General features: G+C 37.8%; 1 protein-coding gene across 2 annotated transcripts; it reads right to left on the minus strand.

Annotated features, from left to right (window-relative positions):
• Positions 1–2,647: 2,647 nt before the first annotated feature.
• LOC111145265 (solute carrier family 25 member 12) lies at positions 2,648–107,090 on the minus strand. Of its 2 annotated transcripts, XM_022500075.1 has the most exons (18): positions 107,018–107,090; positions 106,011–106,064; positions 86,226–86,368; positions 74,812–74,927; positions 66,250–66,389; positions 53,710–53,856; positions 51,404–51,542; positions 50,654–50,747; positions 48,745–48,829; positions 40,841–40,922; positions 39,196–39,354; positions 36,015–36,067; positions 35,687–35,767; positions 9,513–9,653; positions 7,523–7,661; positions 4,812–4,970; positions 4,606–4,696; positions 2,648–3,338 (listed from the first exon to the last, which is right to left on the minus strand). In XM_022500075.1, exons 1-18 carry the CDS (start codon positions 107,027–107,029, stop codon positions 3,137–3,139), a joined length of 2,037 nt encoding a protein of 678 aa, XP_022355783.1. In that variant the 5' UTR covers positions 107,030–107,090; the 3' UTR covers positions 2,648–3,136. The 2 variants fall into 2 exon arrangements, with proteins under 2 accessions (XP_022355783.1, XP_022355791.1); XM_022500083.1 differs by lacking the exons at positions 106,011–106,064; positions 107,018–107,090 and adding an exon at positions 87,992–88,024.
• Positions 107,091–119,972: the final 12,882 nt, after the last annotated feature.

Here is a 119,972-nt window from a genome sequence, read left to right on the forward strand (position 1 = left end):
GTAGAGATTAAATAAATAAACTTTTTTTTTTGAAGTGCATACTCTAGAATACACATACAAAATATCCAGAGCAGCACTGTTTGTAATATCCTCAAATTCGAAAGCACTCAGATGTCCAGAGTAAAATGAAGATTAAAATACATTCATATACTGGGATGAGCAAAATTCAGATACACATGATTATATGGATGACTCGTATCAACACGTTTAGCAAAAGAAACAAGTCTCAAAAGTCTATAATATAATTTGATTCATATACATTTCAAAAACAGGAACTAAATATTGTATTTAGGGATATATATAGGTATAAAACTATAAAGAAATGAAGAGTAGGGCTGTGTTAAAGAGGAGAGAAGTGTGATGGGGAGGATATGTGAGAATTTCTGAGGTGTGAGAACGATTTTTTCACAAGGGTAGTTACAGGGATGTTCACTTTAGGACTTTAAGTTCTGTGTGTGTGTGTATGTGCATACATACATGTACATCTCATGTGCTTTCCATATATTCCACAGTAAGAAAATACACAAATGACCAGTAAATATGAAAAGTCATTCAACCTTATTAGTAGTTAGGAAAATGAAAATTAAACAACAGTGATCACCTGTCATGATTTACCTAAAATGTAAGAATGATAATACCCATTTTTACTGAGGTTACAAAGAAACAAGCATTCTCATATGCTGTCAGTAGGAAAGTAAATTCGTAAAGCCTTTTTGAGGAACAACGTGGCAATATACACAAAAATGTAAAGTCCATATATCTTGTGAATCATCAGTTCCAATTTTAAATATCCTAATGAAATACTAGTGCACATATTCAATATATGTACAAAAAGATGTATATACCATTCACTATAGCAGTGCCTGCAATAGTGAAAAAATGAACGTCCATAAGGGAGTATTTATGAAAAGTGTCATAATTCATACAATGGAATCCTATGTAGCTATTAAAAATTAAGATAAATACGAATGGGCATGGAAAAATCTCGAAGATATTAAATGAACAAAAGTCACAGAATACATACACAGCATAACCCTGTTTTAAAAATATAAATATATACATATATTTTTATATATAGATGTATGAAAAACAGACTACAAATTTAGACTCCAACCTACTAGTGATTACCTCTCAGGCAGGGAGTGGTGAAGGGAGAAGCAGGGTAAAGAGGGCACTTTCACATCTTACTCGATACAGCTGACCCTCGAACAACTTGTGTTTGAACTGTGTGGTGTAGTCCACTTATATGCAGATTTTTTTAATACATTACTGTAAATGTGTCTTCCTTATGATTTTCTAGTATACGTGCTGCCGAAGCGAGCGCTTCCTTATGATTTTCTAAACATTTTTTCTCTAGCTTACTTTATTATAAAAATACGGTATAAAATATAGGTACAAAATCTGTGTTAAGTGACTGGTTATGTTATTGGTAAGGATTCTGGTCAAGAGGAGGCTATCAGTAGTTAAATTTTCAGAGAGTCAATATACGCCAGTTTTCTACTGCACTGGGGGTTAGTGTCCCCTGCCCCCAAGTTGTTCAAAGGTCAATTATATGCACAGATATTCTATGATTCTTTTGTAAGAACATATCCATGGACTACTTGCATATTTCTAACAGGTGGTAATAGTGAAACAACTGTATTGCTATTTATTCCATTTTAATGAGAACTGAATACATTTGGAAATAACTTGCTTTCAAAGCAAGTCTTCTGCTCCTTGAAGGCCTGAGAGCTTCTGGTTGTGTTACAGGGCTGTCAGCCATCAAATGATAAGTGCCGTGTAGACTGGGTCTATCTCCAAGTTTGCCCCTTGAAAATATTTGCATATATTCTCATATCTTGGCTTACTGGCAATAGCAAGAATGTTTTCTCAAAGCACTTTGCTAAAGTAAATTCTGATGTATACATCAAATCACAACCCTAGCAAAGTGTAGCTGTGGCTGTCAAGATGCATGTTTAGATCTAAATTAGTAATCACACCCTTGGTGAGTGACTTTTGGAATAAGTAATTTGGATTTGGATTCATAAGGAAGAACCTAGACCCCACTAAAAATCACAAGATACAGCTTCTCATTTTCTTCTTCCCTCCCCTCATTCCCGTCACCCTTTCCAAATCAAATAATCTCCTACAGAAGTGGGAGAGAGGGACACCTGACCACAAGTTATTTGGAACTGGTAGTGAATCAAAATAAAAAGCACTATCACTCTATTTATGAAGGAAAATCCAACTACATGGATACATTTTGGTGTGCATTTTATTATCTTTTTGGAATCATATCCATATGAAGAAAAATTGCCCAAGTATCCTTTAATCTTGAAAGCTAGGCCCTTGCCTTGCTGGGTCAGAGGAAAGCAAAGCTAAGTCAGTAATGCTGGAGACACCCCTGTTCCATACGCACACCGACAGGAGAGGAGCTAGTGAGGAAATGCCTTTCGACTGATGAACACAGGAGAATCTACACACATGTTAAACACAAATGGAAACACATCAGCACACACAAGTCACTAGCCTGGTCCTCTGGCTTCCACTAGCATGCATCTTTTCCAAAGGATCTCTGATTCAGTGGTGTAAGCGCTTGGTCGTGTTATGCCTCCTATCAGCAAATACCTTTTCATTCCAGAATGGAAAATGAACTGGGAATTAAATACATCCAATATTGATGCTTTATTTCCATAAGTCACCAATAAGAGAATGGATTTAATTTTAATACATTTATTTTTGTGTGACTCTTAATAAAACACTTTCAAAACATTCTGTACATTTCAAGCCACTTAGAACCGCAGTACATTCTATAAACGTGATTTGTTGGGATGAGGTGCCAAGATGTCTCTGTACAAAGATGTACAATATGTACAGTCACTCTAAGTGCAAGCTGTGCAAAGCACTCTAGAACACTAATTCATGCCAAGGCTTAGAAAACATTTCAACACTTAACACTAAAGCTCGAAACTGCGTTGTTGCTTTTTCCTGGGCAAATGATTACTTTATAAACAAATATATGTATATGTCATATAGAAAGAAGAGTCTGACTCCTCAGCTCAGTCAGCACCATGCAACTGACTGGATACATTACAGGGCTGCTCTTCTAGGCTTCTCTCTCCAGGGCACCATTTGGCCACACTCAACAGTTGTCTCATCACTGAGCTGCCGCCGCCACTGCCTTTGACTGAACTACAGCAACACTAGGAGATTTAAATTTGGGGAGATAAAGGCCAAACTTGTTTTCAATGCCAGCGAAAGTGGCTGTGGCAAGTCTGTATCCACCGATGTGGTCGGGATTGGCAGGAGGAAGGTCTGCGATGCGTGATTTAGGTGTTGGTTCTGAGCCGGAGGGTTTGCTGTTGACAGGAAAAAGCCAATGGTTAGCGTGCTCAAGACTGATGTGGGTGGCCCAGGAGCACAGAAGCACGTTTCCAGTCTCACCCAGGTGCCACAGAGAGGAGTGTTTGTCCGGCTACTTCCTCATCATCTATGCCAAATTTCTCATGATTTATAGCTGCTTTGAAAGCATCACATTTTTGATTTGGAAAAGAGATGGCCTCAATTTATAAATCCACAGAGAACAGATCAGAAGAAAACACTCTTAAATAATAACACTCTCAGAGAAGTAGGATTGTGAGTGTTTTTCTCTTTTATGTTTTCCATATTTTCTGCACTAAGCATAAACTGGTCATAAAAAGTTTACATTTTTCTTTTATTTTGACATAGGTCAAAAGCTAATTTTTAAGTGGTAGACTCATGAACGCTATTACTAAATTTAAAGACACATAGATAAAATACTTACTTTTACACAATGTGAAAGCACAGAAAACCCTGGAGTTGTAAGATTCCTATTCTCACATCCTAATTTGTAGAAGTCCCTCTACTCCTTGGTTCAACAGCTACTTCCCTATTTGGCCTTTGAGCAAGGAAGGGAGGTTAAAGGTTTATGAGCTGAAGACCCAGATATGGGATTTGATCATCTCCTGAAAAGCTGATAACTGCTTGTTTTAGGTACAACCTTGCCCACCCAGCAGATTCAACAAGTAATTCCTTTTCTTTACAGCACAGGCTTCAAGTGGCCCAACTTCTGACCTTGATTTCACCAGTAATTATGTCCATAAGCATAACCTCTCTCGACAGTTTTTTTTTCTGTTAGCTCTAAGAACATCTACACTTAACTATAATAAATAAAAATAATGAAGTCTCGCAGGTGTGGAAAGTCTTGACTGAGTCTTGGAAAGACTTGGAAAGAAAGTTTATAAAAGTGTTACTAATACAAATTTACATTATATCTGGTGAAAAGGCCATACATGAAATTCAAATAATTAGGACCTAAATCCATGAAGCTCTGTATTTGCTTACATTAAAAAAGACAACTTATTCACATAACATTTTAATTTGCTGCTTGCCTTCACTTCCCCCAAGTCACTGCTTAACCCTGTGTATGATGTCCCCCGACCAAGGTCTTACTGCCCTCATACTTTAGCTTCTCAAGCCCACTGGTTCTGTAGGATTCTCTGTCGAACCCAGTTCTAAGAGTTCCAAAAATGCCTCTGTAGGCCGAACAAAGACCTATTTTGCAACGGTGCTTTCTTTTACAAGAAGTTGAACAGCTACACTTACAGGCCTCCAAAATCAATGTAAAACCACCGCTGGAGAAGTTCATAGGTGACCAAGGTAACACCAAACTGGGGAGAAGATCGAAACACTCGAGCTGAAAAAGAGAAGGGAGTGGGGCTACTGAACAAGACTGTGGCAAAGCCAATGGGTGAGTAATGGGAGCAGGTCCCTAACACCAGCTAGCCATTCTGTATGGCCATAGCCCCTACCTGCAGTCCCCTTCCAAAATGCTGAGGGCCCCTCTTCCCGGAGTATCTTCCTGAAACAGTCAATGACGCCACTGTATGTCGTCTGGCCTGCACGGGCGGCCACTTGCAGTCTTGTCTTGATGACATCAGCGGGAGTCACCAGAGAAGCTGCAGGTACACCTTTCAGGAGAAAGGCACATTTAGTCATCCAAAGTACCTTATAAAGAACAGAAATATTGCTAACATCTAACAATACAATTAGCAACTTTAACTGCTCTAACCAAAGTTTCTTAAACAGATGCCTGGGAACTCATGGAAAAAAGGATACATGAGCCTATTAGCTGCTTCCATGTGGAATAAAATTCTTTTTTCTTTCTGAATTAGGAAAATCACTCTAATTGCATGATCCCAAAGAACTATGAGAGGAAAAAACGCAGCAATATTACTAGGACAATTCCCAAGTATTCTCATTTAGATTTCAGTTATTTTACCTCCTTTTTTTTTTTTTTTTTTTTTGTAAATAAGATACAAGTATTTTTATATATATTAAGAAATGAGGACACTGCCTGTTTAATAAGATGCTAAATGTAGTGGGGTTTTTTGGCTGATTCTTGTCACCTTACTGTGCAAGGTGAAGGTCAATACTCATATCCCCTCACCTGTTTGAGGGGCTACCTCTAGAGTAGAGTGGGACTCTTTTCAGACATACTTACATGACAGAAGTTATCACAATGGGAGCTGAGGAGGCCAGGCAACTAGTTAAGGAGCAATAGTGGAACTGATCATCAAAAGGCCTTATCATCTATCCCTTGTTCCTGAGCTCCCTGGGGTCATGCTGAGACTGATCAGCAGTGGGACACCCAAGAGAGATTTCATAACCACATCTTTGGCTTATAAAACAAAGCTGGGAACAAAGGAGCAAGATAACATTCCTCAGAGGGATGATATTCAATTTGGCCTTAACACCACTGAATCCTCGTGGGGCAGATGGAACTGGCGGACGTGTGAGGGCCACTGTTGCAGAATGACACGATTCCTGCCCCTCCGCATGACCCTGTGCCATATTCCCATGGAACTAGGTAAATTGCCTGTCTTTGGAATGTTCTGAATTCTAAATGTTCTTAGGGCCTGCCAGCAAGGCTTTACTGGTAAAAATTAGAAAAAATCATCTCTCGTTCTGAAAACTGACATCAAGTATCTGTGGGCAAGAAGTTGGTGCTGCCAGTTCCATGGAAATGTTTACTTGGTTCCATCAACCGCTGGCAAAATTCCTGTCCACAATTGGACTGTTCTTCGCTGTTTCTTTGTTTTGTTTTGTTTTGCTGCTGACTGGAAAGCACAGGCAAAAGCCTGGAGGGAAAATCTGCTGGCCCATTTAAAAGTGGGAGACTTTGGTGAGTACCAAAAAGGGGCTGCATGAGCACTCAGTGCCAACACGGAGCAGGTAGCTTTCCCGGCTTTCAGTCGACTCAAGTAACAAACGCCAGAGAACATGGGATTTGCTGGACCCCCAGGTAAGGGCTCAGAGCTCCTGGGGAGAGTTTTGTAACCATCACAAGTCACTCCCTGTCATCGTGGGTGAGAACAAGAACATGGTTGGGCTCAACCCCCTCCGAACCCCACCATACACACTATGCTCTAGGAAGTGCTCAGGCTGTCGGGCTGTCTAGCCAGGGCAGCAGAGGAGGATGAATCCAGTGACAGCTACGCAGTACCATGAGCCCAGCCAGTCAGACCGACGCCAAGCATTAGGACACTACACTTGAGTTTGTGTTCACCCTTCATGTTTCTATCCTGGACCAGCAGCAATGGGGAGCAAATACACGCCCTTTCCTTCCTCTGTCATTTCTGAGAGCTGGTGCCGCCAAGGACACCTGGTCCTCCCCTTCTATCCCAAGTCGGCTCCTTCAAGAGGAAGGCTAGGCCTGTGAGACCGGAAGGAAGCATCTTAGTACCTCCCTGCATTTGTTATGCTTCTCTGTCAGATGGAATCTCTTTTGTGTTTACTTTGGGAATTCAGACCAAATGAAGATCTTCATTTGTTCCGCTGACATTTGAGCTCCTATTATTACTACGCTGACCACGAAGGGAAAGCAAAAATGAAGAAGATGAAACTCTTGCCCTCAAAAAGCTCCCAGCCTAGTACAGAAAACAAACTTATGCAAACAACTATTATAAAGAGAGTGTTAAGGGACAGAGAAGACAGGCCAACTGCTTGTAGTATTGCTTATTTGTATCTAAAGAGAACGATGGTAGAAGGAACATGGACGGTATCATGGAGAAAGCTCAATTTTGAGCCAATCATGTAGACTTCATCATGCAGAAATAGCAAGTGAGGCATGCTAGACCTGGGCATCACATGAAGTACAATGAAGCAACCGATCTGATGAAGAACTCTTCCACCTTAATGCTTAGCTTGGCTGTACTCAAGGTTTCAGGGGCACAGGAGGCTAAGAAGTGTGTTAATGATGAAAGCCCAATTTAGATGGGCAGATCTAATTTGGCTCTGAGTTGCTAAGCTGCATTACGCTGTTTATCCACATTATGCAAATGTAATTAACTCTCATCAGAATTACAGCACATCCCACAAAGGAGAAAAAGCAATCATATTTAAACTAAGTCAGATACAAACAATAACCCTTCCAGAAATAAAGGCGGACAGTACACAGACATTCTGCAAAGAGCATGGAGGGGGAGGATTCTTTGGTTTAAAAAAAAAAAAAAGTAGTTACCTGCCATGGCTCCAGCTGCAAGGAGATTCACACCTCCCACGTGTCCATTTTCATCAGCCAGAAGCAGTTTGCAATGAGCATAAACAGGAAAATAGATTGCAGAGAAGGGAATGTCTCGGAGGAAACACGCTTTGGCACCCTGTCACAAGTGAGGAAATAGTACAAAACAGTTGTGTAAACAGGGCCATGAATGCCTACAAGGGATCCGGGGTGACAGGTCTTAGGTGTCCCCTTAAACAGCATGGGGACTGAGTGGAATGGAAATGGGAGGGGAAAGAGAGGGGCACAGGAAATGTACCTGGCTCAAAGTCTGAGAAAGGCCGGAGGACCCTGGAGACCTAGAGTTCGTTAACTGGGTAATGATGTTATCCTGACAACTAAGAATTTTCTGACATTTCCATACAGATTCAGATTTTAAGGTTAATAAAGTCAGTTCTCAAACCTCCAGGCTGCTTGTCCTGTGTGGCTTTGGTGGATGAGAGGGGGAAGCAAGATTGGGAACAGACTTGGAAACCTAATGTTGATAGCTTGATTCCAAAACAACCAGTGAAGGCTGCTCACAAAACTAACAATTTGTCCATTCAGTGCACACAGCGTAGGGCCTATGAACTACCAGTTGAGCTACAGGCAGTGGCAATGAAAGAGAAAGATGACTATTCTAGGGAACGGGAAAAAGAAACCACCAACCTTCCCTCCTCAGTCCCTAAGTCCTAGGTAGCAGAGGACTATGGGGAACCGGGAAAAATTCTTTCAGCAGAAGTTTCCACTGGAATAGAAAGCCTCCCAGGAATAGCTTGCCTCAGCGACTGAGGAAAAATAAACACCTTCCTCGACTTGGTCAGTAGCCCAGCTATTCTCCTGCCCAGGGCTTGACCTAGCCAGCTGAAAACTCCATCTTCGGCCCTCGTTTCCCTACTGGTTCTGTTTTCAAAAGACAAACTCAAACATTAAAAAAAAAAAAAAAAAAAAAATCCAAGGATTCTCTGAAGATGATACAGACAAGAAATATTAATAAATTTAGCTCTCAAAGGGAATTCCAAAAAGGATGGAAATGGGGGGTAGAAGGGAGGAAATGTGTACAGAATTCTCTCCAGATAGCCATCACAGGTCTGCAGGTGTCCCAAAAGCCCTGTACCTGTGTGATTCTAATCGAGAGAATTTCTAATTTCCAATTTGTAGCTACAGAAGCACTTTACACATTTCTACAGTGATAGATCTATAAATAACTCAGATGCTGTAGAAACACAGTTGTCTAATAGCAGCCAAATTTACGTATTCCCCCCTTCTGCCAGGCAAAAGAATGGAAAGAAATACTCTTCCTTGTTTAAGAACAATCATAGCTTCTGCTCCATTACATCTGATCTGTAATGATGGGAGTAAGTACACCTGCAGGGAAGGAATCTGTTGACTGGCATTTTGCTAAAGTACAGTACACTCTGTATTGTCTTTTTTTTTTTTTTCTTTTTAATGGAATTCATTATTGACAAATCCCACCACTTAACTTCTTAAAGACCTGAATTATCCCAAACTCTACTACTGTTTCACTGTGGTTAAATTATTAAGACAAACAGAAGCTCCTACTGGGAAGATAACAATAGAGATAACTCAGACTCAAAATAAACACAGGACTATTTTGAAGACCTAAAACAGACCAAAGAGAACACCAAAGAAACTTCTCCCAAACCTGCCATCAAATCAAAGGCTGTGAGGCTAAAGTCAGCAGGTCTGCGGTGTGGGCCTCCCTCCCGGCTCCCTGCCGGCAGCTTCGTAAAGGCTGAAGGGACAACAGGAGAGTGTGTTTGTATATCCCACTGCCTCGCATAAAAGTCCTGATTTTGTCTTTTTGTCTGGTTTTATACTCAAGGGACTACCCTGCTGTACAAAATTGCTTTTCCACTTTGTGGGGAGAAGCCAGGTCTCCACATTCTTTTGCGTTCTATTGAGTACATGACAAGCTCTCTACTGAGATTGCCCGAGGGAATCTACTCACCTTATACAGACCGAAAAGCCCCAGGTCCCGGAGTACATTCAGGGCACTGACCCTGGGTCCTGTGGTGATCTCTCCAGCAACCTGCAGGCGAATCTTTACTATCTCCAGTGGATTAGTAAAGATGACTTGAGAGCCGCCAGCCTACAGGCAAGGGGGGAAGAGACAGAAGCAGATTTCCAAATTAGAGACCGACTGGAGTGTTACCAAGAAAAATCCAGAAAACCTCTACACAGCACTACTTTACTGCTCCCTCTTCCCAGGGGAATGAGAGTCCCACACTTTGGCCGATGCTAGAGGGGCTCACAGGGATGGTCCCAAACTCAGTTGCAAGCCAATCTATGTCTGGGTTTGTTTTGATTTGAAATGTCAAGGATATTTCTCAAACCAGTCTTTCCAGAGTCAACCCAGCCTTATCCAAAATGGCAAAACTAATAAATGCATTTGGAAAACAAAGTGAAGCCAGATGAGGCAGAGGGGAGCTCCCCAATGAAAGGGAAAGAGATGGTAGAAGCCTGGTTGGTATCTTTCATAAGCTGGAGGTAAAATTTGGACCTATGAGGGTCACTTTTCTCTTAGCGAGCATCCACTTTAACTCAGCCCCCTGCTTCTGCTTCCTCAGACTGTAGAGCAACTAACACAACTTTGCCCCACAGACACAGAGGTGTCTTCAGAGGGGAAAAGGCTCCCCTGGCTCAAATTCTAAAATGTATTATACTGAGGAAAATTCCTGAGACAGATACATAACTAAAGGAGAGAATTTAGAAAGACACGTTGAGTGCCAAGACAAAACCAGAAAAGCTCTGCTGGGAAATGGAACATCTAGTTACCATGAGTACAAGACTGGCAAACCAAAGCACACTCCACAATGGTGGTGAGTGACAGGGATTTGAATTTGGATAATGAGGGTGTATTTGCATCTGAAATCTGTTAACTAGTGTGGTGGGGGGGAGAAGAATGTTTAACAAAACTGCTACCATTTTTTTTTTCTTTTAGTTTTTGCAAGAAAAAAATGTGTTTGTATGGGTGTGTGTATATGTGATATATAAAAATAAAATTTTAAAGCATAAATATAGGAGTAGGTGGGTGGCTCAGTCAGTTAAGCCTATGCCTTCAGCTCAGGGCATAATCTCAGGGTCCTGGGATCGAGCCCCTCCCCCCCCGAAGCTCCCTGCATAGAGGGGAGTCTGCTTCTCCCTCTCCCTCTGCCTCCTCCCTCTGCTAGTGGCTCTGTCTCTGTCTCTCTCTTAAATAATAAATAAAATCTTTTTAAAAGATACAACATAAATATAAATATAAATATAAAAATATATATGTACAAATATAAAATACAAAGGTAAATATATAAAATATAAATATAACTAAACTATAAATATATATGTATATATATAAATATATGTGTGTATATATATCTCTCCACGAAGTGAAAAAAACCTCATCTGCACATCTCCATCCGAACTGCAGCTGTTTATACGACACAAGCATAACCATAGTCATATAATCATACTGTATAACCATATACAGTATATACAACATATACTTCACCGCGATAGCGCGGCACATGTGAAACAGGAGCTAGGAAAGGCCTCACTGGGGCACTCTAGCGCCGCAGGTACAGAAATACTGCAAATGATACCCGTGAGACTCACATGCAGCATTCAACGACACTTCAACTCTCTACCTTCACCCACATTCCTGTCCATGTCTCTAAAACCCACAGTCCTTCCAGTCCTACGTCCGAGGGGTAGCAAGTCTCGGTCCATTCTCCCAACTGGCTGGGAGCCACAAACCCCTCAATTCTTCCTGCTCCAATCCTGACCCCTTACTCCTCTGGCCCCCAACGTCCACAAGCGCCAACACTGCAGCAAGATTCCTTTCCACTCTGTGGGAAGCCTGCTGTCCTAGATTCCCCAGGGCCCTGATCCCCCTTTTGTCCACCAAGCATGGGGGTGCAGCAATTTGCTATCTCTCTCTGGGTTTCCTGCCACTCCCAACTCCACACTCCATGCCCCTGGCACACAAGCCCTTGAATGACAACTGACCCAATTTTACATGTTGATTTGCCTGTGTTTCCCTGCCTTAATCTACTGCCCTGCAGGGAGGAGGAAGCATTTCAGTGTTTCAATCTAAGCAAACAATACTCTCAAAAGGATTGCTGGGTGAAAAATTGTTCAAATGATAATCCAAGTTATTGCTCCCATAGCTAGTATTAAAGACCAGACCAATTGAAAAAGTTCACTACTTCCCTGAAACATCTTGTTTAAATAATGGTTGCAAAGACCATCTTTGGGAAAATGCACCTAATGTTCTAAACTAAAGAAGATTAAAAAAAAAAAAAAAAAAGGACAGAAACACAAATTTTGATTATAATCCACAAACTGTGCCACCACAAGATGATGTCAAACCTTGTGCGCCATTCATTAATTATGGACTTCATGTTTAAACAAATACAAAGTTCTTCTATGTCTTTAATCACTGGTGAAGTATAACATCCCACAGAGAAGGAGTACTCCGGCTGGCAGTTCCCCACCCCACAGCTCCGCCTCCCCTCCTCGCCAGGCCATTTGGGAAATCATGGTCAGTTGATTGAGATCTGGGTTCCTTCAACAGTTCATGTTTCCTTCTGAGTGTGACATGTAATATCTAACACATTAGCTGCTGTATGCTTTGAAGATCTGTTATCTAGAATGTGTACTAAGTCCTGAGAATGTAATGGGCGTAAGGACCAAACTAAACTGATTTGCATTTATATATACATCTGACAAGTGAGCATGTAAACAAGAAAGCAATGACACTATAGCAACGCACACATTTATGAGTGTGTTTCACACTAATGAACTCTATTTGAAGGAAGAAAACGTCTAGCAATTGCGTAGTCTGTATATGCCTTAAAAGTTCATATTTTAAAAAACTTGGGGCGCCTGGGTGGCTCAGTGGGTTAAAGCCTCTGCCTTCAGCTCTGGTCATGATCCCAGGGTCCTGGGATCAAGCCCCACATCGGGCTCTCTCCTCAGCAGGGAGTCTGCTTCTTCCTCTCTCTCTCTCTGCCTGCCTCTCTGCCTACTTGTGATCTCTGTCAAATAAATAAATTAAATCTTTAAAAACAAACAAACAAACAAACAAACTTTATGATAGGCCAGGAATATGTAGGCCAATAGTATCCAGAAACATTGAATAATTTTAGAAAAAATAAAGATTGTTATTTAAGTTGTCTAAAACTTTGGATATTTCCTAACACCTGAAGGGAAACATCCAGGCCAAATATACACTCTCCTTTCCTAAAATCTGAGATTGACCACTATTTCACACATGTTAAACTGGAGACAGTGGGATGGGGGAAGGAAATCTTCAATTAATTCAACTGCTCTAGTAAGAATTCTAGTGACACAGAACAAGGATTATGTTTTGTAACATTCTTAACTGTTTCCTCTCTGATAAACAAATACAGGAAAATAGCATTTCTCTTCTATTTTAAGGCTCTACTGATTGTGATATTATTACATTAAAAACAGCTTTTCACAGAGAAAAACACAGTAAGCATAATCAATGAATATAATGAATTTCAGAAGTATTAAATTGTGAAATAAAAATATGGTAATTTTCAATGGAAAAAAGTATTTGTATTTTTAAAAATACACTAATATGTTTGCTGTTCTACAAATATGCAAGGATGTTTGCTACTTTAAAGAACAAAACTAAACAAAAAAATGTAAATGCCCAATAAGGACATAGTTAAATAGAAACAATTATAAGCTCTTAAGCAATAAGATCTGGTAATAAAATCATGTCCAACATAAAATATAGGTATGCACTGATCAAAATTAGTTTATCGAAATTAGAATGGCTTAGGCATGAAAATATTGGTTGCCTTCTGGAAAGAGCAATGAGTACCTGAAAGAATTTTTAAAGCATAGCCTATTGTTCCTTTTAAATTCTGAATCATGAAATGTATTAACTACTCAAAAGCAAGAAAAAAAAAACAACAAAAAAACAACCAAAAAATGAGAAACAGAACTTGTCTTAGAAACAATGGCTTCCTTTATAGATAGACCCTCTCTCACATTCTTGCCCATGATAAATTTCATAATTTATATACATTAAATGCATCTTAAAAACTAGTCAGCACTAGTTATCTGCTGATCTGAATCTTTAAACAGGCTTACCCATCTATGTAGATATGAACATCAAATAAATCTAAGCAAATATAGCCCGTGATCTGAAATAATAAAGATATATAAAATTTCAATTAAATCATGATGATACACAGCTCTATACTCGTAAATGGACTTGGTCTACTTTGACATCCTGATGCTTATAATAGGTAATACCAATCCATTCAGCAGGATCTCACCAGATCACCAAAATTAGCTTCTAAACTTCTAATGGTGAAATCTCCTTCTTCACATCTGCTACTTATTCTTATAAAGAGAGGCAGACAATAATATTAAAACTTTTAGAGGCTTTCATTTTTCATTACTATGTTGTCTCTTTGTTCTAAAAATGAATTACAAATGACACAATAATAGAAAACAAATCTCATTTTAAATGAAAGTGATCTACAGATAACAGAAATGGAAAGAATGTAAACACTTCCATTTAATCTTGTGTCACATAATTATTTTTTTAATGAGAAAACAAACCAACTAAAGTGGATGGTAAAAATTAGGAGAAAAAGGATGTAATACAGAGAAGTCACCGGGCCTCTGATGTGCCTGAGGCCAAAGGGTTGCACACAGGATTAGGCCTGTCCAACCTCCTGCCCTTAAAATCCTACCCCAGGGGCAGAGTCCACAAAGAGGCAGGGGGCTTGGCCCTGCTTATGCCCAGTCTCCTGTTTATTTTCTTCTTTGATCTGTTTTCTCCTGTCCTTTGGAACTATTTCCCTCCAACCACAATCAGAACAATTCACTATAAAGTCTTCCCTTATAGAGACTGATGAAAAATTTAACTTCAATTTAAGGCCACACCAGGAACTTGAACAAAATATGTGCATTTAAAAAAAAATCAAGCTAATGGGGCGCCTGGGTGGCTCAGTGGGTTAAAGCCTCTGCTTTCAGCTCAGGTCATGATCCCAGGGTCCTGGGATCGAGCCACACATCGGGTCCTCTGCTCAGGGGGGAGCCTGCTTCCCCCTCCCACCCCCCGCCTGTCTCTCTGCCTACTTGTGATCTCTGTCTGTCAAATAAATAAATAAAATCTTTAAAAAAAAAATCAAGCTAATAAAAGTCACACAAGTAGCTGTCACCAGGACTGACTCAAGAAGAATAGGAACAGTGACTCTGTCTCACATCAACTAAACATTCTTAGATAGTTTATAAAGCCATGGGGAATGCAATGGTTCTTTCTAAATAGCCTAGGATCACGAAATCAACTGCAGTTTGCTCTCTGCTGAGTCACTGATCTATGCCAGGGTGTTAGGGTATGAATGAATAAAACCACGCATAGCCCTAACTAGGGTAAGGGAAGTCAAAACCTCTGCGTACCTATCACATAAATATATACGGACTCTGCACTTGTTCGCCTATATATGTGTGCTCACGTAAGTATGCAAGCATCAAGCGGGGAGCACACTGATCCCTGCCAGGGAAGTTGGAGATACTATTTCCAACAACTCTTCAGAGATATGCAGACTCACTTTGCTGAGGAAGACCCAGCATAATGGCTGGTCAAAGACGAATCCTGGCCCTAGACTTAGTCAATGCTCCAACTAATGAGGGGACCTCTTGCTGCACCTATGGGTGTGGACACCCATAGGCCGAAGGGAGGAAGCATGGAAGAATAGAAAGATTCTAGGTTTGTTGACCTATGCTGTCTTTCACTTTGTAACCTTGGACAGGTCATAACTGTCCCAGTCCTTGGTTTCCTAATATGACAACAGGAATCCCAACAACTGGCCCTATGTACCTCACAGAGCTCTGCGATGCCAGCGTGAGAGCACCATGCAGACTGAAAGCAAGCTCTCAAGGGAACGGATGTATTCGTCAGGAGCTATGTTTACACAGGGCTAAGAATATCTGCAACATGATACAATTACACTAGCCCTTTGCTGAGCACTAAATATGTTCTGAGTTAAAAGACTTCTACCCATTCAGAAGTATACACCCTCTGAAAGAGGAGAATGTGATCAGGCAGGTATGGGCTCTGGTTAGACTTTAAACAGAAAAACAGGTACGTACCAATGGGACATTTTAAAAATACATATAGATTGGTTTATTTAGACTAATAAACTTTCTGCTTTTTTGACTTAGAAAGACCTTACATTTTTTTTCCTTTTTAAGTTTAGAGATATGTCTAAGAAACTCTATGTAATCTTTTCTTTGAACAAACAACCACAGAGCGGGCAGATCAACATGGTGGTAGAGGAAAACTCAGAACACACCAAATCTACAGCTACATATAGAACAATTCTCTCTGAAAAAAGACGTGAAAACTAGCTCGACAACTCCTCCACAATGATGGGTAAAAAGACCACACTGAGACAGGTAAAAGAGGCAGAGATGCAGTACGGCCCAAAACCCCACCCCACTGGAATGACCTACAAGCAAAAGTGACCTTACAAGTACAGAGACAACCCATGAGGAACAAAAGGTTCAAGTTCCACATGAGGCACCCCAACCCTTGGGACCTGTACCAGAGAGACAAGTCCCCAAAATATCTGGCTTTAAAAACCAAGAGATCCAAAAGGCTAAAGGAAACTCAGACTCCGCTTTTAGAGTGTTCATGCACACACTCACTCACCCTATGACCTAGCACAAAAGCAGCAGGTTAGAGGGCACCGAGACCGCATGTGATGGAGACTCACTGGCTAGGCAAAAGGTATCTCCTGGAAGAAGAGGGGTCTGTTGGAACCCTCTGAGGATGAGGATGCTGACAGGTACAATTCTGCACTCTTCTCCTGCCTTGGTAGTGCTGGCACTAGTAGGCATCATTTTTGCACTCTTCTTCTCCTTGCTAGCATCACTTGTCCCAACCCTGCACTCTCCTGGAACCTTGCTCTGCTAAACCCAGTGGGCAGTCTTATCCCAGCCCTGCTCACCCTGATAAGTGAGCTTATCCTGGCTGAGTGCTACCATGAGGCCCTGCCAAAAGCACAGAGGGGATGACCCTTGAGCATTTGAGTCTGGGGACTGCCATTTCTGGGCCCATGGGACTGAAACAATTGGAGACACAGTTCTTAACAGGCTACCACCCCCACGGTACACAGGCAACAGACAGAAACACACCCCCATCTTCCTGTGAACACTTATTCAAGACTGGGAGAGACAGCTGTTTTGCTTAATATAGAAAAACAGAAAGAGTCAGAGGAAACAGGAATGTGTTCCAAGTCAAAGAACAAGACAAAATCCCAGGAAAAAATCTCAACGAAATGGAGAGAAGTCATTTACCTGATAAAAATGTCAAAGTAATGGTTATAAAGATGTTTACCAATCTCAGGAGAAAAATGAATGAATAATAAAACTTCAATAAGGGACATATAATGTAAGAAAGTACAAAAAAGAGGAGCTGAAAAATGCAATAACCGAACTGAAAAATATACCAGATGGATTCAACAGCAGACCAGATAAAAGAAAAGAAAGGCTCAGTGACCTAGAAGACAGAGTAGTGGAACTCATCCAAACAGAGGGACAAAAAGAAAAAATTATTTTAAAAAGTAAAGATAGCTTATAGGACTCATAGAACATCAAGCAGAACAGACTTTGAATAACAGGGGTCCCAAAAGGAGAAAAGAGCGCAAAGGGGACAGAAAACTTATTTGAGGAAATAATGGCTAGACAGTCTCCTAACCAGGGGAACAAAACAGACATCCAGACACAGGAAGTCCAAAGAATTCCAAAAGACATGAACCCAAGCAGATTCAAACTAACACACATTACAATTCAATCTCAAAAGTTAAAGAGAGACTCTGAAAAGCAGCAAGAGAAAAAGAACTTGGTATAGACAAGGTACCCTATGAGATTATTAGCAGATTCTTCTTCTTTTTTTTTTTTTTTAAGATTTTATTTATTTATTTGACAGAGAGAGAGAGAGATCACAAGTAGGCAGAGAGGCAGGCAGAGGGAGAGGGAGAAGCAGGTTCCCTGATGAGCAGAGAGCCCGATGCGGGGCTCGATCCCAGGACCCTGAGATCATGACCTGAGCCAAAGGCAGAGGCTTAACCAACTGAGCCACCTAGGTGCCCCAATTATTAGATTTTTCAACAGGAACTTTGCAAGCTAGAAGAAAATGGCATGATATATTCAGTACTGAAAGCAAAAAATTTCCAACCAAGACTACTCTACCTGGCAAGATTATCATTCAGAACTGAAGGAGGGAGAGAAAGTTTTCCAGACAAGCAAAAGCTAAAGGAGCTCATCACAGCCTAAAAAGAAAAAACTGGCCTAAAAAGAAATGTTAAAGAGACCTCTTTAAGCTGAAAAGAGAGGGTACTGATTAGTAACCAGATAACATTGAAAGTAAAAATCTCATCAGTAGAGGTAAATATATAGCCAAAATAGTAGACTAACCACTTATAAAGCTAATGTGAAGGTTAAAAAAAATTAAAGCAGTAAAAATAACTATAACTACAAAAGGACTTCAAAATGGTGATGGAGTAGGAGACCTTAGTTTCATCTGGTCCCAGGAATTCAGCTAGATGGCTATCAAATCATTCTGAACACCTGTGAGTGAACTCCACTGGAGATCTAAGAAAAGAATTGCTGCAGCTCTACAAATAGAAAAGCAACCACATTCTGCAAGAATGACAAGATGGAAAAACTCACCTCAAAAGAGAGCACAAGAGGCAGTACTGACTACCTAGGACCTAATCAGTATGGATATAAGATGTCAGAACTAAAATTCAGTATAACAATTATAAAGATACTAGTTGGGCTTGAAAAAACCACAGAAGACACTAGAGAATCCCTTTCTGGAGAAATAAAAGACCCAAATCAAACAAGCCATAATCAAAACGGCTATTAATGAGATGCAATAAAAATGGAGGTTCTAACTGCTAGGATAAATGAGGCAAAAGAGAGAATTAGTGATATAGAAGACCAAATGATGGAGAATAAAGAAGCTGAAAAAAAGAGATATAAACAACTACTGGCAAGGCTATCATTCAAAATAGGAGAGATAAAAAGCTTCCAGGACAAAAAGAAACTGAAAGAATTTGTGATCACTAAGCCAGCCCTGTAAGAAATATTAAAGGGGATCCTATAAATGAAGACAGAGCCCAAAAGTAACATAGATCAGAAAGGAACAGAGACAATATGCAGAAAACAGTGACTTAACGGTATTAAAATGGCATTAAATTCCTATCTTTCAATAGTTATTCTGAATGTAAATGGGCTAAAAGCCTCAATCAAAAGACACACGGTATCAGATTGAATAAAAAAAAAAAAAGAAAGACCCATCCATAGGCTGTCCGCAAAAAACACATTTTTAAAAAAGATTTTTTTTTTAAAAAGATTTTATTTATTTATTTGACAGACAGAAATCACAAGTAGGCAGAGAGAGAGGGAGGAAGCAGACTCCCTGCCAAGCAGAGAGCCCGATGCGGAGCTCGATCCCAGGACCCTGAGACCATGACCTGAGCCGAAGGCAGAGGCTTTAACCCACTGAGCCACCCAGGTGCCCCCTTAAAAAAGATTTTATTTATTTATTTATTTATTTATTTATTTATTTATCAGAGAGAGAGAGAGAGAGAGAGAGCACAAGCACAGGGAGTAGCAGGCAGAGGCAGAAGCAGGCTCCCTGCTAAGCAAAGAGCCCAATGCAGGACTTGATCTCAGGACTCTGGGATCATGATCTGAGCCAAAGGCAGACACTTAACCAACTGAGCCACCAAGGCATCACTGCAAGAGACTCATTTTAGACCCAGAGACACCACCAGATTGAAAATGAGGGGGTGGAAAACTATCATGCTAATGGACATCAAAAGAAAGCTGGGGTGGCAATCCTTATATTAAACAAGTTAGATTTTTAAACCAAACACTGTAATAAGATGAGGAAGGACACTATATCATAATAAAGGGTCTATCCAACAAGAAGATCTAACAATTGTAAATATTTATGCCCCTAGCAAGGGAGCAGCTAATTATATAAACCAACTAATAACAAAACTAAAGAAACACATTGATAATAATACAGTAAGAGCATGGAAATTTAACATCCCCCTCATTGCAACGGACAGATCACCTAAGCAGAAGATCAACAAGGAAACAAGGGCTTTGAATGACACACTGGACCAGATGGACTCCACAGATATAATCAGAGCATTCCATCTTAATGCAACAGAATACACATTCTTCTCAAGTGCACATGGAACATTCTCCAGAACAGATTATACATACTGCATCACAAATAAGGTCTCAACCAGTACCAAAAGACTGGGATCACTCTCTGCATATTTTCAGACCACAATGCTTTAAAACTGAACTCGATCACAAGCGGAAATTTGGAAAGAACTGAAATACATGGAGGCTAAAGAGCAACCTACTAAAGAAGGAACGTGTCAACCAGGACATTAAAGAAGAATTTAAGAAATTCATGGAAACAAATGAAAATGAAAACACAACTGTCCAACATCTTTGGCGGTCCTAAGAGGGTAGTATATATCAATACAAGCTTTTCTCAAGAAACAAAAAAGTTCACACAAACTAATATTACACCTAAAGTAGCTGGAGAAAGAACAGCAAATAAAGCCTAATCCCAGGAGAAGAGAACTGATAAAGATGAGAGCAGAAATCAAAGAAATAGAAACCAAAAGAATAGTACAACAGATCAATAAAACTAGGAGCTGCTTCTTTGAAAGAAGTAATAAGATTGATAAACCTCTAGCCAGACTTATCAAAAAGAAAACCTCCAGCTAGACTTAACAAAAAGAAAAGAGAAAGGACCCCCCCCCAAAAAAATCATGAATGAAAGAGGACAGATTACAACCAATACTGAAGAAATACAAACAATTGAAAGAACATATGATGAGCAACTAAATGTCAACACATTAGGCAATCTAGAAGAAACAGATACATTCCTAGAGACATATAAACTACCAAAACTGAAACAGGAAGAAATAGGAAACCTGAACAGACCCATAATCAATAAGGAAATTGAAACAGTAATCAAAAATTTCCTAATAAACAAGAGTCCAGGGCTGAATGGCTTCACAGGGGAATTCTACCAAGCATTTAAAGAAGAATTAATACCTATTCTTCCAAAGCTGCTTCAAAATATAGAAATAGAAAGAAAACTTCCAAATTCTTTCTGTGAGCCCAGCATTTCTTTGATTCCAAAACCAGACAAAGACCCCACCAAAAAAAGGAGAATTACAGACAATATCCCTGATGAGCATGAATGCAAAAATTCTCACAAAGATACTAATCAGTAGGATCCAACAGGACATTAAAGGGATTATTCACCACGATCAAGTGGGATTTATTCCTGGTCAGGAAGGGTGGTTCAACATCCACAAATCAATCAATGTGATACACTATATTAATAAAAGAAAGGACAAGAACCATATGATCCTCTCAAAAGATGCAGAAAAAGCATTTGACAAAGTACAGCATCCTTTCTTGGCTAAAACACTTCAAGGATAGAGGGAAAATACCTCAATATCATAAAAGCCGTCTATGAAAAGCCCACAGCAAATATCATTCTCAATGGGGAAAAACCGAGAGCTTTTCTCCTAAGGTTAGAAACACAGTAGGGATAGCCACTATCACCATGCTGTTCAACATAGTAGTAGAAGACCTAGCCTCAGCAATCAGACAACAGAAAGAAATAAAAGACATCCGAATCAGCAAAGAAAGAGTCAAACTCATTCTTTGCAGAGAACATAATACTCTATGTAGAAAACTCAAAGACTCAACCCCCAAATTACTAGAAGTCATACAGCAATCAGCAAACTGGCAGGATATAAAATCAATGCACAGAAATCAGTTGCATTTCTATACACTAACAAGGAGGCAGAAGAAAGAGAAATTAAGGAGTCGATCCCATTTACAATTGCATCCCAAACCACAAGACACCTAGGAATAAACGAAGCCAAAATGGCAAAGGATCAGTACTCAGAAAACTAGAGAACACTCATGAAGGAAACTGAGGAAGACACAAAGAAATGGAAAAATATTCCATGATCATGGATTGGAAGAACAAATATTGTTAAAATATCTGTATTACCTAGAACAATCTACACATTCAATACAATCCTTATCAAAATATCATCAATGTTTTTCACAGAACTGGAATACATAATACTAAAATTTGTACAGAATCAGAAAAGATCCCAAATAGCCAGAAGAATATTGAAAAAGAAAAGCAAAGCTGGTAGCATCACAATTCTGACTTCAATCTCTATTATAATGCTATAATCATCAAGACAGTATGGTATTGGCATAAAAACAGACACATAGATCAATGGGAACAGAAGAGAGAACCCAGAAATGGACCCTCAACTCTACAGAGGTCAACTAATCTTTGACAAAGTAGTAAAGAATGTCCAATGGAAAAAAGATAGTCTCTTCAAAAATTGGTGTTGGGAAAATTGGCTAGCCACATGCAGAAGAATGAAAATGGAGCATTTTCTCACACCATACCCAAAAAATAGACTCAAAATGGATGAAAGACCTAAATGTGAGACAGGAATCCAACAAAATCCTAGAGGAGAACACAGGCAGCAACCTCTTCAACCTCAGCCACAGCAACTTCTTGCTAGACATGTCTCCAGAGGCAAGGGAAACAAAGGCAAAAATGAACTATTGGGATTTCACCAAGATAAAAAGCTTTTGTACAGCAAAGGAAACAGTTGACAAAACCAAAAGATGACCAACAGAATGGGAGAAGATATTTGGAAATGACATATCAGATAAAGGGCTAGTATCCAAAATCTACAAAGAACCTATCAAACTCAACAACCAAAGAACAAATAATCCAACCAAGATATAGGTAGAAGATATGAACAGACATTTCTGCAAAGAAGACATCCAAATGGCCAACAAACACATGAAAAAATGTTCAACCTCACTCAGCATCAGGGAAATACAAATCAAAAACACAATGAGAGGGGCTCCTGGGTGGCTCAGTGGGTTAAAGCCTCTGCCTTCGGCTCAGGTCATGATCCCAGGGTCCTGGGATCGAGCCCCGCATCAGACTCTCTGTTCAGCAGGGAGCGCCTGCTTCCTTCTCTCTCTCTCTGCCTGCCTCTCTGCCTACTTGTAATCTCTGTCTGTCAAATAAAATAAATAAAACTTTAAAAAAAAAAAACACACAATGAGATAACACCTCACACCAGTCAGAATGGCTAAAATTAAGTCAGGAAACGACAGATGTTGGCATGGATGCGGAGAAAGGGGAACCCTCTTACACTGTTGGTGGGAATGCAGGCTGGTGCAGCCACTCTGGAAAACAGTATGGAGGTTCCTCAAAAAGCTGAAAATAGAACTACCTTATGACCCAGTAACTGCGCTACTGGTTATCTACCCTAAAGATACAAACGTAGTGATCTGAAGGGGCACCTGCCCTCCAATGTTTATAGCAGCAATGTCCACAAGAGCCAAACTATGCAAAGAGCCCAGATGCCCATCAACAGATAAACGGATAAAGTACCCACAGAACATTCTCCAGGATAGATCACATGTTAGGCCACAAAATCAGTCTTAATAAATTTAAGACTAAAATGATATATATACAATGGAATATTACTCAGCCATCAAAAAATGAAATCTTGCCATTTGCAACAATGGATGGAACTAGAGGGTATTATGCTAAATCAAATAAGTCAATCAGAGAAAGACAACTATTATATGATCTCACTGATATGAGGAATTTAAGAGACAAAATAGAGGATCATGGGGGAAGAGAAGAAAAAATAAAACAAGTCAAACCAGAGAGGGAGACAAACCATAAGAGACTCTTAAATCATAGGAAACAAACTGAGGGTTGCTGGAGCGGGTGGAGGGGAGAGATGGGCTAACTGGGAGATGGGACATTAAGGAAGGCATGTGATGTAATGATCACTGGGTATTATACAAGACTGATGAATCACAGACCTGTACTTTTGAAACCAATATTACATTTTTTGTTAATTAACTGAATTAAATTTTTTTTGTTTTTTTGTTTTTTAAAGATTTTATTTATTTATTTGACAGAGATCACAAGTAGACAGAGAGGTAGGCGGGGTAGGTGGGGGGAAGCAGGCTCCCTGTCCAACAGAGAGCCCGATGTGGGGCTCGATCCCAAAACCCTGGGATCACGACCCAAGCCGAAGGTAGAGGCTTAACCCACTGAGCCACCCAGGCGCCCCCTAACTGAATTTAAATTAAAAAAAAAAAATTGCTCTAAAAAAACCAGACATTACATAATAATAAAAGTAATTCCAGCAAGAATATATAACATTTGCAAGTATTTGTACACTCATCATATAAAGGCATCTAAACATATATGTCTATAAAGTCACTCAACATATTGAGCACCTAAACATATACAGGAAATATTAACAGATCTACAGGGAAAAATCAACAGCGATATAATTATAGTAGGGGATTTTAATACTCCAATTACATCAATGGATAGATCATCTACATAGAAAATCAATATGGAAAAGTCCACCTTAAAGGATACATGAGAACAGATGACTTAATAAGCACATACAGATCATTCCACCAAAAAGCAGCAGAATACACATTCTTCATAAGTACCCACAGAACATTCTCCAGGATAGATCACATGTTAGGCCACAAAACAAGTCTTAATAAATTTAAGACTAAAATGATATCAAGCGTCTTTTCAGACCACAATAGTACAAAACTGGAAATCAATCACAAAAAAAATTTAAAAAGAGAAATCACAAATATGTGGAGATTTAACAACATGCTACTGAACAACCAATGGTCAACAAAGAAACCAAAGAAAAAGGTAGAAAAATACCTTGAGACAAATGAAAATACAACACAACAAAATCTACGAGATGTAGCAAAAGCAGATATAAGAGGGAAGTTCATAGCGATACAGACCTACTTCAAAAAAACAAGAATAATCTCAAACAAACAATCTAAAACAATCTAACTTTACACCTAAAGGAGCTAGAATTTAAAAAAAAAAAAAAAAAAAAAGGAACTAGAAAAAGAGGAACGAAGGAAGCCCAAAGTAAGTCTGTGGAAATAAAGAAATAATAAGGATCAGGCAGAAATAAGTAAGACTAAAAAGAAAATAGAAAAGATCAATGAAACTAAGAGCTGGTTCTTTGAAAAGATAAAGAAAATTGATAAACCTTTAGCTACACTAAGAAAAAGAGAGGGCTCAAATAAATAAAATCAGAAATGAAAGAGGGAAAGTTATAAGTCATACCAAAAAAATACAAAGGATCACAAGAGGCTACTATGAAAAATTATATGCTAACAAACTGGACAACCTTAGAAACATGTAACATTCAGTCTTCCAAGCCGAATAATGGAAAAATAGAAAATCTGAATAGACCGATTACTGAGAAGGAGACTAAATCAGTAATTAAAAACCTTTCAACAAACAAAAGTCCAGAACCAGATAGCTTTACTGGTGAATTCCCTAATTCATTTATTTGTTTTTAAAAATATTTTATTTCTTTATCAGAGAGAGAGAGAGAGAGCATGCGCGCACAAGCAGGCAGAGTGGCAGGCAGAGGCAGAGAGAGAAACAGGCTCCCTGCCAAGCAAGGGGCCCAATGCGGGAGCCGAAGGCAGTGGCTTACCCGACCGAGCCACCCAGGTGTCTCTGCTAATTCATTTAAGAAGAGTTAATACCTATCCTTCTCAAACTCTCCCAAAAACTGAAGAGGAGGGAATGCTTCCAAACTCATTCGATGAGGCCAGTATTATACGGATACCAAACACCAAACAAGAAGACCCAAAAAAGAAAATGAGAGACCCAAATCCCTAATGAACACAGATGCAAAAATCCTCAACAAAATATTAGTAAACCAAATTCAAAAATACATTAAGAAAGTCATACACCATGATCAAGTGGGATTTATTCCAGGATGTAAGGATGGTTTAACATCTGCACATCAGTCCTTGTGATGCACCACATCAACAGAATGAAAGCTAAAAATCCCATGATCAACTAAATAGACGCAGAAAAAGCATCTGGCAAAATTCAGCATCCATTTAATGACAAGCTCCCGACTAACATCACACTCAATGGTCAAAAACTGAAAGCATTTCCTGTAAGATCAGGAAAAGAGACGGATGCTTGCTTTCACCACTTTTACTCAACATAGAATTCAAAATTTTAGCTTGAGCAATTTGGCAAGGAAAATGAACAAAAGGCATTCCAACTGGAAAGCAAAGAGTAAAACTCATATGAAAATCCAAAAGACCTCCAAAAAACTGAATAAAAAAATACAGTAAAGTTGCAGGATACAAAGTCAATATACAAAAACTTGTTGTTTTTCTACACTAACAATGAATTATCAGAAAGAGAAATTAAGAAAACAATTCCATTTACAGCTGCATCAAAGTGAATAAAACACCTAGGAATAAATTAAACCAAGGAGGTAAAAATCTGTACATCAAAAACTACATAGATAAAAGAAATGGAAAAAGACACAAATAAGTGGCAAGATAGTTTGTGCTTACGGACTGGAAAAATTAATATTGCAAAAATGTCCATATTATCCAAAGCAATCTACAGATTCAATGCAATCCCTGTCAAAATCCCATGACATTTTCACAGAAATAGAGGAAACAACCCTAATATTTATATGAAACCAAAAATGATCTTGAGTAGTCAAAGCAACCTTGAGAATGGAGGACAAAGCTGGAGACATCACACTTGCTGATTTCAAGCTATGTTTAAAAGTGATAGTAAACAAAGCATTATGGTTTTGGCATAAAAACATATACATCAGTGGAACAAAAAGAGAGCCCAGAAATAAACTCATGCATATATAGTCAATTACTTTACAACAAAAGAAGCAAGAACATACAATGGTGAACGGACAGTCTCCTCAATAAATGGTGATGGGAAAACTTCACAACCACATGCAAAAGAATGAAACTGCACCACTATCTTTTTTTTTTTTTTAAAGATGTTATTTATTTTATTTGACAGAGAGAGATCACAAGTAGACGGAGAGGCAGGCAGAGAGAGAGAGAGGGAAGCAGGCTTCCTGCCGAGCAGAGAGCCCGATGTGGGACTCGATCCCAGGACCCCGAGATCACGACCCGAGCCGAAGGCAGCGGCTTAACCCACTGAGCCACCCAGGCGCCCCTGCACCACTATCTTATCCCAGACACAAAAATTAACTAAAAATGTATTAAAAACTTGAATATAAGTACAGAAACTATAAAACTCCTAGAAGAAAACATAGGTGGTAAGCTCCTTGACGTTTCTCTTGGCATTTGGATTGGACTTCAAAAGGCAAAGATGACAAAAGCAAAAATAAACAAATGGAACTAAATCAAACTGAAAAGCTTTTGGACAGCAAAGGAAACCACCAACAAAATCAAAAGGCAACCTACTTGAGTAGGAGAAGATACTTTCAAATCATTTATCTGATAAGAGATTAATATCCAAAATATATAAAGAACTCTTACAATTCAACAACAAAAAAATCCAATTAGAAATTGGGTACAGGGGCACCTGGGTGGCTCAGTGGGTTAAAGCCTCTGCCTTAGGCTCAGGTCATGATCCTGGGGTCCTGGGATCGAGCCCCACATCGGGCTCTCTGCTAGGCAGGGAGCCTGCTTCCCTTCCTTTCTCTGCCTCTCTCCGCCTACTTGTGATCTCTCTGTCAAATAAATAAATAAAACCTTTAAAAAAAAAATTGGGTACAGCAACTGAATAGCATTTCTTCCAGAAAAGACATACAAGTGACCAAGAGACATATGAAAAGATGCTCAATGTTTTAATCACCAGGGAAATGTAAATCAAAGCCACAGTGATATATCATCTCACACCAGTCAGAATGGCTATTCTAAAAAAGATAAGAAATAATACGTGTTGATGAGGACATGCACTGCTGTTGGGAATGTAAATTGATGCAGCCGCTATGGAGAACAGTATGGAGCTGCCTCAAAAAATGAAAAATAGAACTACCATATGATACAGCAATATTACTTCTGGGTATTTATCCAAAGAAAAAGAAAACACTAATTTGAAAAGATATTTGACTGCTATGCTTATTGCAGCATTATTCACAATAGGCAAGACACAAAAACAACCAAGGTGTCCACTGATGGATGAATGGATAAAGAAGATGTGGTATATGTATGCAAAGGAAAACCACTCAGCCACGAAAAAGGATGAACTCTTCTTATTTGTACCAACATGGATGGACTTTGAGGGTATTATGCTAAGTGAAATAAGGCAGAGAAAGAAAAATAGTGTAGAATTTCACTTACATGTGAAATCTAAAACACAAAATAAATGAAAAAAACTCATAGGAGCAGAGAACAGATTGGTGGTTGGCAGAAGGGAGGGGGATTATAGGAGTGGGTAAAATAGGAGATGGGGGTTAAGATACACAAACTTCCAGTCATAAAATAAATAAGTCATGGGGATGTAATGTACAGCATGGTAACCAAAGTCAACAATATATTTCATATTATGTAACTTTTTATGGTGGCAGGGGAAACTATGCTTAATGTGGTAATCATTTCCCAGTGTATACAAATACTGAATCATATTGTACACCTCAAACTCTCAAACTAATACAATGATATACAACAATTATAACTCATTAAAGAAACCATAGATATATTAAGATAATCAGTAAGTCACAGACTGGGAAAAATATTGATAATACATATATCTGACAAAGGACTACATCCATCATGGATAAAGAACTCTTATAAGTCAATAATAAAAAATATAAATAACCTAATTAAAAATTGGTGGAAAATTTGAACAGACACTTTACAAAAAAAGATATACAAATAGCCAATAAACACATGAAAAGGTGGTCAATGCCTTTAAAAATCAGAGAAAATGCAAATTAAAAACACAGTAAGATACCCTTTTATACCAACTTAAATGACTAAAATAAAAAAGACTAAGACCATCAAACATTGGTAAGGATGTGTAGTAACAAATACTCATATATTGCTAATGAGACTGCAAGATGGTCCATCCACTTCAAAGAACCAACAGACAGTATCTTTCTTTATCTAAAGATTTTTATTTATTTATTTGAAAGAGAAAGAACAAGAAAGAGAACACAAGGAGCGGGGAGGGGCAAAAGGAGAGGGAGAAGTAGTCTCCCCACTGAGCAGGAAGCCCCATGTGGGGCTTGATCAGGACTCAGCCAAAATCAGGAATTGGACGCTCAACTGACTGAGCCACCTAGCTGCCCTTAATAGCAACCTTATTTATAACAGATACAAACTGGAAACAACCCAAATGTCCATCAACAGAAATGAATAAGCAAATTGTGGTCAATTCATACAACAGAATAATAGTAAAATTAAAAACAAAAACCCAACTACTAATACCCACAAAATAACCAGGATGACTCTTGAAAACATGTTAAGCAAAACAGACCGGCCATGAAAGGATGCATTTTGTACAATTCCATTAATATGAAATCTAAGAAGAAACAAAACTATTAACAGAACAGTGGTGGCCTGGGGGAACAGATGAGTGATTGACTGGAAAGAGGCGTGAATGAATTTTCTGAGGTGAAATGTTCCATACCTTACCTCGAGTGGTGATTTTAGGAATGTATATAATTGTTAAAAGTCCCTGAGCTGACATCTAAAATCTGGTCATGTCTTGGTATCTTAAATATATCTAAGTAAATGATCATATATATGTATATATAGAGAAATATAAGCTAAATTTTTACTATATATGTAACAATATAGTTTAAAAAAAGAACTAAAGCCACTACAAAGTTGATCTAGATATTTTTTTGACACAGGAAGAAGTCTTCTCTTGGATTTGATTTTCCAAGAGAACATGATCAAACAAAAGGGGTTAATCTGAAAATCAAAATACCTGGTGCTTGCATGAAACCAGCATATATTATCTATATGATTTGGGGTTGAGAGTTAACCTTTCTGAGCTTTTGTAGCTCATGTACCTATTTCACAAGAAGTGACAATGTGCATTACCAAAATACTTTGAAAACTCTAAGGTGACATTAAAGTATTATTCTTGTTCACAATAGATATCATAATTACTCAATTATATTTTTGTCTGATATGGACATGTAATATGTATGCGTACACAGATATGTATGTATTTATACATATAAAAGAGAGGTTTTCTAATAGAAAAATAAAAACAGGGGCACCTGGGTGGCTCAGTGGGTTAAAGCCTCTGCCTTCAGCTCAGGGCATGATCCCAGGGTCCTGGAATCGAGCCCTGCGTCAGGCTCTCTGCTCAGCGGAGAGTCTGCTTCCCTTCCTCTCTCTCTCTGCCTGCTTCTCTGCCTACTTGTGATCTCTGTCTGTCAAATAAATAAACAAAACCTTTAAAAAAAAAAAAAAGAAAAAGAAAAAGAAAAACATATGGCCTGATAAGAATGGCTTGTCTATGAGAACAATGGGAAAAAATGTTTGAAACCAACGGCTATATATACACCACACATACAGCATCCATAACATATATTCATGAGTAACTCTATATACAAATACACTTTTGCCCCAACCCCATCTAAAGAAGGGTCAACCAACTGTTAAACCTAAAGGTCATTTTATTGATACTGCAACAACAAAAAAATTTATGCCAGCACCTCTATATTATAAAATCTGAACTAAGTACTTTTTGAGAAGGCTTTGATATAGATATAAAAAAAAATGGTTGGTTAATGTTCACAGTAAAGACTTTAAATTTGAAAATCCACACTCTGTTTATATTTCTAGAAGTATATACTTCTATATTCCCAAAGGTTATATTCTATTTCTTTTTTTTTTTTAGCATCTTACCATAATGCACATTTATTATCTCATGGTTTCCTTTTTTTTTTTTCCTTCTTTAAATTCAATTACCCAACATGTAGTACATCATTAGTTTTTGGTGTAGTGTTCAATGATTCATGTATTAGTTGTGTATAAAGAAGATGTCTTTGATACATACATTGGAATATTACTCAGCCATCAGAAAGGTTATATTCTATTTCTATGAGACTGATGTGCTGCCTACTGCACTAAGGAGACACCTATATTCTATTTCTAAAGTGAGATGTTCTACTGTGATTCTCTGCTGCCTGTAGGAAATGAAAGCAGCTTGCATCTCCGGTAAATCAGAGTCGACAAAATTTCCATCTGGTTTAAAAAAGAATGTGTGTGTGTGTGTGTGTGTGTGTGTGTGTGTGTGTGTGTGTACAGACACATGTATGTGAGCATGCATATGAGAACATTAGAAGGAAATATTCCAGGGCACCTGGGTGACTCAGTAGGTTAAGTGTCTGCCTTTGGCTCAGGTCATGATCTCGGGATCCTAGGGTTGAGCCCTGCATTGGGCTCCCTGCTTAATGGGGAGTCTGCTTCTCTCTTTCCCCCTGTCCCTCCCCACAACACTGCTTGTGCTCTCTGCTCTCTCTCCTGTTCTCTCCCCCAGATAAATAAATAAAATCTTTAAAAAGAAAAAGAAGGAGGAGGAGGAGGAGGAAATATACAACAACAAAATGTTGACAATGAAAAATAAAACTACCATTTGGTAATCTCTATTCTCAAGGCAAAAGACCCTAAAAAATTAAGGTTAATAATTCGTGTGAAAGATCAAAGACCCAAATGTAAGAGCTAAAACTATAAAACTCTTAGAAGAAAACAGAGGTATTAATCTGCATAATCTTGGATTAAGCAATAATTTCTTATATATTACACCAAAAGCACAAGCAACAAAATATGGTTAAATTGGACTTCATTAAAATCAAGTCCGAGTCTTCAAAGGACAGAAAGTGAAAAATATTGGAAATCACACGTCTGATAAGGGACTCTAAATATATAAAGAACTCTTATAACTTAATAATAAAAGACAATCCAATTTAAAAACAGGCAAAGATTCTGAATATATATTTCTCCAAAGGAGATATACAAATGCCAAAACATTCTTGAAAAGATGTTCAAAATGTCCATTATTAGATTACGACAAGATAACACTTCATATCCACTGTGGTAGCTATAATCAATAACAAGAATGTGGAGAAATCTGAACCCTTATACATTGCTAGTGGGAATGTAAAATGGTGCAGCCACTATGGAAAACAGTCTGGCAGTTCCTCAAAATACAAATTAGAGTTACTATACAACCCAACAATTCCACTCCTAGGTATATACCCAAGAGAAGTGAAAACATACATCCACATAAAACTTTTTACATTAATGTTCACAGCAGCATTACTCATAATAACCAAAAAGTGGAAACAACCCAAAGTTCAACAACTGATGCATAAACCAAATGTGACGTATCTATATAATGGACTATTCCTCACCAATAAAAAGGTCTGAAGTACTGATACATCGTGCAACTTGGATAAATCCTGAAAACATTATGCTGAGTGAAAAAAGCCAGACACGAAAGACCACATTTTTCGTTCCATTTATATGAAATGTCCAGAATTGGTGAATCGACAGAGATGGAAAGTTTATTAGTAGGAGGGAGAGAGGAAAGACTGGTGGGCAACAGCAAAAGGGTCCCAGGTTTCATTTTCAGGTGTTATCACACAATTTAGATTATGCTCTAAAATTAACTGTGGTGATAGTTACACAGCTCTGTGGCTCTGCTAAAAACTGCTGAGCAGTACACTTTAAAAAGGGGGAATTGTAGGGTATGTGAAAAGCTGTTGTTCTTAAAATATTTCTGAAACATAGCAGGCATTCAATGAGTGAGAGAATAAATAAATGAAAGAATGAATGAAGAGAAAGATATACCGAATAATAAAGAATATGGATTTGGAGACAGAAGTGGCTTGAATCTCAATTTTTCCATTTACTAAGTGCTGGATTTTACTGAGCTTTTAATTTCTTCCACTCTAGCTGGGAATAATGAGATGATGCCTGTAAAGTCCAAGTCCAGGGCAGGGTGTTCTACGAATGCTAGCTGTTATGATGACTTATAATCATAAGCATGTATTTTCTTTGGTGATATGTAGAAATTAAGGAAATCACAATAAGGAATTCGGCTTTCAAATTACCACCGTAGAATATGATTAGACTTAAGATTAAGTTTTATCTGTCAAGAATGATCAGGAGCTACCCGTTTTCTATGAGATATAAACGTAACCTTAGTCTGGTTCCCTTCACAGGAAAAAAGAAAGTAAATCTCTCTCAGGCTTCACAGCTTGCTGAATGAGAATGAATAAATGGAAGAACGAATGAATGGAAATATACCAAATATGAATAAATATGGATTTAAAACAAAAGTGGTTTGAATCTTTACCACCTACTAAGTCTGGATCTCACTTAGGTTTATTTTCTTCAACTCTAGTTGGGAATAATAATGAGATAGATAATGCCTATAAAATGTTTGGGAGGGGTGCCTGGATGGTGTAGTTAGTTGGGTTATCTGACTCTTGGTTTTGGCTCGGGTTGTGATCTCATGGTTGTGGGATCACGCCCCGAATTGGGCTCCATGCTCAGTGCAGAGTCTGCTTGGAATTCTCTCTCTCTGCCCGGAATTCTCTCTCTCTGCCCCTCCCACTTGTGCTCTCTCTCTTTCTAAAACGAATAAAAAAAAAAAATATTCCGATAGGCAAAGTCCCTACTGCTCATTAGCAATCTTAGCAGATTAGAGCTACATTAGAAACAAAAACCAGTGTCAATGACAGTAATGTTTTAGTTGAGTGATACGTTTAAAGATGCTCATTACAGTATGAGCTACTAGATTTATAGTGTGCACTCTTTTTGCATATATCAAATATCACCTACTCTTAAAAATAGATCATAAATCAAAACAACCAACCAACACCCAAAAAAAATAAGGTCTGGATATTTTTATTTCTTGGTCAATTCATTATCTAGGTCAAAGAGCACCGTTTTTCCTAAAGGCCAGCAGTCATTTTCCTATCAGAATTTCTCTCCCATATACAGGGAACTCAAAGCCCGGGTCCTAGATGATCCCTCTGCTGGGGAAAAACCCATAAAGCCAATACTGACTATTCAGTCTGAGCCATTTTTTTTTTAATCAATCTGCATTAGGTTAACACAAGGTAAAACTGAGTGAATTTTGAGAAAACAGCAACATTGTTCTCAGCTGGTGATACAGACAGCATTTAGCTGAACACCCACAGGGTCCCTACGCATCTTTTCACCACCACTACTCAGGACGGTGAGGGTTCTCATATCAGGCTCACAGGAAGCCACTCTTCCCAGTGTCTATCCGGTGGCTGCTTACCAGGTTTCATTCAGTAAAGAGAGCACTTCTATATTCCACAGTGCCTGATATTCTTTAAATAGAGACCCATTCATTCTGTTCAAGGCTTTATTCTCTGCTGAAATACATAGACATGGGGAGAGGTGGCAGATTATGCTTTAAAGATTATTTACACTGTAGTGTGATTGAATTCATCAGTACAAATTCAATAAATACACATTTTCTTTCCTCCCTGAATGAAGAAATTTAGAAAAAAAAAAAAAATGGAAGCAGAAAATGTTTGAGGTAAAGAACTGCAGACAACTGCATCATTCTGCCTAGAGCCCAACCTGTCTATTTTTCATGCTGTCAATTTCCAACTAGACAATCTATCAAAGTTCTCAGAAATGAGTCATGATTAAAGAAGAGATTTAGAGTGTCAGCATAACCCTCAAGGCACCCTAGACTTTAACAGAAATTCCCAAAGTTCAAACCTAGAAACAGGGTACATAGTAGGAAAAACAAAGGAACCAAAGATCTGATTACGGTTTAACCACTTAGGTCACATGTCAGACATAGGAACATGGGAACAAGTCAGTTTCATGGACAAAAACCTCTGGGTATTACAAAGGGAAACAGAAAAAATTAGCTACACGGAACAGAAAGAGCCTGACTTAGGAGACTTCTGGCAAATATATGCAAGAGGAGTGGCAAAACTGAGTTTGGAAACTTCTTAACCAAACTAAAACTAAAACCACTGAGAAAAAGAATATTTATAATTTGCAAACATTCTCTCATTTGAAGAGAAATAATTACAGCGTCTAATTGGGGTAAAGGAAGAGGAGAAACTTCTTTGTGATCTGCTTAAACAAAGGTCTTATTCTATGATTATTATTTGTCTTTCATGAAAAAAGAAAGCTAGCCAAAGAGGTGAGTTTGCTTCCTGAGAATCCACTTGGACAGTGCAAGCATACACGCAAATGCACAAACATACGTACACGTACACACACACACACACACACACACAGAGCCTTTTCACCTTTTCAATAGGAACTTTGGTTGCACAAAGGTGAGGAGCCAGGTATGCAGCAGGCTGACAAATCTCATCAAAAAGAATCCAGAGCAGCCCCGCTCTCTGACCCCCCAGGGCATCTTCGCAGAATTAAAAGTTGCAAGGGTCACTGACCCCATCACCTCAAGATCCACAAGCAACTGAAGAGGGTTTAGCGAAGACTGTCAGCCAGTTCAACTGGAAGTTATTAAGAGTTTCAGGGACAAAATGGACTAAATAAGTCTTAAATCATGTATTAACAAATTTGAAATAAACAGCACAAATAAAATCAGTTGAGCTACAAACTTAAATTTGAGAATTGGTCTAAATGCAATGTCATGCTCACCCTTTAAAGATAGAAACCTTTGCGTTCAAAGTGAATATAATCTGAATCTCTGCATTCAGAATTGTAATAGCCTTAACATAATTATGGTTGTGTGCTCTAACCTCTGGTCCCTAAAGAAGGAAAATTATAATTACTCCACAATGGTTTTCTTAGTCCTACACCTAAGATATAAAAGCCCAATTAATCAATCATCTCACTTATTCTGAAGTTCCAGACGATATAAATGTATGGGAACACTACCCACTACTCTATTTCCTGGGATATTTAAAAATCAGGATTAGAACTTTAAAAGTGTGGAAGGTAATGCCAGGAGCTTCTAAGAGTCAGAGCCGATAAAAAATACTTCCTTTTTCCTTCATTCAAAACCAGTCAGGATCATGCAATGAAATTAAAAACTATTCCTTATGATCACTGAGAAAATCTTAGAATCCTTTGAGTTAAGAAGGAATGTCACTCAGTTATTATATCTAATGTGCAAAAAAGGTTAAAGGAACATGCTTGCCACGAGAAATGCCCAGTATTCATACTTACACAACCTCCAGCAAGGATTTCTGCTAAAAGCGGAATGGACCCATCCCTTCTGGTAAATTTGTCCCGGACAAAATCATTAACCTAATAAGAAAACAATATCAGTTAACTAGAATTCTCAACCATTTCCTCCCCTGGCATGTTACTGGTTTTCCAAATCATCAAAATACCTGTCTCATGATAAAATTAAGAATTATCAAATGTCTACATAGAAGTTAAAAGTTTTACAAACATCTTGATAGTGTGCCAGTCTCCGCAGCATCGGCCTTAATTTTTGGTTTCATGATAATCTAAACAAATGACATATAAATTCAATGAGAAAAAAACTTACAGTCAGTTTAATGGCCTTTTCTGGAGCAACTCCTATAAGCTGTGGTATCAGACCTAGGTAAACAGAGAGAAGCATTAGCAATATGAATGTAGTAGACATTAATATGTAAACCCAACAAGTTAATGGCTTCTCCCATATTATTTACCTATTGAACATTCTAGGGTTTTCACTAAAATATGAAAAAATGGATTGTCCTAAGAACTCTGTACATGTATGTAATAATTATTCATGTCAAACATAATGCTAGGCTTTCTTGAGGCTATAGATCCTTTTCTTAAGCATGCTTCCTTTAAAGCCTAGTTATCTAACATCTCTCAGAAAGTACCTGAAGAAGGAACGGAGGCCATGATCTTCTCTATTCCCAAACACTGCCAATAACAATGTAACCAAATTCCCGTCCTTTTCAACCAACAACATACAAACATACACGAAGTCATTAGAGAAGTCAATGTCGTACGTTTGGAAAACCTCTGCAAAACATGCTGTTGAGTAGACCCAGGTTTTGGCACAAATGATGCTATTACCTATGTAATAGCATACGGTGGTTTGGTTATTATAGAATACCAACTCCCATAATTTTCTCCTTAGAGAAAACCAGAATTTCGTATACATATATTTTAAAGGAAGCCAAAACTGCAAAGAAAAACGCAGTTTTAAATATCATTTAATGGGTGTCTTCTATAAGCAAAAACATATGCCTCCTGCATTCTTATTTACTAATATATGTCAAACTTAAGACATTTCAAAAGAATCTTCTTAAAACAAAGGAAATCATTATTCTTAGAAAGTTAAATTACCAAGGCTGGCTGCAAACCGGAAAAGAAAAAAATATATAAACAATTCAACATCTGTAAGGCTCAGCTTTCTAAAGCACACAGATTATCCAAATTGCTGGTGTACATTTTTTGCATACATTTTTAAAGATGCTAACAATAAACATTCTATACCCTTTAAATCACCCAGCCATAGGGGAGTTATGTATGTATTTGCACACTCACTGCTGATCTTAAGCCTACTTTGAGGATACTGCTGAGTGATTTTCTGTGAGTTGAGAGCCAGCAAGTAATCATACATACAGGCTACTGTCAGTCAAACTGAATTATCAGTGACAAACACAAATCTGCACACACCTTTAATGGGTAGCAGGCTGATTTAAAAGAATAAATCAGCAGATGGCAGTCTTAACTTTCTAACCTTCATGATTATGAGGCCCTATTACTTTTAATCTAACTTCCATACAACCATGTCAGCGTGTGTATTTGTTTTACAACTTGCCTCAATAAGGCTCATGGAATTTTAATAAAGTACTGATTTATGTCATTTTATCACTATTGCTTGCAAAGAAATTTAAGCTAATCTGTCAACAATTTTGTCAATCATCTGACAGAATAATGGCCGGTTCTAAGCAATATATGAAAATCTCAATAATCATAGTGTTCGCATACAGGACTCCTACAATCTTCTCTCTAATACAAGAGTCTCTCATTTAAAGAACTGATTTTATCAGCTCACATCCTGAATAAAGCGAACAATCCCTCCACCTCTCCCCACCCCCAAACTTGCCATATCAGACCCATTTAATTAACATGACATCTCTCCGAAACGAAATTTTCTGTAAGCATCCAACCATTGAGAAGGCTAAACTGTGAAGTATATACCCGGGTTCTTCTAATAGGAGCATTCTCTTTAAAAGCATACCAGGGAGGAAGAAAGGTTATTATTCAACAAAGAAAGATTGGAGATGACAAAGCAAAAATCAAAACAAAACCAAACCCTAGCACCACTCAACCCTCCTTAAGTTCCTCATTGAAAAAAATCTAGATATGCAGGGTTTGGTACAGTTTAAAATAAGCATTCCCATGCACAGACCTGCATTCCGGACAACACATACCTTTTCCCATGGAGTAAGTACATATTATACAGCTAGAATTTAGACAGGCTGGAGTTCTGAATACTTAAGTAAAATTAACTACGTGCATTCTTAGGAGCCGGGTATTTGAGCTGAGTTTGATTTGACCACCCTCTTTTCTTATTCTGGATATATATATAACGCCAAAAGTGAACATTCTCATGACCCTCTCCTTTAAATGTGAGCATATCAGGAATACATTTTTCACTTGAGTATCTGCAAATAATGCTAACCAGAGGTGTTTTTTTCTCCTGTCCGTGAGCAGAAGCTTTGTGCAGGTCCAATCTTTCTTCCCAAGGAAGAGGTTCTAAGCCCAACAGGTCAGCAGAGCTCAGAGCGAGCTGGGGATTAATGAGACCGTGTGTACAAACAAACAAGTACAGTAAATTCCATAAACGCTCTGGACTTGAGCATGTGGAGAATATTTTCAAAGAATTCCAAGTGGCGCCCAAAGGGATTAAAAAATTAATCTCCTTCCCAAAGGAAACCCTAAATTCTTATGTGAAAACATGAACATGAAAGTCATTCCCTCTCCAAAGAGAACAAGTTCCTACAAAGCCCACGGGGGTGGGGAGAATTCTACAAGGGGCTGTTGTCTCTGATGCTGACAGCACTGTGCGCAGCCTTGACTTGGTGGTAACATTTCCCGCAAAAGGAAATCTCTCTGCTTTTACTCAGTGCCTCTGAGCTAAGGGGGGGAAAGGAGAGAGAATGAGACCTGGGGCCAAAGGTTTTCTTTTACTCATTTTTTTTTTTTTTTAACTTCAGAATACTCACTAGAAAAAAGACTTATGAATGGTCTCCTTGGAAGACACAAACACATCTGACATCTCTTTCAACTCAAACAAGTGCACAGAGGGTAAACTCACTTCAAGTAACAGCCTGGCTTCCATTTCACAGAGAAGAGGTACATCTTTCTTCTCTCACCCCGAGAAAAGCAGCTCTCTACTTCTTAGCTGTTGTCCTTTATTCAACTCAGCCTGAGTTTTTGAGAGCACAGGGACCATGGGCTCATGTTGGGACAAAGGCAGGATTTGGATTCCATAAAATACAAGTATCAGGGAGAAGAAGTGAAGGCCTTGTCTGCAGACTAATACTGCTAGTTCCCAGCAAGAATGTAAAAAGGGAAGCCAGCAACAAGAAAATAAAAAGAGAGAAACAGCTCTAGTCTGACTGGACAGGCGACACACTGATTTTCAGAATGACGGAGTTAAAATCTGCTGCTGGGGAGACAAAATCATGAACTTCAGCAGCTGAGCTCTGCTTACTCACCCCGGTAGAGTCCAAAGAAGCCCTCGTAGCGCAAGACTTTCTTAAAACAGTCAAAGCTGTTTTTGTACATCAGCTCTCCAACCACAGAGCCAGTGCCGCGCTGGTTTTGCATGCGGGTTTTCACCAGATCTATAGGGTACACTGCGGTGGCTCCCACGGCTACAAATAAAACAGGGGTTAGGCTCAAAAGAGAGCATAGTTAAATGGAAGATCTTCAAGCACAACAAATCTCATCTCAAAGGACTCGAAAACAAAATGCAGGATCTATGCTCACACACACACACACACAAAAAAAGGGACGGTGTGTTTTTTCCTTCTCCCATACACCGCGCACCGCCGAAGGATGACAGGCTAGCGACTGGGATCCATAAATACAGCTGCTTCTGAGAACAACTGCAATGGATTTTCAAGTCATTGCCAACATTAAATAATCCAGACTTGATTTTTTCTAACAATATGAGGCTACTATATATAACATATTTCTTTATATTTTCCATTCAGTGCCTAAATACAATACCATTTACCCCTTACAGTAATCATATATGTTCACACAGGTAGCTGTAATTTTAAAACTTAGTTTACTAAAGCATTTTGGTAAATTAATCTTAGTTACAAGCATAATATCAGAACCAACCTCAACATGACCTTATCCCTTTGTACAAAATTTGGTCTTAAAGACTTTATTTATTTATTTGACAGAGAGAACGCACAAGCAGGAGGAGCAGCAGAGGGAGAGAGAGAAGCAGGCTCCCCACTGAGCAGGGAGCTGGAGACAGGGCTCGATCCCAGGACCCTGGGATCATAGCCTGAGCAGAAGCATACGCTTAATTAACCACCTGAGCCACCCAGGTGCCCCAGAGTTTGGTCTTTAAAAAAAGAATGTCAGGCTTTAGAATTTTTCAGAGATTGAAAAATGTATAAAATGACTTAGAGTGTTATATTTTTCAACTGTTGAAAACCAAAACATGTTCTGCAACTTCTAAAACTGAAACTGAAAAGAAAAAAAATAATAGTTCCATCAGTTCAGGCTTGTTTTAAAAAATCATAAACATTTTAATCACACCTCCTAGGTTCTTCTCAACAAAGCAAGTTCACGCTTTCTATGGAGAGATTTAAGCCAAAAAAGTCCCTCAAATTCTGCCCAGGAGCTAGGAGGGGAGGTTCCTTTTAGGAAATAGTATGTACAAGTCCAGATATTCTTTAAGCAGTAAAAAGGGAAAGGAAAAAAATGCAAGTAGAAAAGCCAAAGTGAATCACTTTAGGAGGTGGTTGTATTTCATAAGGTCCTGGGATTTCTACCCCAAATCTTAATTTCCTACCTGCCCTTACCCCCAACACCATTAACACAGTCTCATTTCCATTTCTTCATCCTGGTTCTCCGCAGGATAATTAAGGTGAGTGCAGCACACGCCCAAACTTTCACTTTACTAGGGAGCTTTTGTCCTGAAGACAGGCTGGAGCCTGAGGGTCCACGGCTGTGCTGCAGCAGGCCCTCTGATCCCAGGTAGAAATCAAGAACTCTTTGGAAAGCTCTGCGGTCATGTCCCGCAGGAACGATGAACTGCAGCTCTGCTGATCGGTCTCAGTCTAGTGAGATAATATTACTGAACACAAGCTGGGAACAGCACACAGCCAAGTCACTCACCTCCAGCAACTGAGCCCAGAGTGAATCTATAAGCAGACTCGGCAATCTGGAGCCAGACAGGCCTGCCTAAACCATGAGATTGCTGTGGGAGGAAAACATGTAAAAAAAAAAAAAAAAAAATTGGAAAAGTATGAGGCAAATTTTTTAAAAAGCTACAATTCAGCTATTTTAAGATTTTAAAATGGATACCACAAATAGCATTTTAAAACCACATCCAGCCAAACAGATACCATTACCCCCCCCTTTTTTTTAACAAGCCTATTAATACCTGATTTATCTGCTACTATTGGGGAATACACCATCATTCCAGAGAAGTGACTCTTTCAGGTAAACTAACATTTAGGGTATAAAATCCCTTACCCCCTTCTTTACTTTAACCAACCTAAAATTTAAAATATTTCTGAAATGTGCAAAAACTACCTTGAGTGACACCTGGGTGGCTCAGTCAGTTAAGCGTCTGAGTCTTGGTTTCAGCCCAGGTCATGATCTCAGGATCATAAGATCAAGCCCCATATTGGGCTCTGTGCTCAGCAGGGAGTCTGCTTGAGATTCTCTCTCTCTCCCTCTCCCTCTGCCGCTCCCCACTCCACTCGCTCACTCACGCTCTCTCTAAAATAAATAAAATCTTTTAAAAAACAACACTACCTTAGTTCCTCGATCAGAGAATATTGATCATAATCTACCTTCTCTAACGACTGAAAGCTGTCATATTCCTAGGCCCATCAGTTACCGCATCAAGATCTAATGCAGTGGCATGTGCTGTCTTCCCAGGCCTCACAGACATTACTTCTTTTACCAACAGCTTCCTAATTTGGTTTTGCTGCCTCTCATTTACTAGGGCTAGAGACATCACATAACTAGGATTGTTAGAATTCTATTTGTAAGGCAAAGTCAAGTACTTCTCTTTGGGGCTAAAGCGAAAACCTTTAATAACTACTATTACAAGTGTTCAGAGCCTTGGACCCCTTATTTCTAGCTTTGCAGCTCACCACTGAGGTTATCACTACATAACTACAGGACTTCTGGCCTATGTTACCAAGCATTCCCTCTGCTAGGCTCTGCATTGTCCAGCTATACCTATGCAAAGAAAACAGCTGAGGGGCTTTAAAAAAATAAATTCCTAAGGCTTGGAGCTTATCTCTTTTTTAAAAGCTTCAAATCATTCTGCTAGGCAGTTAGGTGGAAAACCACTATCCTAGCCACATTTATAGTCCCACCATAGAGTTTACAATGATGATAATGCAAAGGAAAAAAGCCCTCTTGTGACTCAGAATGTTATTTCATAGGTAGCCCCCAGCATATAGTATCTAAAATAATTGGCCTATACTTGTCTGCCAGTCTTGTTCTTTAATATTTTCTTCATGAAGAGAGCAGTTACTCTCTATAAACAGTTTGAGATGAAAGAATAAAATATTTGGTTTATCATAAAGGAAAGTTGAAACATATTAACTTGGAATAAGCTTTTAAAAACCAGCATAATAAGAAGCTTAGATATGCCCACTAGAATAATTTAATGGAGAGGGAATCCATGCCTAAAATCTAAAAGAAGGGGGAAAAAAGCTAGTCCACTCTGCTTTGCTTTCATCTGTACAATCTCTTCAAAGCTCAATTAACCAAGCTAAATATGGCAAACCCAGATATTTACAAATAACTTGAGAAGCAGCCTATAAAGGGTTTATCTGCTTCTTGTTTTGTAAATTCTGTACCATAATAAGTGTGCTTTCAGGTTTTAACCAAAACATCTGATACCTAAATATTTAACGTTTGATTGTGATCTCTGTAAGCAGAGATCTTTTAAAAAGCTCATTATGCTTGCCAGTATTGTAGTTCAATAGATTCTATAGTAAAAAGGAAAATAAATAAATAGTATTTGATGAAATGCAAAATGAAACCCTTGTAAAACCCTTGGCCAAAAAAAAAATTAGTAGAGCACCATTATTTCAAATAATATCAGCACATATTTTACAAATCTCAACTATTACACTATACTAAATTTATTATAATCCAATTAGGTAAAAGTGTACATCTATTACGTACAAAACTGAACTTAGTATGTGGAAGAAACCATCATAAAAAAAGGTGGAAAATTACAGAGTAGTACATCACCACGATCTTGTAGGAAATACATTTTTTCCTATCAAGTTAGCCCAAGCAACTACCCAGCCATCCATTATGTTTAATTTACATGCTGTAACAAAAGTGAGCAATTAATAATTGGAAGCTGATATTTTTATCTGAAATCTAATAAGGGAAAGAGTAGGATATTTTAACAATATCCTACTACAATGAGTATAAGACTAATTTTGATTCACTCATAGAATAGCGAAAAATGGGCCATCCGAAAAGTTAATTACTTTTTGTTTCTCTTATCACTATAATAATAACACTAATTTTAGACTTTGTAGAGATGTACTATCTCCCAAAGGGTGAGAGTATTCTACCAAGTACTCAAGACCTGGGCCCTAATGCAGCCCTCAGGGGCCCAATGTTTTTCAAACTTCTGTAAATAAACTCCTTTGTGAGATCACCAGGAAGAGGCTTTCAGCAATTTCTCTCCACAGTGAGACCACACTAGACTAATTTTTCAGTCAGTCCTCTGTGCATACAAAGGTAAGATGTCCATTTTATGGACAGGACTAAAGACTTGCTACAGGTCTCATCAGATGGGGAACAAGCAGAGCAATGGGCCAGTTTCCTGTCCACCCAAGAATGATGTGACTCTTCATCATTCTTCAAGTCAACAGCTCTAACAACTCTTTGCAATTGAACACTCCTGCCAGGAAGATTTTAAGCATCTACCCCAATACATGATTTCATTTATAAATCATACATAGTTACATTGTACTAATAATATCTATAAGAATTGAAAAGTAATATACTTTATTAAATTACATATAGTATGCATTTTAGGGGCACCTGGGTGGCTTAGTCATTAAGTGTCTGCCTTCAGCTCAGGTCACCATCCTAGGGTCCTCGGATCCAGCCCCACGGCAGGCTCCCTACTTAGCAGGAAGCCTGCTTCTCCCTCTCCTACTCCCCCTGCCTGTGTTCCCTCTCTCACTATGTCTCTCTCTGTCAAATAAATAAATAAATAAAATCTTTAAAGAAAAAACAAAAACCAAATACAGATAGTACGCATTTTAAACATACACAAAAGTAGAAATTATAAAGAATGAGATGGAATGTTTTTTTAAAAATTTAATTTTCAGGGGTGCCTGGGTGGCTCAGTGGGTTATAGCCTCTGCCTTCGGCTCAGGTCATGATCCCAGGGTCCTGGGATCAAGCCCCGCATCGGGCCCTCTGCTCAGCAGGGAACCTGCTTCCCCTTCTCTCTCTGCCTAACTCTCTGCCTACTTGTGATCTCTGTCAAATAAATAAATAAAATCTTTAAAAAATTTTTTATTTTCATTTATTAATCCAAAAATATTTTTGGGATCACTTCTATGTATTATATTGACTAAATATGCCTCAGTTTTTTAAACATGGACTGAACAAAATGAAGCTAACCAGTTAATTCTGATTACTCTGTTTCAAAGATAACATAGTTGAAAACACAATGAGTATCTTCACAGCAAAGATGATGTTTTTAACATCATATGTTTTGAAGAAATTCTAGTAATGGCATTTTAGCTTAGATTTAAAAATCCTTTAAAATCAATGTGGCTGTTATGCTACCTTTTAAACACAGCAAATATAGGGTTTTTAAAAGTTTTTATTTAGATTCCAGTTCATTAACATACAGTGTAATATTAGTTTCAGGTGTACAATATAGTGATTCAACACTGCCATAGAACACCCAGTGCTCATCACAAGTGTCATCCTTAATCCCCATCACCTGTGTCACCCATCCCCTCACCCCCGACTCACCACCCCTCTGGTAACCATCAGTGTGTTCTCTATAGTTCAGAGTCTGTTTTTGGAAAGAAATATATTTTTAACTTCTAAAAACATGCACATAAAGCTTTTTTCCAAAATGGAGTTTCTCAATCACAAAACTGTGTGAAAATAAGCTCCATTCTCAGAGATTATTATTGTTTTTTTAAGGATTTTACTTATTTATTTGACAGAGAAAGAGATCACAAGTAGGCAGAGAAGCAGGTAGAGAGAGAGGAGGAAGTAGGCTCCCTGCTGAACAGAGAGCCCAATGCGGGGCTCGATCCCAGGACCCTGGGATGACCTGAGCCGAAGGCAGAGGCATTAACCCACTGAGCCACCCAGGCGCCCCTAGATTATTATTTTTAACTATGTCTCCTTTCAAAAGAATATGTTGAACTAAAACTCACAGATGAAAAGGGCTATGATCCCAAATAAGAATCCAGTAACCACTAATTCTTATTCATATGAAAAGGCTCTCCTGTGTTCAACCACACACATTTTCTTTTTTCTTTTTCTTTAAGGTTTTATTTATTTATTTGAGAGAGAGAGAATGAGAGGGAGCATGAGAGGAGAGAGGCCATTGGGAGAAACGGACTCCCTGCCAAGCAGGGAGCCGGATGTGGGACTCAATCCCAGGATTCAAGGATCATGACCTGAGCCAAAGGCAGTCACTTAACCGAGCCACCCAGGTGCCCAAACACATTTTCTTTAACCTGTCTTCCTTTAAAGAATGTTTATAAGTCCTACAAAACTGTATGAAAACTAAAGAATTATAGTGTTCTTTAATTCTTAGCTAAAAACATCTCTATAAATATACAAATGCCTAAATGGTTTTTGGCCTCCACCCTTATTAAACAGTATTTTTATTTTTTAAAGTACAATATATGGTCAGTAAGAAGGTTTTTTTAAGCTTAGCTAGCACTGTAACTTATGGTTCACTTGTATTCAGGTATGTAAATTAATTTAATTAATGCTATAGATTTCACTTCATGAATATTCATAAGTAGAAATGCTACTGTAGCTGTCATTCCTGTTAATGACTGTGTACTGAATTTTTAGCATTTAGGCTGAAAGAAAATACTCAGCACTAAGAACAAGATCGCCTGCCGTGAGCAAATGGGCCAAAGGAAAAGACACTCTTTCTCTTAAGGTTATGATTATGATCATGAAAGTGATATTTAATAAGATTAATTAAGTGTTTTTCAAAGCAAAATAAGAGTTGAGAATCTTAACTGATTTTTAACCTGCTCCCTAAGCATATGTGTATGATAGGAAATGACTTGAGACCTCATTTGATAGTAGAAAGTTCTTATGCTTTTGTTGTTGAATGTATCTCATTCTATAAATGAGAATTAGATAAGGCAAGATCATGCCAGTAAAAAAGTCAAGCTACCTAACCAAAACACAGCTTCAGGCTGGATGCCAACCCAATAAAAAGAACCACCCCTTCAACATAGCACACTATTAATGGAGAAAAGAAAAGGAAGGAAAAGCGGAAGATTACACAGGGGGAAGAAAAAAGCTAGATTTTAATACCTCCTGAAATGTATGATTGGAATGGAAATAAGTCCAGGGAAAATAAAACAAAATTCCTTGCGTATAAGTCACACCTGGATTTCAATTCAAAATTCTCGCCCTTATAAAATAAGATTTAAGGGTCTGTGAGTTTTTTGTTTTGTTTTTTAGATACCACCTTTAAGTGAAATGAAATGCTATTTGTCTTTCTCTGACTTCGTTCACTTAGCATAATACCCTCTAGGTCTATCCACGGTATCACAAATGGCAAGATCTCATTCTTTTTTATGACTGAATTATATTCCCGTGTGTGTGTGTGTGTGTGTGTGTGTGTGTGTGTGCATACGTAACACATCTTTCTTATCCATTCATCTACTGATGCTCACTTGGGTTACTTCCATATCTTAGCTGTTGTAAATAATGGTTGCCAGAGGGAAAGTGGGTGGGGGGTGGGCAAATTAGATAAAGGGGATTAAGAGGTGCAAACTTCCAGTTATAAAATATATATGTCACAGAGATAAAAAGTATGGCACAGGAAATATAATCAGTTATTTTGTAAGCTATATTAATAGACCTATTAACACTGAAAAATACCTCCCTTTGAAATGCAATTTTTTAAACATCAAGACCAAATTTTTATAAATGTATACTACAAAAATGCAAAATTCAATTCACTGAGCTCTTTAAATATTACAATGTCTCAATTATTTAATAAATTCATTAAATTTTATAAATCAATGAACTGGAATAAATCCACCTATTTTTTTTTTTTTAAGATTTTATTTATTTATTTGACAAACAGAGATCACAGGTAGGCAGAGAGGCAGCCAGAGAGAGAGGAAGGGAAGCAGGCTTCCTGCTGAGCAGAGAGCCCGACTCGGGGCTCGATCCCAGGACCCTGGGATCATGACCTGAGCCGAAGGCAGAGGCTTTAACCCACTGAGCCACCCAGGTGCCCCAAATCCACCTATTTTTTAAAGGATCTGAGAACATTCGGTGGAAATAAACTTTGATGGCAACAGATAAGAATTTTTTGCTATTAAAGAAGCTAAACTTCTTCACTACTTGTAATGGGTTACAGGTATACTTTAATCTTCAGGAAACTTTATTCCATTCCAAGAAAAGAAAGTATTAACATAAAAAGCAATATTTTCCATTTTTAATTTACGTATCTAACTAAAAAGTTCTTGTTTATTATGTAAAGTAGAAGTAGAAATTCTAATTAGCTTCAGAGGGTGAATCCTCATTCCATGGACCTCAAGTAGAAGAAAAATTTCCTACCAAATTTCCCAAAGTGAGCCCGACGTACATGCCCGATTTTTCACTAGCACACGTGGCTATTCACCTGTGTGGCAGCATTAAAGAAAAAGCAAACTTGGGCTCTTTCTGTGGCATGCCCATTTAGTTTTTTCTCTCTCTCTATCTGTTTCCAGTCTTCTTCCCCATCTCCCCACACCCTTTCAATGTCTCCTAGGGCACAGAGTCTCCTAAGGAATCACGTGGGACACAGGCCTCATCTATTAAAGCAGGGAGATAGCAGAAGGACAGGGAGTAGCCCTCCTAATCCTCACCCCTAACACAAAGCCATGTGACCATCACTACAACTGAGACTGCCTCTGAACACTACAGAAGTTAAAGGTTTCAGTTTAAAACAAGACCTAAAAAAATAAAACTACTGTTCCGGTCTACTCTTCCATGTAGTATCATGGGGTTTATTTTCCCACTAAGATAGATTTTTTTTTTTTTTAAGATTTTATTTATTCATTTGATAGAGAGCTAGAGAGCACAAGTAGGCAAAGAGGCAGGGAGAGGGAGAAGCAGGCTCTCCATTGAGCAAAGAGACCAATGCAGGGCTCGATCCCGGACCCTGGGATCATGACCTAAGCTGAAGGCAGGCGCTTAACCGACTGAGCTACCCAGGTGCCCCTAAGATAGTATTTTTGAAATCAGAAATGGGACTGTATTAACTTTATGGGACTCATAGCTATTGTTTTAAATCATCCTTTAAGAAAAAATGCTTACATTTTGTAATAATAGTAAAGGTTTTCTTTCTGGTTCATTAATTACATAGTTTTCCTGCATTACTGTAATCTATAAAGCACAATCTCAGTGAAAGATTTACTTCATTAGAAGAATGTTTTATATTTTAAAAGCCCTATAAATATCAGTCTAATGATTCAAAGTGAACTTAACACTGATAGCTAAATGTCACTATACAAATGAAAGGAAAAGACTAGTAGTTCTAGGAAGAAGGAAGTCCAGCCCATGTATGTCTGCACTCTTATTTTCCTTATCTTAATAGCTAAAAGAAAAAAAACCCATAAATTTAGTTCCTCATAAAAATACTTCATGAGGGTGGGTGTAAAAGTTCTACAAAGGTAATCTTTGAGCTAAGTCAGATCTTTTTCTAGAAAGTAGTTTTTAATTTTCATAGCATTCACAGGCTCTAGGCCACCGTGTACATGATTTCAGCATTCTGGGGGGGGCGATTCTATTTACGAGATGCCTCCTACCTGTCTCTGAAGTTCTGCCAGGTTGTAAGGTAAGGCCCCCTCCGCCAACGGGGCTATTCTCTCAATATCTGCCAAAGTCAAGCGCCTTCAGGCAAAAATAGGGAAAAGGAAAATTGTCAGACACCAACAAACTCCTCATACCAAGATCATATTTCTTCAGAAACAAAAACAAAGGAGTGGAGAAAAAAACTATGCTTTAAAAGTAGTATTTCTCTATTTACCCAGATCATTTTTTAGTAGAGAAAAAAATCTCCAGGCCCAGGTTCCCACAACAAAAAGCAAAAGACCCCAGAAAAATAATGTGGAGTACACAAATTTAATAAGACTCCAATGATACATAATAAAAGAAAAGAACTAGTATTACCAGAAGCAAAGTATAGACATTGACAGTTCATACATAACTAAACATATTCATCTGGCATACATATTTAATGCACAGGTACAAAGTATCTTGAGAAGGATAAACACAAAACTGATAAATACTGGTGGCCCTTAATGATAAATAAATAAAGGCACAAAGGTAGAACAGACTTTTTATGGCACCCTCTTTTGAGCTCCAAGTTTTGAATCATAAACTACTGTTTTCCAAAAACTTACTTAAAAATAAGTATGCTCCATGAACTAGGTAGGTCACTTCAGATTGTTTTGAAAAGCACTTTTTTGAAACTGTTTTATCATGAAGGAGGCTCAGTACCTTTGCTAAAAATATGAATTCTAGATGGATGAGATACGGCCTGACATTTCACGTTAATCACCAGAGATGGGGTGGTCCATTCTGTATCATATCCAGCCTAACAATTCATTATGTAGCAAGAAGGCAATAAATCACCCAGGTATACTCAGCTTCTATTAGTCCTCAGCTCTACCATTAAAACTCATTTTTCAGATATTCCTACACTTAAATAGTTACTAAAGGTGTCTAAAAAAAATCTTATTACTTAATAGAGCATAAGTCCCCCCCCCACAAATCCTGCCAGAGTTAAAGTTTTTCTTTTATTTGCAAAAGAACTTTGCAAATTAAAAACTCTCAATGTGCTTTGGTTTTTTTTTTTTTTTTTGTTGTTTTTTTTTTTTTTTTAGTCTATAAAATGAAAGCATAAAACATCTAAGCTTGTCTGGGATGATAAGCATGGTGATAATGTCACAGCCCTATTTAACAAAAATGATACCCTCTAACAAAAAATGATATATACTATTCAGCAAAATGAATATTTACAATAAACCAATAACATTATAAGACTCCTGAACATGTACTTCAGTTTATTTGATAAACTTGGGCAAATTTTCACAAATCTCTTACATGTAATCGAGTCCAGATGAAATCATTTTTTCCCATCCCTCTCTTACTTCTCACTCCCCTCTACTCTTATTTTTCTTCCCTCCCCCATTTCCCTCTCTCAAGCCCCTTAAGCTAACCCTGCTCTTTTCTTTTACCTCTCTCTCCATCTCTTCCTTCCCTTCCCCCATCCTCTTTTCCTTTTCCCTTTCCTTTCTCCCCTTCTCTCTGTCCATCTCCCCGACCTAAAGATCTATCTTCCTGTTTCTCCCTCCTCCTGTTTCTCATATTGCCTATCTTTCTTTGAATTTGTGGACTGCATTAACTACTGTTAAAATGAACTGAAAGGGGGCGCCTGGGTGGCTCATTGGGTTAAAGCCTCTGCCTTCGGCTCAGGTCATGATCCCAGGGTGCTGGGATCGAGCCCCACGTCGGGCTCTCTGCTCAGCAGGGAGCCTGCTTCCTCCTCTCGCTCTCTCTGCCTGCCTCTCTGCCTACTTGTGATCTCTATCTATCAAATAAATAAATAAAATCTTAAAAGAAAAAAAAAATGAACTGAAAGCATACCCTTGTTTTACATGTTAAAGAAATTGTCCTATAATAAATATCACAAAAAATTATTGAAATAGTTACCCTGTAGCATTATATAAGTCTGCAAGTTGGTAGAGGATATCAATTTCTAGTGGAGTGACCTGTCCATAGCGTATGGCACTCTGCGCAAATTCCTCTAGAAGAAAAAGAAAGTATTTTAAAATCTGAAAAGATTCTTAATATGCTTGTACTTTAACCAACTATGATCTGAAAGCTGAAGGCATCTTAGTATTATTTTAAAAATATAAAACTGAATTTAAATACCTAAGTTCAACTATGAAATTCTGAAAGCTGGCAAAAGATAAGATATTAACATCATGAACAGCAAAACCAGACAAATTAACTTCAAAGATGAAGCGATCTCTTTAGAATCCCCTCTTTTATCTTGTTTCTTTGCTTTGGTCTCCAGGGTTATAAGATAAAAGAATTTGCTATTCTCCAAACACCTAAACACCCTACTAAAATAGAGCAAAAAGAACAGGCTTGCCCATCTTTCTGGGGCAACTCTTTCCTAGAACAAACAAGCTGCCGCCGCACTGCCACTGACCAGTTTGACAGATTGGGCCAAGGTTCTTTTCAAAACTGTCAAAGCACTTTTCCATTCCTGACCCCAGCATCCCATTAATTCCACCTGGGTTTTTGGAAATCACTAGGGCCCAAGTGAAGCATATACACATAGCAACATACTTTCTAGATCTGGCTTCAGAGGGGTAAATTTAGACCAACCTCACGTGCTAGATAAAGAAAAGTGAAAATGCAGACACAGATCAATACATATTTTTAAAGTCTTACCTTTTGTGACTTCAACATCTTTCCTTGTGCCGGCTAAAGTGCTGTAAATCTTACGAACAAGCTCCATGTTGTTCAGTAAGGAGTTAAATGCATTGAAGTAGGAGAAGCTGACCTGATGTGAGATACTTCCCCCAGCTGCCTAGGAAATGACAACAGAAAAAGTGTAAAAAACAAATGAAAACAAAAAAACACATTTAAGGACACTACACTTCTCCCAAAGAAGATCCAAAGGCTCTTCATTATTAAAGTGATTAACAACCAGTCCATAAATACAAAGAAAGCATCATACTGAAACACTCAGTGCATTTCACGCCCTCAGGGAGGTCTATGTAATTTAGGTTTTAAGGAAGAAAGCAACATCTGGAAGTTGGACTTCACGGTTCATCTACCTATAAGGTCAGAAACAACAAATACAATTATCACAGATCAAAAACAATGGTTATTTAAACAAGATTTTCAAGATCCTCAACTACGGAACTCTTGCTAGTCCAGCATAATTCAAACATCAATGTACAACATAAAGAGTATTTTTTTAAACTTGCTTTTACTCCTATACAGATACATAAAAACCAGTGCTAACTACATTTTAAGACTATTTCACTGTATCAGCCCTCCTAATCTTTTCTTTTCTTTTTTTTTTTTAAAGGCGACTGTTATAATTAAGATATTTAACAGTCTGTGCTGGGCTCTACATCATGAAAGGTACAACTACCATAAACTCCAAAAAATGTAGAGAAAATCTAGGGAGGATTTATTCACCAGAAATTAGATCTTCAGTGGAATGGTGCAGAAGAGGCTCGTGCCTGAGGAGCAATGGGGGGCAATGTGGCCTTCATTACTTCTCCAGGGTGAGGAGGTAAGCTCTCCCTCTGCCTACCAGTTGGACATAAACTCAGAGAGAATATTTTTCATAGTTTATAAAGCCTAATTTCTAAGCCAGGAGTCAGAGGAACCCATATGATTAAAAACATTCTCTATTAAAAACTCAAAGAAATGCTTATGGAAATACCAGTGTGACCTTAATCATAAAGGTCTACTGAGAACAGTGTAGGTAATGATAGGCACCCATCCCTCACACACATGCCTTAACCCAAATATAGATGATATGTGTGTTAGCCTGAATTTGGATGCCGGTGACCCAGAAGCAGAACTCAAATTATTTATTACATTCCTTCAGGAATTGAAATGCCATTTGGTAAGCTGAAGCTATAATAGGTCTATGTGACCCAATTGGAAAAGATTAAATGGGTCCCCTCACTCCAAGGCACTGAGTGAGTACTTCCCTAGGATAGCCCCCCCACCACAACCACCACTTTCCTCCCTCTCTCCCTTTCTTTCCTTCCTTCTCTCATTTTTTGGCTGGGGTATGAGGTGAGGGTTCAGGGAGTGGGAGATGGGTGTCAAGGAGGTGAAATGTGTAGGACAAGGTGACATGCTCCATGTTCAAATTCACTGAAGAAAAAGAACAGAAGTTGATCTTTCTACCCTGGTCTAAATCAGGGATAATGATCTTCAGCTGAAACAACAAAAGTACTCACTGGCTTCCCTCCATTTAAAACAAGCAGCAATCAAAAACTTATACGTAAGTACAATGCATGAACAAGAAAACTGGTAAGTGAGGAAGGTTTCACCACTCTTTGTGAGGAAGTGAATGACATCAGTTTGCTATGGTCCAGATGGTTACTTGTTGAGATTAGCAGTTTGACAGAACAAAAACAGAAAAACAAAACAAAACAAAAAAACCCCATCTGGTCCACGCAGACTGAATGCACAGGTGAAGGGGCAGAGAGAGGAGGGAGCCACAGAGGCTGATGCCCGCGTATTTCCTCCATACCTTCTGCCTCGGCCATGGTTATTAAAACAGTGTAGAGGCCAGTGATGATTCCTCTAGCAAACAGCACCCTGCAGGCAACAGAGGAAGGAGCCATCTTTATAGCAAGGCTTTGGGAGCCTGGTGGGATGGAAAGAGGCCAAAGTGAAGGCAGTAGTGTCTGGGAGAGGTACTGCCACTGGAAAAAGTAATTACACACCCTTGTCTACAAACTCCTTGTTTTCTTTGGTTGGACTCTATAAATGGAAATAAACAATTTGGAAATACATGAAAGCAAGATGGTGGCTCTGAGAAAGCTATGATCTGGGGAAATTCACCATCACCCCCACCTCCCTCACACATACCTGATTACCTTCTGTAACCAAACATAAAGTTAGAATAGTTGAGACTCCGATGGGTCCACAGAGGCAAGCCGGGACCCAACGGTTCAAAATTTTTAAAGAAACAGAAAATGGAGCACTTGTTTTCTACTTACTGAAACTAAGTTCTCCTCCACGAAGGGAGTAAGCATGTGAGACCGAATGGTAACCATGATGTCACTGAAATCCAAACCGGAAATCATGCCACTTTTGCTTTTGTCTTTCAGCGCAAAGGCTTGTCTTGCATGTTCCAGTTGTAGCTCCTAGAGAGAAAAGTTGGAAATAGGACATTAGATTGATCAAAGCACATCCCAATTGCATGTTTTGAAGAGGAAGGACACCATTAAACATTAAAAGATGTTTAAATTTATTTTAAACATTCATGTCTTGGGGTGCCTGGGTGACTCAGAGGGTTAGGCCTCTGCCTTGGGCTCAGGTCATGATCTCAGAGTCCTGGGATCAAGCCCCGAATAGGGCTCTCTGCTTGGCAGGGGGGCCTGCTTCCCCCCTCTCTCTCTACCTACCTCTCTGCCTACTTGTGATCTCTTTCTCTGTCAAATAAATAAAATCTTTTAAAAAAATCCATATCTTGGCTTTAATATTATACACACTGGACTCCACAGCACTGTTAGTAAATATGAAAATAGTTCCCATTTCCATGCACAGGAATTAAGCTTTAACACCATTTATAAAATATTATGGACAAGGTTACCTTTGGAATAATTAATATACATTTGGACAACTACAATTAAATGAATATTAAATCAAGCAAGAAGTAGGCTATGTTCAATATGCTCTAGATGACAGGCTGTAATATTTAATGTTATATAAAACTTTCTTCTCTAATTTTCTTTAAAGGGACATCTTTCTTTTTAAGGTTTTATTTATCTGAGAGAAAGAGAGCAAGCGCACACAGAGGGAGAGGGAGAGTGAGAGGCAAAAGCTGATTCCCCAGTAAGCAGAGAGCCTGATGTGGGGGCTCGATCTCAGGACCCTGGGATCATGACCTGAGTCTAAGGCAGACACTCCACCGACTGATCCACCCAGGCACCCGTAAGGACATCTTTTCTATATGTGGGTGCTCAAATGAAAATTGAGGAATGTGTGGTTTGACCATAATAACCAAATTCACATATAAGAGAGTGCTTGCCTCCTCCTCTAAAAGAAGCAATACATTTGCTCATTATCTCTCTCTCCAACAGAACAAGTTTTTTCATTGTTTTTTAAAATATTTTATTTAATTATTTGTGTGAGGGAGAGAGCGTACAAGCAGGGGGAGCGGCAGGCAGAGGGAGAAGCAGACTCCCTGCCTAGCAAGGAGTCTGACGTGGGACTTGATCCCAGGACCCTGGGATCATGACCTGAGCTGAAGGCAGATGCTTAACCAACTGAGCCACCCAGGCATCCCAGCAACAAAACAAGTTTCTAAAATATTTTTTCTTAACAGGTTGGCAGGCTAGAGACCAGTATATGAAAACTACTAAATCTTTCAATAGTCATAACTTAAAAAAATTAGATGATAACACTGAGGAAAACATCTAAATATTGTTAACACCTATCATCAAACATCTAAATGTTTGGATTTCCTTGAAAAGAGCAACAGGAGTGGAGAACTAAAACTCAACTGATAAGTACAAAATTAACAACCAGCATGATTTGACAAAGTTTTCTTTTCCCCCTCTTCTACTTTTTAAAAAAAATCTTAAAATATCTATTGAGATAAAATGAACAAAATCATAATATATTTAAAATGTGAAACATGATTTGATATACGCATACACTGTGAAAGGAGTCTCACCGTGTTAAGTAACACATCCATTACCTCACATAGTTATCTTTTTTTATGAGACCATTCAAGTTCTACTCTCTTGGCAAATTTCAATTATACAGGGGTGCCTAGGAGATGCAGTCGGTTAAGTGTCCAACTCTTGATTTCAGTTTAGATTGTGACCGCAGGATCCTGAGATTGAGCCAGTGTTGGGCTCCACTCACAGGGTGGAGTCTGCCCCTCCCCCACCTCTCTAAAATAAACAGTCTATTTAAAAAATTTCAATTATACAACACAGTATTATTCATAGTCACCATGACACACTGTACATCCTCAGACCTTCCTCATGTTATAATTGAAAGTTTGTAACCTTTTTCCAGTTTCTCCTGCTTTCTCTCACCACCCCACTCCTCAATGAGCCCCTGGCAACCACTATTCTACTTTGTGTTGCTATGTGTTCAACTTTTTTTTTTAAGATTCTACATAGAAGTGATATCTTGTAATATGGCTTTCTCTGTCTGGCTTGTTTCACATAGTGCAATGTCCCCCAAGTTCATCAAAGTTATTGCAAAGGACAGGACTTTCTTCTTTTTTTCGAGTGAATACTATGCTAGTGTGTGTGTCTGTGTGTGTGTGTGTGCGCACACACACATATTCTTTATCCATTTATCCGCCAATGGACACTTAGGTTGCTTCCATACCTTGGCTATTGTGATAATGCTACAATAAACATGGGAGTACAACTACCTCTTTGAAATAGTGACTTTTTTTCCCCTTTGGATATATACCCAGAAGTGGGACTGCTGGATCATAAGGTGGTTCTATTTTTAATTTCCTGATGAGCCTCCAAACTGGTTTTCATAGTGGCTGTACCTGTTTACATTGACACCAACAATGTACAAGGGTTCCCTTTTCTCCACATCCTTGCCAGCATTTGTTGTCTCTGGTCTTTTGATAATAGACAGCCTATCAAATATGAAGTAACATCTCATCGTGGTTTTAATTTTTTTTTTAAGATTTTATTTATTTATTTGTCAGAGAGAGAGAGAGAGAGAGAGAGAGCGAGCACAGGCAGACAGAGTGGCAGGCAGAGGCAGAGGGAGAAGCAGGCTCCTCACAGAACAAGGAGCCCGATGTGGGACTCGATCCCAGGACGCTGGGATCATGACCTGAGCCGAAGGCAGCTGCTTAACCAACTGAGCCACCCAGGCGTCCCTCATTGTGGTTTTAATTTGCGTATCTCTGATCTCAAGGTTGAAAACTTCTCCTATACCTCTTGGCCATTTGTAGGTCTTCCTTGGGAAAATGACTATTCAGGTCCCTTGCCCATTTTTATTTATATATATATATGTATGTAATTGAATTGTATAAGTTCCTTGTATATTTTAGATATTAATCCCTTATCAGATGTGTGGTTTGCAAATATTTTCTCCCATTCCAGTGGTTGCCTTTTCATTTTGTCAATTGATTTCTTTACTGTGCAGCTTTTCATGTTGATGTTATCCTACTTGTTTGTTTTTGCTTTTGCTGCCTTTGCTTTCGGTGTCAAATTTTAAAAATCATTGCCAAGACTGAAGTCAAGGAAATTACCTACTATGTTTTCTTCTAAGAGTTTAAAGTTTCAGGTCTTATGCTCAAGTTTTTAATTCATTTTGAGTTGCTTTTGGTGTATGGTATAAGATAGTTCAGTTTCATTCTTTTGCATGCGGATATCCAGTTTTTCCAACACTGTTTATTAAAAACACTACCCTTCCTCCATTGTGTATTCTTAACTCTTTTGTCAGAAATTAATTGACCATATATGCATGGGTTCGTTTCAGGGCTATTTTGTTCCATTTATCTATGTGCCTGTCTTTTGACAAAACCATACTGTTTTGAGTACTATAGCCTCATTCTATCGTTTAAATTCAGAAAGTGTGCGGTCTCCAGCTTTGTTCTTCTCAAAATTGCTTTGGCACTTTGGGGTCTTTTGTGGTTCCATATAAATTTTATGACTGTTTCTCTAGTTCTGTTAAAAAGTACTATTGGAATTTGATAGTGACTGCGTTGAATCCACAGATCACTTTGGGTAGTATATACATTTTAACAATATTAATTCTTTGAATAAATGAACACAATTATTTTTCCATTTATTTGTGTCTTCTTCAACTTCTTTCATCAGTGGCTTACAGTTTTCAGTGACCAGATTTTTCACTTTCTTGGTTAAATTTATTCCTAAGTATTTGATTCTTTTTGATGTTCTTCAAATGGGATTGTTTTTCTTAATTTCTCTTTTTCATAGTTCACTGTTAATGTACCGAAATGCAACTGGTTTTGTATCTTGATTTTGTACCCTGAAACTTTCCTGAAGCCAATTATCAGTGCTAACTTTGTGTGTGTGTGTGTGTGTGTGTGTGTGCTTTTTTAGGGTTTTCTATATATATCATGGCATCTGCAAAAAGGGACAATTTCATTTCTTCCCTTCTAATTTGGATGTCTTTTATTTCTTTTTCTAGACTAATTGTTCTGGCTAAAGCTTCCAGTACTTTTTAAAATAAAAGTTGTAAGAGTGGCCATCCTTGTCTTTTTCCTGATCTTAAAAGCTCTCAGCTTCTCACTGCTGAGCATAATTTGAGTTATGGGCTTGTCATGTATGTGCTTTATTATGTTGAGGAATGTTCCATCTGCAGCTAATTTGCTAAGCATTTTTATCATGAAAGGATATTGAATTTTGTCAAATGTGTATCTGTATCTATTGAGATGATCATATGATTTTATTCTTTATCTTGTTAATATGGTATACCACATGTAATGATTTACATATGATGAATTCTCCTAGCATTCTAGCAATAAGTCCCACTTTATCATGGTGTATGCTTCTTTTTATGTACTATTAAATTCAGTTTACTGGGCACCTGGGTGGCCCAGTTAAGGGTCTGCCTTCGGCTCAGGTCATGATCCCAGGGTCCTGGGATCGAGTCTTGCACCAGGCTCCCTGCTCAGCAGAGAGCCTGCTTCTCCTTCTCCCTCTGCCTGCTACTCTGCCTACTTGTGCTCTATCTCTCTGTCAAGTAAATAAATAATTTTTAAAAATCTTTAAAATTCTGTTTACTAATATTTTGTTGAGGCTATCTGTATCTATCTTCATCAGGAATACTGACCTGTAGTTTTCTTTTCTTGCAGAGTCCTTGTCTGGCTTTGGTATCAGGGTTAACACTGGTCTTGTAAAGTGAATTTGGAAGTTTACCCTCCTCATCTACTTTTTGGAAGAGTCTGAGAAAGACTGGTATTACCTCTTCTTTAGATGTTGATAGTATTCACCAGGAAAACCATCTGGTCTTATAGTTGTCTTTTTGGGAGGGTTTTTTGTTTTGTTTTATTTTTTAAAAATATTTATTTATTTATTTATTTGACAGACAGAGATCACACGTAGGCAGAGAGAGGAGGAAGCAGGCTCCCTGCTGAGCAGAGAGCCTGATGCAGATGCGGGGCTCCATCCCAGGAGCCTGGGATCATGACCTGAGCTGAAGGCAGAGGCTTTAACCCACTGAGCCACCCAGGAGCCCCTTTTGGGAGGTTTTTTTAATTACTGACTCAACCTTCTTGCTAGTAATTGGTCTATTTAGATTTTTTATTTCTTCATATTCGGAATTGGTAGGATATGTTTTTAGGAAGTTATCCATGTCTTCTAGGTTATCTCATTTGTTGGCATAGAAATATTCAAAGTAGTTTCTTATGATCCTTGGTATTTCTCTTTCTCTTGGTATTGTCTCTTTCGTTTCTAAGTCTTTTTTTCCTCAATCTAAACATGTCGATTTTGTTTATCTTAAAAAATACAGTTCTCAATTTTATTGATCTTTTCTATTGTGTCTCTAGTTATTATATTTCCTTTTTTTCCTGCCTTGACTTTGGTTATTTTCTTCCTTCTGCCGACTTTGGCCTTAGTTTATTCTTCTTCTAGCTCCTTGAGATGTAAAGGGAGATTATTTTTTTCTCAATGTCGGTGTTTATTACTATAAACTTCCCTCTTAGAATTGCTTTTGCTGCTTCTCATACATTTTGGTATGTTGTGTTTTCATTTTCATTTGTCTCATGACACTTTTTGATTTTCCTTTTGATTTATTCTATGATTATCAATTATTCAGGAATGTGTTGTATAATCTCCACATATTTGTGAATTCTGTCCTCTTCTACTTTCTTCATTCCCCCTACTCACTCCATTCCTTCCTATCACCTCCAACCATATCACTCAAATGAAACAGGAATTTTAGGTCTTTATTTCAACCTTAAAATATTGTTGGAAGTATCCCCCATAGAAAGAATATTCCTAAGCGGCATCAGAAATAGACACAGGTCCACTCCATGTCTGATATGTTTTGCCTTCCTCACTTCTCCTTTTTTCCTCCTTCTTTATGTTTTTGTCAAGTCTTTGTCTTCTCCATCTATATGTCTTAGTCTCTCAGAAATATCCAGTGGCAACCATGGACACGATGAAGCCTTATTAGTGACACTCGGTACTGGAAAAAATGTGGACCTTTATATTAAAGACAAAGCAGAATCCTCATTGCAAGAGTAATGCTGGAAGGATAGATTTTCTGTTTTCTATTAGGTTAACAAATGGAGGACTCCTAAGTATCTTTTAAAAATACATAGGGAAAGTACCACAGATGAAACTGTAGAGGGTATCAGATTGGCTTCCAAATGGTCCAGGAGGAAGCACAGTGGAGACTATAGACAAAATAAGACTGGCCAACAGTTAATAACTGCTAAAGCTGGTTGATGGGTACATGGAAATTCATTACACTGTTCTATTTTTAAATATACTTAAAGTCTTTCAAAATAAAAAGGTTAAAAAATTAACATTAAGGACTTAAAATGAGAAGCAAAACAAAGGGGAAAAAAAGAAGGTTCCTATCTAAAGCTCTCCAGTTTATGTAGTATAAGTAATGTATCAGGGTAGAATTAGATATTCCTTAATAAATGTGAGGGAACCAAAGACAAGAACAAACCATCTTTAGAGAAACCTTAAAAAACACGAGTTGGAAGAACATTTCCTTCTTAATTTTATTTTTTTTCTTTCAATATTTTATATAAATTCAAATTCGTATAGTGTAGTTTTAGTTTCAGGGATCATTTCCTTTTTTAAATAATCATGTCTCAAATAAATAATATTTTCAACTTTTCCAGTTTGCGCATTTTACAGTGTCAGTCAGATAGGCACTAAATGTGCAAGTGTTAGAACAAGCACTGGGTTCTACAAACAACCACACCTACAGGATATAGTGTTCAAACTGTGATCATGTGCATAAAGAAAAACAATATCCTAGGCTTATAAAAGATAAAATATCTAAAGATACTCTAAAAAGACACTTCAATCTTAAAAGATAAAGATACTCTAATAAATAAAAAATAAAACAAGTCCACTTTCAGATTTCAAGTGTGGATAGGGGAACTGAAGGAAAGGGTAAAAAAACGAAGTTATGCTCATGTTAAAATGTATTTCATCTAACTATGAGATGAAAACAGCTGAGCTTCAGAAACTGTGGCAGTGAATGAGAATGACTAGTAATGTAACTCTGGTGTCTTCTAAAACTCCACTCTTTGCTAAAATCACAGAAAAGGAACTAAAAACAGACACTCAAGGACAAAGAGAACAGAAAAGAAGATAGCAACTACATTTTTAAGATTAGAGAGCAGAAAGGCAAGTGACAGATAAGCAGACTCAAGAAAACTGGACATGGAAAAAGCCAAAAAGCAATTCAATGACTAAGACTCCTCAAATCCAAGACCCCCCAAAACACTCAGGAATTGGCTACACTAGTACCTGCAGAAGTGACAGTGAAAGTGGAACTACAGATAGGAGGTTTAGAGGGAAGTCTATTTAAAATGCAGTTAGTCACCTGCATTGCTTCACTGTAGCCAGGATTCTGCCCTTTCCCAAGCCTGGGAGAAGACTAGAGGTTCACTGCCTTGAGAATGTAACAGAGGCTCTTCAGACTAGGGGAGACCAGGTGCAGTTGAAAAGAGGTAAGTCAATGAAAGTCCATCTCCATACTGAATGTTGAGACCTCCAGCCCTCCTCTCTTATTCAGCAACCAGAATGTCAAAAGCCAGACTGAATATTCCAGGTGGGATGCAAAAGAAAAGACCTGAACATACAGACATTAGAGGGACCCCAAAAGAACAGCCCAGCCAGCGAACTTTACAATAAGGTCAAGAGTTAATAAAGTAGTACCATGAACTCAATAAGCCTTAATCTTAAATATGAGCAGAAGTCCAATGACAATCAGACATGAGTAAAGCCAAACAAAGAAATACAAACAAAGAAAAAGAAACTTGGAGAAAACAGACATTTCACAGGGGAAGGAAGAAAACACCTGCCTTCAATATCTTTGGAAAAGGGAGAAGTATAGCACATCCATGAAAAGAGAATATGCTATTTTTTAAAAAGGAATATTCAGAAAGGAATATTCAGTTTTTAACTGAAAATTTGAAATGTAACAAAATTAGAACTTAATAAAATGTTCAAAAGTAGAAGAGAAGAAAAAACTAAATCATACATTCAATATGCTTACCATATTAAATAAAAGAAAGAAAATAAATAAGAAAAGTAATGAGAATATTTTCAAGGGGCGCCTGGGTGGCTCAGTGGGTTAAGCCTCTGCCTTGGGCTCAGGTCATGATCTCTGGGTCCTGGGATTGAGCCCTGCATTGGGCTCTCTGCTTAGCAGGGAGCCTGCTTCCCCTCTCTCTCTGCCTGCCACTCTGCATACTTGTGATCTCTCTTTCTCTGTTAAATAAATAAAATCTTTAAAAATAAAACAAAACAAAAGAATATTTTCAAGAATTGAGGGACAAAAGTTTTCTAATTCAAAGAGCCCACTGAATGCCCCGCACCAAGGAATATCATCATGAAATTTCAACATACTGAAGAAAAGGAAAAAAAAACCTTCCAGAATGAATAAATGTTTCAAAACAGAATCAAGAATGAGACTGGCACTGGATTTTTCAGTGGCAAAACAGGAAGCAAGAAAATAAAAGAGAAATGTTTTCAAAATTAGGAGGAAAATAATTCCTAGTAGAATTCTATACCCAATCAGGCACCTGAGTGGCTCAGTCAGTTAAGCATCTAATTAAGGCTCAGGTCATGATCCCAGGGTGCTGGGATCGAGCCCCACATTGGCTCTCTGTTCAGTGGGGAGTGCTTCTCCTTCCTGCCCCTCTTTCAATCCTTCTCTAATAACTAAATAAAATCTTAAAAAAAAAAAAAAGAATTCTATACCCAATCATACTAAGTGTAAACAGTGCAGAGTTTTTCCGATATGGAAAGTCTCACAAAAAAATTATTTTACTTTCCTCAAGAAGCCCTTGCAGGAAGCATTCCACCAAAAAGAATAAAGGAAGAGATGGAATACAAAAAACAGGAGAGTCAACATAAAAGAAAAACAAATGGATTTTCCATGGTGAAGGTAGATGACAGACGGACAGACTCACAGCTACGCAAAAAGTACAAACGCTAGCCTGCAACCATGAAGCAGGTGAGAAAGTTCCAAGAAAATGGTGCAGGGGCTGTGGAAAACAGTCTGGCAATTCTTCAAAAAGTTAAAGATAAAATTATGTGACAGCAATTTCATATCTAGGGATATACTCAAAAGATTTGGAAACAGGTATTCAAACAAATACATGTACTCCAATGTTCACAAGTGCCAAGAGGTGAGGTGAGAACAACCCAAGTGTCCATCAACTGATGAATGGACAGACAAAATATTGTATATGTATGCAATGGAATATTATTCAACTGTAAAAAGGAGTAAGGTAGTAATACATGCTACAACATGGATAATCCTCGAAAACATTATGCGAAGTGAGAAAAGGCCAGACATAAAAAGTCATATTGTATAATTCCACCAGCATTGGTCCTCCTTTATCCATGGGTCTTTATCTAAGACCCCTAAATGGATGCCTGACACTGCACATAGAACTAAACCCTATATATACTGTTTTTCCCCCATACATACATACATACAATGAAGTTTAATTCCTAAATTGGACATAGTAAGAGATTAACAGTAATCACTAAAATAATGATAAAACAGAATAATTATAACATTACATTGCAATAAAAGTTATGTGAATGTGGTTTCTTTCTCTCTTGTCCTCTTCAAATATCTTATGGTACTGTACTCACCCTTCTTCTTGTGATAACTTGAGGTGATAAAATGCCTAAGTGATAAGATGAAGTTAGGTGAATGGTGTGAGCATTGTGACATAGCATTAGGCTACTACTGAACTTCTGATGATACATCAGAAGGGGGATTATCTGCTTCTGGACCGCGGCTGACCGCAGGTACACTGAAACCGCAAAAAGCAAAACTATAAATAATGTGGGGGGGCTACTGCATATGCACTATGCAGAGGAAGTAAATCCACAGAGGCGAAGGTAGTTTGGTGGCTGCCAGGAGCTGAGGAGAAACAGGAATGAGGAGTGACTGCTTAATGAGTACAGAGGGGTTTTTCTGGTAATGAAAGGTTTGGGAATAAGACAAAGGTGGTAGTTGCACAACGCTGTGGATTGTACTAAATGCTACTAAATCATGCACTTTTACATGGTTAATTTTATGTTAAGTGAATTTTACCTGGATTTTTTAAAAAAGAAAAAGCTCCTAGAGAGCTCCAAGACAAAATTGATAGAATGAACACCTAATGTTGTAAATATATTAAAATGAGATGTTAATAACTGAGGCAAAATTTAAGAATGAATTAGCATTAATACATAGAAAACTAAACAAATAAGAAGAACTAGAAATCCTAAGAAAAGTAATCATATTAGTCATGCATAGTATTTATAAAATTATCGTAATTAAAATATGATTACTGATCTAAGCAGAATCATAACATAATTATATGGGTGATGGAGACAAAAAGTATCCAGGTCTGTGGGATAGAGAGGGGTGAAAGAATCAGCTCCTAATCTTCTACAGTTCAAATTCAATGAAAAACACCTAAAAGTGAACATTTTTAAAGTAGAGTACAAAACCACAGAAGACCCCATATAGCCATGCAATCTTGAGAAAGAATAATAAAGCTGGAGGTACGACAGTCCCAGATTTCAAGATATACTACAAAGCTCTAGTAATCAAAACAGTGTGGTACTGGCACAAAAATACACATAGATCAATGAAACAGAACAGAGAGCGTAGAAATGAACCCACAATTATATGGTCAATTAACGTACAACAAAACAGGAAAGAATATATTATGAGGAAAAGACAGTCTCTTCTATAAATGGTGCTAGGAAACTGGACAAAACTATGCAAAAGAATGACACTGGACCACTTTCTTACACTACACACAAAAATAAACTTAAAATGGATTAAAGACCTAAATATAAGACCTGAGACCGTGAAACCCCTAGGAGAAAACATAGGCAGGAATCTCACTGACATTGGCCTTAGCAACATTTCTCTAAATATGTCTCCTGAGGCAAGGGAAACAAAATCAAAAGTAAACTGTTGGGACTACACCAAAATAAAAAGCTTTTGCACAGCAAAGGAAACCATCAGCAAAAGAAAAAGATAATGTAGTTAATGGGAGAAAATATTTGCAGAAAAACAGGCAGAGGAGATGAACACACATTTTTCCAAGACAACATCTAGATGGCCAACACAGTCCATTAAGCAACCAACTCTTGGTTTCAGTTCAGGTTGTGATCTCAGGATTGAGCCCTGTGTTGGGCTCTGCTCAGCTCAGAGTCTGCTTAAGACACTCTCACTTTCTCCCTGTGCCCCTCTATCCCACCATGCTCTCTCTCTAAAATAAATAAATAACTCTTTAAAACACACACACACACACACACACACACACACACACACACACAATGAGATATTACCTCACATCTACTAGAATGGCTAGTATTAGAAACATAAGAAATCACAAGTATTGTTGAGAATGTGGAGAAAGGGAACCCTCAGGCTCTGTTGGTGGGAATGCAAATTGGTGCAGCCACTGTACAAAAACAGCATGGAGGCTCCTGTTAATTAAAGACAGAAGCACCATACAATCCAATAATTCCACTACTTGGTATTTACCCAAAGAAAATGAAAACACTAATTTGAAAAGATATGTGAACCCCTATGTTTATTGCAACTTTATTTACAATAGCCAAGATACCTGGAAGCAACCCAAGTATCCCTTGATACATGAATAAGGAAGATGTGGTATACATACAATGGAATATTACTTAGCCATTAAAAAAAAAAATGAGATCCTGCCATTTACAGCAGTAGTGACAGACCTAGAGGGTATTATGCTAACTGAAGTAAGTCAGACAAAGACAAATACCATATGATTTTACTTATATGTGGAACCTAAAAAATAAAACAAATAAACAAAGCAGAAACAGACCCATAAATACAGAGAACTAGTGGTTGTCAGAGGAGAAGTATGTGGGGGATGGGCAAAATGGGTGAAGGAAAGAGGGGTGTACCGGTTTCCATTTATGGCATGAATAAGTCGGGGATGAAAGGCACTGCATAGGGAATATAATGCACAGTACTACAGCAGCATTGTATGGGGACAGACAGTAGGTACACTTGTGGTGAGCACAGAATAGGCAATCACCATGTTGTTCACCTGAAACTAATTTAACATTGTGTGTGAACTATACTTCAATTAAAAAAAGAGATTTTAAAAAAGTAGAAGTGCCAACGTGGGTTTATTATTTAAAGCTATGGAAGTAATCACCAAAAGAAACAATTATAGGAGTTTTAAAAAGTTGCCTCTAGGAGTGGGAAATGAAAAATGGGCATGTAATGCCACAAGGAATTGCTATTTTTGGTAATAAAACTAAAAAGGAAGGAAATGGAAGAGAAATGACGTGTATTATACCAGTTATGAAAACTAAGCTCACCTGGAGAAACTGTGTGAATTCTGTGTAGTTAAGATGCTTCTTCCGATTATGCCCAAAATGCAGTCGGATAAATTCACAGTCCCAGTTAAAAGGGATATGATGATGAATAATAGTTTGTCCAAATATTTCTTTGACATTTTCTTAAAAGGGAAAACAAAAATAAATAAATTATATCTGGAGTAAGTAGTTTAGTCCACTGCAATGTTCCTACAGAAAGAAATTAAGAGAAATTTCAAGTCAATATTATCTGCTTCTATTAAGATAAGCTGAAAAATTTTTTGTGCCCAGAAACCCATGCACAGGAACACAATTGATACAAAATATAATTTTACACTTAAGATTGTGTACCATTACATATAAGGCCATGAGATTCTTAATTTCTCCTGATTTTATTTTAATTAGGAAGTGATTTATATCTTGCACTACAAATGGCTGCTACTTTGCATTCCAGTAAAAAATCAATAGTGTTTTCCCGATTCCTCAAGGAGTCGAATTAAGCCCTTTATCAGAAGCATGAATACCTAAATTACAGTATAATGCAATATTTGTCATACTAAGTATGGTTTGATTGAGGCTTGATTATTACATTCACACTAGCCTGAATGTCTATTGAAGATAGGTATAAGAAATACTACCAAAAGCATATCATTAGCTCAGCAGCAAGCACCTTATTAAAAGCTTCTGATATTGTCAAAAATATGGTCTTGACACAAAGCTTCAAAATCCCCATAAAAAGCATGATTATTAGTCCCAACTATTAAAAATATTTTAAGATAAGTGAAATTAGTGATTCACTTTTAAATAAAGAAGGACTAAACACAGTACACTAACTTTTAGATAGGAACAAGTCAAGCTGTGTAACATACAACCAAAACCCTCTGACAGCTTGTCTTCATGCACTAACAACGTCAGTCACTTTCTTACACAGTTCTACACTTACAATAAAAGTCAATTCACGAATGACTGGTACTTTAACAAGCATAGACTGGATAGCCTAATTCAGAAGCTCATGCCAAAAAAAAAAAAAAAAAGGAAAAAAGAATCATTAGCAAAGTTAAGAAAGCAGGAAGCCTGTTTTACTGATGTCTTAAGAACAAAAATTATTTTCAAGTTTATGCCAATTGTATTAGTGGAAGTGTTTTACCATCCATAGCTATCAATTTTACTAATTAGTGGAAGTTCAATGTTTTATAATCTCCAACTATGCTCTTTTCTCTAATTTCTGCAAATTCTTTGAATAAGATACCAATCTCACATTGTAAATGGTTTAATGGATTCCCTTTAGTTTTATATACCTTTTTTTCTTGATAAAAGCATTGCTGTTGGGAGAATAAGAAGGTGGAAGAATCCGGAACTGGAAATCCTACCAGTCTGGACTCAATGTAACAGCTCCGAATAGGTCACAGCTATCAGTAAGTTGGAAGAAGGCATTGGATGTCACTGGGGAGATGGGATTCTCATCTTTCCTTTCAGATGGAATGTAACATTTATTTCTTGCCTAATTAGCAACACTGTGTCAGAGTTTACAAACCATGTTAAATTATTTTCACCTTCCATAAACCCATATTAAATATATGGGTTTTTGTTTCTAAAAACAAAAAAAAAATTAACTCAGTAGCAATTCATGGGATCCTGGCTTTTAATCAATACAAAAGTTCACCCTTAAACCTACATCACATTTCAACAGTTGTAAAATATGCTAAAATTTGTAAGATAGTTAAAATAATAAGGGTTACAAAAAATATTTAGAGCCAAATATGGGAGATCAGTGAAGATTTTTTATGATCTTTAATTAACCAGCTGCTCTATTCCCAAATTAATCACATTGATTTCTTATATTTAAGGTCTGAGTGTTAAACTAAGGAAACATGAAAAAATTAATGGAAAGCAGAACAGAATAACTTAAGTTATGGATGCCTGGGTGGCTCAGTTGGTTGAGCGACTGCCTTCGGCTCAGGTCATGATCCTAGAGTCCCAGGACTGAGTCCTGCATCTGGCTCCCTGCTCAGCAAGGACTCTTCTCCCTCTGAAACTCTTCCCTCTCATGCTCTCTCTTTCATTCTCTCTCAAATAAATAAATAAAATCTTTTAAAAAAGAGAATAACTTAATATATATATTTATTTTAAATATTAAGTGTATGAAAGGGAATAAGTTACTTTATGATAACCTTTATTTTAAAGGTCACAAGTCCTAAAACTCAACTATAAGAGTTGATAAGAAATGCACATAATACTATCTAGAGAAGTTTTATATAATGGTGGAATAAAACTGAATTCCCTTTATATGATCAGAAAATATTAGAATATTAGTGTGAAACTAATCAAATACAATCAAAGATTCAAAAGCTTTCAAACTACAAAAATTTACTTAATTATGAAACTGTTTTCTACAATCACAAAATGGATACTTACGAACCAAAGTTACAATGTCTGACTTACACTCAAAAAAAGTTCCATAATAAAAACTTTAACTAAAGTCCTGTTTTGTAAACTTCCTAACAACCTCCAAACAAGCTGTTAGAATATCTTTGAAACAATTAAAGTGGTAGCTTAAATTACTCATAGTAATCTCCCCAAATATTGAAGTGTCCTTTTCCATGAGTACTTGTTTCAACATTTCCTACTTCTCACACTTTGTATGTGGTTTTATTATGACCACTAATATGTGCTGTATTTTATTAACCACCCCCACCCGACACTTTTAATTATTTTAACTATGTCACAGGCTACAACTATAGTTACTAGGAATAACAAAATTTCCAACCTACTTTGGCACCTCTTGATGTGTCCCACTTCCCTTCTGTTATTATTTTCACTACCAGCTGCCTAAAGCTAATTCAGGAAGCTTACAAAAATAATTAGTACAACTATTGTTTTAAGGTCCAATTCATAATCACCACTTTACCAGGATGCACTTATCCAAAAAAAAAAAAAAAGTTATACAAAAGCTCCAGAACTGGAGAGTTTCTACTTGTGTGAGGCAATAGCTCAAAGAGATGATGTTCTTATCTTACCCAATTTTATCAAGTTCTGTGTGACATGAAAGAGAACCCCAATAATCTCAAATATTCCCAGGGCAACTAACTGAAACTGCACAGAAAGTTTTCCCCCCAGAGAGAATCCCGTCTTTCCAGTGGCAAACAAGGGTCTTTGGCTCTAGGCAGCACTCCTTGGAGTACTATTTGAGTGGCCATAGCTCCGGCCTAGATGAAAGAGCTATGACAGTCACATCTTAGGCAGCAAGATCATGATCTAGTGTTTTATACTAGCCCGGTTTTGCTATGGGATATAGGAATCCATTCGTTTTCTGACATATAGAAAACAATAGACCACTTTTTCACTTCCTGCAGAGCATGGGCTTATGAAAGAGATGGTTTATAATTCCTCTGAAAATGGAATTGGGGCCAGACACAAAAGTCGCCTGTCATTATGTTCTCTTTGCTCAAAGGAAAGGAGGGCAGGTAATGGTGACAACTGTGATTAAGTAAAAATGTTCACAGACGTGTAACATTAGTCAGTTTAGCTGTATCAGTCACTTATGATGATAGGACTAGATGAAACACACATTGAAGCATATATATCATGTAAATATGTCTTAATAGAGGTTTTAATTTCCCCAGCAGCCCACACCGTGTCTCCCCGTCTCATCCACCCTCATCCCTCCCCTGGTCCTTATGGGGCTTCCTACTGGTCTTGTTCACCTTTCTGCAATACAAAATTACCTCTGACCGGGGCTGGCACTCTTCTCCAAGACTGCCACCATGCCTGTTCCATGAATGAGCCTGGAAGGAGCTGCTGTACCAACGGTGTGGCCAGAGAACTCCTCCTGTAGGTATACAAGCCATCAGCCCTGTGACACAGCCCACCTACCATCAGCCCAACGACATCCTGATTCCAAGGATTCCAGCCCAGCAGGAGCCACTGCTTCCAACTTAATAGGCTCGAGACCAAACATTTTTATTGTCAGTGGGGGGAAAAAGTCCTCAATAGCTGAGTTTCACCTGCACAGTTCTTAAAGTGAAGTCAGAGAGGCTTTTAGAAGGACTCCCACCAAAACAATGAATTCCTTGTGTATAACTGAACAAAAACAATGGTGAGACTTGTGGAAGTAAAGAGTTTTTGAAGGAAAACTTGGGGAGAAAGAAGAGGAACAACTAAGAGACCAAAAAAGAAAACAAAGGAAAACAAACAACAACAACAAAAAAATTCAACAACAGGAACTTAGCAGAGAAAGTCCCAACCAATATAGCATGTAGACTCAGTCCCACACTGCTAGGCTCTACTTCCAGGTAGGGCATTAGTTTCCTAGGCAACTTCCTCTGTTTTTCCAAGCAAGAAAGTATTTCTATTAACCCTTTACCTACCTCCAGAAGGGACTACCAGACAATCAGTCAGTAGAGTAGTCTTCCTGCCAAATACATGTGAAGGTCCACTTCTCAGGAAGGATAAGTTTATATTTAAAGAGCATCTATTACTATAGAAACTAGATGCTTCAAGAGTCTATCACCATATGGCATATCCTTTTTTTTTTTTTTTTGCCTCTAATTCTAAGCTACTCTAGTAGCCTTGAGTATTAATATTACCATCTCTGCAGTATCTGAAAGAAATCTCAAAATTCTTCCTGATTTAATCTGAACATCCAAGTGCAGCTCTAATTCTTACCAGATTAAAGTAGGTATTTGTTACTATTAGATTTTCATATTACTCCAAGTCTACAGCTTTGTTTCCAGTGAGAGAAGGTACATCTTTCATATCTAGATTTCCACCTCCTGAACCTTTAGTAACAGCTGTGGTAATGCCTAAACCAAACCCAATCTGTTCTTCCCTTCATGGAAAAAGAGGCACAAATGGAACACATATTTATTTCTTATATCTAATGACAATGAAACACAGTATGAAATCAAAAGGAATCTCTGCTTTTTGAGGGTTTTACAGTAGGGAGATGAAGATAGGCCCTTGAAAAAAATTTACTTTGGAGAGTTCCCATTCCTAGGCAAGCAGTTTGGAACACAATGTTGGTGAGATTTCAGTAGAAAACTTAGACTCTGTAACATATCTTATATTCATTTATTAGTCAATAGGAGTTTGGGTTTCATTTTTTTAGAAGGATTCCATCTTTGTTAAAGCAATAGGCTTTGATTTTTTAAATGTGGGACGAATGCATGACAGCTACTGACAACACAAGGTAGTGTATACTTGGTTATGTAGGTTACCTCAACCTAATGCTTCCGAGCAGAATATCCAGTACACTAGTGGCTGGCAGAGAGACCAAGGCAATTTTGCAATGTATCTAGCAAACACCAGGCATGCAGCAGCCTCTACAAGGCTCATGACACCAGGCAGTAACAGATACACAAACCAGTAAGTAATCATCCACAGCATGCATTAGAAGTTTTACTGGAAGAACAAAGAGGAAACAACTAATGGTTTTATTCACTCTTTTAAAAACTCCAGAACCCTCTCCTGAGCGTGCATATTCTGCAATGGATAACCAAAGTCTCAATATAAGTCCTCTCCCCAAAGTAGAGGCATCTCTAAAAATTAAAAAAATAAAAATTTTTCCAGCACTCAAGTAAAGGTTGTTCAATATTTCTATTTATATAAATACTTCTAAAAAATGCACACAGTTTAAGTATCTAATCTGATGTGTATTAAAAAACATATCTAAAAAAACAAAAGCATAGATGAGAACAATATATACAAATACACAGATAACATCATCATAGTCCACAAGATATCAATGGCATAACAGTTTTCTCCACTCCATTACACCTGACATCCAATATTCTCTCCCACCTTTCTCTCCTGATGTGCTCAAGAGAAAACTATAAACAAGCTCCAAACTAGAAAACATAAGGCCATTTAGTTGAAAAGAATTTAGAGTTATTATGGATCTAAAATTTCCTTTTACTTTAGCATTTATTTAAAAATAAGCATAATTCATTTTATTAAGTGGATACAAACATGAAAACTGACCTTTATCACAGATCCAAAATCCTATAAAAATAAACTCCAAGTTAATTATTTCCTTATGCTGAAATTCTGTCGTCTTGAAAACAGCCTGTAATGAGTAGGCCTTAAAAATCTCGTTAAATGGCATTTGTAACAGTTTCAATGCTTTTCCTCCTAAGAATATAAAATTAAACTTTCTCTCCTTCATTATAATTTTTATTTAAGAAAATTTGTCCAAAATGGATCCTTAAAACTAGGGAGGCAAGGCAGGAAAGGAAAATGGTCAAAGTCTCAGGAAATATGTGAACATCAAGACAACCATCCAGCTGGCCAGGGACTCCAAGAACAATGTTGAAAAGGGTGTTCAGGGCGCCTGGGTGGCTCAGTGGGTTAAGCCGCTGCCTTCGGCTCAGGTCATGATCTCGGGGTCCTGGGATCGAGTCCCGCATCGGGTTCTCTGCTCAGCAGGGAGCCTGCTTCCCTCTCTCTCTCTCTGCCTGCCTCTGCCTCCTTGTGATTTCTGCCTTTCAGATAAATAAATAAATAAATAAAATCTTAAAAAAAAAAAAAAAGAAAAGGGCGTTCAGCTGTGTATTATTCCATAAGAATCTTCCTATCTCTAGATTAGCAAAAGAATGAAAACAGAATTTTGGAGGATTTATATGTTCTTCAGTTCATATCAGGTGTTATAACAATGGAAAGTGATTTGTTTGGCTTTTAATCTTAATTATATTTTCTTAAAATTCTAACCTTATATCATGGTCTGGGGGAAAACAAAGATCTTTAAAATGCTAAAGTTGGGATCTAATAACTCCAAGCTTTCATTTGCATGAAAAAAATGTGTTTATAAACACATTTATTTGAAATCATCTATTTCATTAGTTAATTAATCTACTAATCAACACTGGCATGAGTCTCTATTGTTCTATTGGATGAACTGACTTGAGCAACTTGCTTTTTAAAATAAAATTGGAAAAAGCAAATGGAGGAGACACAAAGAACCAAGATACCAAGGTAGGAGGGACAAAAGAAACCACAATTTGGTTTTCCGAAATCTAATTCTTAAACAATGGACACATGTTAGAACCACAGGTATGCTGTCCCTAATGCAGATATTTGTATCAAAGTATTTCCCAAGAACTGCTACACAACAGTTGAAAGTGAGACATGTGAGAATGTGTGATACCTACTGAAAATAGAAAATGCAGCATTATTAGTGGTCCTAGGTTAATACTGAATGATGACATGATAAAGGTTTTATACTTCAAACTACAGAATCTAGGTACTTCTGGGGAAAGTCAGCCTTTAGGAAGAAGAATGGCCAGAGCTTGCACCAAAGCAGGAAGCATGCCAAGACAGATGCAAAAACCCGAGGAGTTCTGTCTGCACTGGTGTTTATTTGGGAAAATCTTCTTATACAGAAAATAACAGGTCAATGGGCAAAAGGAAAAGGTCAATGCCAAACTAGAAAATGTGCCCACTAAAATAAAAGTAAAGGCACCACTGGTCCTTCTGAATACCTATACTTCCTCATCATTATTTCCATGGCAGTGATACTTCTTCCTTTGATTTTAACTGAAAGATGTTTTTTATATAACAAATACTGCAGTAAATAAATATTTAGCACTATAGTCAGGGAAAGCCTGATTTTCAAGAGTTTTTCTACCACATATTGATGCTAAGTCACACCATAAAAGGGCTAAAATTCAGCTTTACAAGGTGCAAAAGTTCTGGAAATCTGTTTCACAACAACATGAATATACTCAACACTACTGAATTGTATGCTGAAAAATGGTTAAGATTTTATGTGTTTACTATAATAAAAAGTGTAAATGTAAAAAAAAAAAGGGAAGAGAGTTCAAGATCCTTGAAAACACTGCATTGTTTTCATTGAAAAGCCTGTTGTCAGAAAAATTCGCAGATACTTTAAACACAAACTAATTTCCACAAATAAGCATCTTTAAAAACTAACACACGGCTACAGATAGAAATTCCAGTTTATATGCTTGTCAAACAATGACGTTGCGCTAAATTATGTGTCTACCAAAGGGTTTATATCAATTTTACATTTAATACAGATTTCAATTTCAACGTACTAGGCTTGTTTCCTAAAATCAAAAATCTATAATGGGGATTTAGAGAATGCTAACTATTCTTAACTCCCTCCTTCGGTTCCATTCTTGGTGCTGCAATGACAGAGCAGCAATTTTCCAGACTACTATTGAAAAGCTCTGCACTCTCTACCCAAAAATTCCTTAAAGAATGACATGATTATTCCATGTTGTTCACAGTCTGTTTCATAAAGAATTTTGCCCAGGCTAGCCCAGAACAAGAAAATTTTATACCACCTATTTTAGGAATGTAAAGTTTCAATGACTCAATGAGCAAAGGCATTCCTAGATTCCTTACTTTTTTGCAATAGTCTAAAGTTTTGAAGGAAATACACCATTTTAATTTTATCTATGTAATTCTTTTAGGAAATTAATACTTCACTTATTGACTAGCTCCTAAATAAGCAGCAATCTATATGCAGTTACTAGATTTAGCATTTAAAGACTAGACCAGCCTTACTGACTTCACTTATCACTTATAATCTTTTTTTTTCCTTACCAAATGTCACCTCTCCATTTCCACTCTTGTCAAACAATTGGAAAGCCACTATGAACATAGAATCTGGAGCACATAAAACAGATTCAAATGCCAAGAACTCTTGATAGGAGATCAACCTGGAATAATATATAAAATGTTACTGGTTGGTAAAGAAAGGAAAATATCAGGCATTTAACCTGTCTTTACTATATGCTATAGGGGATAACCAAATAATTAAAAAAGGGAAGTTTCCCTTTCAGAGGTATTCCAGACAATAAAGAAAGAAGGAAGGAATGATAGAATTAGAATACTACCCTTTTGTGAATCCCTAATAAATGAATGGACCTGGGCAATAAGCAATCACTTCCTAAAATCACAAAAAGAGAAAGAACTAGACCAAAAATAATTAAACCTGAAGCTGATAGTCTCTAGATCATAGAGTCTCAACCATAGTGTTTAACAGCACCATTTTAAGCTAGATAATTCTTTGTTGTGGGGGCCTCCTGGACAATGTATCATGTTTAGCAGCAACCCTGGCCTCTACCCACCAAACTGCAAATTGCCAACACCCATGTTGAGACCCACTGCTTTCCATGTAATCAATTTACAGAAAATACAAAGGACAAAGGAACGTGTTAAACATCACCACAGAAACACAATCAGCGTAAGTGCAGAATGGAGGAAACTGTAGCATGAACATTCTGTACTTGCAAAAAAACGAAAACAAAATTTTTTAAAAAAAATTTTGAAAGAAAATATGGAGGAGAACTTCGTTAAAGACCTAAAAGATATAGTAATTAGTTATAAGATACAGATCTTATTTGGATTCTGATTTAAATGAAGAAAAAATTTTTAATTTATGAGAAAATTAGTAAATAATAATTATATAACAAATGCTTGATGATATTAAGAAATTGATGTTAATGTTTTTGCTTTCATAATTTTTCTTATCTTTTTGAGACATACACAGATATTTACAAACAAAATATGTCATCTGGAATTACTCCAAAATAATCCACGGGATGAAAGAGTGGAAAGAGGCATAAATAATACTAATTTAATAATTATTTTAATAATTACTAAAACTTGGTGATGAGGATATTGAATTCACTACACCAGTTTGTTTTTTATGTTTGAAATGTTGGTAATATATTTTTTAGGGGCACCAGGGTGGCTCAGTTAAGCATCCAACTCTTGGTCTCAGCTCACAGGTCTTGACCTCGGGGTGATGAATTCAAACCTGTGCTGGGCTACACACTGGGCATGGAGCCTATGTAAAAAAAAATGTTTAAAGAAAATACATTTTTTAAAGGAAAATTCAAAACAAAAGCGGGGAAAACTAAAACATATTGAGTCCTAGAATACTCAGGGTTATGAAATTAGCCAGTGGCCAAAATTACACTAAAATTGTCTTCGATGATCTTTTTGGGGGGAGGGGGGCATGAGTGGGAGTGGCGGGTGCACAGAGAGAGAATCTCAAGCAGGCTCCTCATGCAGCACAGAGCCCAACCTGGGGCTCACACTCACAACCCTGAGATCATGACTTGAGCTAAAATCAGGAGGCAGACACTTAACCAGCTGAGCTACCCAGGCGCCCCACCTTCAATGATCTTATCATAGAGTCAGTATATGCTAATGTAGAGTCATCTTTCACAGCAAGGTTGCTGCAAAAATTCCACATCGTGTTGCTACATTGGGAAGTGACTAGTGTCCAAGTAAAAGCATTATAAAAATCTGTTTTTATAAATATATAATACATACACTTATTTACTTATTTATATTATTAATGGTGCTGACTTTTATTCTCAAATGGCCTGGTTTGGGCAACACATTTACAGTCACACTATAGAAAGGAGCAGACCTAATCTTTAATGTCTCCTAGCCCCTCAGGATCTGATCTCTGCACACCGTCCCCTTGCTCTCTGCACTCCACCCCACTCTTTTTTTTTTTTTTTTTTTTTTTTTTTTACAGAGAGGGACACAGCAAGAGAGGGAACAGAAGCAGGGGAAGTGGTAGAGGGGGAAGTAGGCTTCCCACCAAGTGGGGAGCCCAATGCGGTGCCTGATCCCAGGACTCCTGGATCATGACCTGAGCCGAAGGCAGCCGCCTAGCAACTGAGCCACCCAGGCGCCCCTAACACATTCATTTTTAATCCATGCTCCTTTCACTCAGGACCATCACTCAGCATTTCATTCTACTTGGAATTATCCCACCATCTCCAAACTTTTGTCCATTTAATTTGTACCCATCTTTACATAGCTCAGCTCAAGTATCGTTTCCTCAAGAGAACTGTCTCAGAGTTCCCAGATGACTTTATATACCCTTCACACCCCTAGAGCAACACACTGTACATTTTCAGAGCCCCTTGTAAAACTTTTATTGAAGTAATTACGTAATTCACTGTTTAAAGTCTAATGCCCAGGATGCCTGGGTGGCTCAGTCGGTTGAGCGTCTGCCTTCAGCTCAGGTAATGATCCCAGGGTCCTGGGATCAAGTCCCACATTGGGCTCCTTGCTCAGCAGGGAGCCTGCTTCTCCCACTGCCAGCTCTGCTGGCTGCTCCCCCTGCTTGTGCTGTCTTTCTCTCTCTCTGACAAATAAATAAATAGAATTCTTAAGAAAACAAAATAAAATAAAAAATAAAGTCTAATTTCCTGCAAGAAGATAAGCTTGTCACAGAGCACAGTGTTGATTCAGGATAGGAACTTACAAATATTCTTGAATAAACTCAATTCAGAATACAAGACTTTTTAGAGAGCCATATTTCTCAACACAGTATTAGGAATGACTAAAATTTACATTTTATTTTATGGTCCCATTCATCAAAGACATATTTTACATTCAAAGTTTCATCTTCTATTAAATAAAATACTTTGAAATATGTTTAATTTACACAAGTTACATCATATCCAAAGCAATGGTGTATTTTTTTTTTAAGATTTTATTTATTTATTTCACAGACAGAGATCACAAGTAGGCATAGAGGCAGGCAGAGAGAGAGCACGGGGGGTTGGGGGGGGGCGCAGTCTCCCTGCTGAGCAGAGAGCCCGAGGAAGGGCTCAATCCCAGGACCCTGGGATCATGACCTGAGCCGAAGACAGAGGCTTTAACCCACTGAGCCACCCAGGCACCCCGCAATGGTGTATTCTATGCCTTTTCCCTTTATTGAGGAAAAGGCCTTGTGGTGGTATTGTTCAGGACACTAAAGACCATGACCTCACTGCGCCTCTGATGAAGAATCTTTGGTGAAATTAGGAGCTTGAATGCCTAATGAATCCTGGGAAGAATAATAATCAAACTGTTTACAGGTCACGTGTCATAATACACTCTATGCATTGGTGTACTACTAAAAACTATGATAAAACTCAAAAGTGTAGTTATCATTACAGAAATTCTAGAGCAATAAAAACAAATGAAGTTATAACATATCAAGTATCATCATCCACACACCCTGAAAAAGCAATGAGTGGTATGTGGTTTTAATAAGATTATATAACACAAATGAAATAATGATATAAGGGGAACTTAGAGGGCCTTCATTTTCTACAGTATGTATTTCTGAAATGTTTGAAATTTTTATTATTTACCTAATTTCTTTTGATTATAGGAGTAATGTTAAGGGAAAAAAAAAGTAACTAGGCTGACAATGGATTAAAAAACAAATCCATCTTGGCTTTTCTGAAACAGCCTCAGGAATCTAAATCAAAAATACAATCACCCTGGGGCTCCTGGGTGGCTCAGTGCGTTAAAGCCTCTGCCTTTGGCTCAGGTCATGATCTCAGGGTCCTGGGATCAAGCCCCGCATCAGGCTCTCTGCTCAGCAGGGAGCCTGCTTCCCTCTCTCTTTCTTTGCCTGCCTCTCTGCCTACTTGTGATCTCTCTCTGTCAAATAAATAAATAAAATCTTAAAAAAAAAAAAATTAAAAAAAATACGATTACCCTGAAATACACATATTTTATACTCAATAGCACAACTTACTGTTTTTAGGAGAAAAGTTAAAAGACTTTTTCCTTAACTAGCAAAGGTTATAAACAGTTGGCTGGCAGACAGAATTTGGACCACACATGTTTTCTTTGGCATGCAAAGTATAATTGTTTTAGTTACATTAGTTGCCAACATTAAGAAATCTTAAGTACTTCACACAAATATCCAGTTTTCTGGTTTCTCTTATTAAACTGCAAGCATGGGCAACAGTTTTCTCTCCCAAGTAGCACAGCTCCCTGGAGCCAAAGCAGAAGCTGCCTCTTCACAAGACCAGGGCCCACTGGTTATCTAACTCCACCCCTGTGGACCCCCACGTAGGTTTCCCACTAAGTAGACCTTTGTCTAAAATATAAAGTCTGCAGACTCTAAATATCTACATTTCTTAGGGTGGCGCAGTTGGTTAAGAAGGTATTGGGGAGGGCGCCTGGGTGGCTCAGTGGGTTAAGCCTCTGCCTTGGGCTCAGGTCACGATCCCAGGGTCCTGGGATCAAGCCCTACATCAGGCTCCTTGCTCAACGGGGAGCCTCCTTCTCCCCTGCCTGCCATTCCCGGTGCTTGTGCTTGCTCTCTGTCTCTCTCTCTCTCTCACTCACTCAGTCAAATAAATAAATAATATCTTAAGAAAAAAAAAAAGAGAGAGAGAGAAGGTATTAGGGGAATACATAACCAATCCTCAATACTCACAGGTACCTTTGTTACATAGAGCAATTTTTTTGAAGAAAGGTTAGTTAAGAAATACAAAAGCAGGGGCTCATGGGTGGCGCAGTCGTTTAAGCCTCTAACTCAGGTCCTGATCTCAGGGTGGTAAGATCCAGCCACCACTACCCCTCCCAACCACCTTCCGCACAGAGCCTGCTTGAGCCGCTTCCTTCTGCCTCTGCCCTTCCCCACCACACTTGTGCCTCTCTCTCTCAAATAAATAAATCTTAGAAACACAAAACCATCAGCAACTTAAAAATAAGTCACTTCATATTATTCAGCCTTAAAAAGGAATGCAATTCTGATTGATATATGCTGTAACATGGGTGAATCTTGAAAACAAAAGACTAAGCAAAAGTAACCAAACACAAAAGGACAAATATTACATTATTCAATTTATATGAAATACCTAGCATAGTCAAACTCATTAAAAACAGAAAGTAGAATAGGGGTTACTAGGGGCTGGGTACTGGGACAAAACAGGGACTCACTGTTCAATAGGTATGGAGTTTCAGTATGAGAAGATGAAAAAATTGGTGGCGATGGATGGTGGTGACAGTAGTAGAACAATATGAATGTACTTAATGCCACTGAACTGTACACTTAAAAATAGTTAAAATGTATTGCATTTTTTATTATCTATATTATATTATCTATATGTTATTTTTACATTTAATTTTATTTTATATATTATATATTTTATTATATTTTATTTTAATGTATTATATTATATATTTTATTATATATTTTGTTTTTATTATATATATTTTATTTTACATATTTTATATACTTTTAATTATATATTTTAATTTTATTATATATTTTTGTTATTTTATTATATATATTTATGTCTATTATACATTTTATATCTTATATTTTATTATATTTTATTTTATATATATTTATTTTATTATATATTTTATTACATATTTTTATTTTGTTATGTATTTTTATTTTAGTATATATTTTATTATATTTATTTTATCATAATATTTTAATACAATATATATTTTATTTTATTATATATATTTTAATATAATAAAAAAGTCACCTGAAATTACCCAGGTTTACGTATTTATCAAAATTCTGCAAATATACCTTTAAGTTTTATATTTGTCACTGTCTGTAAATTTTACATCTAAAGAAATCACTCAAATACTGAAATCCAGTTAATAATATGCATGCTGAAATATTTAAAGAGTATCAATGTTTGTAATTTACTTTGGAATGTGTGAAAAAATAAGATGGATGGACAGAAAAATAGAGGGATATATAAAAAAGGAAGCACAGAAAAATGTTAATGATAGAATATGGTAGGTATATAAGTGCACATGGTAAAATTCTTTCAACTTTCCTGAACATTTGAATTTTCAGTATAAAATACTGGGAAGAAGTAGGGGGTGTGGGGCATGGACCATTTTGCCTCTCTGATATGCCCCTTATCAATTTTTAGCCCATAGGCATTTTATACCACATGATAATGTAACAGTACTTTTCATAAAGCAAGAAATAGCCTATTTATCTGTGAACATGAAGCAAACATGTTCCAGAATAATTTTGAAGGCTCTACTCCCCATATCCTGCAAAGAATTCCCTATTGTTAGAAGGTCCTAACCAAGACTTAAGCAGAACAAATGCAAACCACAAGCCACTAACTGGGGTGAAGAAACCATTGCTTAGTTCATACTTTAATAAATGGTTTTAATAAATGGTTTGTTTTCTTTTAACGAGGATGAGGGGGAACCTTCAATTTTTACCATAACTACTGCTTGACTTTTTACAAAAAACATATATTCATATTATAACTCTGAAATAATGTATTTTATGAATTGGATGTTTTAAAATTTTTCTACAAAGTTCCTTTTAAATTTACCAAATGGAAACTAATCAAATTTCGTAATATTAATATGTTAATTTTGCAATTTTTAGAACAACCAAAATTTCTCCATAAAAGATTTTTCTATATGCATGAAGAATACTTTTACTCTTGGAACGCCAGCTGGTACAGTCAGTAAAGCATCTAACTCTTCCTTTTGGGTCATGATCTCAGGTGGTGAGATGGAGCCCTGCATCTGGCTCTGCACTCATGGGGAGTCTGCTTGGGTTTCTCTCTCCCTCTCCCTCTGCCCCTTATCACCCCAACCTCCTGGCCACCCAGAGCTCTCTCCCTCTCTGTCTTTAAAATCAATCTTTTTAAAAAAATACATTCTTGGGACACCTGGGTGGCTCAGTTGGTTAAGCAGCTGCCTTCGGCTCAGGTCATGATCCCAACGTCCTGGGATCGAGTCCCACATCGGGCTCCTTGCTCAGCGGGGAGCCTGCTTCTCCCTCCGCCTCTGCCTACCACTCTGTCTGCCTGTGCTCATGCTCTCTCTCTCTCTCTCTAACAAATAAATAAATAAAATCTTTAAAAAAAAAAATCTTTTTTAAAAAAATAAATAAATAATAAAAAAAATACATTCTTTTATGTATGTAGAACATTAAAGGAAAACAGTTGTGAAAAACAGAGAGAAAATAATAGTTTTATACATTAGAGGAGAATAGAGCCTCCAGAAGAAATTCCGACTAGAGCTAAATATAGAAACTACAATTCCAGAAGTTAGTTTCAAACAAGCAACTGTCGAAACATTTAAGATCAGATCACACAATAATAGTTCCCAAAATCTGCATCTGATGCATGAAATGATTTTGCTTTTCATTATACAACCCCATTTTCAAAGTTTAAGCCACAATCTCACAAATACTTGGCTAATGGCCTTTACTTTTAGACAACCCATCATGCTATTTATACCACATAATGTTGCTTCTACATGGCTTTGCACAGCGAACTCTTATATCAAAACCACTGCTGCTTATTTGACTATCCATCTGAGCAAAGGGAATGGGGAAGAGGAAAACGGGCAGTTTACATGCTAAGAAAACATGGAACAGGGGGCAGGGGAGTCCAGAGCACAAAAAGGTATGGTATTCACTACTCTTAAACCTGCTTTTCCCACTTATTTATTAACTGAATCACTTAGACCTGCCTATATTAGTTCTATTAATTGAGATTGGGTCTTGGGTAATTATAAACAATGTTATGTGATGCTATTTCAAATTATCTGTACCTATAAGATTCTCATAGAACAACTACAATAGAGAGTTGCCTACATGGCACAGTCAATTAAGTGTCTGCCTTCGGCTCGGGTCATCATCCCTGAGTCCCAGGATTGAGCCCTGCATTGTGTTCCTTGCTCAGCAGGGAGTTTGCTTCTCTCTCTGTCCCTCATCCCACTCATATGCTCTCTCTCAAATAAATAAAATCTTAAAAAAAAAAAAAAAAAAAGGTGCAGGAGCATGTGCGGTTCAGTCGGTTAAGCGTCTGCCTTCAGTTCAGGTCATGATCCCCGGGTACTGGGATGGAGCCCTGCTTTGGGCTCTCTGCTCAGCGGGAAGCCTGCTTTCCCTCTCCTAGTCCCCCTCCTTGTGTTCCCTTTCTCACTGTGTCTCTCAATGTCAAATAAATAAATAAAATCTTTAAAAACAAACAAACAAAAAACCTACAATAAAACCAAGAAATATCTCCCAGGGCTATAAAAAAAGAAATACCAACTGCAATACTCTATTCTTTCATCACTGCTCTGGGTAAAGGAGTGAGAAACAGAAAGTAGAGGGGAATAAAGAACACTTAAAAAAAAAAAAAAAGATTATAAGAAGGAAAATGGACTAAAAATTAAGAGAATTTTGTGTTATTGGGCAAATCAATCAACCTCTCTAGATCTCATTTTCCTTAAATGTTAAACGAGCAAGGGCTGACTACTTGGAATAAATTAAACAATATCAAAGCTTTTGATTCTCTTGAATTACAAGTATTAAAGAAACATTAACCCGGATATCTAACCTTTTTTGAATTCATAGACAGCCCCCTCCTGAAAACCTAGGGTTTCTCCCCAGAAAAATGCAGATATAAATTCACTCTTTTTGCATTATGTTTCAGCAAGTTCAGGAACCCCTGAAGACAAGCCATGAATACAAGGTTAAGAATTGCTGTGTTTCAGGGTGTTGGTTGGCTCAAGTCATGATCTTAGTTAGGGCTGTGAGATCAAGCCCCGCCTAAGATTCTCTTTCTCCCTCTCCCTCTCCCTCTGTCCTATTCCCTCTCTTAAAGAAAAAAAAAAAAAAAAGAATTGCTGTGCTTCTAGAAAATTCCACCTTTCTCTGCTTTTAGAAATAATCTAATGTTTCATAAACTCATTTAATTTTTAGGATCTAACTCTTGGCATCAGATTTCCTACCCAATCCCAATTTGACTCATTCCAAAGAGAGGAAAACCGGAAAATTAAAAAGTTTCTAAAATCTGAAATAGGGGCACCTGGGTGGCTCAGTCATCAAGCATCTGCCTTTGGCTCAGGTCATGATCCCAGGGTCCTGGGATCAAGCTCCACATTGGGCTCCCTGCTCCTTGGGGAGCCTGCTTCTCCCTCTCCCACTCCCCGCTCATGTTCCCTCTCTCGCTGTGTCTCTCTCTGTCAAATGAATAAATAAATTCTTTAAAAATAAATAAAATAAAATCTGAAATAAAAAAGATTTACTGTTGAAGGGAAGGGGGAAAAAAGATTTACCTTTTACAAAGAGAAACAAGTTTGTTTTTAAGTGAACATTATCAACATTATTTGATACACTTCACTAGCCAAAACCCATCTTTGATCTACTGTGGCAGCTTAAACCTTTGGTTCCACTCAACCACATTAATGATGCAACTGAGTCTGGGAGAACCACATGAAGCATCAAAAAAAAAAAATACACTTACTGAGATGGACCAGAGCAGATGGTCACAAACGAAGCATCTGGAAAGATACGGGTACTCTGAAAGCAGGTCTCAGGCCAAATTAATGACAATAAATACTCTAATGATTTCTAAAATATCTAAATGTATATGTTACCTTTAAAAATTTTGAAGACTGAATTCTGATTAAAAATACCTTTCATACATATTATTGCCTAATCACTACTGAGAAATCCAATGACTGAATACCCCATAGTAACTTATCAGCTGATTTGACGAATCTTTTGAAATTTATTTATTTACTTATTTAAGTAATCTCTATGCCCAGTGTGGGGCTTGAACTCATGACCCCAAAATCAAGACTTTCATGTTCTACTAACTGAGCCAGCTGGTTTGACTTTTTTAGAGGCAAGCCACAAAAAGTATGTAAGTTCCCCAATATCTACTATTGATAAATTATATAAAATCTTTATTTAAGATAGAAAATACTCATAGCAGACCTAATGCACTATACTAGGTTCTGCGGGAAAACACAAATAAATACAATACTAATGCTGGACTCAACTCAGATACCAACATTTCTAGTTTAACAACTACAGTAGTTTCCTAAATGTATTTCACTGCATGTAAGTCTCGCCCTACTCCAACCTACCATTTTTCTAAAAATCTGATCATTTCTGTGGTAATAGAAATAACTTTTAACAACTCCTCATTGACCAGTTTTTCACACAACTACCTCTACAAGTAGGAGAAAGAACCTGGGCCTTTGAAGGCCTGAGGATGTAGCCTGGAACTCACAAAGCACGACAAAATTCTCTTTGAAATTCATAAAACTAATCCATTTGCTCTGTAGTTCAATATTTGATTTTAATATAAAAATGGTGAGCTTTTCCCCCTGAGTAAACTGACGCTACAGTAAAATGTGCCTTGCTATTTCTGTGTCTGCACACACCCCTACACTGCCAGGCTAAAAATACTTCCAAGACTAAGTCACGTGCCTTCAGGACACAGTCAAACCTTAGCACAGAAAGTCCCCAGTTCCACTCCAGCCACAACTCCAACAGCAACAAAGCAACAACACCATAGCCAAGGTACACACAATACAACTTCCCCAATGTCACTCCCCGAAACACATACACACGCAGGCACACACATGCACACTCTCCTTGATGTTTCACACCACTGCTGTTCCCTTTCCTAGAACTCCCCTCCCTGTTTATCAGACCACTAGCAACTCCCCGTTCATCTTGCCAGATTTCACTCTAGTATCACCTCATCCATAATGCTGTCCTGATCACCCAAAACAGAGTTAACCCTGCTTTCTTGGGTGTCCTTTGTAACTTTCATATACTTCTATTATAGCACCTCCTTCCCAAAGTATTATTTTCTTTGTTTATGTACCCTCTTTCTCACTAGGCCATGAGTTTCTTCTTAAGACCAAGAACCCCATTTTATTTATGCTTATATTACTAAGGCACGACAGGGCCTGGCTAATGGTGTTTTCAATAAATGGTTGTCAAATAAATGAGTAGACAGACGAATAAATACCACCCTCTAAATTCTTCCCTGATTTATTCTTCTTCGTAGCACTTGTAACCTAACATGCTCTAGTTTACTTTTAAATTTGTATGTTGCTTTTGCATTTATCAGTTTGCTCACTGGTGTAATTCTAGGCCTTAGAACATTGTCTAAAACATAGTAGGTATTCAATATATTTTGTATGAATGAAAGAAATACACTTAGTTATCTGAAAACCATTTTGTTCAGATTCAATATAAAATACAGTTTAAAAAAAAACACACATAAGAAAAAAATGCTAGTTATGCCAAATCCTTGATAATGGCAGCAAGTGACACTTTTTATAAACTTCTAAGAAAAAGATACAGTTTATAAATTCCAGATGGTCATAGGCAACCTTAGGGTTTACTATTTTTTAGTAAGATATTGCAGAACATTCATTTTCAAAAAATGTATAAAGGTTCTTACCCATCCTTGGTTTGATCAGCTACTCCTGCCAAGAGCTGCACAATCTTCGGATTGCTATTTGGATCATTATACAGTCCAAGATAACGCTGCACAAAGTCTTCTGGGGTCATGTAATGTTCTCCATCGACCTCAGTACTGGCATACTAAAAAATAAATAATGTATACTTAAAAATTAAAATTATTTAACATCACCTTGTAGCCAAAAAAAATGTTCTGTGAAAAGGTAAATTAAAGGCCAGTATCAAAATCATAATAAAGATAACAAATGCAGGACTTTTCTCTGGATAGTGAAAAATACTCAGAGGCTGATTTAAGAGCATTGGCAAAGTACTGATACATGCTATAACATGGGCAAACCTTGAAAACATTGTAAGTTAAAGAAGCCAAACACAAAAGGCCACAGACTGTATGATCCTTTTTACAAATGAAATGTCCACAATAGGCAAATCCACAGTGACAGAAAGCAGAGGCATGGTTGCCAGGAACTGGAAGGAGGGAGAAATGAGAGTAACTGCTTAAACATATATGGGGTTTCTTTGGGGGGGGCAATGAAAATGTCCTGGAATTAGATGGCGGCAATGGCCACACAACACTGTAAATATACTAAACAATACTGCACTGCAAACTTTAAAAAGGTTAAAATGGTGAATTTTGTTATGTGCCCTTTTTTTCATCAGAACATATAATACTTGAGAAGAAATATGAGAAAGACGAAGAAAGGTGAAAGGGCAGCCGAGGTGACCAAGACCTGAGAGTGAGAAGATGACACCTGCAGACTCCTAAAGGCTTTCCACCCCAACAGCAAGGAGCTGGGGGCGGGAGGTGGAGGGTGGAGGGGTGCAGGACAAACTACTAAACCTTAGAAATTAAAATGAATGAGAAGAGCATGACAAAGAAGACCTTCCATCATAGGTATTTGTTCTATGTTCCAATAGCTGAAAAAAAGAAACAAAAATATTCTTCTTTTATGTGATTAATTTTTATAAAGAAAAAAATAATACCTGCCTATCAAATAAATACCTCATTATTTTAAGGGTTTTATATACTATGGCATGATCAAACATAAAGAACCAAAGTTCTCCTCTTTTGGGTTGCAGCTGACCAATTTAGCTACTTCAATCAAATATCAAAGCAGTAATATCAGAAAATTTCCCAGAATTGAAGAATACAAACACTCACTAAATTGCCAAACTAAGTGCCAAAAAAACAAAACAAAACAAAACAAAACAAAAAAACCCATGCCAGGACCTGGTCCATCATCATAAAATTACAGAATACCAGAATAAAGAGAAAATCCTGAAAGTTTTCAGAGACCAAAAAAAAAAAAAAAGGTCACTTATAAAGAATTATGAATCACAAGCATCAATGATTCCTCAACAGAAACACTGACAGCTTAAAGACAGTGCAGTAAGACCTTGAAAATTCTAAGATAAAGGAGTTCCAGCCTAGATTTCTAAACTGAGCCAAACTTTCAATCAGTTGTAAGAGTAGGTTAACAGTACTTTGAGGGGTGCCTTACTTAGCTGGGCTTACTCGGTTGGGCATCTGACTCTAGGTTTCAGCTCAGGTCATGGTCTCAGGGTCATGAGATCAAGTCCTATGGCAAGCTCGGTACTCAGCAGGCAGGCTGCTTCTCTCCCTCTCCTCTGTCCCTCCCCTTGCTCATGCATCTCTAAAATGGATAAACCTTTAAAAAAATAAGTGAATAAAAATAAAAGTACTTTGAGATATCCATGTTCTCAATACTTCTTTCTCCCATCGTGTACCTTCTCAAGAAGCTATAGAAGCATTTACTCCATCAAAAAGAAGCATGAACCAAGTCAGAGGAAGATGTAGGATCCAGGAATCAGCTGATCCAACCCAGGAAAGTGGCCAAGAGAAATACCCGGACAAGAACTGTGCTGCAGGCCTCTAGAGTCCATGGTCCTGGCAGGGAGCAGACAAAGGACTCCAAGAAGGAAAGCCACCAGGAAAAATGGAGTGTTAAATTACCCAAGGCATTTGGCTATATGGAAAATAACATTGGGAGGAGTATTAATCTTTGTTCAAATGTCATCTTCTCAACGAGATCTACTCTTATCACCCTATTTAGTGTTATAACCCATGCCTGCACTAATATTCCCAGTTCCCCTTATGTTGCTCTTCTTTTCCCCTTGGCACCTATCACTTTGTGATAAAGTACATACTATGTACTTTATGTCTTTATTATGTTTCTTGCTTATCTCCCAACAAAGGAAGGAATCTTTGTCTAGTTCTAGTTTTTTTCTTTGTCTAGTTTGTATAGATTGTCTGTTCACTGTTGCATCCCAAGCACCAAGAATAATGGCACACAGTAGGCATTCAGTAAATATTTGTTAAATTAATGGATTGGTATTAGGTACACAAATTGCTAAGTAAATAAAAAGTTAGGTAATTTTTAACTCTATGAGAAAGTAAATTATGAAAAGGTATTTTTGTTGTATAAAAACAGGAAGTAGGGGTGCCTAGGTGGCTCAGTTGTTAAGTGTCTGCCTTTGGCTCAGATCATGATCTCAGGGTCTAGGGATCGAGCCCCACGTCTGACTCCATGCTCAGCAGGTAGCCTGTTCCTCCCCTCTCCCACTTCTCCTGCTTATGTTCCTTCTCTCACTGTGTCTCTCTCTGTCAAATAAATAAATAATCTTAAAAAAAAAAAGTAAATATAATACATGACTTGGCTCAAAATAAATAGTATTTATAGTCATAACAATATAGATACAAGTATTAATTACAATGATAAACATACTGAGAGGAATGGAGGGAGAAGGAAGGAGGACATAGTATAAGGAAGTCTTCAACTACTATCATGGGAAGTCAGTACTGTCTAGAAATAGCAATATAGAAACATGAAGGGAAATACCAAAATAAATAGCTAAGAGAAGTGGTTGCTTCTGGGAAACAAGACAGGGATGGAAAGGATCAAAGCAAAGGACTATTGGTTTGCTTTTTGGTTAAGTGTTTCAAATATTCTCATTTGTGATTCTGACTAAACCAAGCAACCAGCTCTTTCAACAAGGAAAGAATTAAATAAAAAATGTTTCTTTTGTCATATTCTGAAACACACCACAGAGGCTATCACAGCCAATGCTTTGTTAGCCTGTGCAAGAAGTAGTCCAAGGTAGACATGTTTTTACCAGCTTGTACTACCAAAAACACCTAACAAATATCACCTCAAAATAAAGTCATGTTTTTCTACTACATAATAGTGAGTGGATTCCACCAATTCCCATCAACTACTTCTTTTGCTCTTTGTTCTTCAATGTTCTTCAAAATCTGACATGTTTTACCAAAATCAGAAAACCACGGAGTTAAGAATAGGATAGGCAGGAGTGGGGAGAGGCACAATGTCAGGAAGACTACTGCAACTGAAAAGAGGAATCAACACAAGGAAATCTAAAGATAGAATTTAAGGACATTGACAAGTCAACAACTCACTAGAATATGAGTGCCAAACAATGGTATGGAAAATGTACTATAGGATTCATTTACATGCAGAAGGTGAGACCAAAAAAGCAGTTTGAGACCAGATGATAGAAAACTTTGAATGCTAAGCTGAATAGTCTGACCTCCATTCTGTGGGGCATGGGATGACACTAAAATTTTAGAGGACAGAGCTGTGATTTAACCTGTGCTCTCTCTAGTGGCAATGGAAAAGATGGTCTGGAGAGCACAGAAACTGACTGGGGGCAGGGAGACCAAGTGTCCGTTACTGAAGATCCGGGTGAAAGAGGATGAAGCCTGAACCAAGCGGGTGGGAGTGGAAATAAGAAAAAAATGGGTACTTTCACCCCTTGCTAATGGCTTTTTTAAAATGATTTTCTTTAAAAAAATTTTTTTAGATTTTAATTATTTATTTGTCACAGAGAGAGAGAGAGCACAAGCAGTCAGTTAGTGGCAGGGAGAGGCAGAAAGAGAAGCAGGCTTCCCACTGAGTAAGGAGCTGACACGAAAGTCAATCCCAGGACCCTGGGATCATGACCTGAGCCAAAGGCATCTACTTAACCGACTGAGCCACCCAGGCATTCCTAAATGATTTTCATAATGTTACAGTTCAAAATTCAAAAGGTACAAAATGGTATACAGTGAAAAGTCTTCCTAACACCTTGGTCCCTAGTCACTCAATACCCCACTCCAGAGGCAATCAATTTCTTGTATATCCTTCCAGATGTTTTATGCATAAATGATTATACATATATGAGATATATGCATATACATGCTAATATATACATATGCAAATACGCATGAATATTCTTACCTATTTCTTTTTACACAAATGATAACTATTGATACTGTTCTGTACATCTTGCTTTTTCCCCAATTCATTTTGAAAAGCGATTCAGCAATACATATATACATATACCTATCATATATAAAGAACTATATGAATGCTCACGTCCTTTGACAAGGAATCCCAGGTATGAGTCCTATGGAAAATGTAAAAGAAGGAAGAACTAACATGAGATGCAAAATAAAAAAAGATACTAGAGATGGGTTATGGAGATCTTTGTTCTTTCTACAACTGTTTGAGAGCTGCTTGCTTTCCTTAATCAGATGTCAGTTTTCAAAAAAAGAGTATGAAAACATTTCAGAGTTAGTATTAACAAAATGTGGCAACTAATTCTCCATTTCTTTTTGCCACATAGGTATCTCATATCTAAAAGTAGTACCTGAATTTGTCTGCCAGGATTACCACCACTACACACAGAACACACACACACGCACACAGAAAGTATACTGTACTTACAGAATCACCAGGATTTCACAACATTCTTGATTTTATGAGGAAATAGAGCAGCCTTAGCAGAAATCAAGGACACAGCCGCCAACAAGGAAAACAAATGCTTTTGTTGACAAGTACTGGAACAGGCTTTGCCAGTATCTGGGGTTATAAATGATGCCAGAGAATCACTTACCCTGAGGTATTTTGCTAGTGTTTTCCCCAACTCTCCTAGTCTATTTTAACTTGATTTGAACTGAAAGATAAAGTGTATAGCTCAGAGGGGGGAAAAAAAACAAGTCTTCTCATCCAAAAGGAGTCAGTACTTGACTTTTGCAGGAGACAGTTAACTAATTAGCTCATTAAATTAGAGACAATTACTTGGCAATGTCAGTGAGTCTGTTTGCCTGAACAGACAGAACAGAAGAGGGAGTATAGAACTGACTAGAATCTACCCACAGTCAGTCAAGATGCTAAAACATGTTAGGTATTATGTTAACAAAGAAAAGCAGATACCTTAAAAACAGGTGATATATTTAAACCAAAAGTATATTTTAAAATACTTTTAAAATAAGAATGACCCATTTATTTTAAACAACTCCATTACTTTCAATGTTTATTTTAATTGACTGGATAATAATGTTTTAAACAAAGTAAACATGGCCTTGAGTAACACAAAAGGCTAGAAGTCAGAAAACTTTTAAGAGGCCGTATTAAGACTTCTCTCTGCTAACCGAAATGACTTGCATTATTTACACTAAAAACAATAAAAAGCAATGTAAAACAAAGTTTTGGGTCTCCCAAGCTAACAGTTATGCTAAAAATTTAATAAGACAACTAACTTACTCATTTCATCATTTCCATTTTGTTACTGTCATTTCAAAGAGTGAACCAAAATTTCTTTAAATGAAATTGACCAAATACTGTATCCACACTCCAAATAACTTTAGAGTTAATCACTTGCCATTTCAAAGATGTCTCTTAAGCAGTTGTAAATCCTTCTTGGGCAGGAATTCAAGGACACATGAAAGACATTGACAAGAAGTGGCTGACATCATCCAAACAAAATAGGTGACTTATTTCTTTATTAAACTTTTTCCAAATCCAACTTAAGTATTTGAATGTAAAAGCGCACATAGATTTGACATTTCCAGAAATATTTAAATTTACATTTATTTCACATGTGCTTGAAAAAGTTTTGACATTCTGAAGACTGAGAAATAAAATGGACCCTAATGAAAGATTAGAATATTTATTGCTGATAAAAGATGTTAGGGTTTCACATATAGATACACATACTTACACTATTGTACTTACACTGAACTACCTCTAGCTCCAAATGAGATGATGTTATCTAGAAATGTTTTGCCTACCAGGCCAACGGATCAACATATCAAGGTATCACTTGACTGAAAGTAAGTCAGACAGTAGTAACTCCTTTAACAATTTACCAAATTTTAACCTATATCACAGGTTACTACAAAGCAGACTTTACAAAGAATTTTCACAAAATCCTAAATTTCTACTGAGTAAGGAGGAAAAGAAGGTTAACTTAAAATTCAATGACACAAATGAGTAAAAAACCCAAATAGTCTAAATGAATCAAATTGCCTGTTTAAAATGGCTTAAGTTCAAAGACAAATAGATCCTTTGATATTTTATATGTCTAAAAGACTTTACAGAGATTACAAAGAAAAAAAATGTTTTAAGGATTTTATTTATTCTTTTGACAGAGAGAGACACAACAAGAGAGGGAACAGAAGCAGGGGGAGTGGGAGAGGGAGAAGCAGGCTTCCCGCTGAGCAGGGAGCCCAATTCGGAGCTTGATCCCAGGACTCCAAGATCATGACCTGAGCTGAAGGCGAAGCTTAAGGACTGAGCCACCCAGGCACCCCATAAAGAAAAATTCTGACCTGCTGTAACTATAAAGCTGGTTGCTTTTTCAAAAGTATACAGTGTATCAAAGATTTTCTTTTTAAGTACGCACACCAAAACCAAGGTAATATATTTAGAAGCATTACTAGTTAAACCAAAAATCTGCTAACATAAAATCTTCCAGTTATTTTGCATCCACTTAAAAAACAATTATTAAGTACCAATTGTGTGCTGGACCCTACGTGTGGTACTAAGGATGCAAGATCACAAAAAACATAGTTCCTACTCTCACACTAGCTCAGAGACAGTGGCATGACAGATACTGAAACCAGGGTCAGAAAATGAGTTCTAATCCCCTGTGTGATTTCTTGAGTGAAACACAGCTTCTCTGAGCCTCTTCTCTAATATAAAACAGAAAGATAGCTGTCTTGATGTAAGGGGAAAAATGAGATCTTGAACACCAAAGTACTTGGAAATTGTAAAACTAATGCATACTGAAATACTGTAGTTCTTCTAAAAAGTTTAGAAACACAGAAAAGCATAGGGTCCCGGTTTCCCTCCTTGCTTATTTAATTATTCTGTTTTTGCCCAAACATGAAGGAATTATTGTTGTAACTCTTCATCTTCCTCCAAACCAAATTGTGGAGTTGGCTTCCACAATTCTTGGGTTTACCACATCGGTCCTAACTGGTCTAGCCAGCTTAATCTCTGCTTATCCAACTCGTGGCCGTAACATGAGTCAAAACACACTGTTGCTCCATGACTTTGTTCCAACTAAGATGAACTGACATTTTCAGATCTTAATACCCTTTTAATATAAGTAACTCTCAAATGACAATGTCACAAAGTTTGGTAGTTACAGATATCACATAAAGCATTTCCCATATAGAAAAATGAATACGTGAATGATGGAAGAGCCGAGCATACAAAGTTAATCCTCCTGCTGTCCTTAACTTTACTGCTCTTACTCCTAATGGAAGCCAAATTTAGTCAAGAATGTGTGCTCTTTCACTACACGAGCAATCTGCATGAGGGGCAGACTGCAACAGGCCTGACACACAAACCCTGTTACAACAGCACAATGTGGAATTCATCTGTCATCAGTAATGTTTTAATAAAAAAAATAATTTTAACATGTGTGGCCACTTTTTAAAAGATTTTAGTTAGTGATGCAAAAAATTTTTGGTATTTACTAAAACCAGCTACACATGCATTAGGAAAAGGCAATTTTATCCATCTAATTTTATTTTATTTATTTAAACATTTTATTTATTTATTTGACAGAGAGATACACAGTGAGAGAAGGAACACAAGCAGGAGGAGTGGGAGAGGAAGAAGCAGGCTTCCCGCTGAGTAGGGAGCCTAATATGGGGCTCAACCCCAGAACCCTTGGGTCATGACCTGAGCCAAAGGCAGACACTTAACAACTGAGCCACCCAGGTGTCCCTATTTATTTATTTTTCTTTAAAGATTTTTTTTTTAAAGATTTTTTATTTATTTATTTGTCAGAGAGAGAGAGGGAGAGAGAGCAAGCACAGGCAGACAGAATGGCAAGCAGAGGCAGAGGGAGAAGCAGGCTCCCTGCTGAGCAAGGAGCCCGATGTGGGACTCGATCCCAGGACGCTGGGATAATGACCTGAGCCGAAGGCAGCTGCTTAACCAACTGAGCCACCCAGGCGTCCCTATTTATTTATTTTTCTTTAAAGATTTTATTTATCTGTCAGAGATTGAAAGAGAGAGAGAACAAGCAGGGGGAGTGGCAGGGAGATGGAGAAGCAGGCTCCCCCGTCAGCAAGGAGCCCAATGCAGGACTCATTCTCAGGACCCCAGGATCATAACCCAAGCCAAAGGCAGACACTTAACTAACTGAGTCACCCAGGTGTCCCATCCATCTAATTTTAATTAGCATTTTCTATTGCATATTTCACATACAGTAGAAATAAACCTTCTATTCGATTTTGCAAAAAAAAGTTCTCCAAACACCTGCTTTCTAACTCAGCTTGTTTCCATGAAATATTATGCACTTCTTTTTCTTTTTGCTTCAGTAAATGTATTTTTACTATCCATTATATCAAGTCCTACAGTATCTACTAAACAATGCAATTCCTAACAGCATGGAGGTACAAGACCCTTGTTAATCACTGAAATCAACTGAAGCTACCATAATAAACTAGGTCTACCAAAACAATTTTCCTCTCAAAATGGCCAAAAACCTTGGAAATAAAATAATGACCCCAGAGAACTCAATAACTCAAACTAGAATGCTTCTCAGGGCACATTAAGTTGCATAATTAATTTGTATTGTTCTTAAAATAATACTTCAATCTCTTGGTCTAAGTAACCATGGGAACATACAAGGAGCATATATATATTTGGAAGCCTGGGTAAATCATGTTTTTGACAATCAAGGTGCAGCTCCTAGGGGGACGGAATGCTTTAATGTTGGTAAGCCTTGATTAAATAGCAAGATTTTTGCCACAGAGAAAGAAGGACCTTTATTGTGGTAGGGAGTAGAAAATATTAGATTTAGGAGACAGATCAACCAAATGTAATGTAATATGAACATGGCTTGGATCCTGATTTTAACAAATCAAATTTTTTTTTAAGATTTTATTTATTTATTTGACAGAGAGAGAGAGAGAGATCACAAGCAGGCAGAGAGGCAGGCAGAGAGAGAAGGGGAAGCAGGCTCCCCACTGAGCAGAGAGCCCGATGCGGGCCTCGATCCCAGGACCCTGAGATCATGGCCTGAGCTGAAGGCAGAGGCTTTAACCCACTGAGCCACCCAGGCGCCCACAAATCAAATTTTTTAAAAAATGAAACAATCAGGGAAATTTCAATACTGAGTGGACATCCACATTATTAAGGAGTATTTTTACCTAGAATAATCAAATTATGGTTTGATGGTTTTCAGAGTCATCACCTTTAGAGATACTAGAGTATTTGTGTATGCAGTGATACAATGTCTGGGAATTGCTTCAAAATAACCCAATGCAGCTGCAATACAGAGGAAGCAAGGTTAGCCATAAGAGTTGGTGAAGCTGAGTGATGGATATATGATAATTCATTATACTATTTTCTCTAACTTATATAGATTTAAAATTTTCCATAATTAAAAAAGACTTTTTAAAAAATGACCAAAAAAGAATGAGATTATTCTATATGTACCATATGTACTCATATCTCCAAATAATATTAACTAAAAAAGCCGAGTTGCTTTGAAATACATAAAGCAAGTCTCTTCTACTTACTGTATAACCTTGAGCAAGTTACTTAACCCTCCTAGGGCTCAGTTTTTTCATCGATGAAAATGGGAATATTAATGGTTCCTACCTTATAGAGTTGTTTTGGGGATTAACTATAAAGATTTGTATAAAATACTTACAATATTGCCTGAGACATGATAGTTATTCAGTAAGTAAGAAATAGCACACACAGTTCTAGAAGCCCAATAGTGGCCATGGCACTGGTTTCAGTGAATGATGCCTCAGTAACTTCAGTAATATTAAGTAAAAGAGAGCTGGACAAAACAGGGAAATGATTTTTAAGTTACACACATAAAGAATGTATTATAAGTCTCTCTTTTAGGTCTGTGTTTTGGTATTTCAAAGCCTACTTGGACCATTATTCTTTCTCTGGTCCAGACTGAGCAGGTGAAGATTCCAAAAACAACCTCTGCACACAACTTCCACAGTCTCTCAATCTCAGACCATGGCTTTATCCTTTCTCAAAACCTATAAACTTGAGAGAAGTCACCTCTTATGGTGGTATTTCTGAATGTGGGGATTTGTAAAGATCTTCAGGTACAGGTCACAAGAATGTGAGCAATTAGCTGATTACATGTTCATAATCAGAAACACATACTAACATCTTAATCACTTTATAGGTCCAGCACAGTTGCCTGGGAAAGACAAGGGACTCAGATCTTACTCAGGAAAGAAAAACCTTCATCTTGGGACGCCTGGGTGGCTCAGTGGGTTAAGCCGCTGCCTTCGGCTCAGGTCATGACCCCAGGGTCCTGGGATCGAGTCCCGCATCGGGCTCCTTGCTCAGCAGGGAGCCTGCTTCTCTTTCTCTGCCTCTGCCTGCCTCTCTCCCTGCTTGTGTGCTCTCTCTCTCTCTCTTGCTCTCTGACAAATAAATAAATAAATAAAATCTTAAAAAAAAAAAAAAAGAAAAAAAAAGAAAAGAAAAACCTTCATCTTATCTCAGAAGAAAAGGGAGGGAACCAGGAACTAAGCTCCAGGTGTCAGGCATCATTTACAAATTACCTCAGTTAATCTTTCTAACATCCCTATGTGTTAGGTGTAGTTACCCCTTCTCAGACGGATGAGCAAACAGACTTCAAAGCTAATGTAAATACCTACAGTCATACAGCAAAAAGGGATCAAATAAGGGCTCAACTCCAGGTCAGACTACAAAGCCCTTGAAGGCCCTAGCTATTGGTCTCCTAGATGAAAAGGAGTCAGTGAGGGGCGCCTGGGTAGCTCAGTGGGTTAAAGCCTCTGCCTTCAGCTCGGTCGTGATCCCAGAGTCCTGAAATCAAGCCCCGCATCGGGCTTCTGCTCAGCAGGGAGCCTGCTTCCCTTCCTCCCTCTCTCTGCCTGCCTCTCTGCCTACTTGTGATCTCTGTCTGCCAAATAAATAAATAAAATCTTAAAAAAAAAAAGAAAGAAAGAAAGAAAAGAAAAAGAAAAGGAGTCAGTGAGGCCTCACTCAAGATATTCTAACACCCCCATGGACAGGAGGAAATTAAACTGGAAGAATCAAGGCAGTCATCCATAACAAAGCAAAGAAACACATAAGGAAGTTTACATAATAGATCAATATGGTCTATTTAAATATGACCTATTCAAAATGTAAATTGAATTATTCCACTTCCAATGTGAAAGATCTTCCGCAGTTTCAAACAACACTCTTAAAAGAAAAATCCAAACTCTTTTCTGTGGCCTACAAACAAGGCCGCAGATGATAAGGCTCTCCGGCAGCCTCATCTCTTACTGGCCATTCACTCCCTCACTGACTGACACTTCAGGCACACTGGTTCATTTCTGTTTGCCAAAAATACCAAACCCTTATCTACATCTAGGCCTTTAGACATGAGAGCCCTCTGTTCAGAATTCTCTCTACCCACCTTTTAGTCTCATCTCTAATAACACAATCTCAGGGGTCTTTACTGACCACCCTCTTGACAAATGATGGCCTTCTCCATCATTTTGTTTACTTCCTTGTTAGTCTTGTCACCTTCTGCAGCTGCTTTTTGTTTTTTTCCAAGTCTGTGGGCTTTGCTATTGTCTGTCTCATCGTGACCTAGAATGTGAGGTTTTACCTTCACTGAAATCCTCTTATCTAAAATCTATAAAGGTAGGGGCACCTGGGTGGCTCAGTCAGTTAAATGTCTGCTTTTGGCTCAGGTCATTATCAGAGGTTCCTAGATGAAGCCCCACTGCTGGCTCCCTGCTCAGTGGGGAGTCTGTCTCTCCCTTTCACCCTGCATCCCCTCTGACTCATGCTTGCTTTCTACCCCCCTCCCCCCACCTCTCTCAAATAAGTTTTCAAAAAAATCTTTAAGGCCACCTGATTGGCTCAGTTGGTTAAGCATCTGCCTTTGGCTCAGGTCATGATCCTGGGGTCCTGGTATCAAGTCCCACATTGGACTCCCTGCTCAGTAGGGAGTCTGCTTCTCCCTCTGACCCTCTCCCCTCTCAGGCTCTCCCTCATTACTCTCTCTCTAATAAATAATTTTTTAAAAATAAAAAATCTTTAAAATCTATAAAGGTAGAACCTAGCACAATGCCTAACCTGGCACACGGTAGACAATTAAAAATATACTGATGGAGGGCGCCCATCAGTCGTTAAGCAGCTGCCTTCGGCTCAGGTCATGATCCCAGGGTCCTGGGATAGAGGCCCACATCAGGCTCCCTGCTCGACAGGAAGCCTGTTTCTCCCTCTCCTGCTCCCCCCTGCTTGTGTTCCCTCTCTCTGCGTATCTCTTTCTGTCAAATAAATAAAATCTTTAAAAAAAAAAAATATATATATATATATATTTATTTATACATATATATATACTGATGGGTAGTAGAACACAACATGGCATTTAATAACACTAATTTTCTCATCTTTTCAGTTATTTTTCAATCCTTCAGTTGACTCAAAGATAAAATCTATGATGTGAGTATGCCTTTAATGCCTAAACTTTTTTTTAATGAAAACTTTGTATAGTTTATGGCAAATGCTAATATACTAAAGATAAAGGCTATTGTCTTCAATGCCTACATTCTAAAGAACTGGTGAAAACTCTTAATCAATATGGCTGAGAAAACTATAGATCCCCTTCTGTGTGTCTCATACTGGGTTTACTCAACCCAATTTAGTCTGGGAAGTCCTCTTTTAACTTCAGGTTCTGAACTGTTAAATTTTTACTTTTTAAATTATTCACTTGGTAAAAATCTAATACATGTACATCAATACTTTGTTTTTATTTTCCCCTAATAATTTTTTTTTAATTTTATTTATTTGACAGAGAGAGAGAGAACAGGAACACAAGCAGGGGGTGTGGGAGAGGGAGAAGCAGGCCTCTCACCGAACATGGAGACCAATCCCAGGACTCCAGGATCACGACCTGAGCCGAAGGCAGATACTTAATGACTGAGCCACCCAGACACCCCTCCCCTAATTCTTCTATAAGTATATATATGTGTAAATATACATACAACATATATGAAATGGCATTTAGAAAACTAAAATCATGCTATATACACTTAATTACATCTTTCTTATCTCAATAGTACATTGGAAATCTCTCTAAATCAGCTGATATAGGCCTCATTCTTTTTAGTTCTGCATAATTTTCCAGGGATGGTTATTCTAATTTTTCTACCACACCCCTTTGATAACATTTCTCTTGTTTCCTACCTTTTTTCCTCAAGGAACAACTCCATGCTGCAACTAACAACCTTGTAAACATATTCTCTCTCTTTTTTTTTTTAGATTTTATTTATTTGAGAAAGACAGAAAGCACGAGCTTGTGCACACAAGCAGAGGGGTAGGGCAGAGGGAGAGGAACAAGCAGACTCTTGATGAGCAGCGAGCCTGATTCAGGACTAGATCCCAGGACCCGGTGTTCATGACTTGAGCTGAAGGCTCACTTAACTGACTGAACCACCCAGGCACTCCTTGTACATACATATTCTTACGAGTATTTTTATTTCTCTGGGATAAATATCCCAAATGTAGGACTGTTTGTTCAAATGGTATCTTCTTTCTATTTTAAACTATTGCCAGATTGCTTTCCAAAGAGTCTTTGTTTCCACAAATACCATGTGAGAGCACCTTTTCGCTCCACACTGAGCCTCAGGAGATGCTATCATTTGTAGTACACATTCCATGCTTTTGAAAACATAGCCCTGATGCCTACTCCAACAAAGTGGAAATGTCTCCTGCTAAAAGCTCTGTTTAATTCCCTTCTCAGCTCCACGTTACTGCAAAAAATAAATACGTAATATGTAAACAAATGTTTATTGAATAAGAGGATATTTCTTTCCATTAAAAATATGTTATCATAAAAACCCTAAGGAAGAATCATACTGCTTTACATTAGCAGCATCTTCTTCCATTTCTTCTCTAAAATAACACAGAAGAAAACGAATTTTTCTAATTTTTATATGGAATATGATCTTCATTGTTACATTGGTAATAACGAGAAAAAGAACAGGATGGGGCACCTGGGTGGCTCAGTCGTTAAACATCTGACTTCAGTTCCGGTCATGATCTCAGGGTCCTGGACCTGAGTCCCATGTCAGGCTCCACGCTCAGCAGGGAATCTGTTTCTCTCCCCTCCCTCCGGTCCTCCCCCCGCTTGTGCCCTTGCTCTCTCTCTCTCTCTCTCAAATAAATAAAATCTTTAAAAAAAGAGAGAGAGTAAAAAAACAGGATTGATATAATACTTGAGTTCTATATTGCAGCATGTTTCTAGTCTAACATATATAATGATATAGTCTCAAATGTGTTGCTTTTACCATACCAATACATTGATAAATAAACAATAAAAAGTCTACCAACTGAAAAAAAAAAAAAGACCTTGACAAACAATTCACTTAGAACAGTTTTTTATAAACCTACTTGGCCACAAAGCATAGACTAGATTAACTTCTCATTCTGAAGTTTGTCAAGTTTATAATAAACAGCCTATGACATTCCTGTTATCCTCACCTTACCTCCCTCTTCATTGCTTCTATTGTCTCCTTTTGCTACTGTATATTTCTGATGTAGCGAAACTGGGTCAATGATGGTGTGTGGGTGAGAGAGGTGAAAGAAGAGATAAATCAAGAAATGACAATTGTAAAGGTAGTGATAGTAAGATCTTAGCTTGACAACCGGTTGTAAAATTATAGCACAATCTAACACATACGAATTCATTTGTTGTGCTCCAATTTTATGAACTTGTAGGGGACAGGGAAAACAGAATCCTAGTGAATATTATTGTTCTTTTTTTAAAAATAGAAAACATAGCTCATCAAAATTTGAGAAGTAATGAACACAGAAAAAAATAAACGTATTTTCCTATATTCAAAATAATAATGCACTTTATTTTTATAAAGCCCTTCTCACAAACTTGCACACATAATTCCATTAAAGTACTTTCAAAGAGGAATATTTTGCTATTGACAAAAACAAATGAGTATTTGTGAATTAGAGAGTTAATCCAAACTTTACAAAGAAAAGCTTTCAACTAGGGACACCTGGGTGACTCAGATGATTAAGCATCTGCCTTCGGCTCAAAAATCTTTGGGTCCTGGGATGGAGCCCCATATCAGGCTCCCTGCTCAGCACGGACTCTGCTTCTCCTCTCCCTCTGCCCATTCCTCCACTCACGCGCATACACTCTCTCTCTATCCCAAATGAATAAAGTCTTTATTTAAAAAAAAAAAACAACTTTCAATTGTATTCCAAAATTCAAAATCAAATCTTCTCTGTAGTCTTTAAACAGCTCAAATGATCCTGAACTCAAGTGGCCCCAAAATTCTACCAAAGCCAAATTATACTAGTAACAATAACCTATATTTTAATCTTTGTATCTTTTTGAAACTACTTTAAATTCCCATGGGACGATTCTCTCTAGTTCTCCTCCTCCTCCTTTCCACTTCAATTATGGATATGACTTATAAATCAGCCCCTTATTCCTGGTCTTGTTTCTTTTATTTTTAATCCCCTCACCACAAGGAATTATCTAACACCTGTACAAATTTGTCACTCCCCAAACCTGACAAATTTAACATACTGGGCCAACAACCCAACTTAAACTGCTCCTACAAAAAAAAAAAAAAAATCCCAAAATGGATGCCTTATCAATATCTATCCAGATTCACTACTCCTTCCCTTACTTTTACATTTAACACCAAATTCAATGGATTCATCCCTTACAAAGTCCCTGGTGTTGTCCTTCCTTTCTATTTCCCCAGCCATCAGCCACTCCAGGTCATTATCTCCCACATGTATTATTTCAATAGCCTCTTAGCCCATCTCCCTACCTACTTCCAACCTCTCCACACTTTATCCAACATACACAAAGAGCTATCAGAATTCACCACTTCAATTTGCCCACTCAGAAACCCATAGTGCCTCCCTACTGTTTCAAATCCAAACTCATTGGCCAAATGTTCTAGGTAGTTACAGTGTAAAGGCACTTTTTTTTCATCACCTAAGTAACCAGGTTTTTTTTCCTTTAACTTTACAAACACAGCTGCCACTAGCCCCTCATATACCTCTAGCTTTCAAAATATTATCTGCCCCCCATTTTGAGACCCCACAAGTGATTTAGTGTAATGGATAAGAGTATACATTCTGCAGTTTGATTGGAATCCAGCCTCCACCACTTAAGGACTAAAGGACATTAACCAAGTCGTTTAACTTCCTCTATTTAACAGGGACTCTAACCCTACCTCCTAGGGCTGTTATGAAAATTAATACAGTACCCTTAACACATTAGGCCATTGCCCAGTACAGCACAGAATGATCAATAAAAGTTAGCCATTGTCATTATTATTACAGCCACTTTGATCCAAGTAAGCCAAATTGATTGCTCTACCAGAGTCTATGCATTTGACTTCATTATTCTTGACTCCCTCGACCACAACCTGTTAGAGATTGACTGGGTCTGAGGGAGGAGCTAGTCCCATGTCCATTACCGTTCACATCTATGCTCAGTCCTCTCCTTTGATTATTCAACTGGTATCTACTGCTAAACTAAATACAACTGCACACACAGCACACAGCAAACGATCCTTAGTAAATGCTAAAGAAATATGTAGTTAGGGGAGCCTGGGTGGCTCAGTGGGTTAAGCCTCTGCCTTCAGCTCAGGTTATGATCCCAGGGTCCTGGGATCGAGCCCCGCATCTCGGATCTCAGGCTCTCTGCTCAGCAGGGAGTCTACTTCTCCCTCTCTCTCTGCCTGCCTCTGTCTACTTCTGCCTACTTGTGATTTCTGTCAAATACATAAATAAAAAATCTTTAAAAAAATACGTAGTTAGTATTTTTGTCTATTATCTCTAAAATACTAATAAACCACATGCTTCTAAAATAAAACTGTTTCTAAACAATGTCCTATAGCTTAAAGTAACTATAGTTTGAAGTACTTGAGAAAGGAATAAAAAAATCTGCTATCTTACTTGGTAACTGTCCTCTAATTGGCTCAACTAACTACAGTATACTCTTCTAGTTGCTGAAGGTAAATATGATCTCTTATCTATCAATAATTCTTGGGCCAATGCCTTATAACTAGTGCTAAATGTACTGTTATGAATTCCCCAATTTTTCAATATAAAAATAAAATATGGTCCTCATCCAAAATAATGTGTAAAAAGATAATGATAAGGGAGTGCCTGGCCAGCCCAGTTAGTAGAGCATGCGATTTTTGACCTCAAGGATTTTTGATCTCCAGGTTGTAAGTCCAAGGCCCACACTGGGTATAGATATTACCTAAAAATAAAAATCTTGGGGCGCCTAGGTGGCTCAGTGGGTTAGAGCCCCTGCCTTCGGCTCAGGTCATGATCCCAGGGTTTTGGGATGGAGCCCCGCATCGAGCTCTCTGCTCGGCAGGGAGCCTGCTTCCTCCTCTCTCTATCTGCCTGCCTCTCTGCCTACTTGTGATCTCTGTCTGTCAAATAAATTAAAAAAAAATCTTAAAAAAATAAAAAATAAAATAAAAATCTTTAAAAAAAATAAAGATAATGATAAGATTTAAAAGTTGTCAAAAAGCTAGGCATAGGGGCGCCTGGGTGGCTCGGTGGGTTAAAGCCTCTGCCTTCAGCTCAGGTCATGATCCCAGGGTCCTGGGATCGAGCCCCGCATTGGGCTCTCTGCTCAGCAGGAAGCCTGCTTCCTCCTCTCTCTCTGCCTGCTTCTCTATGATCTCCATCTGTCAAATAAATAAATAAAATCTTTAAAAAAAAAAAAAAAAAGCTAGGCATAGTGCCAGCTCTCTCCATATATTTCTATCCTCCCTCCCCCAAAAAACCAAATCCATGCAGAATCATAGAATTTTTTTCCGCAAGATTTTTTGGTAAGATTTATTTATGTTAGAGAAAGAGGGAGCAGAGGGTAGGGGCAGAGAAGAGGGAGAGAAACTCAAGCAAGACTCCCCATGGGAAGCAGAGTCTGATAATGGGGCTTGATCTCACGACCCTGAGATCAGACGTGAGCCAAAATCAAGAGTCCAACGCTTAACTGACTGTGCCACCCAGGGGCCCCTCCACAGGATTTTTAAGGCTTTCTGAAAGGACCTCAATCCCCATTTTCCGACATCCCTCTGAGTCCCAAATAAGAGGGTGAAGCCCAGGAAGGCCAGACAGGTAGCCTACAGGTACAACAATCAGAGGGAGGACTGGGAATTGAACCCAGTGTTTCTGACACCTTCATGACATCATACATCATTTCAACTGATTTCTTCCATGCCTACTTAATCTAGAAAAAATTAACAATATCACACAAACTTTTCACAAAACAACTAAGTATAATCATACGCTGCAGTTAATACTGACATTTTTTTCCGCTATTTTCAAGAACACTTATGAGGAATAAAGGTTTCAAGCCATAAACAGATCATTTCTATTACAATTACTTATGTTCTGGAAATGATACTTCCCTGTATCAGATTTTATAAAATTTAAGATTCCAATTTTTGCTAGTTCTTTTTCATGAACTACACATATGCATGGTCATCTATGCAGCCTCCTCCCCAACAATAGCTTAAGCAATCCATGCCTCAGATAAAAATGTCATCTATTCCAGGCTGATCAGCATATGTTAGAATCTGTTCCTAATATAGAATCATAGACTTTTAGAGTTGGAAGGAACCTTGGAGATCACCTCTCATTTTACAGAGGAAACAAATATCCAGCAGGGCCCAAGGTCAAAGTTTCTATATAAGAACCCAGGTCCAGAATAGAAAGTTTTCAGAAGAATATTTCAGAGAAAAACACCATATCTGGTGGAACACCTTAGCTTGTCTCCCTTTTCATCTATTTCTTAAGTACAACTTCCTGCCTGAGGAACTTCTGAAATTTAAGAAAAGAAAGCAAAACAAAAAAGTAAGCCAACTTTTTAAGTCTACAGCCAAGTTGCTGATCTTAAAAACTTAGCAGAAGGTGGATCCTTGCAAGAACTGTAGACAGTAACATTTTGTAACAAAACCTCAAAAGCTGATGACTATAAATAAGCAGAGGGAGAAAAGACACACACAATTAACAATAACTATAATATTCTTATCTCTGCAACAAATAACATAAATAAATACTTATAAGGAGAAAAACTATAAACTTGCAACTTTCAAGAAAGAAATTTAGTCACCATACCTAGTAATTACACAAGAGTGTCAATACATTTTGAAATATAATTTTGATCATAGTGCTTAAGGGAAGTCAGAAATTCTTTTCAGTGTTCTTCTTGACATACTTTAAGTCATGTTAAAAAAATATTATGGGGAAAGTATTTTATCAAACTTTAGTAAAAGAAATCTTTATTCAAACGTTAAATAAAATATTATAAGCTATGTTTGTCTATCCATGTTTTTCAAAATGAATGAAAATAGAAAAATACTGAAATTTGAGGCCTGAAAAGCACGAAATTTACAACGGTTTTTGTCCCAATAAAAGATCATGCTACATAAGCCAATTACCTGTAGGAATATGTTTCTTAACTCATGAGGATCACCTCGCTTGGTTGTTTGCACCTGTAAACAAACAAACAAAAAAAAGCCAGTTAATGCTTTACTAGAAACCACATAATCTCTTCAGATTAGAGGTCTCAGACGCTAACAATCAATGCTCTTATCTTTTATAAGGGCATTAGTTTAAAACAAACCAAAAGTACCAATACTGATAACACCTGTCAAATTTGGCAATCTGTGACTACAGGGGGTAAGTACAGGTGTGAAGAGCTTAATATATAGCAAATCTCCCACATTTCCTCCTAACTGGAAAGGGAAGGCAGGGAGGATCAATCTCTTACTTTACTCCACATCCACTAGCAAAACAATAGCAACAACCCACCTCCCAATCAAGAGGCCAGCAAGAATAGAGCAACAGGAAAGTTGAAACACCCAAATTAATCGCCTGGCCTAGCAGCCTTTCTTCCCCACGTAAAGCAATCCAGAAAATAATTATCTCCTCCCTTTCCCCATCCAACCTAAAATATGAAAGCTGCGACAACGTTTCCAAATACTTTCGACATCCTGCCACCTGCAGCACAAATGCCAACCACTGCCCCCGGCCCCACTAAAGCCCCAAATTACTCAATTACTCACCCCCTCCCCCACTGCAATACAGAGATGCCTTAGGTATCCCCGGCTTTACATGCCACTTCCTCCTACTCCCTTTCTGATGCCCTCCAAGTCCGGGCTCACAATCCCATGCACCTAGAGCAGGACACTACTCTTCCTTCACCAACCTGTGGTCCTCCGAAGCCCCTCCAACTCATAATCCCTCCTCCTTCCCCTCCCCCAGCCGGGCATCCTCTCCCTCGGGTCCAAGCCCCACACAGCTCTCCCACCCGAAAGCTGGAGCCCCAGGATACGCTATCTAAAGACCAGGCAACGAAGGAAATGGTAGGAGGTGAAGGGCTGGAGGCAAGGTCCCCGGAATGGCTCTTATGCAATAAAGGCAGCAGCAGAGAGTTGGGAGTCACCTTGACCGCCATGCTGTGCTCGGAAGCCGGGGACGAGCGAGTGAGCGAGCAAGGCCGAGCTGTCAGGGCGCGCGCGCGCGCCGCCTTCCCGGCCGCGCCCGCCCTCCCGCTCGCCGGCGCCGCGCGCGTCCCTATGCAAATGAGCCCGGGGCGGGGCGGGAAGAGGGCCCCGAATCCCAGCCAGAAAGGGAGCTGGACCCGGGCGGGCGGCCTGCCTAGCTGGGGGGGTGGGGGGGAGGACGTGCCTCCCACGGGGAAGACTGGAGTGCCAGCCCTGGGATTCCGACGCGCCGCGTGGTTGCCTACGGCTGAGTCTCCGCCAGGAAAGCCCCAGGTTTCTTAAGGCCTCTTAGTGGGTGTGGCTTTGGGCACCGACTTCAGCCAAAGTCGTTTTCTCCTGAGACTTAAAGGAACACTGGGGATCCAGATAAAGCAAGATTTCGACGGATCGAATGACATGTCCCCTTGATGATAAAAATAATAAATGAATTAATGACAACAAATGGCAAATAATGACAATATAAAAGAGGGGCGACCGTGCACCCAGGGAAAAAACCTAAGGAAATATAATAACTGTGTCCTTAAATTGGCATGAGATGAATATGCTCAATATATTTGTAATTCTTGTCCTATTGTAAAGCTTTATTAGTCGGTTCACTCCACATTCCTAATCACCTAGATCTTTTGTGCAATGAGGTAGGGCACAAGTGCATACGGAAACTAATCCATTTTTCTTCAACAGGACTGGTACTGAATCCTGGCCCCACTTAGCCCAACATAAACATTGCCGGTCCTGCCTAAGTAGTAGCTCTATCTTGAATCAAAATAATGTCTCTAAAACCGAATTTTGCCATTCTGACTATATTGAACCACAGACTGATTAACTCAGCAGACATTTACTGGGCATCTATTATATGCTAGACATAGTCCTGCTTGTAAAAAATAGAAAACAAGTAATATGTAGTCCCTAACCTCTAGTATTTTACAGATGGTCGATGCTTCCCTAAACCCCAACCTTAAGTATATATTTTTTCTGTTTGTGACTACAGGCATACTCCCTATTAAAAAAAAAAAAAAAAAAAAAAAAAAAAGCTAACAAATAAGATTTATCTTAAACTCTTAATCCCTCTCTACCTTTTTCAAGTTTCCAATGTTCGATCTAAGAGGAGATTTTCCTTTTCTCCAGTCCCACTAATAATAATATTTGTGTTAAGTAGTTAAGTTTATAGAAATGAGGAAAGAGGAGGGGCAAATGGAAATTGTTGATAAGGAGTGCTACATTAGTACCATAATGAGCTTTCCTGCTACAATTGATTTAAATATTACATTTATTCAGTTTGTTCAAGTTTCTTTTAACAATGTTATTGGACATAAGGATCTACAAACTTGTATTTTGTTCTTCTAGCACTTTATGCTCCTGATACTTTGTTTTCTCTTATTTCCTGAAGTTTCTCCAAGTAGGAATCTCAAAATGTTTATTTTACATAACTTTACAAGGGAAGAATATCTGTTTAGTAAGCCAAATTTCCTCAGTTTGAATACAAGTACTTAAAGGAAGGAAGGCATTTATTTAAAATGAAGGAATTATTTCCTATTGGAACATGTTGTTGACCAAATCTATATTGTTGGAGTGAAAATTTAGGGTCAGACTGGCAACTCCTACAGAGGAAGACAACATCACATTTAAACAGAGCCCACCACAATAATTCCTAGGTATAAGCACCAAACACAATGAAAATTTCCTTGAATAAAAAAAATAGGTGAAGAGCACCTGGGTGGCCAGTCCGTTAAGCTTCTGATTCTTGGTTTCAGCTCAGGTCTGATCTCAGGGTCATGAGATCGAACCCCACCAAATTGGCTTGAGATTCTCTCTCTCCCTCTGCCTCTCCCATTCGTATTCTCTCTCTCTAAAATAAATAAGTCTGTTTTTAAAAAATAGGCTATCTTTGAGAAAAATTATATATATATAATTTATATATATAATATGTATATTTTATATATAGATACACACACACACACACACACACTATATATATATATATATATATATATATATATACATTTAAAAAAAATAGCTGAACTTTGAGCAAGTCCAAGAGCTTCACTGGTGCCAATCTAGTTGCACTGGAGATGATATAATAATTTAAAACTAAATAAAGCTGATATACAGAGAAAATAGAAAAGCTCAGCTACCCAAAATAAAGATGGATTTTGCTAGATTTTTTATCTATCCAAATATAATAAACAATAAAATGGATAAAGGTATTAAAATGATAAACTACATGGAAATAAACTAAGTATTTAAAGAAATACAAAAGTCTGTGAGTTAGAAATCCTATTCTGTAAAGCTTTGTGATCTATCCTTCTGTTATAATGACTGATGAAAGGTATTATCAAAAGTTAAAGCAAGGGCACCTGGGTGGCTCAGTGGGTTAAGCCTCTGCCTTCAGCTTGGGTCATGATCTCAGGGTCCTGGGATTGAGCCCATGTCGGGATCTCTGCTCAGCAGGGAGCCTGCTCCCCCCCCCCCCCGACTCTCTCTGCCTGCCTCCTCTCCTTGCTTGTGATTTCTCTGTCAAATAAATAAATAAAATCTTTTTAAAAAAAAGTTAAAACAAATTAAAACTTACTTTTGCCTCAATTGCAGATGATCAAGGTTGAAGGAAAACTTATTAGTTAATGGAATACCAAAATACAAACCTGTCAAATAATAGTCACAATATATTTGAGAAAAGGTAGTAGAAATAGTTCAAAACTTCAGTTTAAAAAAAAAATACTTGCCAATAAAGTAATTTATAACTCTTCCCTTAAATTTCAAATGACATTTGTAAACAAGAAATAATTTTAAAACTAGGGAACAACCATAAGTTGAAAACATAATAATTAAAACAGCCTATAGAAAATGACATTTCAGGGGCGCCTGGGTGGCTCAGAGGGTTAAGCCTTTGCCTTCAGCTCAGGTCATGATCTCAGGGTCCTGGGATTGAGCCCCACATTGAGTTCTCTGCTCAGCAGGGAGCCTGCTTCCCCATTTCTATCTGCCTACCTCTCTGCCTACTTGTGATCTCTCTGTCAAATAAATAAAAAAATCTTAAAAAAAAAAAGAAAATGACATTTCAGAAAGCAAAATTGGAAGTTAAAGGCTAAAAGACTAGTTGCAAATATATTGTCATTAATAGTCACTTTTAAGAATTGATTTAATAAGAGATTCAATATGTAGCTTTACTGAGCCAGGAATTTACATTTGCTTGTGAAGTAGTTGCCCATGAAAATAATATACTACCCCAACTGCAGAACCAAAATATGGGTTTACTAGACAAACCCGCAGAAACATGTTTCTAACTCCTGAGCAGCTTACATTATATTTATTTGAAACCGTCCAGTCACTTTGTGGGTGAAAGTTAGAATTATATTAATGTCTAGTGTCTTAATAAACTAAAATGTAATAATTAAAACAAGATGCAATTTCCAATGAGCCTGCTCTGCCACAACTCCTGGCCATCCTTCCATTTTTAAAAAAATATTTTATTTAGGGGCGCCTGGGTGGCTCAGTGGGTTAAAGCTTCTGCCTTCGGCTCAGGTCATGATCCCAGGGTCCTAGGATCGAGCCCCGCATTGGGCTCTCTGCTCAGCAGGGAGCCTGCTTCCTCCTCTCTCTCTGCCTGCCTCTCTGCCTACTTGTGATCTCTGTCAAATAAATAAATAAAATCTTAAAAAGATATACTTTATTTGTTTATTTGACAGAGAGAAAATCACAAGTAGGCAGAGAGTCAGGCAGAGGGGTAGGGGGAAGCAGGCCCCCCGCTGAGCAGAGAGCCCGATGGGGGGGGCTCGATCCCAGGACCGAAACCATGACCCGAGCCAAAGGCAGAGGCTCAACCCCGAGCCACTCAGGTGCCCCGTCCTTCCATTTTTAATAACATACTATTTCTGTTTATTTTCTAGCCTCCTCCAATTATTTTACTGACACGAATACATTTTTTTTTCTTGTTTCCATATCCCACACAGCTACTATGGATGTCATCTTGCAAGAGGTAAATCCAGGTACTGTATAAACACTAGAAGAGCATTAGGGACTGACTGACTAAACCAGGAGTGAAACTCTTCCTAGGGTGAAAGTACATATACCATCATTATGATGAGGAATAAACTGCATTTTATGCCTCCCATCAAGATGAATCTCACTTAAAATAATTGAAATAGGGGCGCCTGGGTGGCTCAGTCATTGGGTATCTGCCTTTGGCTCAGGTTATGATCCCAGGGTCCTGAGATCAAGCTCTGCATGGGCCTTCCTGCTCAGCAGGAATCTGCTTCCCTGGCTTCCACTCCCCCTGCTTGTGTTCCCTCTCTTGCTATCTCTTTCTCTGTCAAATAAATAAATAAAATATTTTTTTAAATGTTTCAAATAAATAGCATGATCTGACTTTGGCACACACACATACAAAGGATATTTGAACATCTGGAACTTTGAAGTAATATTGATCTTGACCTAATAGAACTATAAAATGGTCCTTTTTATTTTACTGAAATACTACAAAACTTACCATTTTATAAGATGTGCTTTAACTCCTTCCTTGCTAAGAATCTTTATGGGGAAATGGCAAGGGGTAGGCTAAGGAGAAATATTAAGTCTTAGGTGTCCAAGTTTGAACAAATTATGTTTTACTTCATAGGCTGACCTCAAAATCAGCCAGAAATTATTATTTCAACCCAAACCACTTATAGATACTAGATAAATTAGACATTTTAGGACTTCTCTATATTGTACTAGTATTATACTCCCTCTATGAACATTTGGTCTTATTGAAATAAATTCTCTTTTTGGTGGAGAGGGAAGAGTGGAGTATCAAAAATCAGATGGAATAGTTGTACTTTTGTAGTTACATCTTCCTAACCTGCTCTTCCTCACAGCTGGACTCTGAGTCCTATAAATTATGCGATGGGGGTGACAGTGATTTTATTTTTGGACCACAGTCTTCTTTATTCCCTTGTGGAGGCAATAACCATTTTCTTTTCAATGGATTTGGGAAGGAATTCATGGAATGAACTGCTCTAGATGTTCAAGTCTGTGAGGGCCCTATCACTATACTAGTCATGTGTAAACTGATATTTACTGAAAAACCTTATGATCAGATGGAGAATTGAACTAAATGAACTGTAATGTTTCTTTTCATACTCTGTCATGATTAAGAGTGAGCCAAATTTTAGCTAATAAAAATTTATTGAGTGCCTGTGTTTGCACTAAACTCACTGTTGCAACTATAGGAAATATAAGAAAAATAAATAGTGTGACTCCCAAAGCATGGAGAATATTTGACTGCATCAACTGCTGTTAGTCATTTACCAGACCTTCTGCATATGCCAAAGGCCAAGGTAGCTTTAGGTAATAATGCAGTAAAAAAAATCTGTGGTTTGCCACATATTCCCATTCCAATCAAAAGTATATAACTGGGGGGCGCCTGGGTGGCTCAGTGGGTTAAGCCGTTGCCTTTGGCTCAGGTCGTGGTCTCAGGGTCCTGGGATAGAGCCCCGCATCAGGCTCTCTTCTCAGCAGGGAGCCTGCTTCCCTCTCTCTCTCTCTGCCTGCTTCTCTGTCTACTTGTGATCTCTCTCTGTCAAATGAATAAATAAAATCTTAAAAAAAAAAAAGTATAAAACTGGGACAACAAATACCCGGCTCAATCCCTGAGATGTCCACCTCTACCAACCCCTGGGGATTTACTTGGATCTGGCTTTTGCCTCCCTTCTTTTTTTTTTTTTTTTTTTAAAGATTTTATTTATTTATTTGTCAGAGAGAGAGAGGGAGAGAGAGCGAGCACAGGCAGACAGAATGGCAGGCAGAGGCAGAGGGAGAAGCAGGCTCCCTGATGAGCAAGGAGCCCGATGTGGGACTTGATCCCAGGACGCTGGGATCATGACCTGAGCCGAAGGCAGCTGCTTAACCAACTGAGCCACCCAGGCGTCCCTTTTGCCTCCCTTCTATTTAGAGGCTCTATTTAGAGGTCAACCAGAAAGGATGCTTGGAATCTGGTCCAAAGTAGAGAAAAAAATTTCACTTTAAAAATTGTGCCAGGCAAAAAACAAAGGCTTCAGAATATCCAAGCAAACTTGAACAATAACAAAGTTAGGGGACTTATACTACCTGACTTCAATGTTTATTATAAAGCTAAAGAAACCAGTACAGTGTGGTACTGGCTGGTATAAGGATTGATAAATAGGTCAATGGAAGAGATTAGAGAAATGCAGAAATAGATATGAAATTATAAAGTCATTTGATTTCTAGCAAGGATACTAAAATAATTCAATGGGCAAGGAGTCTTTTCAACAAATGACTCTGGAAAAAACAGAAATTCACATGGGAAGAAAATAAATTTCAACCTCCACCTCAAAATACACACTAAGACTGAGTTGAGATGAATCATAGACCTAAATGCAAAAGCTAAAATCATAATGCTTTTAGCAGAAAACATAAAATAGTATCTTAGAGATTCAAAGGTAGGTAAAGGATTTTTAGTCAGTATATTAAAAGCAATAACCATAAATTAAGAAATTGATAGATTGCACTAAAATTAAAATTTATACTCATCAAACAACAGAATTAAGAAAATGAATAGGAAAGCACAGTCTCTAGGAGAAAAATTAGCAAAACATATATACAACAGGGTGCCTGGGTGGCTCAGTCTGTTAAGTGTCTGCCTTTGGCTCAAGTCATTCCAGGGTCATAGGATTCCCTGGTCGGCAGGGAGTCTGCTTCTCCCTCTCCTTCTCCACTCCCCACCATGGCTCCGCTTATTCTCTCTCTCAAATAAATAAATGTGTATATATATATATATATGCAACATATATATATATATATGCAACAAAAAACATATATATATATGCAACAAAGGACTGATACTCCAGTATATAAGGAACTCCTAAAACTCAATGATAAATAAGCAATCTAGCTTAAAAATGGGCAAAAAATTTGAACAAATACTTCACAAAAGAAAATGTACAAAGGGCCAATAAGCATATGAAAACCACACAAGATGATTAGCCATCAGGGAAATGCAAATTAAATCACAGTAAAGAGATAGCACTACACACCCACGAGAGTGGCTAAAATTAAAAAGACTGAAAACAAATGCTGGCAAGGATGTGGAGCAACCAGAGCTCTCAGGCACAGTAGTGGGAGTGTAAAATGGTCCAATCACTTTGGACAAAGATCTAGCAGGTTCTATAGAACTAGACATACACCCACACTATGACCCAGCAATTTTACTTTTTTGTATTTACCCAAGAGAGGTGAAAATATGTGTGGATAAAAAGATTTGTACAAGAATGTTCAAGGCCACTTTATTCATAAAAGCCAAAAACTGGAAATAGCCTAGGTGTCTATCAATAGGAGAATGGATATACTATGGTACATCTACAGAATGTAATACTATTCAGCAATTAAAAAAAAAAGCGGGCGCCTGGGTAGCTCAGTGGGTTAAGCCTCTGCCTTTGGCCTAGGTCATGGTCTCAGGGTCCTGGGATTGAGCCCTGCATCTCTACTACCTCTCTGCCTAACTTCTGTCTCTCTCTCTGTGTCAAATAAATAAATAAAATATTTATAAATAAATAAATAGCAAATTATTGATACATAGAACATGGTATCATGCTAAGTATCATGCTAAGTGAAAGAAGCCTTTCATGGAATTATATAGTGTAAATGTATGATTACATTTATGTAAAGTTCCAGAACAAAGCTCATCTATGGTGGGAAAAGAACCAGGTTTTTTAGAAGACAGGAATTGAGGGAACCATCTGGAGTGATGGTAATAGTCTATGTCTTGCTAGGGTTTAGATTAGAGGTGTATGTATTTTCCAAAACTTAGGGAATGTACACTTAAGTTTTATATATTTTATCATGTGTAAATTTTTCCTCAAAAGAAAAAAAATCTGTGAATATTGAATTCTAGCTAATGAAGTATTTAGGGGAGAAAATACTACTATCTTAAATTTACTTTGAAATGCGTAAAAGAAATAAGATTGATGAATGGATAGAGAGACAAATGGATGGATGATGGATGAATGCGGCGGGGAGAGATATGTGCTACCTATCTGAGGGATATATGGGAATTCACTGTAAAAATTCAACTTTTCAATATGTTTGAAGTTTTTCATAATAAAACACTGCAGAAAACTGTGCTGGATCTTTGCATTACTAAAGATGGCTACTCAGGTACATAATTCTGTTGTTTGGCTAGAAATTGTAATAGGACTTTTAAGATACAGCTCAAGAATCTTCTCCAGAAAACAATCTTCCACCCAATTTCCCTGACTGGATTAGACCCCATTCTGTGTATAGTATTTATCACTGTGTTATAATCACTTCTTTGTTTATTGTCTTTTCCACTGGTGGTTTTCAAACTTTACTGACACAGACATATAGAGTACGAAATACATATTTTTAATCACCCCAACCTAGTACATACTGAAATAGAAATTTCATGAAGCAATATCAAACTTCACTACATGCAATATACTCTGCTATTTATTATTCTGTATTATTCTCCTTTTTTTCTATTTCTGGTTTTAATACACTAAATTGATTTCATGGCCCAGTTTAAAAATACTACAACAGACTGTGAACTCACATAGATCCCTAAGCATGATGCTCATTATAAGTAATTGAGGAAAAGATAAAACAAAAATCTCCATGTCTCTAGGAATTAGCACGGGGTTAGGCATATACCAGTAGTCAAAAAAAAATGTTTGATAAAAGAAAAAATACACAGCTCTGGGGAAGACCATCTTCATAAATCACCTTTTGCCCTCTCTCACTTTCCTTTTTTAAGAATAAGCGTTTCTTATAAGACGTTAAATTAAGATGAAAACATAGACCTGTAGGCGCAGATACAGAGACAAGCAAAACTGGAGAAGGCACCTTTAAAATTGTTGAATCTGAGGGGCATATTGAGATAGAGAGGCATGACTGCTAAAGGCCTGCTATTAAGTCTTTCAAAAAAGGCCCAATATGGTGAAGTCACTGAAGTCTGGGATATCTGGTCATCGGCTCCAGAGGTCAGAAATTATCTTGTAGGGGCACCTGGGTGGCTCAGTGGGTTAAAGCCTCTGCCTTCGGCTCAGGTCATGATCTCAGGGTCCTGGGATTGAGCCCCACATCGAGCTCTCTGCTCCGCAGGGAGCCTGCTTCCTCCTCTCTCTCTCTCTGCCTGCCTCTCTGCCTACTTGTGATTTCTCTCTGTCAAATAAATAAAATCTTAAAAAAAAAAAAAATTATCTTGTAAATGACCCAAAGATTACTTAAGCTAATGAAATTCACAAGATGCTGATGCATAGCCCATAGTAATGAATATTTACTATTGAACACCTACTATGTATCAGACAATATCCCAAGTACAATATCCCAAGTACTATCCTCAAAACAACCACAGAAGTAGAGCTATCTCATGTTATTATCTCTGTTTCAAAAGGGTGCCTAGGTGGCTCGGTCAGTTGATTTTGGCTCAGGTCATGATTTCAGGGTCTTGAGATCCACCACTGTGTTATGCTCCATGTTCAGCATGGAGCCTGCTTGGGATTTTCTCTTTTCCTCTCCCTTTACCCCTCTCCCACATGTGCTTCCCCACCCCCCACCTCAAATAAATAAATAAATATATATTTTTTAGATTTTCTTTATTTATTTTACAGAGAGAGAGAGAGAGAAAAGAGTACAAGGAGGGGAAGCTGTAGGCAGAGGGAGAAGCAGGCTCCCCACTGAGCAGGGAGCCCGACATGGGGCTCGATCCCAGGACCCTGAGATCATGAGCTGAAGGCAGATGCTTAACTGACTGAGCCACCCAGCACCCCAAATAAATAAAATCTTAAAAATAAATAAAGAGCATTGGCATTGGTTAATATTTTAAATCTCATTATCTTATGATGATATGATGGTTGATAAGTTATGTACACCCATTTTTGGGGGGACATTGATTGTCACACAAGAGAGGATACATGAATTTCTTACACTTCAAAGGACACTAGGAAGATATGGGGACTTGAATTGCTTTTGCAGTGTTCCATCCTAAAGGGAAGCCTACTAACAAAGGAGACAAAAGCAGTGAAGAACCAGAGTCTTCTTTTCAGGGAATTGGTACAAAATGGATGCTCCTTTCAACTCACTGAATAAATTAAGAATGCATGCTATGTGAGAGACAGTAAGGGCATTGGTGGCAGCCAATGTCAACTGGAGAAGCAGAGATAACCAAAACACAGAGTAGTTAAGTAGCTAGATTAATCTCTCCTCTATTCCTACTTCTAGCCTCCAACACCAGAAGAGTTTGTTTTGAGAAGGAAAGAAAAAATATTCTAGAACCAGACATTCCCCAACCCAATCTATAGGGGTTTGGAGGAGAAGGAATGAAAAATTAACTATACTCCCTTCTTCAAGTCCCTGTGGCTACAAGTTAGACGGCAATGGAGTAGACAACAATGGAGTAATGAAGTTTTAACTAGGATAGGCTAGACTTTGAATAACTTAAAATACCAGGGAAGTATGGAATCTTCCTCAGGGGGAACATAATATAGTGGAGCAATGATTAGAGAAAAACAAAGCATTTTATTTCATACCTCAACCAAGTTCAGATTCCTTAGTAACTTAATCACATAAAAGGAACAGTAGTATGTAGCTTATAATAGAATGTCAAGTGAATGAATCAGAACTTGAAATTGTATTTATGTGGCAAGTACAAATGTATGAGTAATCTGAGTATATTAAACAACACCTGGAGCAGATAATTGAATTTTCTCTATATCACTATTTTGTATAAGGTCAGCAATGATTGTATAGCTAACCAAACCTGCTGTAACACTTCTTCTTCTTCTTCTTTTTTTTTTTTTTTTGCCATTTATTTAAGAAGTAAAATAAGTTTATTTAGCAAGATTGCTTTTCATAAATCCATGCTGGATAATAGATACGTGGCCACCCTCTGTGGACTCGTAAATCAGGGTGGTTTTTTGTTTTGTTTTGTTTTGGTTTGGTTTGGTTTGGTTTTTGGTTTTTGGTTTTTTTCATTGTTATTGTTTTTCAAAGATTAACACCATAGTAGTTCAAAGAAGACTAAACAAAGATCTCTCAGTTCCTCCCTTTTCCATTAAAATTTGAGTATTATGCTTGACTTTTTCCATTATCTGCAATCATTCTAGGTTGCAGGGAGTTCATACATATAATTGTTACTAGCGGAGATATTTTAGAGAACATGTTTTTGATCCCTCCAGTGAAGATTCCTCTAGGCCCACCTGATGTGAAATCATCTACCCTAACCTATTCTCTCTCACTCCAATTTCTATAGCATCATTGTTAATATTTGTATGAGGACTCTAATTTATGAAAACTTCCTCTCATATTAGAATGTTTTAGGACACTGGTGCAGAATAAGAATCTCCTGGAATTGTTTACAACATATTGATCTTATACAAGGAATGCCCTAACGCTTTCTTAAACCAAGCCTGGTACGAGATAAAAAGTTTCTGTCTATCTTTTAAAAATCTCAACCCCATATGACCCCAGTGGAAAATATATATGAATCAGATAGCATAAAAATAAAGCAATGCTCACTAAAGAATGACCTTTTAAATTACAGCTTATTGTTCCGTCACAATTATGATTTAGGTAAGTACTTATCTTCCTTTAATAGATGGATAAGGTGTTATGACATACTAAATACATAATTATGCAATTTTCGTTTGTGCTTAGATATGGGCTCATATACAATTAAATCTCCTAATAGTAAATAAAATTGTAAATAAAATTTGGCATTTAAACACATTATCTAATTTATTTTTTAATGCAAAGCAAAGCAAAACTAAGATAATTAAATCATACTGATACTATTTGAAAGAACTGGACATTTGTCATCTCCCTGCTACAGTTCTTCCATGCATTTTGCTCAAAAGAACAACCTGAAGTTCAAAATCTGAGATTCAAAGAATTTGAAAGTCCACTTGAAAAGGAAAAAATAGCAAAAAAAAAATCTTTATTAAATGAAAGAAACATACAATTTAGCTCAGCAGGGCTTCTATACACCCAAGGACAATGCAGATGTGTAGACACAATCTTTTGAAAAGAAAATTTCTTCCTGGTCTTTCTTGTGATTCTTGCATAATAAAACTTATATGAAACAAAATGTTATAATTATTTGTTAATATTTTAAAAATATATTAGGAACCCCTTGCTGTTGTTCTTAGAACATCTCATAAATAGAAGTTTTCATTTCTCCAAGTATTTTGTTCTTAAATGAGAATATTACATATTTTTAGGTCAACATTCAGATTTTTAGATAAGAATTCATAAAATGAAAATACAACCCAGTATTGCAGTAAATAGATAATTCCATTTATACAGGAATTGTCCTCAAGGGCCAGACAGAGAGGGAAGGAGATAAACAAACCTGAGAGGAGGCCTAAGAAGAGAGGATATAAGCAAGCTTAATATTAATGTATTCAATATAATTCTTCATCTGAATAAAAATCTTTCATAAATGGTAAGAGAATTTGTTCTCACTTCAAGTAAGAACTCAGAGATGAAGATAACATAGTTCCAGCCCTGGAGGAGTTATCAATAAGAGGTAAATAAGCCTAACAGTGGAGAAAGTGATGATTCATAATTATCCCCTAGGAGGACAGATCAGGAAGTGAAGCAATCTTTCTGTGATAAGGAGGCCTACCTTGGTGAGTGAACACAGCAGGCCCCATAAACAACAGGCCTCAATGAAGCCAACTGGAGAGAAGTGAGAGAGGAGTATAAAAGCCTCACTTGGGGTGAAATGTGGGGCTGCTGCAGGGAACAGCATGGGTTCGCTGCTGTTTGTTGTGGGAAACCCAGGGAGAAAAGGAGGAAGGATGTTATATCCACTGTACCGCTTACCCAGTACCTCTCCTTCAACTCCGTAAGTATATTCCTGATAGGACCTTGCTTTGGGGAGAT

This window comes from Enhydra lutris, unplaced genomic scaffold (assembly GCF_002288905.1).
Source record: "Enhydra lutris kenyoni isolate GAN:26980312 unplaced genomic scaffold, ASM228890v2 scaffoldscaffold1, whole genome shotgun sequence".
Lineage (NCBI taxonomy): Eukaryota > Metazoa > Chordata > Mammalia > Carnivora > Mustelidae > Enhydra > Enhydra lutris.

Excerpts from the sequence above, each read along its gene's own strand:
- LOC111145265 (XM_022500075.1), bottom strand. Across the intron at positions 74,928-86,225 it reads GCTGATCAAACCAAGGATGG|GTTGATCTCCTATCAAGAGT; the intron begins GTAAGAACCTTT and ends ATATTATTCCAG. Across the intron at positions 3,339-4,605 it reads TACATTGATTTTGGAGGCCT|CAAACCCTCCGGCTCAGAAC; the intron begins GTAAGTGTAGCT and ends TCCTGTCAACAG.